This window comes from Rousettus aegyptiacus, unplaced genomic scaffold (assembly GCF_014176215.1).
Source record: "Rousettus aegyptiacus isolate mRouAeg1 unplaced genomic scaffold, mRouAeg1.p scaffold_m13_p_14, whole genome shotgun sequence".
Taxonomy (NCBI): domain Eukaryota; kingdom Metazoa; phylum Chordata; class Mammalia; order Chiroptera; family Pteropodidae; genus Rousettus; species Rousettus aegyptiacus.
Genome location: NW_023416289.1, coordinates 47840464 through 47962019, shown reverse-complemented (window position 1 = coordinate 47962019; position 121556 = coordinate 47840464). Strand labels below are relative to the sequence as shown.

At 51.2% G+C, this 121556-nt stretch overlaps 9 protein-coding genes and 1 long non-coding RNA gene across 20 annotated transcripts; 5 read left to right on the top strand and 5 right to left on the bottom strand.

Annotated features, from left to right (window-relative positions):
- Positions 1-3115: 3115 nt before the first annotated feature.
- On the top strand, positions 3116-8574 carry ZNF132 (zinc finger protein 132). The gene is given in 5 exon segments (XM_036232592.1): positions 3116-3456; positions 4965-5091; positions 5590-5712; positions 6355-7496; positions 7498-8574. Coding segments are annotated over 5 exon segments (1875 nt in total). The 5' UTR covers positions 3116-3420; the 3' UTR covers positions 7945-8574.
- LOC107500487 (zinc finger protein 445) lies at positions 8037-15661 on the top strand. Its single transcript, XM_016125775.2, is given in 4 exon segments — positions 8037-8122; positions 9385-12360; positions 12446-12582; positions 14511-15661. Coding segments are annotated over 3 exon segments (501 nt in total). The 5' UTR covers positions 8037-8122; positions 9385-12260; the 3' UTR covers positions 14775-15661.
- Positions 15662-19760: 4099 nt separating this feature from the next.
- ZNF584 (zinc finger protein 584) lies at positions 19761-27504 on the bottom strand. 5 transcript variants are annotated; one of them, XM_016125664.2, is made up of 4 exons: positions 27053-27504; positions 26257-26407; positions 22783-22905; positions 19761-22147 (listed from the first exon to the last, which is right to left on the bottom strand). In XM_016125664.2, exons 1-4 carry the CDS (start codon positions 27125-27127, stop codon positions 21087-21089), a joined length of 1410 nt encoding a protein of 469 aa, XP_015981150.2. In that variant the 5' UTR covers positions 27128-27504; the 3' UTR covers positions 19761-21086. The 5 variants fall into 5 exon arrangements, with proteins under 5 accessions (XP_015981150.2, XP_015981151.2, XP_015981152.2 ...); XM_016125665.2 differs by having other exon boundaries at positions 26257-26383; XM_016125666.2 differs by having other exon boundaries at positions 27132-27504.
- A 5484-nt stretch (positions 27505-32988) lies between these two features.
- Positions 32989-35087, bottom strand: RNF225 (ring finger protein 225). The gene has a single exon (XM_016125722.2). It carries the CDS (start codon positions 33968-33970, stop codon positions 33005-33007), a length of 966 nt encoding a protein of 321 aa, XP_015981208.2. The 5' UTR covers positions 33971-35087; the 3' UTR covers positions 32989-33004.
- A 103-nt stretch (positions 35088-35190) lies between these two features.
- Positions 35191-39573, bottom strand: RPS5 (ribosomal protein S5). Its single transcript, XM_016125762.2, has 6 exons — positions 39422-39573; positions 38543-38651; positions 36430-36639; positions 36168-36296; positions 35381-35479; positions 35191-35311 (listed from the first exon to the last, which is right to left on the bottom strand). The coding sequence occupies exons 2-6, from the start codon at positions 38648-38650 to the stop codon at positions 35243-35245; spliced, it is 615 nt and encodes a 204-aa protein (XP_015981248.1). The 5' UTR covers position 38651; positions 39422-39573; the 3' UTR covers positions 35191-35242.
- A 6472-nt stretch (positions 39574-46045) lies between these two features.
- On the top strand, positions 46046-58236 carry ZNF837 (zinc finger protein 837). Its single transcript, XM_016125709.2, has 2 exons — positions 46046-48105; positions 54756-58236. Exon 2 carries the CDS (start codon positions 54794-54796, stop codon positions 55946-55948), a length of 1155 nt encoding a protein of 384 aa, XP_015981195.2. The 5' UTR covers positions 46046-48105; positions 54756-54793; the 3' UTR covers positions 55949-58236.
- A 1507-nt stretch (positions 58237-59743) lies between these two features.
- Positions 59744-64101, top strand: A1BG (alpha-1-B glycoprotein). The gene is made up of 8 exons (XM_016125661.2): positions 59744-59867; positions 59952-59987; positions 60086-60364; positions 60731-61003; positions 61260-61562; positions 62158-62454; positions 63334-63618; positions 63955-64101. The coding sequence occupies exons 1-8, from the start codon at positions 59834-59836 to the stop codon at positions 63960-63962; spliced, it is 1515 nt and encodes a 504-aa protein (XP_015981147.2). The 5' UTR covers positions 59744-59833; the 3' UTR covers positions 63963-64101.
- Positions 64102-71732: 7631 nt separating this feature from the next.
- Positions 71733-80455, bottom strand: ZNF8 (zinc finger protein 8). Of its 3 annotated transcripts, XM_016125606.2 has the most exons (5): positions 80285-80427; positions 79823-80157; positions 76008-76134; positions 75632-75727; positions 71733-74264 (listed from the first exon to the last, which is right to left on the bottom strand). In XM_016125606.2, exons 2-5 carry the CDS (start codon positions 79880-79882, stop codon positions 72874-72876), a joined length of 1674 nt encoding a protein of 557 aa, XP_015981092.2. In that variant the 5' UTR covers positions 79883-80157; positions 80285-80427; the 3' UTR covers positions 71733-72873. The 3 variants fall into 3 exon arrangements, with proteins under 3 accessions (XP_015981092.2, XP_015981091.2, XP_036088488.1); XM_016125605.2 differs by lacking the exon at positions 79823-80157 and having other exon boundaries at positions 80285-80455; XM_036232595.1 differs by lacking the exons at positions 79823-80157; positions 80285-80427 and adding an exon at positions 76889-79814.
- A 179-nt stretch (positions 80456-80634) lies between these two features.
- Positions 80635-104682, top strand: LOC118611469. Its single transcript, XR_004954477.1, has 3 exons — positions 80635-80897; positions 87356-87535; positions 102200-104682. It is a non-coding gene; the product is annotated as an uncharacterized LOC118611469 (long non-coding RNA).
- ZNF274 (zinc finger protein 274) lies at positions 91075-112244 on the bottom strand. Of its 5 annotated transcripts, none has more exons than XM_016125567.2 (8): positions 112072-112244; positions 111592-111667; positions 110740-110866; positions 109691-109786; positions 96952-97434; positions 93976-94070; positions 92783-92909; positions 91075-92376 (listed from the first exon to the last, which is right to left on the bottom strand). In XM_016125567.2, exons 2-8 carry the CDS (start codon positions 111622-111624, stop codon positions 91448-91450), a joined length of 1890 nt encoding a protein of 629 aa, XP_015981053.2. In that variant the 5' UTR covers positions 111625-111667; positions 112072-112244; the 3' UTR covers positions 91075-91447. The 5 variants fall into 5 exon arrangements, with proteins under 5 accessions (XP_015981053.2, XP_015981055.2, XP_015981051.2 ...); XM_016125569.2 differs by lacking the exon at positions 112072-112244 and adding an exon at positions 111772-112047; XM_016125565.2 differs by lacking the exon at positions 112072-112244 and having other exon boundaries at positions 111592-111747.
- Between the last annotated feature and the right edge of the window lie 9312 nt (positions 112245-121556).

Genomic DNA, 121556 nt, shown 5'->3' with positions numbered 1-121556 from the left:
ACTCTCTCTTTTTCTTATCCTTGTGCCTAGAGCAAGAAGTCCCAGAATGGGTAAGGCGTGTGTGCCCTCCCTGTAGTGTGACCTTGTTGCTCCAAGTGCCAGGCATCCTGCCAGGACTGCAAGCGTCTCTCATAACAGAGGTGAGCATGTAGCATTGCTAACCCGGATGCAAGGTCCAGTTCCCACACAAAAGTAAGGGAGAAGTCTGATTTCCACACTATGGGGGTTAGGGATAGGGCCCTCCTGGAACTAACAGTACCAAACCTAGATTTAACGCCTGATCTAATTGATATATTAGATCAACCTCTCCTAGAAACTTAATCAGTCTGGAATTTTCTGGTCAACCCCAGTAACTAATCAATCTATCATGTGGACACTCTCCATCCTTGCCCACTCACCCCCACCAATAGAAAAATAGGCAACTTTTATAAAAAAAATTCTTTTCCTCTTGCCCCAAAGAAAAGAAAGATGTCCTGGCACAAAAATAATCCTTTCTTTTCTTTGTTAATAGCTCCCTTGCCCCACCCAGCTTCCTATAAAAACTCTCCATTTTGTGTAACCCCTCGGAGCACTCTTCTAGTTGTTAGATGGGGTGCTACCCATTCATGAATCGCTTAATAAACCAATTAGGTCTGCAAATTTACTTGGTTTTTAACAGGTTCCTTTGCTATCTGAAAAATTAAATGTCAGTGAAAAATCAAAAAGAGGAAGTGGGAGATGCAACAACAGATGCAAGAGGTTGGAATGGTATGAGGATAGGGTGAGGGACTAAGGCTTGCATGCATCCTCTACAGGCTGGAAAAAGAAGGAAACAAATTCTCCCCTAGACCCTCAGGAGTGTTTGCTGGCAGCTCTGGAAGCTGCCCTGCTTCACCGACATTCTTAAGTCTGCATGTGGCACCTGTAATGTCCTAGGGAATGACTCTCTTCCTTATCTAGGACTGCTCTGGATTCCTTGTTGATAAAGACCAGGTTGATTGATTACATTACCTTTGCACCAAGAGCATGGCTGGAGAGGCAGGGGGTGGAAATGGGTTGCTGCCTGTGTGAAGAAGAGTAAAGTTCTTGGTGGTGACAACCTCTGCTTCTGAGGACACAGGGTGTGGCAGGTGGCAGCACTGTCCTGTGGTGGTACAAGGGGCACTGCTGCCTCAGGTCTCTAAGGAAAGTCCAAGGACTCTGCAGAAAGAACCTGTGGCCTGGATTTCAGAGTTACCTTTGTGCCTGATGCTCACCTGAAGAGCAAGTAGATGACCTAAGGGGTACAGTGGTCTGAGAGAATGAGGTAGCAGGTTCCTCATCCCAGGTATATCTTGGCCACAAGCTTGAGATGAAGCCTCCTTTCTGTGCCTGATCAGGAAAACCAGGTTGTTGTATGCAGGCTCAGCACTGTAAGAATTGCAGGGGCAGGTCAGAAGTGTATGTGGGAGAATGATAGGTGCAGGCCATAGTGAGTGGGGAGACCCAAGCCCACTAGGCAAGGTCAATGCCTGTGAAACCTCCAGAGACCAAGCTTATATCTACTGCTGCCAAGGACCGTGTCTGAGGAAATCACGTCCTACGTCTTGCATTTTTCTGAGGTATCTTTCTGATAGCTGTCAGCCCTCCAGCAGAAACCCAGAGGGGCTTCTGTTGCCCAGGCTGGGTTCATGGTGACCTAAGAAGACATGACCTTTATGGTTGTCCAGTACAGGGCCACTGAGGCATGGCTGGCCCAACCCAGAGGTGGAGAAGGGTAGAAAGGAGGCAGGAGATTTAATTGTGGTTGTCAGAGCTTCTGGCGTGTGTGTGTGTGTGTGTGTGTGTGTGTTCTGGAGGAACTGGAGCTTCTAATTTCTTTGTGGAAATTTCTGCTTTAATAATTTGGCACCTGTTTTAAAGTATCTAATAGGCATGTGAGTTCAATGTGGTAGGCAGAATCATGGTTGCTCAAAGGTGACCAGAACCTGTTAATATGTTATCTCACATAGTGGACTTTACAAGTATGAGTATGGTAAAGATCATGAGGTGGGAAGGTTATCCAGGATTATCTGGGTAAGTCCAATGTAATTATATGAGCCCTTGAAAGCAGAGAAACACAATCCAAATTATAAAAAAATTCAGTTCTGGAGGTGAGAAATCTGACAATCCTGTCAAATGCTCTAAAATGAAGGTGTTGGCAGTGCTGTGTTCCTTTCAGAAGTTCTGGAGGACGTTCTGCTCCCTTGTCTATTCTGGGCAGTAGAGGCTGCCAGCATCCTTTGGTTTGCAGCTCTTTCCATCTTGAAAGCCAGCAATGAAGACTTGGGTCTTTCTTACATTGCATCACTCCAACTCGTCTCCCTCTTCCGCTTTATGGACCCTTGTGATTCTGTAGAGGCGTTTCTGACAGCGTGTGCAAGAGCCTTGGGATGAAGATGACGATGAGAACAAAATAGCTCTCATGTATTTAGAACCCCATGCCTAGCCACGTGCTCAGCCCTTGTCATGTCACTTCTCATGAGGAAAGTTGTATTTTCCAGATTTTCTCCCTGGACTTTTGAAGTCGACTTGATTCTGGGTGAGCAACAGAATCTCCAGAAGGGCTTGTCAACACACAGTGTTGGGGCTTATCCAAGTTTCTGATTTCGTAAGGGTAGCCTCAAGAACTTACATTTCTAGCAAATTCCCCAGTGATGCTAATCCTGACTCGGGAACCACAGTTTGGGGACCAATGAATTAGAAACATTTAATGTTAAAGAACAAAGTCCCCATGAGGAGATATTATCTTCACATACTTGAAGAAGAGAAATGGGTTCCCAGGGACCCCCTCAAGGCTGGTAACCCCACGCCTAGAACATGGGTCACTTGCTGGACATCCCTGAGGGAGGAAATCCGCGAGCAGCCTCTTTAAGAAGCTAAGACACAACCCTGCACCTCAGAACTCCACTTACTAGCGGTCCTCGCGGTGCACGTGGGGCGTTGCCGTGGAGACCTAGCGGGCGCTGGGTGCTGGGCGAGTTGCCAGCCGAACTACATTGACCAGAAGGCGCCGGGCTCTGGACCAATCACAGCGCAGAGGGAGAGCTGCTTCCGGCTGCTCGCGTCGGTGTGGGAGGGGCCTTTGCGGGCGTTCATTTTGCTCTTGACAGGTCGTTCAGCTCCGCCCTTGGGGGCCTGACTGTGGGTCAGGCAGGCTTTCCAGGCGCCCCCTCGGGACCGGCCGAGGAGGACAGTGAGCAGGATGGGGCTGACCTCCCCGCTTTCTGCGAGACGTGAGCCCCTGTGAGGGGGCGTTCTCCGCACCTGTCCTGGGTCCCCGCGGCCCCCGGAGGTGGCGCCCTGGGCTTCGTGCGTGTTTACACCGTGGAAACGACGCCTCAAGCGTGGCAGGCAGCGGGTGGGCACCCGGCCCAGTGCAGGCGTGGGATCGCCTTAGCCCGCAGGGCCGGCCCGGGTCCAATGGCGGTGGCGGCGACACTGATGGACCCGGCGCGGGTGAGTGGAGGGCGCCCCGCGGACCCCCAACAGAAGAGAGAGAGATGTCCCTGGACTCTTCTCCGCCCCTTCTTTTGCTTCTGGGGATCATAGTCACCCCAATCCCAAGGTCCTATTTCCTGGCCAGGGGTTACGTGAAAAGGTTATTTCTGGAATCCAGTGGGTCAAGGTGTGGAAGGCTGTTTTCAGGCATAGGGACCAGGATATGCACATTATTGGAGATGAGGCGGAGCTGGGAATGTTCAAGGAAATGCAAGTCTCCGTTATGACCGGTGGACAGGAGCTAGGTCTGGAATGACAGCCTAAGGAGCTGGGCCTGTAATCTGAGGGTGGTGGGAGCCACGGAAGGTTTGGAGTAGAAGAGGGAGGTGCTCTAACTCAGGTCTTCAGAGGCTCCCTCTGGCTTCAGAGAGGAAAACAGACCGCGGTGGGGGGTGGGGTGAGGGTGAGGGAGGAGAAAGGGAGCCCTATAAGGATGCTACCTGAATATATCAGGGGAGTGATGGTGGTGGCTTAGCCAGAGTGGTCACTGCAGTTGAGAGAATGGGTTCGATTTTGGATTTAACTTTTCACTTTAGTAAGCCAGATTTTATGATGTGGGGGTGAGAGAGAAGCAGAGGAGGTACGGATGTCCCAGGATTTTGGCCTTGACAATGAGAACGCAGAAGTGAATGGACTGAGATGGGGAAGTCGGTGGGTAGAGTAGGTTTCAGGGAAGCTTGGGAGGTGGATTTTGACCATGCTGAGGCTGAGGTGTCCCAGAGACACCTGAGGATTGAATGGGCAGGTGGACATTCAGGTCTTAAGTAATGCTGAGGGGTTTGGCTAGGAGATATCCAATTGGCAGTTGCCAGTATGTGACTAAGCTGGCGCTCTAGTTCAGACTTAGAAGGGGGCATCTTTAGGTCATGGTGATGGATGCCCTACTGGGGCAGCTGAGGACCAGGTGGCTGGCCTGACTACCTGGGCAGAGGTGGTGGGTATCACAAAGTCAGATGAAGGGAAGAGCAGCTACGAGAGAAGGTGTGTCGGGGAGTAGAGGGTCCAGAAGGTGACCAAAGTCCCTGGGACAGAGGCTGAGGCATATTGGAGATAGAGGTAGGGTGATAGCAGGACTGGGGCTGGTGCTTATTCACCCCTCATCAGCATTCCCCCCCAGTTTCAGGTATATACTACATTGGTTACACATTCATGTAGTTTATAAAATGATCCCCCTAATTGCTCTCATCAGCCTTTCTTAGATGACATCTGTCCACCTGCCTGCAGTCTGAAGGACATGGTGATCAATGGGACATGAGGAGACAGTGGCACTTATGGCATTGGAGCTTTGGGAGGAGGGTGACCTAGGAGTGTGCGAAGGGGTTTGTTTGGAGGTCACAGACTGCCCACCAACGTAGCGTGGAGGGCTGTGGATTCATGGGCCTAGGTCTGGATGGCTGGATGGGTTCACCTGTTTGTTTTCCTGCTGCCTTTTGGTCTGGTTGACTTGGCTGTCCTCATCATGGCAGGGCTGGGGGACCTTTGAGGATGTGGCTATATACTTCTCCCAGGAGGAGTGGGAGCTCTTGGATGAGGCACAGAGACACCTGTACCACAGAGTGATGCTGGAGAACTTGGCACTTGTGGCCTCACTGGGTAAGGGACTCACACTCCCCATCTCCTGCTTTAGGCTCTGCCCCTCTTCTCCTCCCAGAATCAGCTGACTCCCCACAGCTGAGCATGGACGCTGCTGCTTCCTCCCCAGACTGTCTGCTGTGTGTGTAAAACCTGTTTGGTTTTTTTGTTTGTTTTTTGTTTTTTGTTTTTTCCCTCCGAGGAGCCATAACACATGCCTCTGAAGCCTTCAGTGGAAGGGCTCTGGGCTTGGAGCTGAGTCTGTCCAGATCAGTGGTACCTCTGTGCTCAGGTTCTGCCCCCTTTTTCTGTCAGACAGTTCCAGGAGCCCAGCTGTGCCATGGACTGCAGACAATGACATGGTCACTGGGCTGTTCCTGTAAGATGCTCTTCAGAGGCTTATTTTGTAGTATTGCGTTTTCTTCCTAGTTGCAAAGATGACACGAGCTCCCTTGGTCTGTCACAGGGTGGGTTGCCCCGAGCTGGGCCAGCCACCTACCCATTCCATCTTTCTCCCAGGATCTGTATCTCCTAAGTTCTGTGTGGTTTCCCATCTGGAACAAGGCAAAGATCCCTGGGTGCCTGATAGGGGAGACATGTCTCCAGCCACTGCAAGAGAGACCTGGAGGGGGCCTGGCTCTGGTGAGTGGGAGCCGGGGCCAGAGTTGACATTGGGGCTGGGCTCATATTGTACTGTGCATTTGCCCTGTGTCCTCCAGTGTTTGTTACTGGGGCCAGGAGTCACATCTTTTTGGACATTTCACTTTCTCAACATTTCTACTTTGTCCCTGGGCCCTGGATGAGGATGACCACACTGCTCTGATCCCCACATCTCCCCCCTTCTCCTGCTCCCCTCTGTTTGCAGGGTCATCCACATTTGCCTGTGGGCATTGTGTAAGGGGATGGGAACGTATCCTCATACAGACTTGAGCACTGGATGCCAGCTGCAGCTGGATTTTCCTGGGCTTGTGCACACCACTTTCTGTGCCCCTTTCCTGTCAGAGATCTCCTGGGGCCTACCTTTACTGAGTCCTGCAGAAAGCTGAAGAGTGAGTTGGAGTCCCTGCCTCTCCTCTCATCCTGAATCCCACCCCTGTGTTCTCACATGGCCTGAGGCCTTGCTTCCTGTGGCCTTTCTGAGCCCAATCCTGCACTGCTGGCTCTACCTCACCCTAGTTGATCCTTCAGACTCATTCTGAATATGTCAGACACACATCCCTAAAGGGGCTTCCCCCTCCCAGCAAATGTAGGCTATCCACTTTAACAGCATTTTTCTGCTTTCAGGTTGTTGGTATGGAGCAGAGGGAACCCCTCCTGAACAGGGTGATTTTGTAGGAGTGCTCCAGTTCGGGACCTCTAAGGCAAGTCCTTGCACCCAGAAAGACAACTCCTGTGACATATGTGGCCCATTCTTGAAAGACATATTGCATCTGGCTGAGCACCAAGGGATACATCCCAGGCAGAAACCATACAAATCTGAGGCATGTGGGAAAGGCTTAAGGCACAGTGCAAACTCTTGCCAGCGCCAGAAGGAGCACAGTGGAGAGAAACCCTTCACATTCAGGGAGTGTGGCAAGTACGTTTTGGACAGCCATGACCTTCTCAAGCACTATGCTACCTACAGTGAGGGGAAGCCCCACAAGAGCACTGAGCACAAGAAGGCCTTCCTGCCCAGCTCTAGTCACCAGCAGCCGCGGGGAGTCCGCACTTCGCAAAAACCCCTCAAGTGTAGTGGCTGTGGGAAAACCTTCACAAGGGCCTTTGCGCTGCTCGACCACCTGGTGACTCACTGTGAAGAGAGGCCCTTCCTGTGTCCAGCAGGTGGAAATGTCCCCAAGAACTCGACCCTTCTCAGTCACCGAAAAGTTCACACTGGAGAAACATCCCACGTGTGTAAGGAAAGTGGGAAGGCCTTTGGCCACCTGTTTAAACTGAGGACGTACCAAAAAGTTCATACTGGAAAAATGCGTCACAGTTGCAGTGAATGTGGGAAGGCTTTCACCCGCAAATACTCACTCGTTCAGCACCAGAGAGTCCACACTGGAGAAAAGCCTTATGCGTGTGGGCAGTGTGGGAAAGCCTTCACTCGCGGCTTCCATGTTGTCTGCCACCAGAAAGTGCACAACACAGAAAGGCCTTATGCGTGCAGACAGTGCCGGCGAGTCTTTAGTTGTATCTCTAACTTTGTTGAACACCAGAAAATACACACTGGAGAAAGGCCTTATGAATGCGGTGAATGTGGGAAAGCCTTCATTAACAGCTCCCATCTGATTCGGCACCAGAAAGTTCACAACACAGAAAGGCCTTTTGAGTGCAGCAAATGCGGGAAAGCCTTCCGGCAAACCTCCAAACTTATTCTCCATCAAAGGAGTCACACGGGAGAAAGACCTTATAAGTGCAATCAGTGTGGAAGAGCCTTCAGCTGCCCCCTCCAACCTCATTCCACACCAGCGAATTCACACTGGAGAGAAGCCTTATGAGTGTTCTGAATGTGGGAAGGCCTTCAGCCAAAGCTCTGCCCTCATTCAGCATGAGAAGGTTCACATCAGAGAAAGGCCTTATGAGTGCAGTGAATGCGGGAAAGCCTTCAGCTATAGCTCTAACCTTGTGAAGCACCAGAAAGTTCACACTGGAAAGAGGCCTTATGCATGCAGCCAGTGTGGGAAAGCCTTCAGTGAAAGCTCCATTCTCAGCCAGCACCAGAGAGTTCACACTGGAGAAAAGCCCTATGAGTGTAACAGATGTGGGAAAGCTTTTCGCTACAGCTCGAACCTCTCTAAGCACCAGAAGGGTCACTCTGGAAAAAAGCCTTTTGAGTGCAGTGGGCACAGAAATGCCTTCAGCCAGAGCTCCAGTTGCACTGAGCACCACTGAAATCACACCAAAGAAAGGCCTTAGGAGTGTGGCAAATGTGCAGAAGCATGAGCTGGGGCTTTCTCCTTGTTTGCCATAAGAGGACTCCTGATCAAATGTCTGTAAAAGAAAACTTTGTGAGGAAGCCATCCAGAAATGGAAATTTGCACATCCTAACACCCGCCCCAGGACATTGCCTGTGAGTAACAGATACGTGGGAAGCTTTCAGGGGCTACATTGCACTTTCTAACCTGTCCAGGTTCTTTGCCATATTATGTCACTGCCAGACGCCATCTTACCTCTATCAGCTGGCAGGTCCCCACAGCATGTGCCTGTCACTTTAACATACTCAGGGAAGGCAGGCCATGTTTTCCTCATTCCCTGGAGGGAGCCGTGAGTGATGGGTAGCCTTTGGGGTGACCTAATGTTCCACCTTTTCCCTGTCCCCAGTGGTTCAAGGGTTGTCCTGACCTAGTTCCAGGAGGATCTGGAGTCTGACGACTTCCAGAGGTTCCCCTTCTTCACAGGCATTGTTCACTCTACAGATGGTGCCTATGATGGGTTTATCTATCCTTCAAACCACCCAGTCCCAGAACTGCCTGCCTCTAGAGTGTGTGATAATAAAGGCCTTATAGTTGAAGCCATCTGTAATTCTGGGACTCCATTCACTGTGTGTGGAGAGAGCCTGAGAACAGACTTGGGCTCTAATAGTGTAAAGAGGGGAAACACTTTTGTGGTAGGGCCCCCAACTTCAACAGCAGGATGGCAAGAAATAGCTTGCAGTCTATTTTAATTTAATTTGCCTTGTGGCCCAAGGCATCCTGGGACAGACTGAGATCTCTGCGCCAAATCTTGTGTCTAGAAGCCAGGACCAGCTGTTGGGCCCAGACGTTTGTGGAAATTGGGTATTTGATGTGGCAATTTCCAGTACTTTCTGGGAAGCATTCCCTTATTCTTAGGAATGTCACACATTCCCCAGCAGTGTTGAGAGGCTACTGTCTGCTGGGACCCGTCTATGAGTAAGGTCCCTGGAGTCCAGAATCTGTAGGTAGGTGTCACTGGATATAAGATTTACAGGGTCCAGGTGGAACCATAAGTGGGTGCGAAAACAGTGGGCTCGAGGTTATGGAATTGGAGACTGGCAAATGGAGCAGGTACAGCTGCTGCTGCGCCTGGGTTACATCATACCCACCCACAAGAACTGACTGTGCTTGCTCTGCATTCACTGATGACATGGGTAGCTGGAAATCAGCTATGGTGGAGTTTATACCACAAAAATTAGCAAGCAATAGCTCTGGAAACAAACAAACAAAAACAAAAACAAACCCTGAGAAAACCTGATTTGCAGTGTTTGCAAAATTTGTTGACAGTGACCTTGGACACAGGAGAGACTCTGCTCTGCAGGGCTTGGGATCCTGCTCACTCTCACTTTCTCCGCTAACAAGTGCGATGCTCTTTTAGAACAGGCACAACTAGCAGTATGCTGCTCACTGCCAGAGCAAAGAACCCAAAGGTGCTGTGGGTTCCTATAGCCTCCTTGGGTTGTTCACTTCGAGGCATCTCTGCACAAGCAGGAACCAGGGACTGAGAGAAGAGATCCAGTATTACAAGTGAGTGTGGTGGCCATGGCCCTAACCATCTGCTGGTTTTTGCTGTCACTGAGGCAGGGCTGTCCCTTGATATAGGGGTGAGAGTTGGTAGAATCAGCATATTGTTGTTTCTCCATTTTCTAGTTTTCCTAGAGGAGTGAGAGATCTGAATTTTTATGTGTAGACTCTTGACTTTATAAATGTTGAAAACTACTTTCCAAAAAATTTTATACAAAATGTTTATATATACTGCATATGTGTTCCTCAGTCAGCACTTGTGACTCTCAGAAAATAAGCAAACCAGGTTGTAGGGAGCCCATGGGTACCCACACATTAAGGCCCTGGGCCCACAGAATTTTACCCCACAGCACGTAGCATGGGTAGTGGCACTGCTGCTGCCACTGCACTCAAGATGGCTCTCTTCACCCCCCACTTCCCTGAAGGTGACCACATAAAGGATGGCATCTCAGACAAGCTTGTGCTCAGCCAAGCACATGGCAAGTCGGCCTAAGCTCTCCCCAGCATCCCAAGGAATCATCCCTTGGACTCAGACCATCCCTTCTAGGTGTAATAATTGTCTTCTAGCCACATTGAGGTCTTGGGATCAGAGTAAAAATCCAAGTGAACCTTGGGGCCTCAGGCCTCCAAGCAAAGGATAGACATGGATCTCAAGAGTACAATTCCTTGTACCCGTGTGGTCAGCTATGATTGGATACATATAACAACACTGCCCGCAGTGTAAGGGTGACTTCTTTTAGCTGCCTTTCAGGGCTCTGTGCACCTCAGCCAACTTAGTAGAGCCTTAGTAGTTCCCTGGTGATGCCAGAACAAACCAAACAAAGGACCAGGTTCTCAAGAACTATTTAAAGATAGCTATTAGCTCAGGACATGTTAAGAGGAGGACAGGCTAGTGGTGGAGGACCCAACCATAGAGGGTGGATGGAGAAAGGTTGAGAGGCAGAGGACAGAGAGGGGTTAGTCAGGGAACAGGAGTCAGGGAAAAGTAGAATGGAGGTTCAGAGAGGGTCATAAAGAGAAAAAGGCATGGCTACTCACTTTGGTGCCAGGGCAACAGAGGGTACAGGTCAGGTACCAGGTGAGACAGCAGCCCACTGCCACAGGCCCTCCCAAAATTTCCTTGCACTCACCAGTACTGGTCCTCCATGGGCCACCCTGGTTATTGAATGATTTGAGCTGCCTTGTCCACCAGCCAGATCTTGCAGTGTTCATGTTGGGTGAACACATTGTGGGGGGCGGGGCGGGTGGAGGCATTACTTCTTCCAGGGGATAAAGTGGTTTGTGAGAGGTTAGTCCCAGGTTAGAGTGATATGCCCAATGACAGACCAGGGTGCATGTGTCACCTCCACTGAGAAGTCTTCAGACAATTCAGACTCTACAACCACAAATCCAACTGCTAATCTTCCCCCAAAACTCCTCTCCTCCCAACCTCCCATGTCTACAGGCAGCACTCCATTCTTCCTAAACATTTTGGACGGTCTTTCATCTCTAACTTACATTCAGTCCCCCTGTGTAGCAGGAAATCCCATCAACTCCATCTTGGAAAATCTATCTGGAATCTGATCATTTCTTTCACCTGTCCTGCTTCTATCCCAGACAGGCCACCGTTATAACCATCCTGAAGAACACTGCAGCAGCGTCCTCATTGCCCTCACCCCGCCCCCACAACCCCTCTCCCCACAGTGTGTTCACTCAGTATCCATTGGGATACTTGCAAAATCCTAACTCAGGCCATCCTTCTATTCAAAATTGTCTACTCAGCCCGCCAACAGAGGCACTACTTCTCTCCTCACACTATCGGTCCCCTGCAGTGGAGACAGTCTCTCAGATCTGCCTGCACCCTCCAAATCTTACCTGGAGGGTGCAGGCAGATCTGAGAGACTGGATTTTGAAATGGAGACCTGGGAACGCTTCACCGTCCTGAATGCCGAGGGCTGGGGCTCAGTGGGGGAACTTAGGACACAGGGGCTCGGCGTCCAGCCGGGTGGGGACAGGAGACCCTTCCTCACCGGTGTCTTGTGGATCTGCTTACTTGTCACGCCCGCAGTTCAGCCACATGCTGGGTCCTGACGGCGGCTGTTGAGCCTCCGTCTCCCGCTACGTAAAGCACATGGCATGCCAAGGGCACCGACAGGCTTTGACGGAGGCCCTGACGGACACTCCCCTTCCCCCCCCACCCCCCGCGATGCGGCCCGAGGGCCCAGGGCTACGCTACGGCCGGGGTCTCCCCGCCTCACGAAGGCCCGACATTCGCTGCGGTCACGGGGGGCACAGGGCCCTAAGGTGGACCACCAGATTCTCGTGCCTTCCCGGCTTCTGCTTCCTCGAGCCCGGGAAACCTCTGCGCCATCAACAGCCCCGCAACTAGGTCCCTCAGCCCTTTCCGGACATAAACCGCAAAAGTCAAAGCATCTAATGGACACTGGAAATCCCGCCCCCGCCAACGGGGCCGTAGTGAAACACCCCGCCCCTGGACTATCATTGGTCAGTGTCCCTAAGGCCCGCCCAGCAATCACCTACTCCGGGGCTATCATTGGCCAGCAGTGGGCAGCAACACAACGCGGGGCTTTCTGGATAATGCAGTTCGCGTCTGGGAAAAGTGACGCGAGGTGGATGTCTCCTGATCACCTAGACAACGACCAAGCGGCACTGCGATTGGATCAGGGAAACAGCGTCCTAGTCCGCGGCGGGCTTTGATCCAATTGGGCTCCGAGTGGGGGCGAGCAGACGATGGGGCGGTACTGCGGTCGGCGCCGTTATTGTCTTTCCTTTGCTGGGGTGGGGCATCTCCGCAGGCGGCCGCCGCTGGGACCCGAGGAGAAAGGGACGGGTAAGTGCCTGGATGCTCGCCGCACCTCTCCTCGCACTTTCACCGTGGATAATAGTTCATCCTGCCTGACCCTAGGTTTTCCCAGATGTGGAAGCGACGAATCGAGTATCCGCCCTGAGTGCCACCGTTAGCTCGCAGTCCTGCCGCCTAGTGGGAGATTGTGGTTTAGATAATCCCGAAGGTTCCAACCGTCCAGCAGCACTGCTAATGTACCCTCCGCGGGTGAGTGGAGGTACCCGGGACCCTCCCCCACGGGATCCTTGCCTTCACGATCCTGGGGCCCCGGTTTAGGGGAAGCCAGTGTCCTGGACCTTCGCCTGCACATGAGTCTGGGGTTGTCACTTTCTGTGGCAGCGGGCAGTGGTCCCTTTCAAACTCACCTAATTGTCACTTTCTCCTAACATCCTAAATCCAGACCAGAGGTTATATGGAGGGGATTCATGTTTCTGAAATCCTATGGGATAAGGTCTGGAGGGGTGTAAAGGCACAAGGACCAGCATATGCAAACTGCATGGAAGTGAATATAAGGCAGGAGTGTTCAAGAAACTGCAGGTCTCCATTTCGTCTGTTGGAAATAGAGGAGGTGGACCAGGCTTAGTCCTGGAATGGCAGACCGAGGGGCGGGGCCTCTATTCAGAGTGTGATGAGAGTCATGGATAGCTTAGCGCGGAGGGAGGTGATCTGACTAGGCTTCCTCTGGTTGCTGGGTGGAGAACAGACCGGAGGTGGTGGTGGTGGTGATGGGCTTGGAAGCAGGAAGACCATCGTGGAGGGGACTGCAGTAGTTCAGATGTGTGCTTTTGGTGGCTGGACCAGAAAGCCTGTGATGGTAGGAGAGATGGTTGTCTCCTGCATCTGCTTTTTAAGTAGGGTGGGCTAGATTTCCTGATGTAGGGCATGGAGGTACGTGGGTCTCCTGTGACAGGTTTTCCAGATGTGGAAGTTGGTGTGAGGAATAGACTCCAGAGGGAAGGGAAAGAATTGAGTTTTGGCCATATTGTATTTGAGATGTCCCAGAGGCTGCCACACTGAAGTGTCAAGTGTGCTTCATGTCAGATCCAGGTTGGAGACATCCAAGGGGTTGAGGCTTGTATGTGGACACTGTGCAGCTGTGTGTTGGGTTCAGGATAGCGACCAAGCTTCTGAACAGAGAGTAGACCTGGGATAATGAAATGAAGCATAGATGCAACAGAGCTAGGATGACAGTGGGGCTTGAGGTTGGATTAGTTTACCTCTCTACAGCACATCAGGTTGAGGGCCAAAGGGGTTTGTCAGTCTGGTGGAGTGGCAGAGGCAGAGTCTGGCCGAGCTTAGTCCCCAAGCCAAGGGTAGGGGCCAGAGGTCTGGGATTTGTATATTAGGAAGAGCGAGCACAACTATGACCAGTCAGAGGACAGCATGTACAAGGGCAGAGATGACAGAGAGTGGGGATGTTTGAGATCTGCTCATGGTTCCAGGGAGCTGAGGTTTGAAGCAAGTAGGCAAGGAGGGAAGGTATTAACAAGAGGTGATGGCTGTTACTGGAAGTGGGGGTTTTGGAGATCTGCGGCAGGCCAGGGTCAGTATTGGATCCTGCTTGTCTTTGCATGTATGCCATGTGCATAGTAGGGAGATGCCTATGGTGTGGCCCAGGGGCGAGGGCTGCAGTGGTCATATGAGGATAGCATGGTCCAGAGAGTGACATGTACAGGATAAGGGAGTGTGAATCAACGGGCCCTGGTACTAGAGGCTTAAGGTACAAAGGAGAGCCCCCCAGTGTTCTCATATCTGGGGGACACAAGGGAAATTGGCCAGTGCCTGTTTAAGGGGTCTGTATCCGAGCTCAGAGCTCAGATACCCTCCATCTGCCCACCTACCTTTCACTCCTGTAGGTTGGATTGACATGGATACAGTGACTAGTGGGACCACAAGGGGAGAGGGGGACACCAGTGGTGTCAGGACCTGTTATATTCTCTGAGGTGGGGGCCTGAGGAGTATGAGTTACAGGTGGGTGAAGGGAGGGTAGATCGAGGGGTTTACAGGAAGCGGAAATTCAAGTGGTAGATGTGGCAGAACTCAGTCACAGGTCAAATGCCTAGATGTATCCATTTGACTATTTTGTTTTTCAGCTCACCAGTTAGCACCCTGGCTCAGCTGTCTTATCATTGCAGAGTCCAGTGACACTTGAGGATGTGGCGGTGTACTTCTTCCAGGAAGAGTGAGGTTTCCTTGATGTAGCCCAGAGGCACCTATACCACGATGTGATGCTGGAAAACTTTGAGCTCATTATCTCACTTGGTAAGGCACTTATGCTCTGCCCTACTATGGTGGCCAGTTTTTGCCCAGTGCCCTTTCCCTATAGAAAGTTCTATGTGTCCCAAAGCCAGACCATGGCAGCTGCTTCTTTCCTAGGCTTCCTGTTCTCAGTGCTATGAGAGCTGGGACTGGGCTGTGTGTACTCCCCCGTCTCTCCCTGAGCAGCCTCGTGAGTAATCCTAATAGCCGTTGCCCAGGGTCCTTGTTGGGAACAGAGGTTGGGGATCAGACATCTCTGGCCTGCCCAGTGGGGCCCACCAAGCTTGACCCAGTGTGGGGCCATGCCCAGGTTTTGCCCTTTCCTCCATGAGGCATTTTTAAAGGCATTTTTATTGAGAATATACCATAAGTTCATTCTTGTAAAGTATACATTTACACAGCTGTTAAATATAAAAATTTAATTTTAGAACATTTTCTATCACCTAAAGGGAAACTTTTTACTCCTTGTCAGTCATTCCCCATCCTCCCTCATCCTCCCAGTCATTGGTACCCTGCTTTCTGACTATATAGACTTGCTTATTCTGAACATTTCACATCAATAGAATCATACAATGTATGTTTTTCTGCGTCGGGGTTTCACTTTGCATAACGTATTTGAGGTTCATCATGTTGTAGCACATACCAGTGCTTCATTCCTTTTTATGGTGAAAAAATACTTCATTGTGTGGATACACCACAGTTTGTTTATCCGTTCATTAGTTGGTGGACAGTAGCTTGTTTCTTCCACTTTTTGGCTATTATGAAAAATTCTGCTATGAAATACAAGTTTTTGTGTGGATATGTTTTCATTTCTCTGGGGTAGCTACACAGGAGTGGAATTGCTAAACTTTTTTAAACTGGCACCACCAGTTTATGTTCTTACTGCAGAATATGAGCATTTGTTTTCCAACTTCCTCAACACGTGTTGGGTCTTTTTTCTCACCACCATCCTAGTGCGTGTGAAGTGCTATCTCATTGTGCTTTCTATTTGCATTTGTCTACAGGTAGTGATGTGGAACATCTTTTCATGTGCTTATTGACCAGTTGTGTGTGTGTGTAATTTTGTTGAGAAATATTTATTCAAGTCCTTTCCCCATCTCTGCCCTTGCCTCTGGTGAGGCCTCCTTTATTCTGTGATTTGACTGTGCATTGTCCTGCACAGTGGACTTTTCACTCTTATTTTGGACCCCTTGCCATATCAGCAATCCCTTGGACCCATTTCTATATGTGTTAGTCACATTTCTAATGAAGTCACTTTTTCCACCAAGTGGAATACTCGGTTAACTGAAAATTTTTCTGCTTTCAGGTTGTTGGCATGGAGTGGAAGATGAGGGGTCCTGTTCCAAGCAGAATGCTTCTGTAGAAGGGGTGTCACAGGTCAGGATCCTCAGTGCACATCCTTCCACCCAGAAGACTGACACCTGTGACATGTGTGCCCCATTATTGAAAGACATTTTGCACCTAGATGAGCATCAAGGAACACACCCTAATATGAACCCCTACACATGTGGAGCATGTGGAAGAGGGTTCTGGTTCAGTGCACACCTTGCCCAGCAACAGAAGGAACACACTGGAGAGGAGTCGTTCAGATGGGACAAAGACAGGGACTCATTTTTGAAGAGCTCTGTAGTCTGCCTGTCAGAGAAGCCTTTCACTTGCATAGAATGTGGTAAGGATGTCTCAGACAGTCGTGACCTCCTCCAGCACCTGACCATCAACAGTGGTGGAAAGCCACATGGGAGCATAGAATGCAGGGAGGCCTTCCCACCCAATTCTAATCTTGGGAAGCTCCTCACATGCAGTGACTGTGGTGGAGACTTCAGGAACAGCTCCGCCTTCTTCACACACCTGAGAACTAACTCTGAAGAGGTTCCATTTAGATGCCTAAGAGTTGGAAATTCCTTAGAGGAAAAATCAACCCTTGTTAATTACCAAAAAAAAAAAAAAAAAAAAAATCTCACCCCGTAGACACATCTCATGTATGTCAGGATTGTGGGAAGGCCTTTAGTCACCCATGTAAACTGATGAAACTCCAGAAATTTCACACTGGAGTAAAATACTACGAGTGTAGTGACTGCGGGAAAACCTTTGGCCATAAAGTCACACTTGTTCATCACCAGAGAATCCACATTGGAGAAAGGCCTTATGAGTGCAGAGAATGTGGGAAAGCCTTCAATAACAGGTCACACCTCACTTGGCATGAGAAAGTCCATACTGGAGAATGGCCTTTTGAGTGTAGCAAATGTGGAAGGGCCTTCAGCCAAAGTTCCAATTTCCTTCGGCATCAGAAGGTTCACACCCAAGTCAGACCATATGAGTGCAATCAGTGTGGTAAAGCCTTCGGCTGCAGCTCCACTCTCATCTAGCACTGGAAAGTACGCACTGGAGAAAGGCCTTTTGAGTGTAGTGACTGTGGAAGAGACTTCAGCCAAAGCTCCCACCTCCTTCGACATCAGAAAGTTCACACAGAACGGCCTTTTGAATGCAATGACTGTGGGAAATCTTTTAGCAATAGCTCCTCCCTCATTCAGCACCAGAAGGTACACACCGGCCAGAGGCCTTACGAGCGTAATGAATGCAGGAAAGCCTTCAGTCACAGCTCCAGCCTAATTCAGCACTGGAGGGTTCACACTGGAGAAAGGCCTTATGAGTGTGGTGAGTGTGCGACAGCCTTCATCAATAACTCTCACCTGGTTCGTCACCAGTCCACACACAAGAAAGGCCCTTTGAGTGTAGCCAATGCGGGAAAGCTTTTAGTGAAAGGTCTACACTTATTCGACACCAGACAGTTCACACCGGAGAAAGGACTTATGAATGTGGCCACTGTGGGAAAATCTTCGGTTGCCTCTGCAACCTTGCCCAGCATAAAGGATTCATACCTGAGTGGAGCCTGATGGAAATGGTCTTCGTGAGAAAATTTTCAGCCAAGTCAAACTTCATACAGTAGAATTCCCAGAGAAAATACCTGCATGTACCACTGGTGTGGAAAAAGCCTTCAGAAGCTACTCTGCCTTTTCTGAGCAGCCCAGGAACTTGGGTAGGCCTGTCTCCTTGCCCCCCAGCCCCAAAGCATACTCCTTTTCCTGGATTCAAATATTTGCAGTGGTTCTCTGCCTCTGCTTGGGAAACACTCCATGTACCTCCTTCCCCTTTCCTGGAGGGAATCAGGATTGTCCTTGCCTGTTGGAACGGCTTCATTCTCATTGCCTCTGAAAGGCTTAGGGGATGACCTGACCCCATGCTGGTCGAGAGCCCTTGAGGGATGTTCTATTTGGGCTTCTTAGGAAGATGTACTTTCCTCACGGATGGATGTTATTAAGTTGAAAATATTCTCAGTTGTTCTAATGTTTTTATTCTGGTGTTAATATTCATAGCCGTCACCATGAAAACCAAGCTCTTCATATGCCAGAGTCACAAAGAATCACTTTGCTTTGTTACATAATGTTATCGTCTGAAGGTTTGCATACCCCTAATTCATGTGTTGCAGCCCTAACCCCATATGTGATAATATCAGGCTTAGATGAGGTCAAGAGGGCAAGGCCCCTGTGGTGGGATACCAGAGCTTCCTCCCTCCTCTCCCTGTGGAGACAGCAATAGGATGGCCATCTACAAGTCAGGAAGAGAGCTTTCACCCAGGAACTTGGATTGAAATTGGCTGGCACCTGGACCGTGGACTTCCCAGCCTCTAGAACTGTGAAATTTCTGTTTAAGCTGCCCAGCCTATGGCATTTCGTTATAGCAGCTGGAAGGGGCTGAGACACCAAGAGGTGAGGAAGGGCCCCCTCCCCTCCCATGGGCATCTACAGTGCAAGATGGTGTTGGTCTCATTAACTAGTTTAGTCTTATTAGACAGTATCAAACTGAGAATAGTGAGACTTTCAACCCACTGTCCTGGTTAATATGGAGACATGCACTTTCGTTCATAACTTCCCAAATTGTTTTGTTTACATGGCTAAATAAATGGACACTGCCATGCTGACAGGGGGTCCAAGCATGTCACACACGTCAGTGAGAATATAAGCACTTTGCGTCTGTAGATGAACTTGCAAAGGCAAGAAACATGCCATCACTAGTCCCTGGTATCAAGCTTTGTGCCCCTTAATTTCATGCCCATAAAGACAAATAGTTGAGGGTTGGTATCCAGCCTGACATAAAGGCATGGAGGACAGAAAAACTGCAAATGGGATAGTTAGGGGACTCATGAAGAGGGGACATCTGCGCTTACTTGTTGAAGGGATGCTACCGGGAGAGGCAGAGAGAAGGGGGAGGGGGGTTTCCTGAAAGACAGGGCCGTCCAGAGTCCAGGGAAGAGCTGGCTGGGGAGCGGAGAGTCCCCAGGCAGCTAGGGCAGGCTGCAGCTGCTGGTGCTGGCTTGCCAGGTGAGGTTTGGGTTAAAGTGATGGAATGAGAGTCCCATCTGAACTGGTACCTTGAGCAAGTCAAAGAGTCAGAGCCACCGGGCTTTGTTCTAGATGTACCAGCATCGCCAAAAACCTCTGCCTGCCATCCACTCCCCAACAGACTGACTGCTAGGCATGGAACCCCAGCAGGAGACCAGAAGGTGGGTTCAGGGCAAGTGCAGAGGCCCCTTCGCCCATGTGCTGGGGGCTGTCCTGTGTGATGATCTAGCCAAGGCCACTTACAAGGGTACGAAGAGCTGAGCTCTAGTGCCCAAGGTCTGCCTGCCCTTATTTACTTGGAGATCTGAGCCTTGCCTGGCAGAGCTGGACTTTTAACTCTATGCCACACAGACTGTCACATGGCAGGCAGATATTACACCAGTAAGGATGACCTGAGCAGGCCTGGAGCTGGGTATACACTTTACAGTGTTGGGGAAAAACTGAGCAGACTGACCAAACTGCTGACTGCAAGCCTGCCTGTGGTTCTGCCTCATGTGGTCCTCAAGGTTCCCGCCATCAGGAGGCTGGGCCAGAAGAATTGCCCCAGCCAGAGGAGGCAGCGATGGTGTGCAGCCCTGCATGCGGTCTGGCTGAGCGCTGCGGCCCAAAGCCCCTCGGGTCAGGGATCTCCCGCTCTCCAAACATGCCCCCCACTAACATCTTCCAGCTAATGTCCTGACAGGAGGCAGCCTCAGGACCAGGGACAGCTACAGCCAACACACAAGATATGCTGAATTGACATTTTATTTACCTTTTGGAATAAATCGTTTCCAATGTTTTCTAAAACAAGGCCCCAGAAACAAAATCTGGATCCATATGTTGATTCAGCCAATTCTCTCCCTTGAGTCCAGGGACAGTGGCAGCAAAAACAGTGAAGGCCATGGTGTGCTGATATCAGGAACACTGGCCAGGTCACAGACGCTACACCCCTGGAATAAAGGATCTTTCTTGGCTGCAGAAAGAAGAGGATCAGAGGACCTGCAGAGAATCTGCTGACAGGAACCCTGGCCACAGGGAACAGGTCAGTGATTCTCGAGAAGTCCTGCAACGCTCTCCCACAGAACCACAGCTGCTGGCATGTTTGCAGGCGCCTCTGCAGAAGCAGCTCAGACCCCCGGTGCACGACGCCCCATTCCTTATCTTGTCACTCAGTATTTCTGTCGCCAGTTACTTTCCAACAGGCCCCTGTGGGTCTCACTGTCAGTCCAGAACATACCTTGACGTTATATAGATTTCAGGGACCATGGTTTTTGAGCTGACTGACCAATACTGGAGGTTGAACAACATCCCCTGGAAACAAGAGTCCAGCTTACAGTGTCCCTAGAGACATGGAGATTTTCCATCTACTCTCTCGTTCTTCAAGGTGAGCTTGGAACCAGAAATAAAGCTCATGTCTAGGCTGCACAATTCACCTACAGAGCCCTTCATGCTCTCCCTAGCAGTTTCAGGCCCCAATGCAAATTAGGCCGTCCTTGACTGGGGCTGTTTCCTGCCACCCTGCTGTCCCCACTACGACAGACTAAAGTCAGGCACACGCATAGAAGCTATTCCGTCTACTCAGTTCAATTTTGTTTTCTATCCCCTCACACAGGGATCAGAAACCTTGGTCTTAAAGCAGTTTAAACAAGGCCTTTCTAGCCAGGCAGTGCAGAGCAGTTTGGGACAGCTCCGGTGCTGGACAAAACCATGACAGGTGCCACGTGTAGTCTCAACGGCATTCATGAAAATGGTTAAGCCTCCCTGGAAGCCCCCGGTGGACACTGCTCAGCTAGTCCTGGCCAGAGGAAGGTCCTGTCCTCAGGTGACCAGTCAGGGAGGGGCCGACCCTGGCATGGGCCCACCACTCATGATTCTGTCCTCCACAGAGTGGAGAGTAGGGCGGCCTTCTGTCCCTGAGCGCCCTGGGATGACAACTGCACATCGCAGGGACCTGCCAGCTGGGAGATATGAGATGGCTTCTGTCACAGCCAGGGCAAGACAGAGCGCAGCACAGCTCCTACAAGCAACCTACACACTGCCCCGCCACCCAGCATGAGTGTTGGGGTGCGGCCCTCAGAGAAGCCGTCGCGCTGCACCGGGTGCCTGCGCGGGCGCAGGCTTCCCCGCGCCCCGGCCCGTGGCGGCGTGGGCCTTCCTGTGCTGCAGAAGGGTGGAGCCGTGCTTGAAGGTTTTGCCGCACTCGGCGCACGAGTGTGGCCTGTCCTCGGTGTGGAAGCGCTGGTGGCGGTTGCGGTAGGACCGCGTGGTGAAGGCCTTGCCACAGCGGCCGCAGGCGTAGGGCCGCTCCCCGGTGTGCACCTTGCGGTGCTGGTAGAGGCCGGAGCGGGTTACGTAGGCCCGCCCGCACTGCTCGCACGCGTACGGCCGCTCGCCGGTGTGCACGCGCCGGTGCAGGGCGCAGCTGTGGCTGTACTTGAAGGCCTTCCCGCACTCGCGGCACGCGAACGGCCGCGCCCCGACGTGCACGCGCCGGTGCCGGATAAGCGTGGACAGCACGCCGAAGGCCCGGCCGCACTCGCTGCAGGCATGTGGCCGCTCGCCCGTGTGCACGCGCCGGTGCAGGGCGAGCGCGTCCTTGCGGTTGAAGGTCTTCCCGCACTCGCCGCATTCAAAGGGCCTGACACCTGTGTGGACCTTCTGGTGCTTCCTTAGCTTCGACGGGTAGCTGAAGGCGCGCCCGCAGTCTGCGCACACGTGCGGCACCGCCGCACTGCGGCCTCCCTGGAGACCCACCAGGGGAGAGTGCTCCTTGGGAGCACTTGCACGCGCAGGGCACCGGAGCGTCCCCTCTGCACAGCGAGTCAGCAGGTGGTCGAGCAGCACAGAGGCCCTCGGGAAGGCGGCCCCACAGCGGCCGCACCTGAGGGGCTCCTGCGCAGTTCCAGTGCCCCGTGGTTGCTGGCGACAGGAGCCGGGCCACAAGGCTGCCTTGTGGTCCTGGCTCCCGCGTGGCTTCCCATTGCCACAGGTGGCCCGGTGCTGCAGGTGGCCTAGTATAGCAGGGATGTCTTTCCCAGACTCTCCACACAGCAGGTGCTTGTCTGACAGAGGCACTCGGCAGCTCTTCACCTGCTGGGGAGGGGCGTCCTCGGTGGTTCGTCTAGGCAGATAACCTGAAGTGGAGCCAAGATAGTTACCTGGAGCTGGACCAGAGGGAGGAAACACGGTCCCCACTACTGTCTGTCAGACACTCCAGAAGGAGGCCATGGAGCTGTCAGGAGGCATCTGGGGAAGGTGTGGGAGAGAAAGGGCGGGCCCAGCACACCAGGGTCCTGCTAGAACAGACTAGCAAGGACGAGGGATGAGGACACAAAAAGCTGGAGCAGTGCCAGGAGAGGTGGGGCCTCCCTGTGGCTCCTCTGTAACGGGCTTCAAGCAGGGACTTAGCTGCTGACAACAGTGACCAGTAGGAAGAGGCTACATCTACTCTGGTGAAAAGATCATAACAGACTAGCTAGTGGTGGAGTAGTGTTCAAAGCTATGTGTCACAGAGGAGTAGGTCACTAGTGGACAGCTCTGCACTGGCACAGAAAAGGGGAAATGACAAGACACAGGCCAGAGGGGTGGGTCATCCAGGGCCTGAGTCATGACAGAGATAGCAAGACCACATGGCATGTCCAGAAGGGAACAGGGAAGGTGGGAATGAGGTGCGGCCACTGGCCTCAGCATGAGAATGCCAGTGCACACAGATGCCCAGTGGGCTGGGGAGCCTACCACCGAAACCAAGGCATCCCTCGGCCCCACTCACCAAGACCAGGACCCCTCCCGGCCTCTGCTCTGCTGACCAGAGTCATGTCCACTATACTGGGCACCCAGGGCTCTTCTTCACCCTCCAGCTGGGTAACCACATGGGCCCTTGAAGGTGTAAATCCTAGAAGGGAGAAATATAAGAGGCCAGCCCAAACCGAGGCTGACCCACCTACCACATGCACAGGAAGCTTGTGTCGTCACAGCAAAAAGATGGAAACCGAGTATTAGGAAATGGACCTCCTCTGCTCGCTTAAATACTTGTTGAAAGGATAGACCTCATGTTGTGTGTTTTACCACAATTGTTTAATAAAGAACCTTCATGAAGCAAAATCGACATAGCCGAAATAAGAAAAAAACAATAATAGTTGGAGACGACAATTTCTAACTTTCAATAATGGATAGAACCACTGGGAAGAAAATGAACAAGGACGTAGCACTTGAATAACACCAGAACTCAACTAGACCTAACAGACTTCTGTAGAACACACCACCTAATGACAGAGGACCGATCCACAGTCTCCTCACACCCTCACATGCACATGGAGCATTCTCCAGAACAGACCATCTGCCAGGACAGAAAACAAGCCTCAGTGGATTTCAGACGACTGAGGTCATACAAAGTATGTTCTCTCACTACAAAGGAATTAAAATAGGAAGCAACAGCAGAAAAGAAAGCTGGGAAATTCACAAATGTATGGACTTTAAATAAAACACTCCTAAATATCCACAAAGAAAATTACAAACACTTTGAGATAAATGAAAATGAAAACACATCAGACAAAAGTTATGGACAAAAGCAGTGTTTAGAGGTAAAATGATAGCTACAAACACCTCCATGCTGTTTTACTCAAAACACTCCTGACACCAAACGCGTGAAGAATTTTCCAACTATTTCTCCAACTCTTTGACATCAACTGGGTGTCCAAGGGTCCAATTCCATCCTGACACTAACTACTCATTATTAGTGTCTGACCGCACAGGTTCAGAGCTCAGTCCCACAAGACTGCCCCGCTTCTGACACAAATTGAAAGTCCCAGGCTCTCGTACTTCTGACCGACGAGCTGTAAGTCAGGGATCCCCACAATTATTGATCCCTCCTCAGGTTCAATAATTTGCTAGAACTCAGGCTCACAGAACTTAGGAAAAGAGTTAACTTAGATGACCAGTTTATTCTAAAGGACATGACTCAGGAACAACTCAAAGGAAGACATGCAAAGGGGAGGGTGTGCTGGGGTGGGAGTTGAGGAGGTAGGGGGTAAGGAGCGTCCACACCCTCCAGTGGGGCCACTCTCCCAGCACCTCGATGTGCTCACCAATCCAGAAGCTCTCCAAATATTGTTCAGAAGTTTTTACGGAGGTTTCACTACAGAGGCATGATTGATTAAATCATTGGTTATTAGTGATTGACTCAGTCCCCAGCCCCTTCCCTCTCTGGTGGGAGGTGGTTAGAGGGTGGGAGGATAGTAAGGGGTGGAAAGTCCAACCGTCCAATCACAGCTTGGTCTTTCTGGTGACCAGCCCACATCATGAAGCCATCTAGAGGGTCCCAGCCACCAGTCATCCCATTAGCACAGAAAAGACACTCTCATCACTCCAGAGATTCCAAGGGTTTTAGGAGTTGTGTTCCAGGAACTGGAAACAAAGTAAAAATATAAATATGTTTCTTATTTTGTCACTGCACCAATATTAAAAAAGATCTCAAACCAATAACCAAACTTTATACCTCAAGGAACAGGAAACAGAAAAGCAGCTAAATTCAAATCTAGCAGAAGGAAGGAGATAAAGAACAGAGATAAATGAAATAGAGATTGAAAAATAGACTCAATGAAACCAAAATCCGGTTCTTTGAAAAGATCAACAAAATTGACAAACTGTTCGACTGACAAGAAAAAAATAGATGAGTCAATTTATTACAAACAGGAATGAAAAAGGAGACATCATTAACAATCTTACAAGAATGGAAAGGACTTGAGGAAATATTACAAACAACTGTATGGCTACATGTTAGATAATGGGTAAAATGGACAAACTATCGACACTGAGTCAAGAAGAAATGGAAAATCGAAATAGACTTTAAGAAAAAAAAAAATTTCCCCCACAGGGGGAAAAAAAAGTCTAGGCCCAGATGGCGTCACTGGTGAATATTAACACTGAAATAAAAATTAACCCCATTAATTCACAAACTCTTCTAGAAAACAGAAGAAAAGGAAACATTTCCCAACTCATCCATTGAAGCCAAAATTAGCCTCATACTCAATCCAAAAAAAGACATTACAAGAACATAAAACATCATCATTGATAACTCATGAATACAGATGCAAATCTCAACAAAATACTAGCTAACCGAATGCAGAAATATGTAGCAAGGATCAAAACCACGAGAGTGGGATTTATCCTAGTTGTGCAAGGTTGAATGTATGAAAATCAGTTACCATGGTACACCATGTTAACAGAACAGAGGACAAAAATCACACAATCACATCCATATACATGGGAAAGCATGAGACACAATCTAATGACCTTTCATGACAAATGCATTCAATAAACTAGGAAGAGAAGGGAATTTCCTCACCTGAGAAGGGCATCTGCAAAAAACCTACAGCTAACATCATACTTGCTGGTAAAAGACTGAATGCTTTTCGCACAAGATTGGGAACAAGATAAGGATGTTTACTCCTACTAACACAATTCAATAAAGTACTGGAGGTTCTAGCCAGGTCAATTAGGCAAAAGAAAGTAAAAACAGTTGTAGATGACATGATATTAAGATATGGATAATACCAAGGAATCCATTAAAAAAAAATACAATTAGAACTAGAAAATGAGTATGGCAAGGTTGCAGGACACAAGATCAGTATGCAAAAATCAATATTTCTATACACTAGCAATGAGCAATCCAAAATGAAATTAACAATTCCACTAAAAATAGCATCAAAGAATAAAATCCTTAAGTATAAATTTTACCCTTGTGCACTGAAAACTACTAAAAACTGTTGCAAAAATTATAGAACAGCTAAACATGTGGGAAGACATCTCGTATTCATAGACTGAAAGATAATAAGATGGCAATACTCTCCAAGTTGATCTACTGATTTGAATTCACAGCTCAAGCCTGGCCCAGGGAGGGTCCTATAAAATTTATTTTGGAGGAAGAAGGCAAACCCAGAGCACACAGGGACCATGTCTTCATCAGAGGCACAGGGCCAGAAAGGGGCAGAACTGGTGGGATTTGTTGGGAAAACTGTAAACATCTGAATCTCAAACCCTAACCAGACAGCCGTAGGGTGCTGAGGATGGTAACAGGGCTGTTCAGAGAGGCGGAGAAGAGCACCCAGCCCAGTCTGGTACTCACAGCACCAAGCACAGGGAACCCAGGAAGAAAGCGGCCTCTGTAGTGGGGCTTTAGGATGTACAGAAATTCCCATGGCAACAAGGCAGAGGCAGTCAGTCTGTTGGAGAGTGTGAGACCTACCCAGCGAGACAATGAGTGCAAAGTTCTCCAGCATCACATCACGGTACAGGCACCTCTGGGTCGAATTTAAGAGACTCCACTCCTCCCGGGAGAAGTACACAGCCACATCCTCAAAGGTCAGTGGGTCCTGTGATGATGGATTCAGCTGAGCCTTGGGGTCAAAGGTGAGCAGAAAAGCCAAGTAGAGAAACACACCCAGGGCCTTGACCCACTGACATCTTTCCTTTTGGGCCCCCACCCCACCCCCATGTCACACATGCCCTCATACCTCCCCGCTACCTAAGTCCCCCACCTCGGAGGATTACCAGGGCCTCTAGTACCGCTGGTGCCTGTCTTCTCCTGTTACTACTGGATGCTGCACCCAGCCACAGCAATGGGGCTGGTGACCAAACAGATACCATCCCTGTACCTGACCAGGCACACAGGCCCCACCCAATCTCCTGCTGGGCCTTCCCCCTCGGGCACAAGGACCTGGTCCCAAGGGCGCTTTGGTTTGTCCTTCTGCCCACCAGGCACGTTAAACCTTTATACCACAGCACGTGACAACGCCACACCCCCAGCACAACTTCACCAGTTCACCCCACTGGCAACTCACTGGACTCCTCACACGCCAGTTCTGCACATGGTCTCTGGTGACACCACGGAGAGCACCCACAATTCCATCCTGCCCCAGTTTAGACCCGCACCTCCATGGCCGTCCCCAGATCCGCACTGAACCCTTCAACTGGACCCCAGCGTCAACCCTCAGCCGCCCGGAACCAAGTGCATCTTGGACACTCGGCCCTCCTTCACAGACCTTTGCACGGCTGTCCCCTCCCCTGCCACAGCCTTTTTCACTCCGGGGCTCACTCAGAACCTGGCCCCTTTCCATTCACCTGCGCCTCTTCGGCCATCGGATCCTGCGGGCCGAGCGTGGCCGCGACCGGCGTCGACCAGGACGCGCGCCGAGTCTCGGCGGACTAGGCAGAAATCCGGCCCCCGCCCCTGCCGACACGCGAGGAACCTTCGAAGTTGAGTCTCCCTCGGACAGAACAAGCCGAGGACTGGAAGGCCGCCTCCAGGGGAGCGGGACGAGGGAGCCTCAGGACGAGCGGGTCATCCCGGCCGGCACGGCGCGTGCAAGGCGCGGCCAGGTTGTCCGCGCAGCTCCTCCGCCGGTGGCGCTCCCGGCGCCCGGCCCCCGGCACGCCCCCCAGGCGTGCGAACCCCTAACCGCGGCGGACTGAGCCCCGGACTGACCACGCCGGAAGTCCCTCCGGAAGTCCCGCTCTCGCGCGGCCGGAGCCGTAGGTGATTTGGGAGCCGCCTCATACTTCATTTCCCAGCGCCCCTCGCGGCGCCGCTTGCCCGTTGCCAAGGCTACGGGGGAGGGCGCTCCCAGCTTCTGTCCGACATAAGCGAACTACGTTTTCCATAAGTGACCTCGCACTGCGACCAGCGACGTAAGTAATGACAGCCCGGGAGGCGGGGTTCCCCGACCAGGCGCGCCGGCTTCGGAACCACATTCGGCATCGAGGCCGGTTCGCTGCGCGGTGAACGGTGTCCAGGAGGAGGCTCTCGAGGCCCGCGGACGCGCTGGTGGGGAAAGCATGAGAGGCGGGGAGGTCCCCTGTACGCGTCGTGACTGCGGCAAGTGTCCTGCTTCCCTGAGTCCCGGTGCCCCCAACCACAGAGTGGAGGCCGTTTGGAACACTTTTCTCTGCTCTTGTTTTCCTTGAAGTTGCTGGGAGCCCAAGCCATGCTGCCTCCTGGCCCTGGCTGCCTTGTGAGCAGCCCCCACAAATTCTACCCAGGGGCCATGAATGGTCGAGATCGGGGGTCAGAAGTCTAAATCTTCGCAGCAGGTCATGTTCAGCTCAGTCATTTTCTGTAAGCTGCACTGACGTAGTCATTTTTCGTGGAGCAGTGGGCTTTGCCTTGGAGACCTGCCCTCGACATTCAGTTTGGGAAGTTCAATGCCCTCCTCGGTGCACCGGGTGGGTGGGCCTTTCCTGGACTAGATTCTCACAAAGCTGTCTGGCCCACTGCTCTTGTCTCCAGCTGTGCAGTGATCACCTTTAACGTGTCCTGAGTTGGTTAGAGATCCTTAGATAGTCCTTGCAACCCTGTTGTCTCCAAGAAGGCAGGCAGAGGTGAGACTTCTCAAGTACATGCCTGTCGTGGGTAGCTGTGGACTGTCATCAGGTGGATTGTCCCATGCTATTTATTCTCATCATGATTGTAACTTTCGCACCCCACGACGTCACCCTATTGGAGTGCAGTCAGGAGCACTGACTGATGGGCCAGGTAGACTTGAAACCAGGGATGGCATGCAAGGTCCGCAGGAAGATCAGCCATGGAGATTCCAGGCTGGGGCAGGAGTCCCCTTGGGCTTAGACTGTTCTCATACCTGTGCCTTTGCCTCTTATACTGGCCACCCCTTAACATGTCCTTGGCTGATACATATCCTTAGCCATTGCCAGCAAGCCCATTCCTCCGTGGGACAGCATGGTGTGGGCAGAGGCATGGGTGGACCAGGCCTGAGGTACACAGAAACTCAGTGCTTCTGTCCACAGCTGTAGAAGGCAGCACTACGGTGGAATCCCAGGCACTCTGACTGTGGTGGCCACTCTTGACCACTCATCTTTCCTGGGCTTGCATTCCCAGCTCATTATGTTTTTCATTCGTGCTATTCGGGCAGTCGCCTTCTTGGTCCTCAGTAGTTTCACTTTTCAGATTTTAGGTTTAGTGCTTCTTTAGGGAGAGTTACTGGGGAGGGGAGGGGGTGACCCTAAACTGCAGGACACCTACCTGGGGCTGGCTGCCTTAAGGAATGCAGGAGGAGGGTGAAGTTTGGGTTGCAGGCGTGCACCTGAAACTATCCGGGTCACAATGCAGCATGGGAGGCTGTTGGCGTTTGGAAGACACCTCCTGCCAGCCAGTGCCGAAGGACTGTGAGGTATGACCAGAGGTGGGAGTGTCCACAGAGGGCCTGAGCAGTGATGCTGAACTTCCAGTGCCAGCTGTCGACTGTTGCTGTTCCCGCCGCCCTGGGCAGTGGGCTGAGGTTGTAATTTCCCCCATTTTATGGATAAGGAAGTGGACACTGAGAGGTGAAGCATTGTAGCCATTCGCATGGGAACCGAAGGACAAACTCAAGTCGACCTGACCCCCTAAGCTCTAACCCCTCTACCCCTGTGTTGTATGTTTTTTAACCTTCTTAGATATTTGTGTATTACGATTTTTCATGGTGGTTATATTTGATGCAAGTTTGAAGTGTGTGAATTTGAAAGTATGAGGTACAGAATGCCGGTCAGTTTGGCGCACCTTCCCTGCTTCTCCCGCCAGGCTCTGCGGAGGGGTATTATGCGTGCGCAGCTGTGGAGCTGTGGACAGACGCGAGCCAGTTGCTATAGCAATGAGCCACGCCCTCTGTCTGGTATGCGGCGTCTGATTGGTCCGCGGTCCCTGACAACTTCGTTTAGCCCGCCTGGTCTGCTGAGGATGTTAGGGAAAGTTGCGGCTGCGGGGCCGGGAAGGCGGGATAACCGAGTTGCCAGGTCGGGCCAAGGCGTGGAGTTGAGAGTTGAGGGAAGAAGGTATTTTGCAGAAAGCTCCGTGGCCCCGTTCAAATCCATGGCCTGTCCAGACCGTCAGCCTCAGTTTCCCTGTCTGTCAATCTGGACACTGCCGCTCCCAGGGTCCAGTGAGGCCACCTGTGGCTCTCTGTTCCGTCGGCCTAAACACAAGAAGATGCCCCGATGGCTGGGGACGGGTGTGGCGTGGGCCTCTGACCTTGATGGGGAGAGGCTGGCCTGATTCCTCTAGAATGTAGCACCGGATGCCCCTCTGGGGATAAAGAGAGCAGAGCTGAGGGAGGATTCAAGGAAGGTTGAAGGAGTTGGGTACCCCACGAGTGTGGTGGAGGCGGCAGAGTGGCCAAGATGGTGGCTCCCCTGCTCAGCCCTCTGGACACCATCTGCCATGAGAGGTCCGTCCTTGTGCCCAAGGTGCCGCCAGCGCGCTCTTGGTGCACAGCAAGTGCTCAATAAATATTTGCGTATTAACGAATTCTCCCTGCAAGTTGAGTGTTTATTGCCGCCCATTCTACAGAAAAGAGAACCACAGTCGGGCGGGTACAGGCCTCTGGCACCATGCTAAGCACTGAGACTGTCCCCACTCTCTGGGTGTTCACAGGACCTGGGAGGAGGAGCAAGCCTAAGGTGGGGATGTAAGGAGGGGGTGTCCAGCCGGGGCAGAGTAGGCAGAGAGAGGGCTGGGAGGGCACATCTGCAGGTGGCCACAGAGGCTGACAGCAGGGGTGGAGAGGGGTCTGCCATGACCCTGGCCCCAGGGTGGTTTCAGACAGCCCCTTCGTTCCTGGGTAGTGCACGGAGAGGCACTGAGGTAGTAATCAGCAGATGGGACGCTCAATGGCCCCTAGGCTGTCATTGGCCTCATTTTACTGGAAAAGAGACTGAGGTCTTAGGCTCCGACCTGGGAGGGTAGAGAAGCCAAGCTTCCTTGTAGGAAGCAGGAGGAAGCTGGTTAGCACTGAGGGGGAGGGGCCAGAACCACCTACTGCTGCTCTCAGCCACCACCACCCAACCCCAGGTCCCCCTGCCTCAAGCCAGCTATCATTTCCCTGGAGTGTCCTTGAAGATACAGCTCTAAGGTCTCTTCCTCCATACAACCCTCCTAGAACACCCTAAGGCAGAGATCATTGTCTCTCTCCTGTGCACTGACAGCCAAGGGCCCTTTTCTGAACTCCCCAGCTGGGTCCATCCCTGCCGGTCTGTCTCCTCCTACAACTAGGGGAGCAGAGGAAAGGGATAAGGAGGGAGATATGCATCCTATGTAAAGTGTGTGATTAGTTAAGGCTCTTTAGCTGATTATCCTGGATTATTAGGGCGGACTTGATGTCATCACAGTGTCCTTATATGAGAAAGAGGAAGGCGAGAGGAGGGCCAGAGAGATTTGAAGATGATACATTAAAGATGGAGGAAGGTGCTCAGGAATGCAGCTTAGAAGCTGGAGAAGCAAGGAGACAAATTATCTATATGCTCCAGAAAGAACTAGGTGGGCTGACACCTGGACACCAGCTCCAAGAGACTGGTCCAAAGACGCTTCTTGCCTGCAGAACTGAGCTGATGGAAATTTGTCCCAGCAGCCTTAGAAAACCAAGACAGATCTCCAAACCTGCTCCTGCCTGATTGGGTCCCCTCCCTGTGGGGCTGGGCTATGGGTGACATTGGCACAGGGGTGTGGGACAAGAACTGGTCTGGGAGGACACTCCCTCAGACACCCTGCTGCTCCTGCTCTGGTTTCCCACCTGGAAGCAGCAGCTCACAGAAGGTGCTCGCTGACTGGCCAGGTCAGGATGCAGCCGGGTGAGCCCAGGGGGCGCACAGGCATTTCCAAGCTGCCTTATGGTCACCTGCAATGCTGTCACTGCCCAGAAAACTATTTTATGTGCACTGTATTCCAGGCACTGAGGACACAAATGTAAATAAACCAAACAGGACCCTCCACAGAATTCACTTTGGAAAATGCTGGATGCCCACCTGCAACGCAGCACCCCAACCGTGGCGGCTCCAGGGCCTGCAGGGTGGGAGGAGATGACTCATGTTCAGTTTGTGCAGAGGGTAGTTGCCATCTACTCTGCTGTGACTAACCCAGGAAGGCTTCTGAGAAGAGGAGGACAGGAACCTAAGAGCTGCCCTTCCTGAAAGGCTGATAAACACAGGGAGGGCTGAAGCATCACCTCAGGGTACAACAGGGATGCCACAAAAGCTGGTGGAGCCCTGGGAGAGGAGGTACAGGAACTGGCCCAGAGATTAATGAGTACAGACAGGGTGACAGGGGCTCTAGCAACCAGAGAGGGTGCAGGACTCCTAGGGTAGTCCAGGAGCATCCAGGAGCAACCCCTCAAGTCACGTGACACTCTCTGACCCAGAGGCCACATCTGCCCCACAGCATAGTGAGAGGACCCATAGAGAAAGTCCAGGCTCCCACAGCAAGTTGGAGTTCAGCAGCCGGATGGGAGCTGGTCTTTGAGGCTTAGGCCCTACATGTCACACACCAGTCCTGACCAGGCCACCTATGTCCCTCCAAACCCAAGCATCAGCCAGACTGGCAGGGTGTCAACCCAGAACTAGCAAAGCGACTGCTGGATCCCCTGCCTAGACAGCAGAGTGGGAAACACACCACAGTGGCCCAGTCAGGATTGTGGCCAATGGCAGCGGCAACAGCTCCGCCTCCAAGAGTGGGGGCCCCCAGCCACCTGCAGGGACTTTCAGAGCCTTCTACCCCTGTGGTGCTGCTGATGCACCCCCAGGGCTCTGATGACGACTGGGGTGTGCTCAGCAGGACTCTGGGGAGCGGGAAGGGGCCCCCTAGCAGGCTCCCTGCTGGAAGTTGGCCAGGGGTCTCCCCCTGCTGGACTCCCACTGAACCTTTCAGGAGACCAGGTTTTGCAGCACTTCCCAGCAGAACCTTTACAGGCCAGCGGACCCTCAACTGGATGCCAGCGGGGATTGGGGATGGGGCACTCCCAGAAGGTCCCTGAGAGAATGAAAGCAAAGTTGCTCCCTAAGAGGGTCCCCTGTCTCATGGTGATGGTCCCATCAGGCCTCCCTTATGGAGAAATGGGCGCCTGCCATGCACCCTGCTAAGGCTGACGGGATGGTGGCCAGTGCTCCTGGCAGGGCCCCACACCATGGCGAGGAGGTCCCCAGGCCTGGAGACAGGTCCTGCAGCACAAATGCCTTTATTGTGACTCCCACACCCTCCTCCTGCCCCGTGCCCGCGGGGCCCAGACCGGGCCACCCTCTGCACCCCACATGCTGTCCGAGGGACTGTCCAGCGTCCGCTCGGCCTCCACTGGGTCCTCAGGACTCCCTTCAAGCGTGTCCTCGGCAGCTTCTGGCAGGGCGGCGTCCACGTTGTGGCCCGTGGGGGGCGGCATCCGGGCGGGGGTCCAGGGAGCCCCAGGCGTGGGCCGCGGCGGGAACCAGGAGAAGCCAGGAGCCGGGGCGAGTGCCACGAGCTGTGGCCGCGCGGGGCCAGAGGCGGTGGCGTGCGGGATGAGAAAGAAGATGTAGACACCGGAGACGACGAGACCCGCGGCCACCAGCACTGCCAGCGCCACCGCCGCGTTGAAGGCCCAGGTCGGGCTGTCCAGCGTCAGGCGGCGCGACAGCGGCCGGCCGAGGCGCAGCGGTGGCGGCGGGGGCGGCAAGCGCGCGGCGCGGGCCTTGCGGGACCCAGGCCCGGGCGCCGGCGGCGGGCGCAGGTAAAGCAGTCCGCGGCGCCGGTCAAAGCGCACAGAGCCGTGGCGCGCGGCTGGGGAGCACGCGTCGCGGGGCAGCAGGCCAGGCTGCGTGGGGAGCGCGGGCAGCCCCCCGCGTGGCGCCAGGCGCGTGGGTGTGCGGCACACCGGGCAGGCGACTGCGTCGCCGCCGCCCGCCGTGGCCAGAGACAGGCGAGCCAGGCACTCGAGGCAGAAGACGTGGCCGCAGTCCAGGCGCTTGGGCAGCTTGAACGCGCTGTCGAAGGGCGATACACAGATGAGGCACTCCACGGGGGATGCAGGGGGCAGGATGGGGCCAGAGCCCGGGCTACCGTCCCCCTCGTCCTCGTCCTCGTCCTCGTCCGTCGCCCTGCCCGGGGAGCTGGGACCCGTGCTCTGAGGGGCCCGGGCGCGGCGGAGCCAGGGCGGCCGAGGACAGGGCATCCTGACCGGACCTGCGGGGAGAGGCGGTCAGGCCGGGAAGGCGGCAGCTTTAGGATGCAGGGGAGCCCAGCCTCAGGGGCTGGGCTCTGGACGGGACTGGGGCGACGGGGAGACTCGCGGCTGTAGAGGCGGTCAAAGGTGGCAGGATCAGAACTTGGGGGGCAGGTAGATAGGAAGGCAGGGAGAAGATTGGGGACAGGGAGGGACTCTGGGATAGACCAGAGATGAACCCAGGGGACACCACAGATGAACGAGAGAATTGGAGACCGCAGAGACAGAGACTGAGAACCCAGCAGGTGTGGGGGGAAGGGGGCAGATGACACCCGACCACAGAAGGGGTCAGGGGCTCCCCACCAGTGCCACATACTAGCCGGCCATCAGGTTCTTCCTACCTGTTGGTGCCTCCTCCTCCTGGCTGGCTTGTCCCTGCCAGTTCTGACCCCAATCCGTGGCCTACTGGCTTTGGATAGTGTTCCGCCCTATGGGAGGGCCCCTGCTTGAACCACACCCCCCAGATCCCCAGTTCCCGCCAGACCTGTCAGACTGCTTGTCCCGCCCACCAGGACTATGAGCACCCAGCCGGATGTAGGGGGTGGTGAGGTAATGGCACAGGTCATAGCACTGACAACCCAGGCTACTCAGGTGAGGGTTCGCCCTCACCCATTCAGTTCAACTATCCACCTTGGAGTCACAGTATAGTGAGAACCTGGGGAGCAGGGATCTGCCAGCTGCAGCCGGAACCAAAGTGGTTAAGGAGGTTACCTGGAGCCCCATGGGAATACTGGCCAAAGGAGGGTGGGCTTTTTGGAGTCCTGGGGTGGAAGGCAGGCAGACTCCACTGTGTACCGGCCACAGTTGGCCTCTGCCCACTCACTGGGTGCAAAGGGGCTGTCATAGCCCACACCGCAGGCTTCTCGGCGAGGTAGACTGCCACCCAGACCTCATGAGCACCCAGCAAGCCCCTCCCCAATCCGAGTGATAGGTCTGCCAGAACAACCCTACCCCTCTCCTAACACCTACTGCAACACTGGGTGGCCAGGCCTGCAAGCCGGGGTGCCATGGTTCTGAGTCAATGGTGTTTCTCTGGGGAATCGAGATCCCCACAGGCCAAAAGACGTGCCAGGAATGTGAGCAGCTCCTCAGGACATCAGGGCCACCCTGCCCCACTCCCCAACTCCCCAACTCCCAAAGCCCCCCAAGGACAAACAGTAGCGCAGGCAGGTGGTGCTGCCTCAGAGGGCAAACAGGTTTATTGGGGCTGCAGCCAGGTGATCAACGGTTGGACTTGGCCACACGCTCCAGCTCGTCTTTCTTCTTGATGGCGTAGGAGTTAGAGGAGCCCTACAAGGAGGCACACAGTCAGCTCTGGATGCTGGAGGAGCCTTCCCTGAACCCCATGTCCTCACCCACCTTGGCCGCGTTGATGAGCTCATCCGCCAGGCACTCGGCAATGGTTTTGATGTTCCGGAAGGCGGCCTCCCGGGCACCAGTGCACAGCAGCCAGATGGCCTGGGGAGCACAGGGGTCAGTAAGCCTGGCGCACAGCATGTCCCCAGACCAGGCAGGGCCCCTATCAAAAGCTGCCTACTACATTGCCACCAAATGGCCCACTGAGACAAGACACAGCGGGAGTCCACAGTGTTGCCCAGATGGCATGCAGCCAGATCTGGGGTTGGACTGTGAGGGTCACAAAAATAAGGCCGAGGTTGGGCCCCCAACGATGGGAGACTCGAGATCTACGACTAGGAATGCAACATGTGAGCTCTTGGCCTGGACCCTGATTGAAAATGAGCAGTTATGAAGGGTGTGCTAGGAATAGCTGCATAAATGGGAGAAGGAACACTGGCTGAACGCTGTTCAGTTCCCTGTGGGTGGATGTTGGAGATGTTCTTAGAGACACCCAGGAAGCATTAAGGGTAAATGGTTAGCATGTCTGTGACTGATTCTCGAATGTTCCAAGAAACACACATAGTGCGTAAAAACATAAACCTCAGCCACAGGTACCCTAGAAAGCCCAGTGCTAGGATCTGCCCCTCACAGGATAGGAATCAGGAAGGCTTCCTGAAGGAAATGACATTCCAGGTAAAACATGCAGACAGGGATAAGCCTTCCCACTTGCCAACTCTGCCTCGGGCAGGACTCCGAGGCCTGATCACTGTTCCTACCCTGCCCCCTGTGCCAAAAGCCCCAGGCCCACCTGATTCACACGGCGAAGAGGGGACACATCCACAGCCTGTCGCCTCACTGTTCCAGCTCGCCCAATGCGGGTTGAGTCCTCCCGGGGGCCACTGTTGATGATGGCATTCACTAGGACCTGCAGGGGGTTCTAGGAGACAGGGAAGCCATGAGCCTGTCTTCTGGCCCAATCCCTCCCTGTCTCCTCTTTAAAACCTGGAGGAGCCGGTAAGCATGCCGGGGGCGGCTGTTAGCACTCTGCCCCACAGGCCTTGGAGCCCTACCTCGCCAGTGAGCAGATGAATGATCTCGAAAGCGTGCTTGACGATGCGCACAGTCATCAGCTTCTTGCCATTGTTGCGGCCGTGCATCATCATGGAGTTGGTGAGGCGCTCCACGATGGGGCACTGCGCCTTGCGGAAGCGCTTGGCTGCGTAGCGCCCTGCGCTGTGGGGTAGGTACTTGGCGTACTTCTCCTTCACTGCGATGTAATCCTGGGGCAGCAGGAGGGGCATGGGGACCTCAGGCAGGAGCACCCTTTTGGGTGGCCCCCACCCACCTGGAGGGGCTTGGCTGCGAGCCCCACCGGCCACAAAAATATAAGCACCTGAACAAGTGACTTTCCCACGTTGCTAAAGAGCACTTCTTCCATGGGAGGAGGAAGTGGGGTGAACCACGAGAATAACCTACAAGCCATCATACTTCAGATGCTCCTCAAAAGCTGCCCAGCGGAGAGTTGAAATGAGGGAATTCCTTTTTATTATTATTATTTGGGGGGGGGGGGGTCTGTCCTGTGTACTACAGGTATTTAGCAGTATGCAGTATGCCAGTAACACCCCTCAGTTTTGACAACCAAAATGTACTGTCATTACCAAATGTACCCTAAAGGGGGGGGAGGGGGAATCTACCCAGAACAATCCTTCCTATACGTATATAGGTTTCCTAAGAAAATGTCAAGATGCACCAAAATGTTTGGGGGGAGATAAGAGGAACTGTGTATGTTTAGGGGACTGTCAGTAATTCCACTATGAAACATACCCAAGGTCAGTCCACCACTTACATACGATACAGACATCCACATTTTTCTACAACAGGCAATGACAGGAAAAGGACACAGGATTCTGATACTGGAATGACAGTATGGTGTCTACAATGCAGTGAACCACCTGCATAAAAAGTCCAAGTAACCCGGGCATGGGTTCATGCAGGGGAAAAACGCAAACACCACCGTCCTGCCTGCCCCACAGCAGAGCCCTGCACAAGCTTTCTGGACAGGGAGAACTGTTCCCACACTGACAACTGCTTTTCTAGTCCCTAAGAGGGCACCAGGAAAAGTGAAAAATAGTTTTTTATAATTTTAAAGAGTTGTACAAAAAGAAAAGGAAGTCAGGAAGTGAACATATCTGACAGACTACATGTGATCCACAAAAACTAAAATATTTACTGACCCTTTGTTTGTAGAACCAACAAACCCATGATTGTCTACATGACATTCAGAGTGAAAAACAAGGCTGAGTTCTCCATTAAACTTAATGCCCATATGCCATAATATACTTATGTAGATGCAACAAAAATGTTTTAATTCCTTTTAAAACAAGAAAGGGAAATAATGACTATAATCCAACCTGAATTTAGTCCATCTCTATATTAATGCAGTCACGAAATACAAATTTTTGTTTTATGAAGGGCCCACAAAAGTCCCAATGAAGGCAAGTATAAAATATGGGAATAAAATGTGGGGACTCTCATTTCCCAATCTCAAACTCACACAAAGCTACAGTAATAAAGACAGTGTGGTCCTGACTCAAGGAAAGACATTCGGACCAATGGAACATGGCCGAGTCCAAACATAAACCCACACATGGACATTCAACTGATGTGCAACAAGGGCACCAAGGCCATTCAGTGGGGCAAAGACTCTGTTCAACAAATGGTGCTGGGATACATGCGCTGGGCACAAGGAAGAGATTTAAGTTACAAACATCCTATGGCCCAGATGTTAAATAAAATGCACAAAGCTCAAAGCAACAAAAAACTAGATGGTACTAGGACAATGATTTCACATGCAAAAAAAATGTTTGGACTCATAATCTAAAGTGATTATTGCAGTGTTGTGTAGCTGACTACAAAACAAAAAAAAAACAGCCAAAGGATGTGCTGCTTCTTCCGAGGAAGGAGCTACCCCGTGAAAAAATCCGTAGCAATCTCTGGACAGGACACAAGGACATGGACGTGGTGGGGTTGGTTGGTGGTACGGGGAGCCCCCTTTTACGTGTCATGTCTTCAATTCTTGATTAAGTTGAACAGCTTCAAGTTTCAAGGGACCCCGCTCACGAGAGTCCACATGTGCCCCCAACCTCTGGCTGGAGGAACAACCACCACGCCCCCCCCCCTCACCTGCAAAGAAATGTCATTGATCTGGACATCATCCGTGCTCCACTTCCCGAAGAGCTTGATGTCCGGGGTCTCTGCTACTGCAGGTGCAGCTGTCTCCCACTCCGTCATCCTAGGGACAGAAAAAGTCAGAGCCAAGGCACACCCACCACTGATTCCGAGGACTGTCCACATTCTGCGAATTTGGAAGTTATTAAAAACCACGGAAGGCTGTGAAATTCTGGGTCCATCTCTTTAAACTCTAGAGAAACCACTCAGCATTCAGCAAGCAGCATCTCTCCCCAGCACCCCTGGGGCCAAGAGCTGGCAGGCACCCGGGTCAACCACTGCTGCTTGGACCACAGGTGGGCAAGTGATGCCAAATGCCTTGACATGGCATCTTCAGGGGTTTAAATCCCAGCCATGTCATTAACGAGCTCTGCCACGTCGCAAGAGTCAACAAACTGCATTGGACTACGCTTCCCCATCAGTAAAACGAAAACGTTATCTGCCATCAAGGAACACCGCACGAATTCTGCGAATAATCAAGGCAAAGATGCGGTTCGCGGCCAATTCTAAGGAGGCACTAAGGGCTGCTACTAAGGAGAAAACCATGTCCAGATGGCGCATCGTACATCTCGGAAACTTCCCATCTCAATTTGCAGTTAGAGGCCAAACCCGCAGTCTGGAGCCCCGCCGCGGGCGGAGCACGGAAGCGGCGGCGGAGCAGCCACCAGGCGAGGACTTTCCCCACGACTCAGCCCGTTTCGCTCGCACGTTTTCCAGAGAAAGGTGAGGCTCCCCCCAAAAAAGGCCTGGGCCTCGGACCTCGGGGACCACTCCCAGGACTTCCTAAAGGATTCTACATCGTCCCTCAGACCCCCGGCCCCGCGACAACCTCACCTAAGAGCGTAGTCGGGGCGCTTCTGTCTCTCGGCGTGGACCACGCGCGGACCTGGCAAAGACAGGAAGAGGCCGCGGGCCGCGGGCCTTCGCCTTTAACGGGATCGAAAACTTCCGGGTCAGCGGAGGCCACGCGCGCAAAAGGAAATGTGCTTTAATGGGCCAATCCGGAGCCCCAAACTGCAAAAGTGTCCTTGGCGCTATACCAAATATATGTCAGGGCGCATGCGCACTCGCAGAAGTGTCTCCACGACCATGCCTGGCGGATATCTGTTTTCCAGTACTTGCCGGGTGTGCGGGACGAAGCACAAGCGCAGAGGTCTCCATGAGGTCCGCGCCGCCATGTCTAATGAGGGTAGAAGTCCGGCTCGGGCTCGCCGCTTTGTTCGCCTTCTGACTTCAAGTCCCACCTGCCATCCACCAGGTTTCGAGACCGGGTAACTAGTTCGGCATCCCCGTCATTTCTTGGCCCAGCTGCGGCCGCTTCACGGGCACGCTCGCGCCGCTGCCCCCGGCGACGAAGTGGTGTCCTGCTGTCGCTAAGGCCCTCACCCGGTGCTGGCGCCCGCGCGCATGCGCAGACACCACTGTGCGTCCCGGTCCGCTGCACTATCGCGCTTAGGGCTGCTGCGATCCTGAACCCCGTAGAAGGAACATTTGTCGACCTGATCTCTCCCTTTACCCCCATATCGGGGTTCCCCTATCGTCTTTCCTCGACCCCTGTCATCGCGTGTCCCCGGAGATCGAGGAGGGGCCCTGGGAGAGGGGCCCATATGCCTAGGAGGTGCCCTGGGGGATAACCTCCATTCTTTGGTCCACTGGGGCCTATGCTGATGCTGAGGTTACTGGACGGCGCAGGGGGTCGGCACTGGTTGTAGGTGCCCTGCCCATTCTGCAGCTGCACCCAGTCACTATGGAGGCAAGCGTGGAGAGACCTCCACACACACACCCGCTCCACCTGTTTGGCACCTCTTAAACCTAGTTGATGGAGCTGAGCTGGGATGCGTGGATCCCACCCTGGTGGTGGTGTAACCGCCAGCCCCAGAAAGACACACGGATCACCAGAACTCAGTGGGTTTTAGGAAACAACTAATCAGCCAGCTGGGTCTGCCAGGGGTACACAAACCCCAAATTAAGCAGCCCCGAAATGTAGAGGTACAGGGTTTTTAAGCCCAAAATCCCATTTTTCATTCTGTCTAAACACAAACGTCCATCTTTCTTCTATTCATTACCTGTCGACCCACAGGTCGGGTATGCAAGCAAGGGTACAGAAGCAGAAAACTTATTGTTAGAATGTTATGTTCCCATGGGCAGTAGCCAAGCAGTAATTTCCTGCAAGTAATAACTTTCTAGCATTCATTTTTCAGCCACCACATTCCCCACTGGCCTTAGCAGACAATCAAATCTTTGATTCTGTTGTAGCCGCCAGGCCCCGAAAGACACACGGACCACCAGAACTTTGTGAGTAATAGGAAACACACTCTTTATTCAGCCAGCTAGGTCTGCCAGGGGTACGCAGACCCCAAATTAAGCAGCCCTGAAATGTACAGGTGCAAGGCTTTTAGGACCGAAATCCTATTCTTCATTCTGTCTGAACACAAAGGTCTATTTTTCTTCTATTCACTACCTGTCAAATCACAGGTCAGGTGCTTAACCAGGGTTACAGAAGCAGAAAGCTCGTTTAGAATGTTATGTTCCTATAATCAAAGGCCTACGTTCCCATAGCAATAGTCAAACAGTAATTTCCACTAAGAGTCAGTTTTTTAGCCACCACATTCCCGACTGGGCTTAGCAGACAATCAAATCTTTGATTCTTCATGTGGAATTTGTTCATAGCCCCTATTCTGTAATATTGAAAGTCTAATAAAATTAACTCTTTTTTACATATATATGCAAACAAAAAATAGAGGAAGCATGGGTCAAAAGTTAACAAGAGGAGGAGGATGATTAAAGGTCCAGCTACAGCAGATAAACGGGTTGTTAGCCATGGTGACTAGTTGAACATCTTATGAAACCAGTTATTTGATTTTAGTTTTTGTTTTTTTCCTGGCATCTAAATTTTTCTGCACTAGTCGTAAGTTTTCTCTAATTACTCCATAGTTATTGGCAGAGAAGCAGTGGGTTTCACCAGGAAACATACATAATCCATCTGTTCTAAGAATAATAAATTTAAACTTCTTCTATTTTGGAGGACTACTTCTGCTAGTGAATCGACTTGAAGTTCTAGCCTGCTGAGCTCAGTTAAGTTTAGGGGAGTTCCTACCCCGACATAGTAAGGGGGTTTTGGGTTTAGGCATAGTCAGCAATCTTGTCCTATGTCTGGGGTGATCTGATATAAGACCTCATGTATTGTCATTAGCAAAGTTATTAATGCTCCGTCTGGTTCTGGTTGTGGCTGGTCAAATGCCTGGGTAAAAGAGGAAAAAAAGGAAGAAACAAAGGGTTAGACTTTTATACGCTAGAGTCTTAGTCATAAGGGTCCATCTTCCTGAGCTGTCCACTCTCGTGCTGCCTTCACATGGAAGTGATGAATCCATGATAGGATGCTGTCTACTTTAACTGCAGTGGGCATCGTCAGATAGACAGTGAAGGGTCCATTCCATTTGGGTTCTAGTCCTTTGGAAGTGAACTTCCGGATCCACACAGAGTCCCCAGGCTGAAACTGATGGGGAAGTCCGTCCCCCAGGGCTCAGTGGGCAGCGCGAACCCAGGACCAAATCTGTACACTTTGAAGGGCCTGTAAAGACTTAAGTAAGACAAGGTTATACAGTTCTGCCTTTTTCTCATCTACTATTCTAGGTACTAAAGGTGGGAGTTTTCCAAAGAAAATTTCAAATGGGGTGAATCCATTAATATTCGGAGTACATCTGGCTTGGAGAAGAGCAAAGGGAAGAAGTTTTACCCAGGTCCCACCAGTTTCTAATCCTAACTTGACTAATGTCTCTTTTTGGGTCTGATCCATTTGCTCTACCGGGCCCGAACTTTGGCGCTGGTAGGTGCAGTGGAGTTTCCATCGGAAATTTAAGTAGCTAGCGAATTGCTGTGATACCTTTGCTATGAAGGCTGGCCCATTATCTGACCCTAAAGTTCCAGGGAGACCAAATTGAGGGAGGATTTCTTGCAGTAGTTTCTTAGTAACTACTCAGGCAGTTTCTTTCCTGGTCGGGAAGGCCTATACCCATCCTGAAAAGGTGTCTATAAAAACAAGTAAATATTTGTAGCCCCCCACAGTTGGAGTTACCTCAGTGAAATTGACTTCCCAGTGGTCCCCCAGATAAGTTCCTCTTTCTCTATGCCTAGGTTCTTTTATCTTCCCCTTCTTTGGATTAACTTGGGCAGAAGCTGGGCATTGTGAAGCAATCTCCTCTGCAGTTCTTCTCTCTTCTGGAGCATCTTAGTCCACCCTAGGTGTGTGATCCTGTGTTGCTGGTGGAGGAGAGTTTTTCCAAGGGCTCCGTGAGAGCCTGATTTTTCTATCTGGGGTCGTCCGCCACTCCTGCTGGTTCCTAGGGGCTCCCTTATCTTGAAAATATATGTTCTCTTCTGCCGTATAGGTCAAGACAGAGGCAGTTCTGGGTAAAGGACAACAGTCAGTAGATGTGGTGGGGGTCCCACTGGCCTTGTGGCCACTGCTCTTGTCTCTGCATCAGCCAGATGGTTTCCGTCTGCCTCGAGATTATTCCCTTTTTGATGCCCTTTACAAAGAATGATAGCAAGACCCTTAGGCATCCATATGGCTTCAAGTAGGGCTAAGATCTCCCCCTTGTTCTTAATGTCCTTCCCAGCTGAATTCAGAAGCCCTCTTTCCTTGTAGATGGCTCTGCGTACATGTGCAGTGGCAAAGGCATATCGGCTGTCAGTGTATATTGTGACTGCCTTCTCCTTCCCCATCTTAGTGCCTCAGGGAGGGCTATGAGTTCTGCCTTTTGAGCAGAAGTCCTATGGGGAAGAGTTTGTGATCAGATGGTGCCAGTTAAAGCTATGACCCCTGCCCCAGCATACCTCCTTCCTTCCTGCATGAAGCTGCGTCTGTGAACAGAACTTCATCGGCCTCAGGCAGAGGGGAGTGTTTGAGGTCTGGCCACGAGGAACACACAACATCAGTGAAATCTGTGCAGTCGTGACCCGAGACCCCAGGTCTCAGGGTCTGGGTCAGGCAACTGATTGGCTGGGTTGATGACAGTAGCTTTGGATTTTAGACGTTTGGAGTTATCCGGTGCTTCTCTGTTGTTGAACACCTTCTGGGCTATGTCAACAAGTTGGGACAGGTTCATCCCTGCAAAACCTTATAATTTTTGTAAATTATGCCTGATATTGGGCTGCCTGAGTAGCAAAGGCTATATTAATTGCCTGTTGGTTCTCAGGGGCCTCAGGATCAATGGGGGTGTATACCCTGTACACCTCGTTAAAGAAACGCTCCAGGGGATTCCTAAGGCCTCTCCCTGTATTACTTCAGTTACCTTAGAAAGGTTAGTTGGCTGAGGAGCAGCCATCCTAATTCTCCCAATTAGAATCTGGTGGTACCGATCTAATGCCGTTCTCCAGGCCTGAGAATTGTGTCCCCAGTAGGGAGGGGGCGGGTAGGAATATTCCTCCTCAATCTGTTCCCCTGCTTCCTCAACTCTCCTTTCTCTGGCAGCTATCTTTTGTGTTTCAGTCTGAATGCGTCCACATTCTTCTGAGGTCAAGGGGTAATTAAAAGCTGTTGGCAATCGTCCCAGGTGGGACAGTGAGTCTCAAAGACAATTTCTAAGAGTCCCATTAATGCCTGGGGTTTCTCAGAGAAAGGCAAATGTCATGCCTTCCAGTTGTACAGGTCTCTAGTTGAGAAAGGCACATAAACCATAGAGGGCCTGTCTCTGTTATGCCCCTGGGGTGGTGCTTCTCACAAGGGGAGGATTGCTGGAGTGGTGGTATCAGCTGGTGCCCCGCCCAGAGTGGGAGCAGAAAGCCCATAGGGGTTACCTGCTGGCCATCTGAGGAGGTGAGGTGGTGCTTTTGGGCCTCTGTTGTCCTGGATTATAGGGTGGAGGAAGGTCACTGTCTTCCTGTGGAGATTGGATGCCTGGGGTACTGGGCTGTCTTGGAGATTCAGTTGCTACATGTTTTGGGGTGCCCATAACTAAAACTCGTGCCCTTAGAGAAAGGGCACACCAGCAGAGACAAGGAGGGGTTCTGAACAAGGTTTAACTCGAGCTTCCCCCCCATCGCTTGTGGAGGAAACACAAAACACAAAACAGACACTCAGACGAGAACAATTACTGAGGTATAGGTGGACCCATAGAAGTCCGCCACCTACAACCTAGACAGGACCAGAGACAATAAACAGAACCCAACAACAGGGCACAGGAGGCAGCGTCCCGCATCCTGGCCATAATCTGGGAGATATGACTGCATCCAGTCTCTCCACGAACCCCCAATGACTGGTCAACAGAACCAGGAAAGTCCTTTTTATCCAGATGCCGAGGCCTTGGAGATTCCAGATTCCCGTCAGGACCAGGAACAAAAAGCGTGTCCTGAAAGTTGTGTCCTTGACGATTGCATTAACCCCGTCACGACATTTAAGGGCCCTGGAACGTCTCAGGTTGGTCACCTGTTTGAATTCGTAACAGGGACAGCAACCACTTCAGAGGCTGGTCCGGTCTTAGATCTCAGGGCCACTCCCTGAGATCTCACTGGGGCCTCCAAATAATGTAGTCACCAGCCCCCGAAAGACACATGGACCACCAGAACTCAGTGAGTTATAGGAAACACACTCTTTATTCAGCCAGCTGGGTCTTCCAGGGGTACGCAGACCCCAAATTAAGTAGCCCCAAAATATAGAGGTACAGGATTTTTAAACCCAAAATCCTATTCTTCATTCTAAACACAGAGGTCTATTTTTCTTCTATTTATTACCTGTCGACCCACTGGCCAGGTATACAAGCGAGGGTACGGAAGCAGAAAGCTTGTTATTAGAATGTTTTGTTCCTATAATTAAAAGCCTCTGTTCCCGTAGTGATAGTCAAACAGTAATTTCCTGCAAGTAATACATTTCTAGCAGTCATTTTTCACCCACCACAGTGGGCTTCCCAGAGACAGCAACACTGTGTCTGCACATCCCGCGGCCTGCGGGATGGCAAGGAGGCGCATTGGTGGAACACGGGGTTTCCCACTTCCTGAAGGCTACCTCAGCAGAGGGCACAAGAGTTGCACCCAGAAGCCAGGGCCCCATTGCCTGTAGCTGGTGGCCCTTAATACTGCCCTCAGCCCTGGTATGTGAGGAGCGTACTTGGGCCTCCCACTGGGGTCTGTGGTTATGGAGAGGGGCTATGGTCCCAGAGGGACCATCTCTAATTCTTGGGGGCCCTGGCTGGTCCTGGGGGCTACACCTGGGGTGGTGATGACTGGGGGAAAGCAGGGAGGCTGGGGGAAGGCAGTGGCACCTTTCACCTTCACACTGAGCAGGATACAGAGGGGACCCCCACAACTCTGCCTCTTATTCTTCGAAAGCTGACAGGGGCCCACTCCTCTGAACCACAGTTTTCCTCTTCAGCATTGAAATTAGAACAGAATCAAACACGGCCGGTTTGGAGCCTGTGGCTTGGCTACTACTGGTCATTTGATAACATACATCTATATCAACGTCACGAGAGTGACCCACCGTGCATTGGAGGGATTTGAATTCACAACAGTCTCACAGATATAGGTTTCTGGTGCTTGTGATTTGGGAATGCAAGGCACAAATTAGGGAAGAAATGGGAACGTAGATTGAGGAAGGGGAATCCAAAGCTTTAAATGGAAGAGAAATCGACCTGGATTTGGAGGGACTCAGAAGCAATAATTGGAGAATGAGCAGAAACGAATATTGGGAAAGAACCAGACATTCAAATTCATCCCCTGATCACCTCACCACTGAGCTGGCTGCCTTCAGTTCCTGCTGAAATTCCTTTCTTTATGCCTCCTCTTTATACAGCTTTCAAGACTGTTGAGGAAATTTGGCTGACCCATCCAGAATGCCATTTTAATGGCTCCTATTACCCTTTGCCTTCCTGGAAACAGCTAGCCTCTCCATTTCTACTCAGCTTTTCCTGATCCAGCCCGTTTTCTGAGTTGGAGACTGGCCCCAGGATTGAGGCTCCAGCCCAGGATGCTGAGCATGGAAGAATCTCTAGGCCCTCAAGAGAGGCCTGAGGTGGAGCTGAGCACCCTTGCAGAGGACAGAGCTGGGAGACCCCCTCTCAGGGATGGCAGGTGGCAGGATAACTTCCTCAGGGCATAGGCTCCCAGGACTGTGGCCTTGGCAGGAGCCCTAGTCCAGGGACCTGACAGTTTGAAGGAGCTGGATTCCTCTCCAGCGCCCTACATGACCAAGGGTCTCACTCCTGATGCCCCCTGTGTGTTTCCTCTGGCTGTAGTGGGGTGCTTTTCTGTTGCACCCCAGCATTAGCCCTGAGGAGGGCGGGGGCCCCCTTAGGCAACAGGCTTCTATCTGTAACAGTGGGAAGGGTGTGCAGACCATCCATAGACCTGTCACCAGCACCCACCCAGATAAGGCCCTCACACCAGTGCCCCACCTTCAGTTGGACCTCCAGCCTCCTTAAGTACAAGCAACCTCATACCTGATCCAACACTAAAAAGGCCTTTGTGTGGTGGGTGGACCTGCAGGAGCACCGGATAATGCACTCCAGGGAGAGGCCCTTTCTGTGCCCATAGAGAAGGAAATCCTTTTGGAAGAGCTCAGTGCTGCTCCAGCAGCAGGGCAGACACTGGCATGAGATGTCCCAATTCTGGTCAGCCTCATCATGCATCAGAAGATCCAGCAGTGAGAAGCCCCAGGGGTGCGCTGAGACGGTTAGGCAGTGGTGGAACCTGATCACACACTGGCGCCCCATACAGAGAGCCAGATATTGTGTTCCTTTGTGGCAAAGGTGGCAAGACCTTCGTGAGCCACCAGAACAGGCACAGGGGCAAACAGCCTTCCAAGTGCCATTCAGGCACAACTCGCTCCAACTTCATTGAGCATGGTAAGCCCCACGCAGAGCTCCAAACCAAGCCCTTTGTCCTTGGGTGGGGCCAAGGAATAGATGGGCACAAGATGAAGGTGACGTTAGTGGGTGAGGCCTGACCAGCTTATTCTACCGAGGTGAAAAAGTGGGGTTAGCATCACCTCTGGGGCTGGGGGCTGCGGCTCTCAAACAGGGCTGCACATACCAGAATCAACTGTGGGGCTTTGACACCCAGATACTCGAGCTTCACTCCCAGCAGTGTGGCGAGTAGCTTGCTCGCTGGGACATGTCAGAGGCCAAGTGTTTCCCGCCCCAGCGAGGCTGGGAATGGCAGATCGTTTCCGCGTCCAGACCTCCCAGAAGTATGACTGGGAGCAACGGCTATAAATCATCGTAACGACCAATCATCCGTATTCTGGGGCTTGGTGGCCGGGACTATGCTCATTCAGGACGCCGTCTCCTTGGCGACGACGAAGGTTCCAGCCTCTTATTGGGTGTAGAGTGCTTCGGTTGCCATAACTACCAAGAGTCCGGAGCTGGGAGCGCAGGACGACTACATTGCCCAGCAGTACCCGGGAGGGCTCCAGCCCACCCTCAAGGCGGAGCCAACTTCTTAGTGCAGCGGCGGCCCGGAGGAACGAGAAAGACTCTGCGCGGCGTGCGGGGACCAGGGGACCTGTGGGCCACCCCCAGCGAGTAAGTGGTATTCTCCGTGTACCCGCGACCCCAGCCTGCGAGTCAGGGGCCTCCGGGCGCTCGGCGCCGCCGCCACCCGCGTTCCCTCCCCCGGCGGCGCTGTCGGGGTCCGGCGCTGAGGTCTGACCCGCGCACTTCCGGTCCGGGTGTTCGGGGTCCGGGCTGGCTTCCGCACGTCGGGCCTTCAGTTCCGGGCGGGTCTGTCCGTTCTGGTTCTGGTTCCGGCTTCCGCCATCCTGAGTGTGGAGATGAGGCTCGCGAGGGGAGGCAGCAGGCCCAGGACTTGTCGTCGCGACTCTCAGAATCAAGCCCATCTCCAGTGGCCGACACTGGCCTTCCTGCCGCCTCTGGCCCTGCCTCCCGGCCTTGGCGCTCGCCGCTCCCTTTCCTTGTCTCCGGACGCGGCGGCTCTTCTTTCTTCGGTCCCAGATCCGGTGTCTCCGCCTCCAAGAAGCTGAAGAAGCCGCTACCTTCCCCCCGCCCCACGCTCTCGCCGCCCCGTGTTTGATGTTCTTCACGTCATTGTCGTTAATCTTGTTCGTTTCTTCTTGCCTGTGCTTCTGTCATTCACTCCCTGTAAGTCCCCTGTTTGGTTCCTCTGTGTCTCGCGACCCTGACACAGTCGATGTCCTGCGAGTGCTGAAGCTTGCTCATCTTTGAGGACCGGGCCCACGAGGATGAAGGCACCGTGGGAGGACAGGCACGGAAGGGGGTCGCGCCTGCACTCAGGGCACTCCCCCACACTGCGTGTCGTGCATTACCTTCCCACTGCATGTACACTATGACATAGGACAGGCTAGGGTCTGTGTGTCTTGGGGCTGTCAGTGGGGTGGGGTCGGTCTGTGATTCAGAGAGGTGGAACCACCGTGGGCTTGGCGGGTAATCTGTGCACTCCACACCTCAGCTGCCTGTGTTGATCTCCATGAACACCGCCTTAGCAACCTCAGTGAGCCCTGTCCCAGCTCTGAGGACATTCACCCTCACTGCTTTCCCACGTGCTGTTGCCATGCCGTTCTGCAGGGCTCAGCCTGGGACACAGTAATCTCAGTCTCTCTACCTGCCCTAACGTGGCTGCTCTGTGTCCTATTCCCATCCTCCAGCAGCCCTGGAGGTACTTAGAAAGGTGGGGCAAGCCCTGAGGGTGCTGGGCAGAGGGGAGCTAACTGTCAGAACACCTGAGACAGCAGCACCGCAGATTCCAGGACAGGCCCCTGGGAGACCTTGCCATGCTTTGGCTCTGATCCCAGGCTGGAGGTCCTGGAAGCACAGGTGGGTCGTGTGGAAGCAGAGCAGAGATGCAGACATAGTCCCCAGGATCCATCTGCTGTGTCTGGTGCTGGGAGGCAGGGTTTTGTCATAGCACATGGGCAAAGGCACCCATGGGAGTGAGTGTCTGGAGACTGTTCTGGAGATATGGCTAACGGGTGCCCCTTGGTTCCCATCTCCTGTGAGTTCAGGGTCCCTCCTGCCAGGCAGGGGCTGCTGCTTCTCACTGGGACCATCCAGTCTTCCCTGACCCTCTGTATAGGCATCTGACTCCGAGACATGACCAAGAGTCAGGAGGCCCCCCTCACAACCCACTCATCCTTTTGAAGGTGCTTACCAGTCTCTGTATTAGTTTCCTGTGGCTGCTGGAACAAATTACTACCAACTGGGTGGCTTAAAACCACAAATTCTCTCTCCGTTGTGGAGGCCAGAAGTCTGCAGTCAAGTCGTTGGCAGGGTGACTCTCTATAGGCTTGCTCCAAAGCGGACATAACCCTGCATCCTAGGTTCTGGTGCTTCCAGGTGCTCCTTGGTTTGTGGCTGCTGCATACCAGGCTCAGCCTCTTGTCTCTCTGCCTCCTGGGACAGTTGTCATTGGGTTTAGAGCCACCCAGGTAATTCAGGATGATCTTGTCTCAAGATCCTTACTTATATCTGTAAGTACACTTTTCCCAAATAGGGTGATATTCACAGAGTCTGGGGGTTAGGGTGTGGTTTTATCTTTGGGGTTGGGGGCACCTTTTAATCCACTATAGCCTCCATCAGAGGAACCTGGGTGGCCTCATGCCCAGGACACCCATCCTCTGGTCTGTCTACTGGGTCCATGGCGATTGGTCATCCTGGGTTGGCCAGGCTGCCCCCCAAGTGTCTTCTCCCACCCTGGTGGTTCCTCGGCCCCCAGATCTTGTGGCAAACAGGAGGTCATGCCAGATGCTGGCCCGGGGCTCTGCTCTGGCTTCCAGGTATTGTGCTAACCAGGGCATGAGGTCGGCAGCCATGACCCTACATTCACTGGAAGTCCGGGCACCAGAGCATGGCAGGCACCCAGGTGCCACTGTCCTTCACACCTGGAGCACACAACATGATATCCGTCAGAGGGAGCTGGATCTAATCTGTGGGGCTTCCGGGATGCATGATTGTTAGAAGCCCCAGTCCCTCCCAGGGATGATGGACAGAAACCTGGGCGCCTGCCCTCCTGCTGCTAAGCACTCACCATGGGGCCCCCTCTTTGTGAGGGGCTGGAGTTTGCCTCGGGGTTACAGTTACCCAAAGAAGAAGGGGTGACAGTGTCCCCACATCAGTGCCTGTGGCTGCAGAGCCCCTTCTGGTGTGGGGTCCTCAGATCTCACCGTGGTGGTGTCCCTTGGTAGAGAGGCCTGGGGCTCCCTCAGCAGCTAGCTCTGCGTGGGCCCCCTGCAGGGTCAGCCTGGCCGCCTGAAGGCAGACCTCAGAATGTCACAGAACCGCGGGCCCAGAGGCAGGCTCGGGGTCCGGGGCTGGCTAGGGAGGCATGCACAACAGGCCTGTCCTGAACTGCTCTCCGTGGTGGGCAGATGGGCAGCCTGGGTGTGGAGGATGGACTGGGACATGAGTGTCTGCGCCCGTGTCACAGCTTGCCATCTGTGACTCAGTGCCTGCAGTCCCCTGGGGCAGAGGATACCCTGTGCCCTAGCATGCTGCCTGTCATCCCAAGCAGAGTTTTCTTCTTGAGATGAGTAGATTAAGAGACACCTGGCTGAAGAAGTCTATGCCCTGGGGTAGAATGCCCAAGTTTAAGCTTCGGATGTGAAAGGTCTACTTGGTGTGCAGTCTGCTTGGCCAAGTTAACATTTAATTTTTACCTAGCAATGCTGAAGACCTTGTTTTTCTCATCACAGGACTATTCTCCACACACACACCTGCACCCCACACAAAGCTGTCTGGGTGGCCAGGGCTCGGGTGACATCCTGTGTGTTGCAGGGTGGGCTCCCCTAGGATATCAAGGACAGGCGTGAGGGCACCCCTGAGGCAGGGACTTGGTGCCACGGGTGCATTCCATTTGCGTTAATTTTAGTTCACGTAACATAAATGAGCCATTGTAAACTGTACAATTAATTCAGGTTGGTTCTTAGTATATTTAGTTTTTAATGTATTTGCTACGTGTGCAGCCATCACCATTGTCCAACCCCAGAACGTTCCCAGCACCCCAAGATAAAACTCCATCCCCATTCAACCATCACTCCCCATCCTCTGTCCCCTCAGCCCCTGGCGAGCACTGATCTATTTTTTGTCTCTATGGATTTGCCTATTCTAGATTTTTCATATAAATGGAATTATACAATATATGGTCTTTCTGTGTCTTGCTTCTTTCAGAGGTCCAACCATGTGTTGGCCTTCTCTTTCAGTTGCTGGGTGGCGGTCCATTTTAGGGACAGACTGGTGCTGTTGAGCCGTTCATCAGTGGATGGACATTTGGGTGGTTTCCACCTTTTGGCTGTTACAAAAATGCTGCTATGGATGTTTGTGTACAAATTCTTGCTCAAACACCTGTTTTCATTTTTCTTGGGTAGACTCCTAGGGGCAGAATTGCTGCATCATGCTCCACGTTCTAGAGGAAGCACTTCCCTTGACCTCCTCCAGATGGTTCCACAAGGACCCTCAGGAGTCGTGACCCCTGAGCCCGCCCATCAGCCCCGCACAGTTTCTGCTCTGGGTTAGATTCACATCCACCTCGTGCTGGCTGGAGGTGGACAGGTAGACACAGCAAAAGGCTGGGACAGCGCCAGCCCGCTTCCTACCTGGAAAGAATGTCCTCGGACTCAAATCCTCAGTGTTTGGGAAGAGCTGGCTGTCTCTCACATCCTCCTTCAGGCCCAAGAGTCCCTCTCCAAGAGTCCGGTGGACAGTCTGGCACCAGAGTGTGACATGCCAGAGTTCACTGTCACCCGATGTCCCCATGCTAGCTGGGAGAAGTTCCTCACTGCGAGCACCGCCTCCTTGGGTCTTGAGTGCCAGCTGGCTAATTTGGCAGGTGGAGGAACCAAGGCACAAAGTGGCTATTGGCACAGTGGGGAAGGCGTTGGATTTCTGAGAACTAAGTCCTGATCAGCGAGTGCCACCCATGGAGAAGAGAGAGCTAGCAAAGAGCCATGCCCTCCTGGGCCTGGATGCGGCTCCATGAAGGGCTTGGTTAACCCAGACCCTGAGGGACGTTGGGGTGCCTATGGGGCAGCCTTACCTGCCCAGGGTTGAAGGCCGGTCTCCCACAGAGAAAGGTTGTGTAATTATCACTTGTGATGGGAGTGAGGGCTGTTTGGGAAACCTCAGGTCACAACCCCACCTCTCACACTCCTGAGTGCATGGCCGTGACAGCTGAACTGCTTCCTTGGCCTGACACAATCTTTGGGACATGTCAAGTTCTCTGTATTTTCGCCTTTAACCAATCCAGTGTGTCTGAGTTCCACTCAGAGCGCCGCTCATTGTTGCATTTCTGCATTGTGATCGCGATGTCCAAGGTCAAAGCAACACACTGGAGGTGGTTGGCAGCAGCATTGCAAAAGGAACCGCATCCAGGCACTCTGAAGTGTCCTCGGTGGGAACATGCAGAGTCCTGGTTACGTGATTCCTGATTCTTTTAGTTCCTGGTCAAGTTGTTTCAGGGCCCTGCATGACCCCGGGGACCTGCTTGTTAGAAATTTACAAAACTGACAGAAAAGCGACAGTGAGTCAAGGGAGAGTTGGAGCAAACCATTTCATTCAATATTCTCCAATTTCTGGAATTTTTGATAAAGGGATATCTGCCTGCCACAGAAAAGGGAACACAGAGAAAAAGGAGCACCTGGGCTCTGTGCTCAGTGAGGTGGCGTTTTTCTGTGGTCCCATGTTCACAGACAAGAATCAAGGGGAAATCCTCATTCTTACCCGCGGGCTCTGCTCTTTAATAGGGCAGTCCTCTGATTCTGTGTGTCTGTCACTGATCTGGAATGTGACCCACACACAAGTCCTTGTCTTCCTTCCTTTCCATTTTCCTCCCCACCAGGTGGGTCTTCTCCTCTGTCTGACACCTCTATGAATGTTGGCTGCACCTGAGTCACTGTCCTCGGTCTGCACGGTGCCAGCCGTGCCCCGACAAGCGAGCCACACCCAGATGGGATGGTTCCGAGCCACCTGTGTGTCCTTTGAGATTCCAGGCTAAACATTTATAGTTTCACTTCATCTAAATGGCATCTTGATGGACATAATTTGTTTCTCCTGCAAATCCTATGTAGCACTCAGCAAAAGCCACTGTGGCAGGTAGAATAATACCCTCTCTTCCCTAAAGGGCATGCATGTCCTCATCCGCAGAACCTGTGATATGTCACCTCACACAGCAGAAAGGACTGTGAGGTGTGATGAAGGATCTGATGTGGGTGGTTATCCTGGATCATTCACATTGGCCCAGTGTAATCCCAGTGTCTGCATAAGAGGCAGGAGGCTCAGGGTCCAAGATGTGGTACCAGGCGCAGAGCAAGAGACGTTCACTGCCGGCTGGAAAGGTGGAAGGCGGGGCTGTGGGGTGGGGGGAAGCAGGGTTGTCTAAAGCTGGAAGAGGCAGGTCCTGCCTCCAGAATCAAGAAATGCTGCTCAAACCTTGGTTTGGGACTGACCTCTGGAACTGGGAGGCGACCGGTTCCCCTTGCTTTCAGCTGCTGAGGTGGTGATAGTTTGTTGCAGCACCAGTAGGAAGCTGACAGCAGCCACCGTGTGACTGGAAATCATGATAGCCAGCGTCAGGCTCTGGCTGGCATGGTCAGGGTCTGTGCTCAGCTGTTTACATTTGCATTGAGGCCGCCAGACCTGAGAGAGCCCGGGCTCCCAGGTGGCAGTGGAGAGGCGCAGACCCAGAGCCCAGCCCTGCTGCTGGATGAGGCCCAGCTCATACCTCCCAGAAGAGCTGGCTGATGGCAGCGAATGGGGCTGGACCAGGCCAAGGGTGGGGAGCCAGGAGGGTGTGCCACCAGAAGGCTGGTGGGTCAGCAGCGGAGGAGGGATTCTTGGGGGTGGGGTGGTGGGAGTAGCTGTGACTAATCGTGTTGACCCTATTGCTTGGGGGAGGAGGCCGCCGAAGTCCCAAGCCAATGGTGATGGCAGTCCAGCAGTTGGCAAGGGGGAGGGATGATGGTGGGGAGCAGAGAGGCAGGGAATCTGTTGCCTGGGGCCTCGGTCACACTCTTGGGTGTGGCCAGCGCTGAGAGTAGGGGCAGGAGGCTCTAGGGTTCTCCTCTGGTGTCACTTCTCCTTTTCCCTAGGCTGGGAGGAGCCAGAGGCTACCCAGCAGGCAACAGTCCTGGGGTCCTTGTTCTTTGGCCCAGTTATGTCCTCCCCTCCTGGGAAATGCCACCTCCCTTTTTCTTCTGCTCTTTCAGATCCTATAGCAGGACACCGTGGTGGCGACCGGCTCGGGATGGAGGCTGGAGCCCCGAACTCCCGGCAGGGAAGCATGCTCAAGGCGGATCCCCTGGGAACCGGCAGGGGCCAGGAAGAGAGGCCCAAGACAGAGCCAAGGCCCCCGGCAGAGGCCCTAGCCTGTCCCTCTCAGGAGAGGGACCTGCACGGATGGACCCCCCCAGGCGGGGACTCCCAGAGTCGGGGTCTCTGCATGCAGTGCAGCCCAGAACCCCGGCAGAGTGCGGAAGCCGGACGCGCTCTGCAGGAGCTACGCAGCCCCACGCCCTCACAGGACCCCGACCTGGTCACTCTCTGGAGGCTGCACCCTGCGGAGGGCCCCTGTCAGATCCCAGCGGGTACCAGGGCCTGCAGCCACAACCCCTGCCTGGCGCGGCATCGCAGAGCACCCCTTGGGGAGGATCTCCCCCTGGGTGAGCACCGTGGGGGCCAAGCGTTGCTGTGGCGCAGCCCCCAGCAGGGGGAGGTCCGTGCAGACTGTCCGTCGGGCACAGGCGCCCATCCCTTCTCGAGCTGCCCCGAGCAGAGTGCCCTGGCCAGGCCGCCCGGCACAGCCTGTGCCCGGAGGAGGGCCCCGCTGGCCCCGCAGGGCCCGGTGCCGGCGGCAGTGGGCAGCCCGGCGCGTCCCCGGCTGTACGCGTGCGCCGAGTGCGGCCAGGCCTTCGGGATGAGCTCGTACCTCACGTTGCACCGGCGCGTGCACACGGGTGAGAAGCCGTACGTGTGCACGGAGTGCGGCAAGGCCTTCAGCCAGCTGTCCAACATGCGCCGGCACCAGGGCACGCACAGCAGCGCCAAGCCCTTCGCCTGCGCGCTGTGCGACAAGGCCTTCAAGGGCCGCGCGGGCCTGGAGCAGCACTGGCGCACGCACACCGGCGAGCGGCCCTTCGGCTGCCCCGAGTGCGGCAAGACCTTCGGCGGCTGCTCGGAGCTGCGCCAGCACGAGCGCCTGCACTCGGGCGAGCGGCCCTACGTGTGCCGCGACTGTGGCAAGACCTTCGTGCGCAACTACGACCTCGTGCGCCACCGCCGCACGCACACCGGCGAGCGGCCCTACGCGTGCGCGCAGTGTGGCCTGGCCTTCAGCCATAGCTCCAACCTCAACAAACACCAGAGGCTGCACCACGCGGCGCCCCGGCCCCAGGATGCCTGAGGGGCACACTGTGCCCACGGTGACCGTCGTGGGCCCCCCGTGTGGGCTCCGCGTGATGGGAGCACAGGGTCGGCGACTGTGGGTGCGGAGGATCCCAGCTGGACACACTCCTTAGGACAGCAGGCCCAGTGGTGACCCAGGCCTGGCTGAGGACATGTATGGCTAAGAGGTGGTTGGTTCATGGTCCTGAGCGGGGTGCGTCCCTGCAGACACAGGTTCAAGTGGTGGCCGACTGACAGGGTGTCCTTAGGAATGAGTGATGGGCAGTTTACCAAAAAGCTGTTTGACCTATGTGACACATTATCCAGATGTCACGATAAGATGCTGTGTCACCCAGATTCCCATCTGAGGTCGTCCCCACATGCAGTGCCCTGGGTGAAGGGAGACCATTCCTCTTGAGGAAGGACCAGCCACAAGCATAGACGCATCTTCCTCAAAAGGCCCATACCATATTCCTGGGAGAAGGCAACACCCAGATCAGGGACAGAGAGAGACTGGCTCTGAGCTGAGGTTAATCCCCAAACACTCGGTGGCCCACTGGACAAAGCAGATTCTCACGGTGGTCAGACAATAGAGCGAGCTCAGCAGGTCTCCCGGTGGGCACATTACCTGTGCTCATTAACCATCTAGTCATGACCCCAGTTCCTGGGTAGGAAACTGGAAGGGACATCTGCAGCAACTGGCAGAATGCCCATGTGGGCGCCCCTGCCCATTAGGGTGAGGGCCCTTTAGATAGGAAGGTCCAAGCAAAGGCCCTGGAACAGGCCCCGTCTGCCCAAATGGCAAAGCAGAATCCACAGCACGTCCCTAGGGGGACTGCAGATATCAGTGCCATCATCGATGACTTGAAAGATGCAGAGTGGCGATTCCCCTGCATCCCCACTCAACACACCTATTTGGCCTGTGCAGAATATGGGTGGATCCTGGAGAATGACAGTGGGTGTCATAATCTTACCAGGTGCTGACTCAAATTGCTGTACCAGACAAGTCAGCTCGGTTCCTGGCACAAGTGTCACAAAATGAATCCAAGTGTCAACCCCATTCCAAGCTTCAGAGTCTCCCTCCTTTCCAGGCAATACCCTAATTCTCACCTGGGACACTTCATGGATCTGTGGATTGAATGTAGGTTGTAATTCTGAAATATGCACAATCAAATTTTGTACTTATGTTTCAGATGTATTTTCTCATAGGCCTAGAAGCTCTCTCTCTGATTTCTCCATGTCTTCAGCTAAGGATTTAGAGCCCTGAACATGTCATTTTCTTTCTATCACCCATGCAGCGGTCATAAGGTCATTATTGCTGCAATCAGTTGCCCAGTGCAGTGGCCACTTGCTTTCCTAAGGCACCGGTTTCAGGAAGCACTTCAAGTGGCCACAGGTGGTAGTTTAATTCAACAGTGTGCCTGCCCACCATGGGTTACCAGTGCCAGTATTCTGTTGGCAAGGACTTCTGCACTGTGCTCCAGAAGCAGGCGAAACCCAGAGCCCCAACTCTGAGGGTCTGTTTCATGGGACCCCTCTTGACACCAAGTACCATGTCATTCAAGTTGACCCAGGAAACAAATTTCACTAGATACTTCAAACAGGATAAAGGCAGGGCCTTGGTTATACAGGATTTGCAAGGCTCAGAGATCAATACTTTTCGGGCAGCTTCTGTCACCCACAGGGCTGGTGGGACCCAAGGGAACAAACAATAACACCAGAAACCTGGGGCCAATGGGGGTGAGGTGAGGCTGGCATTGGGAAAGAAACAGACTCCCTGCTCGGGCTGCTGGCCTCAGCTCTGCAGACCTCTGAGCTGACCATTCCCCTGCCCACCGGAGCACCCCACAGCCCATGGATGGAGCTTTAGCGGGCATTCGGTCTCTGCTCTGCTTCTCCAGCCTGGCCACCAGTCCTCATCTGGATGCCTCAGGCTTTGGCACTCAGTGGTCTCTTCTGCAAGGAATGCCCCAGACCTTCCAAGCCCCACCCGCAGCACGCAGCCTTCTTCTAGGCACTGGCTCAGAACAGGGGTGGCGAGCGTGCAGCAGGTGCTCAGCAAACATGGAAAGAAAAGCAGACATCACCGGGAGTCACCCCGGTCCCTATACACCCATCAGAAGCCAAAAGCCTTGTGATGCCTACCGGGCTCAGCATGCCTGGTCTTCGTAACAGCTCTGTGCTCTCCCCCGCCCCACACCTTCCCCAGTCCTACCGTCCTGGCCACCTGACTGCTTGTCCTGCCTCAGCCTTTGGGCTGGCTGTTCCCTCTGCCTAGGTACCAACAGGACTCAACCTCTTGGCTCCGTTCAGCATTCTGCTCCCCCAGAAGCATTCCCTGCCCCTCCAGTGCTGCATGGCCCCTCTGTCCATATGCCCCGGGACTTACGTTCCTCCCAGTACTGACCCTGTGCCTTCTCCATATCCTCGACAGGGTTTGGGACAACACCGTCCCACTGTCTTCTCAGTGTCAGGCACACAGGAGATGCTCAACAAATGTTTATGGACAAGGAAGGTAGGTCAGGTGGGAGGTGAGAGCTGGGATGTTTCCGTGGGCACTCAACCTGGCAGGAAAGCTGGAGCCTGGACACCCAGGGTGGGGACCATACCCCCAGGGGTGAAATGAAAGGACATCCTGGGACATCCAGTGTGAGGAGACCGTGTTCTTTCCTCTGCTGTTCTATCCCATCAGGCTATGCCTTGAGGGCGGGGTGGGGGGGCGGGGGGGAGGCCACGGTGTGGGGAGGCCTGGTGTCCACAACCCCAGTGCTGGTCCAGGAAGGGGCCAGAAGCACAGGTGTGAATGAGCATCCTGCGTGCAGATTCAGCCACAACCCCCGCCGGTCGCACAGTGCTGTTAACCCGCGATGGAGTGGAGCCAGGCCATGTCTCCAGGGGGCCGGGCGATTCGTACTGTGGGAAATGCGAACTCCAGCAAGTCCCACCTGGCCCTCATACCCAGCGTGGGGTATAATGAAGAGAGGCCAGCTATGCTTCCAGGAGGGTACAGGCCCTGCCCAGGTGAACTCAGCCACCGCTCAGCAGGCAGGGCTCAGTGTCCCTTTGAACAAAAGGATCCCAGCACTCTTCGGCTGTCGGAGGCGATGAGAAGAAGGCTCCCCCCTCTGGCTCCATTTCCTTTCCCTCTAACACGCGTGGTGGTAACGCCGCCTACCACCCGAGGCCGCAACTGCAGAACACTGCGACCACCACCAGAGTGGGTGCTTCGGAATTGTTATGATTTATTTTTATTTTACTCATTATTATTATTATTTTATCATTATTAATTATGATAATAAACAATCCATTAATTTAAATATTCACTTATTTAACATTCATTACTTAACATAGCCATTCTATTAGTTGTTTTTAATATTTGGTATTTTATTTATTTTTTGTTGTCATTTATTATAGTATTTATTTTGTTACTTGGTATTATTTGTAGCATTATTAATTTTATTTAATTCTTTCAATTTAGCGATTTCATTACTTACTAGTAATTTTATTATTCCATCCTATTACATATATTACTTTTCATATTTAAGTTTGTTAGTATTTATCATATTATTTGTTTTATTTCTGTTATTTTTTAAATTGTATTTTTTCATTTAATTCATTTTATTATTTGTCGATTTCATTATTGTTTGCCATTTTTAATATGTTAATTAAAAAATCATGTCTATTATTTATCATTTAGTTAATTAATTATGCATACTTATTGATTATCCTTATTGCTGAGATTTCTGAGGTCGCAGGGGTTTGCCCTTTGTCCCCACCCTGTTTAGTCCTCCCGCCTTCCAGGAAGAAAAAACAACAGTAAGAGGTCACTATCCTGCGCCACCCCTGCCTCCCTCACTCGGGCCTTTATTACCCAGACAGTCATCGGGCTGGGAAGAGGCTGACCATGTCTGTACTGGTGGCCTTCCTGCTGCTCTGGGGTGAGGCTTCCCAGGCCTGGGTCCCCTGGGGCAGGAGAGTGGGAAGGGGCAGGAATGCGGGTTTCATCAGACACATCTCCACAGGTCTCTCCCTAAGCCCAGCATCAGAAGCAGCCATAGGTGAGTCTGGCTGGACCTGGGATGGTGGGCACATGGCGGACCTGGGGTGGTGGGTGCCCCTATCCTGGTGCCCAGCTCTAACCCCTGCCCCCACGCAGCAATAGAGACCCGGCCGAACCTATGGGCAGAAGCCGAATCACTGCTTGAACCCTGGGCCAACGTGACGCTGACATGCCAGGCCCGCCTGGCGACCTCAGAATTCCAGCTGTTCAAGAATGGAGTGTGCCAGGAATACGTGCGCCTTGATTTAGTCACCATGGAGCACCGGTTCCCGCTAGGAGCGGCGACAGGTGACACCTGGGGCCTCTACCGCTGCCGCTCTGGCATGGGCGAGGGGTGGACACAGCTGAGCAACCTGCTGGAGGTGAATGGGGCAGGTGAGCAGGGGCTTCTGTGGGTCTCCCTCCCTCCACTCCACCTCCTGTCTTCTTCTTCCTGCATCCCCCGTCCCTGCCCCAAGGTGACCTTGGGCACGTCACCTGACATCTCTGAGCCTCAGTTTCCCCACCAGGAAAATGAGGTGATGTCTGCACTGACCGCGGAAGGGTGCAAGGAATAAATGACTGAATGCCCATGAAGTGCTTAGGGCAGGCCTGGCGCACGGTGGGGCCCTTACCACATCGTCTTCTATTTTATGTCCATGTCCATCTCCCCATTTTTACAAGTGTGGTGGTCCAAGTCCTGCTGGGCCACCACATCTCCCAAGTCATGCAGACCCACCATCGACCCTGCCTCTCCCGCAGAGTCCCTACCCCCACCCCTGCTCTCTAGCGAGCCTATATCCTGGATTACCCCGGGCCTGAACACCAGCCTCTTGTGCCGCGGGGGATTTCGTGGTGTGACCTTCCTGCTAAGGCGGGAAGGTGATGACCAGTTTCTGGAGGTGGCTGAGGCCCCTGAGGACATACAGGCCACCTTCCCCGTCCAACGGGCTGGCAACTACAGCTGCAGCTACCGGACTCACGCAGCAGGCACACCCTCTGAGCCCAGTGCCCCTGTGGCCATTGAGGAGCTGGGTGAGTGCATGGACCATCGGGAGGGCTTCCTGGGGGAGGTTTCTGGAGGACAGAGCTACCTTCACCTTGATCCCTAGCCCTGCATACTGCTGCCCAGGATTGGATCTGGGAGACAGTTGTCTGTGGGCCTGAGCCCCAACCTGCTGTGCCCTTTGGCGGCCTACCTATGGGCGTTCCCGGAGGGCGGCGATATGGGGGCTGGGCCATCTCAGGGAAAGGGGTGTCCGCCTCTTCAGCCACCCTCCCTGCCTCGTAGCCTCGCCGCCACCGCCCACGCTGAGTGTTGACCGAAAGTCGGCCCAAGTCTTCCTCCCGGGCGCCGACATCACTCTCGTCTGCGTGGCGCCCCTGAGCGGTGTGGAATTCCAGCTGCGGCGCGGCGAGGAGGTGCTGCTGGTACCCAGGTCCAGCACCAGCCCCGACCGCAACTTCTTCCACCTGAAAGCGGCGGCCACCAAGGACAGCGGCCTCTACACCTGCCGCTACCGCTTGTGGGACGAGCGCACGGACCGGCCGTGGTCCGCGGACAGTGCGCCCGCCGAGCTGCTGCTGAGCGACGGTGAGCCTGGCGCTTCGCCCCTGGGGAGGGGGAGATGTCAGGGGCCCTTTCAGCACTGCAGGGCTCTTGGTCAGGGACCAGTCCCAGAGCATGCGCTTAGCCTCAGTTTCCCGGTTTGAGAACGGGACGATGAGTTCAGCAATCTCGAGGCACACCAAGAATAACTGGGGCAACACTCCGGTCTGACACAGGCCATGCTGAGCCAGGTGCCCGGGTATCGCCCAGCGTCCGGCGCAGGTGGGCGCGGAGCCTGCCTGTAGGGGGCGGCCGGACCGGGGCTGCAAAACCTCCCCAGGACATAGCCAAGGATTGTCAGCCCGGAAGGGGATCCCGGCCGGCTCGAGACCCCGGGCTCGATGAGAAAATGTCCCCTGTCCCGTCTGTTCTTATGGATTATTATAATTAACAAGGAACAGTGGAGAAGACCCAAGATCCGGGACGAGACGCGGCTTTCAGCCGGGGAGTCCCGGAGGGCGTCACGGAGGGGTCCGGGCGGACTGTTTAGGGCCAAAGGCTTGGCCCCCGCAAAAATTGCGCGTGCGGCTCAAGCCTCACCCGGCGCCCGAGTCACCCGCATCCCTCTGCCCGCCCGCAGGGAAGCTGCCGGCGCCCGAGCTGTCGGCGGAGCCCGCGACCCTGCGCCCCGCGCCCGGCTCGCTGGTGCAGCTGCGTTGCCGCGCGCCCCGGGCGGGCCTGCGCTTCGCCCTGGTGCACGAGGACGCGTGGAGTCGCTGGGTGCACAGCCTCCAGAGCCCCGCGGGCGCCGAGGCCCATTTCGAGCTGCGCGACGTCTCGCCGCTGGACTCGGCCAACTACAGCTGCGTCTACGTGGACACTGCGCCGCCCTTCGAGGGCTCCGCCCCCAGCGCGCGCGTGGAGCTGCGCGTGGACGGTGAGCCGCACCCCCGAACCTCCTCCTGCCCGGCGCGGCGAGCTGCCCGCCTCCCTTGGTGCCCAAGGGACGACGCGCTGTGGCTCCGTCCCGCCCACATGCTCGACCCTTTACGGGGCTTGGCGGTTGGAGGTCCTGGGGACGCCTGGCGTTTGGCTCATATTCCTGGGTCGTGAGCGCGTAGACTGCCTGTAGCGCCGTTCGGATCCCTGAGGGCTTTGAACCCGCTCATGCCTCAGATTCCCCCCATGTTGTCAGGTCAGATTCTGACCCTCCCCGCCTGCCTGGGTCCCCGTCCCCAGGGCTGGAGGGTTAATGTGTAATCCCTGTCCTGGCCTCCCTGGGGTCTGTTGGTTTCCTCATCAAAGTCCTCACAGGGCAGAGGCCATGGCGCACAGGTCCCGCCTCCAGACCTTTGGGCCCTGTGCTTCCGTCTGCAGGGAACATTGTTACCCTCGGTCATTTCTTTCTTTCCCTCACCTATCCTGGACCCTTGAGTGCCACAGGCTGGCGCACAGGTCCCGCCTCCAGACCTTTGGGCCCTGTGCTTCCGTCTGCAGGGAACATTGTTACCCTCGGTCATTTCTTTCTTTCCCTCACCTATCCTGGACCCTTGAGTGCCCCAAGAAGCCTCAGAGCAGGCACTGAGGACTTGCAAGGTTCTGGGGAAGGGGACAACACGGGGACATAGATGGTTACAGTCTGGTGACTATGAGGTGAGGGCCGTTGTCTCACTCAGGGCCAGGAAAGGGGAGGCCACAGCGCGTCGTCCCTTGGGCACCAAGGGAGGCTGGCAGCTCGCCTGGGTTTCAATGGGGGCGGCTGCTGCCCAAGGCAAGGACCTTACTTGTCCGACTTTCTGCCACTCTTCCCCGCAAGGGCCACTCCCCAGGCCACAGCTCTCGCCCCTTTGGACGGGAGCAGTGAGTCCGGGCCATGATGCCGTCCTGCGTTGTGAGGGTCACGTGCCCGATGTCACCTTTGAGCTGCTGCGAGTGGGTGAAACGGTGGCAACAGTGCACAGGGTGGCCCACTCATCAGCGGACCTGGTGCTGACCTACGTGGGGCCCCAGCATGCCGGCAACTACAGCTGCCGTTACAGCTCCTGGTGGCCCAGGCATTTCCTGTCTGAGCTCAGCGACCCGGTGGAGCTGCAGGTGGCAGGTGACATTCCCCTCTGTTCTGAGGGCTGGTTCCTCCTCGGTCTTTGCCAAGGCTGCACTCTCTGCCGGCATGGCCCTTCCCCGCACCTGTCCCCAGCACATCCGTTATTATCTCTGCTGGGGTGTGTGGGGGATTTCAGGCAGGGAGACAGCACGTGCAAAGGCCCTGAGGCAGAGTGGCTGGGGCAGGTGCAGTGCTGGAGGGAGGCCTGGGCCTGGCGGTCTCGCCTGGCAGCTGCCTGAGCCACTCCTTTCCCGTGGGGCCTCAGCGAGGGCTGCCCCAATGCACACAGCTGCCTCTCTCCCCTGCCATTTCTCTTTTGTCAAATTTGTCTAGGAAGCTGATCCAGCTCCTGAGGGGGTCCTGGGGAAGTACTCTCATTTGGCTCTGATCCCTCCTGCTGCAGTTGGAGCCTGGACTCCCCGTAGGAGGTTATCCTTAATTCCTCCGAAAAATTAATAAATGTGATGAGAGACTTTAAAATGTGTGTTCTTGCTGACGGCAGCCCCGCTGCAGTGGCTGGATGCCCAGGGCTGAGGGAAGTGGCTGGGATCCTATGTGCTGAAGGGGGACAGGCTCTGGGCCAGTTCCTGTGGGTGGAAGGCCGAGCAAGGGCTTCTTTTCTGCCTCCTTCCATCAAGTGGCCTCCTACTCCCCAGGCACCTCTACTGGGCCCCAGCAGGTGTGAGTAGGTAGCTTGAGGCTGCAGACTTACCCACCCCACCTCGACCACCTTGGTCCTCACCCTGGGAGGCAGTTCAGAGGCTGCACTTTGTAAAGTCTTCCCAGGTCTGAGTGGCCACCAGGTGGTGCTGGACTTCCTCCAGCCAAAGGCCAGGTCTCCACCAGAGCCTGAAGCTGTAGGATGGGTGGGACTCCTCTCTGTACTTCCCGGCCATCCCTCGGATCTGAACCCCTATCCCTACATACCACCCTCCTGCGTCGCTGCCTAGCCCCTGCCTGGAGACTAGCCTGGAGACTGGCTCTGCAGAGGCTGTTTTTATCAAGGAATATGCCTATTGCATCTGTGTGCTCTGACATATTCTGGTATTCTATTAATGCCTGCAGGGTGTGTAGTGATGTCACTTCTTGACGCCTGATGTGTCCCTTCTACCTGACCCCTTCTCCTTTTCTATGTAAAACAAAAAATTTACTTGGAAGTAAAAACAAGGGAATTGTAATGACACAAGTAGAGAACTACAAAATAGAAAAGAGAAAAAATGAACAAGGCTGAAAAGATGAATAAATTTTTTTTGAAAAGATGAATAAAATTGATAAACCCCTAGTGTGTCCTCCTCTCACCGATTGGGAAGCTGAGGGCCAGGCGAGGGAAGATCTTGAGGACTGGGTTCCAGATCACATAAGGAGATCAGAGGGGCTGAGAAACTAGTAGATGATCACATCGTTAGCTAGTAGCCAAGCTGGGACTGCAGCTCCAGAATCTCCTGTTATACAAGTGGGAAAACAGGGGCACCAAGCAGTTAAATCAAAGGTGGTGAAGCAAGGGACAGACAGGTGGGGATTTGAACACCAGCAGTCAGACTTGAATCTGTGTCTGCAAAAAGACACTTTTTAAAGAGAGGCACAAGTGCTCAGCTCAACGAGTTCTGAACAGCGCACACACGTGTGTGACCACCATCTCGATCAAGTTCTAGGAGAACTTTCTGAGTATGGAAACGTTCTTGAGCTGAGCTGTCTGATTCAGCAGCCATCAACCCCATGCGGCTCCTGAGCAGTAGAAATGCAGGTAGTGTGACAAAGACACTGGATTTGTAATTTTATTCCAATTTAAGTAACTCATATTTCAATATCCACAGGTGGACAGCTCAGTGCTGGGACTTGTCAGCACCACAGACAGCTCCCTCTGAGGCAGGGCCTTCCCTGGCGCTGAAGTGATTACAACTGGGATTGCTAACAGCACGTGCAGTTTAGAATTTCATCAGGAAAAAAAAAATTGTGTGGATGTGTTCTTGTTAGATAAGTACCCACATGACATCCTTGGTTTTGCCTCTTGACTGGTAAAGCTGGAAACATTTGCTATCTGGTCTTTTACAGACAGAATTTGCAGACCCTGCTATGCTGGCCTACGCAGTGATGTAGGGTTTGAGGGGAGCGATGGCCTCAGGGTTTAAAGACACTCCAGTGCTATGTGGAGAACAATGGAGGGAGAAAGAGGAGGTAGGAGACTGGTGAGGAGGTGGCAGCCTGGACTAGGCTGGGCAGTAAAGTGAAAGCGGCAGGAGCAGGGCATGTTTTGAGGCAGATCTGGTTTCTGAAAATGTCCAGCCCTGTGATCACTACCCTCCCATCCACTTCAGCTGTCTCTTCAGGCTCCATCACCCACCGCTCTGTTCTATCGCAGGGATGCTCGCCTTAGCACCTATAGGAGGCGGGACCTGTGGTCTTAGTCCCAGGCAGAGGTCAGATTGCAGGTGACTGTTGCAGGAGTGGATTCCTATTCCCAGAGCCACTGCCTCTCCCCGTCTACTCCCACACAGTGTGGGACTCTGGGCTCCTGGCTTTGACCTTGGTGGTGGGGTTGGGATTTTGGAAAATAAAGTACTGCTGGGTGACACAGGCATCATGGATGGGGTGTGGCTGCAGCTATACTCCTGGGCTCCTTTGAGACAGAACAACTGCCTCCCTCCCCCAAGATGAAAGCACACATCCACACAAAAACCTGTGCATCAATGTTCTCAGCAACATCACTTAGGTAAACTGCGATACAGCCAGACAATAGGACATCATTCAGCTATGAAGACTAATGAAGTACTGACACATGGCACAACATGGATGGACTTTGAAAACATTAAGCTCAGTTAAACTACCCTGACACAAAATCACATACTTTATGATCTCATTGATATTAAACATCCAAAACAGACAGAAAGTAGGTTACCAGTTGCCAGGGGCTGGGGAGGATGGAATGGGGAGTTCTGGATAAGAGCTACGGGGCACAGGCACACACCAGAGGTCTCACCTGCATTTTTTAAGTTAGTATTAATCTTTTGTTAGTATTAAACTTTAGTTAGTATTAAACTTTATTCAGGGTACATATGTATAAGAAAAAATATAGTATATATAGGGTTTGGTACTGTCTCTGGTTTCAAGCAACCATTCGGGGTCTTGGAACATATCTCCCGTAAGTAAGAGGTGAAAATTGTTAACTCGGAGAAAGCAGATGGAAGAGATTAATAGGGTGGGGGATGGAGAAAGGGCATGGAGCTTCCATGCCCTCTCCACGCAGGTCACTGTCTAGCAGAACCAACCCAGCTCTCCGAAACCCTGACCTTGTGGGTTTTATGGATGCTTCATTACACAGGCATGACTGATAAAATCCTTGGCCATTGGCAACTGACTCATCCTCTGGCTCCTCTGCCCTGCAGGAAGTTGGGGCGGGAGGGACTTTAATTTCCAACCCTCACAGGGTTGCTTCTTCTGGCAACCAGACCCCATCCTTAGATGGGGTTCAAAAGTCACCTCATTCACAGAACAAGACACTTTATGCTCTTATCGCTTAGGGAATTCCACGGGTTTTAGCTGTGCCAGAAATAGGATGGAGACAAAATATATGTTTATTATAAATCACAAAATCACTCTCTCCATTCCCATTAACTGAAAATCGAGCTACACGTGCAATGAATGTTCCTATACATTCACTGTATATCCACGATGACTCCCTGAAAATCAATGGACAGGCTCTGTGTGATGCAACATAACTTCTCCTAATAAAGGGATGTCCCTGGGTAAAATGTGGAACATGAAAATGTCATCTACAGGTGGGAGACCTGTAGACCTGTTGGAGAAGCAGGCTCCCGATGTGCAGGCTGACTTGGTGATATCCATCTTCATTCAGTTGATCATAAAGGGGGAATTTTAACAAAAATCCTCTCAGCTAGAGTCTTTAGACCAGCACCATCCAAAAGAACTGAGATGATGGAAATGTATCTGTAACTAGTGAGCAGCTGAAATGTGGCTAGTTTAACTGAGGAACTGAATTATGTTAATTTTGGTTAAAGTTGCATCTAAATAGCTACATGTGGCTAGTGGCTAGCACATTGGACAGCACATTCTGGAAGCTGTTCATCCAGGATCTCCTCACAAGAGGCCTATGGGAGACTGCTTTTCACACTGAATTCAGATTTCTCCCTAGTTACCTTTTGCAGACAACTTTGAAGATGTGTAAGAAGATAACTAAAAATGGAGGACTTAGCTACTGGCCACAATTTGTGTTCGCGCTCTCATAATTTGGGCTGACTGATACAGGTAACTTAATAAAATAACTTGAAAATTGATGTGCTACAGCCAACTTGCAGGAAAAATCATGGAGTCAAGGTTATTTTACACTCAACTGGTTTCGTTAACATGCATGTGCACACACAGGACTGTACATATAGAAAAGGTGGGGCCAAGACACACAGACGTTTTCGTGGGTTGGGGAAGGACAGTAAACAATGAAACAAATTCTCAAGCTTACTTTGATTTTCAAAGAGTTGATATTTTTAATTTATTTTTTGAATTGGTAGTACTTTTACATGTTTCAAAATTCCAAAAGTATCAAAAGATATAAAGTGAAAATTATTCCTCATCCATTTTCCCCTGTTTCTCCTAAGAGTAACTAGTTAGTTTGTACTCTTTCAGAGATTGTATGTGTGTGTGTGTGTGTAAACAAATGTTTCCTCCTTACACAAATGGGAAACATACTCTACACACTGTTTACACCTTTTTGCTTAACACTGTACCTTGGAGCTCTTCCTACGTTAGTACGTAAAGACAGCCCCCACTGTGAAGGCTGCGTAGTTCTCCATTCCACACTGTAAATCATTGAGCTAGTTCCATGGTGGACACTGAGGTTGGTTCCAAACTTTCACTTCTGAAATCAGTACGATAGTGAAAACCATGTACGAACAGTGCACACGTACACGTACACCTGCACAGTTTACTCCGAGTAGCAGGTTTGCTGAGACAGAGGGTCTGTGTGTTTGTAACAGAGAGGGCAACTGACAACCTGCCCTTCACAGAGACTGTGTCCATTATCCTTCCCCTGGACAATGCAGACCTCCTCTGTCTTTCCGATAAAAGTCAAGGCTGGTAAAACGCTGGGTGGCAGGTACACTGCTGCAATCCCCCTGAAAGATAATTCACAAAGCTACGTGAAAGTCACTATCAGTGGAAAATGCTCAAAATATAGTAAGAAGCACGTGTTACAAGAGAGCTAGGAAGGTGTGATTTTTCCAAACACAAGATGAGCACACATACATATATATTTTTTTGTGTGTAAGATTTAGTGTTACACTGTACGTGTACACACGTATACTATTAAGAAAAAACTCCAAGGACAATTAACAAAACTGTAATGGTTACGACCGTCTCTGGCTGGTGGAAGTATGAAGAGTTAAATTTTAAGTAAATTTTCATACTCTTGTGTATTCTTTAACTTTTGTGCATTTTCCAGGCTTTGCTACAAACCATTTGCATGACTTTTAGAAACTAATGTATTTCACTAGGTTACAGTAATTTCCCCTAAGGAGTTTCTTGTCTGTTTCGAATATCTACAAGGAAACTGGCAGGGACATTATGCCTGGAAAACATAACCTGGAATGAGAAATGGAAAATGTGGACAGCTCTCTGCTGCCCCGGAGAGGGAGGCGAGTGTTGATGGCGACGGACTGGCTCCTGGCCTGCCCAGTGAGGCCACCGTCACCTCGGCCCATGTGGCGTTCACTGAGAACTGTGGAAACATGACCCTTCAGGAGCTGCAATTTCTGGGTCAAGGTGGAGGGAGCTGGGCAACCTCAGGCCCGGCTTCCAGAGCCACCTAGGCCATGAAGTCGCAGCGAGGCAGCTCCTCCCCAGAAAGCACTGGCAGTTGGAGCATTCCTGAATCCACAGCCCGCACCGCTGATGCAATGGTAAGAAGAAACTGTCAAAAGCAGGACTCTTGAGGCTGGGTCACTTGGTGACATACCACTTCCCCTCAGGGCTGTCCAGGATGAAGTGAAGAACTGAGATGCTTAGGTGATGAGGTTAGTAGAGGCAGGCCCACCAAGAGGCAGAGATGCAAAGGGAGGTGACAAAGGCTAACAGAGTATCTACCTGCTGGCTTCAGGGATGGGATGCCAGGGGCAACAGGCCCCGTGAGGGACCAGGGACAGGTGGGCGGGTTTTGTGTGCCCAGCAGCACACACTGCTGCTCCACCTGAAGCTCAGAATATGGTGCTGGAGGCCAAGATCTGGGAGTGAGTAGCATGAAGCTGTGGGTGTAGACTAGGACATCCAGGGAGGCTGTGGGGCACAGCAGGAGTCCCCTGGGCACTGTCCTGGGGACCCAAAATGTAAGAAGTGATGGGAGGACCAGAAGGCCCTCAGGAAGTGGCAGGGACCCAGAAGAGTGTGGATCCCAGAATGCCAGGGGCCCAGGAGATGCGAGGAAGGCCCGGCCAGCAGGTGGGACAGTCCAGGATATGAAGGGACGGGCCGGGTGACAGCAGTGCCTGGTCAGGGAAACTGGACCGCCATGAGACCGGAGGAGAAAGGGGACAGGAGCTGGGGCTGCCTAGCATGACCCGCTCCCAAGGTCTTTTCTGTGGGTACACAGTTATCAAAGGCCATCCCCCACCGCCCGTGTTGTCATTAGGGGTGGGCCTGTGACCCCGTCTTGGCCCCTGAGGCCTAAGTGAGCATCAGAGATGAGTGGGGGCTCGCCCTTCTCCAGTCTTGATTTGGACATAATGGCCGAAGCCACAGCTGTCTCACTACTTGAGAGAGCAGCAGCAAATACTGCCTGTGACGTAGCTGAGGTGCTGGAGGGACAGCCTTTGAAGAAAACCGAATTTGTTCAAAACCACCTTAGCCAGGTGTCGACTTTAAATTCCACATCCACCTTGGGACAGTCACTCTGTTCTGATTACTACTGATTTCCGCCCTGTGCCTTGTGTTCACACACAGAATGGCGCTATCTCACGAAGCCAGCACTGAGGCCCAGTCTGCTCGAAAACATGCCTTTTCTGAGCCACGTAAGCGGGAAGTTATATGCCGCCAATGAGATGGAAGGCAGTGCAGGCTCGAGTGTGAGGACAAGCTGTGAAAAGTGACAGTGGACAAGGGAGACGTACGAGGACCCCGGAGGAAAGGTGAGTGGACAGTGACACACCTCTTTGACAGGGCTTTGTAGATAAAACCTCCAGAGATCGGCTGCAAAGCCAGCTGTTACCATGGAAACCCCATCCACTGTGACATTTACAGCATCCGAAGAAGAAAAATGGGCACAAGAAGCTGTGACAGAGTTCTGACACTCAACGCGACACCTGGCACTGAGTTCTGATGCTCAATCACTCCAACGCAGCCATCGGAAACTGCTGTCGTATTTTTCCGAGAAGCGATTTCTTCAGTTTGACTCTACTCTCTGCTGACCCACCACCTCTCCTGTGGGATGTTTTCAGGGAGCCATTTCTACGAGCTGAGAGGTGGCATGGTCAATGTCCCTTCCTTCCCGTTTCTGAATTTTACGATACAGATGTAACTTCACTAGAACCCAACTGCAACACACACCAAAAGGTGACTGTTCTCTATAATAAAGCATATGACACAGCGCCCCAGTGGATGTTCATTTCATTTTAGATTGGAAAGCAGGTGGCCTGACTCCTTGGTCTATATACACCATGGGCTGTCAGACACCAAGGGTCACACCTCGATCACAATGTTCTTTATATCAAGAACGGCATGGACAAAGGCCAAAATGCTTTGCTTTGGAAGAAAGCAGTGAAATGACTGAAGGCAAGTTTTGAACTGTGGACATCAGAATGAACACAGCATGCCCTGCACTGCATAGAGACAAACCTTTTCCCCGAGGGCTGGCTTTTCCTGGCACTGAAAGCTGAGACCTCTGGCAGAGACCCCCGCGTGAGATGAAAAGATGACCAAGAACGGTGGGAATCACACATTCATAAGACCCCTCAGCACAGTCCGGTGGCGTGATGCCGGACCAGAGGTCATTCCGCCAGGCCAGATCAAAGAGGGTCTCATGGGCAAGCTGGAGACAGGGACAAAACTTAGCTTAACCTGTTCTTTTTTTCCCAGAGCAAATAAGACTAAAAAAGAAAGAGGGAGGCTTATCGATTCAGAAGTCTTTGCTGTTTAGAGCTACATTCAGAAACACGAGTGAGATAACACGAATTCTGGGACCAATGTGAAGATAACCCTGTGGAAGGTAGGGGTGCGAGCGAAAATATACTGTCCATGTTTTAACATCAATGATAAAGGGCTAAAATTTAGATCACTCAGAAAAATAAGTGGATTCTCTTCCTCTCTCCACACCGATCGGGAATGCTACAAAACAGTGAAAAAAAAAATGACTAAAAACCATGCTGTCCGTAAACTCAAGATATCATTCCCTCAAATCAAGCGTATACGATTGTCAGTGCAGCCTTGATCAGCAAATTTAAGTCTGGAGGAAGTTGGCTGTCGCGCTGGGCAGTGTTTCTCTCGGCACGTACGGGCCCAGTGCTCTCACAGGACTGTCTTGGGCATCATGAGACTTTTAGCCGCTTCCCTGGCCTACATCCAGTAGATGCCAGGAGCATCCCTCCCTTCCTCCAGTTGTGACAACCAAAAACGTCTCCTGGGGGATGAACCCACCCCTGATTGAGAACCTCAGGCTTACAGCAACGCTGGCTGTTCCAAGCTAATGGTTTTCAACAGAAGCCATGACATCCCCAGGGACTGCTATGGAATTTCACGGGGGTGGTCATTTGATTTGGGCACAAGTGTGGCTGACATGCAGGTAGGAACTAAGCGGGCTGGGAATACAGGAAGACCCCTCACATTTCTGCGGCCATAGTAACACCCCGTGTGCCAGAGGGCAAGTGACAGGCAGTGCGCAGGTTCCCGGGGTCCCGGCCGGAAGTCACAGGCAGAGATTCCGAACCAGCTCAGTACACGTGATCACGAGCTACTTTTGTTTTGATGATCCTTTAGGAAACGAGCTGAGTACTGATTACTTTCACATTACACACATGCGTAGGTTATACTACCTGCAAATTCAATTTTGGGGTCACAGAGGGAACAGTGCAAAATACCTGTGCTCGATAAGAACTGAGAACCCCCGATTTCAGGGGTTTAAATGGGAAGCACCTTTTCTTGGGAAATTCGAGGTTGCCTTGGGCACGTCAACACCCGGACACCCTTTCCGTGAACAGCCTGCGCGTACCTCCCAAGTGTCTGTACCCGCGGTTCAGAGTCACCTGCAGACCTCCCTTAAGGAGAATCTGTGACATCGAAGAGCACGGAGGTGCCCACGGAAGGCTCCTCAACCCCAATGACGTGCACAGGGCTCTTCTCTTGCATGATCTCGTGGATGTCGAACAGAGTGAGCGCCCTGCCCGCCGGCTGCCCCGCCTTCGTCCCGCCTGTGGGGTGCTCGGCTGGGCGCGGGCGCTGATGTGGGTTGCGACCCGGGGCCTGTTCCCGCCGCCGGGGCCGGCCGTGGGGCTCGTCCCGCGTGTGGGTTATCTGGTGCCGGATGAGGTGCGAGCTCTGAATGAAGCCCTTCCCACACTGGCCGCATTTGAAGGGCCTGTCGCTGCGTGGTGCCCGCTCCCCCGGCGGCAGGGCTGGGTCACAGCCCAGGGTGCCAGGCCACCCGCGCCTGCTGAGCGCGGCCGCCTGCTCGAACACCAGCCTCTGGCGGCACTCGTAGGCCTTCTCACCCGCGTGCTTGCGCTGGTGCTGCGCCAGGGACGAGCTGTGGCGGAAGCCCTTGCCGCAGTGGTTGCACTCGTAGGGCCGCTCCTCCGTGTGCGTCCGCAAGTGCAGGAACAGGCAGGTGGTCCGCGAGAAGGCCTTCCCGCACACGCTGCACGAGTATGGCTTCTCGCCGGTGTGTGTGCGCCGGTGGCGGCCCAGCGACGAGTTCTGGTTGAAGGCCCGCCCGCAGTCCTGGCACGCATACGGCTTCTCGCCGGTATGGATCCGGCGGTGCACTGTGAGGTGAGTGCTGTGGCAGAAGGACTTCCCGCACTCAGCGCACTTGTAGGGCTTGTCCCCAGTGTGGATCCGCTCATGCTGCACCAGCGATGAGTTCTGGCTGAAGGCCTTCCCGCACTCCTTGCACATGTACGGCCTCTCGCCCGTGTGGATCCGCTTGTGCACCGTGAGGTGTGCGTTGTGGTTGAACGACTTCCCGCAGTCGGCGCACTTGTAGGGCTTCTCCTGCGCCAGGCCCCGGGCGAGCTCTGGGGGCGCAGCAGCCGGCCCCGAAGCCTGGCTGCAGTCGCCGCTGTCGCCCGCTTGTAGGCTCAGCACGCTGGAGCTGCCTTCTGAATCTGGAACCGGCAAGTCCTCGGTGCACACATCGTCTCTCCTGGCAACCTCCAGGAACGGACTGAGCTTTGAACTCAGGACATGGCTTGCCCCAAGCCTGAGATGTTCTTGGCTTCCATCTTGAACTGGCGCTTCCTTGAGGCAGAATTCCAATGACCTCGAGTTTTCCTGGTCCTCCTCAGGCACCTTGACCTGGCCTTCACAGTCCCGGCCTTCCCTTGGTGTGGTGGGACAGTGGGTATCCCTCTCCGTGACTGGGGATGCCTCCTGCTCAGGGAGGCCTTGTTCCGTGGGTGCTGCTTGGCCTTCAGGTCCAGGCTCCCAGCCTGAAAGAAAACCAAACAGCTCTGAGGGGTGGGTACAAGAAACAGGGAGGCGGGGCCAGGACCCTGATACTTTGGGCCTACGCCCTAACTACCTGCCCGGCCACTAGGCAAATCCCCATTTGGCTATTATGTCGACGTCGAGTGTCCGTCTGTTTGCAAACACAGCTTCACTCGTTTGTTCTTTCAACAAAAATTTCCTGAGCACCTGCCATATGCTGGGTCCAGGCCCAGATCAGGGGCTGGCACACGAAGCCCCCAAGTAGCAGATGGTTTTTGTTTATAAAGGCCTGTAGGGGAAAAAAAAAAAAAAAAAACTACGACAGAGACAGGCAGAATTCTAAAGCTGTCCCCTAGCTGTTTGGTCAGACATTCATCTAGATACTGACGTGAAGGTCACTCATCAGCTGGTCCTAAACCCTGAAATAGAGAGAGGACGCTGGGTGACCTGGATGGGCCCACGGCAGCTGCTTGAACATTTACAAGTAGAAGAGGAAGTAGTGGCAAGGCTGGCTACGTGGGGGGCATCAGCCAGGAGGGCAGGTGCCTCTTGAAGTCAAGAACAGCTCTTGGACGACAGTCTGCCAAGAACACAGGTGCCTTAGTCCGGAAGCACGGACTGAATTCTGTCGAGCTGACCAAGCCTGGACACCAGGACGAGTCTTCCCAAGTGGCCCCATGAGCCCCAACCTCCAAGCCTGACAGACAGCTTGACTTTCACCTCGTGACACCCAGGCAGACAAGCCCATCAGGCTGGACCGACAGGACTGTGAGGTAACATACGTGCACTGCTGAAGCCGCTGTGCCCCTGGGCATTCGTTATGGCAGTGATGAAACACAAACACGGACACGTGTGGCCTGCGAAGCCTGACACTGGCCCCAGATGCTGAAGACAAAGCGCTGCCCCTGACAGGTGACAGACCTCACCCCCAGGAGCTGGGGGCGCAGACGCAGAACGAAGCGCAGTAGCTGCTAAGCAGGCAGACGAAGGCTCTGGTTTAGAGACAGGCCACGTGCCCAGGCAGAGGGGCCTGCTGGTCACCAGGCCACCCTGGGGAGCACACCTGGGTGAATCCTCCGGGACGAGGCTGCCCCGCCCCCATCCCTGGCCTGGCATGCTCAAGTGATGGTGCCTTCGTCTTCTCTGGGGCCATGACAACTAACCACAAACCTAGCTCCGCTGGGACGGGACTCTGTGACCTTGAGTTGGCTTTCTCTGGACTTTGCCCCATCACCTTTCCCTCTGCTGACTCTGCCCTGTGGTCAGGGGATCTGCAGGTGGTCCCCAGGACCCCGACACACCGCCCCTTCCAAGCAGCACACCTGTACCCACTCCCGGGCCGCTCCCGGGAGCGGTTCCCACTTCTCACCTGCACGGCTGCCCCGGGCGAGCCCTCTCTCCACCACCCACAGCTCAGCCCCTTGCTCCAGCTGGGAGATGACTTCGGGTTTGGGAAGCTCAGGTCCTGGAAATAGGAAAGACACGGGATGTGGCAGGCTGCTCCGCAGAGAAGTGCCCAGGCCCCTGTCCTGACCCTCGACCGTCAGGACATGGGGACAACTCACGACAAGTGAAGGCTTTGAGATGGGACGGAAAGGGGCAGACCTCCCCCCGCCTGCATGTCCTACAGGGAAGGAGAACCCAAGTTTCCTGGTCCCCAGCCTGGGGGCCAACCTTCATACCAGAGACCCCATGGCCAAGAACCGTACAGGAATCTGACTGTTGGCTTGGGAAGTGGGCCTTACCCACAGACAGCAAGTGCCCGAAGGTCTCCAGCATCACGTCACGGTACAGCGTCCTCTGGGCGGGGCCCAGCTGCCCCCACTCTTCCTGGGTGAAGTCCACAGCCACATCCCGGAATGTCACCGGCTCCTGAAACATCACAGCACCCAGTCAGCTAGACTGTCTCCACCAGCGCTCTCGGGAACAGGAGGAGGAATGGGGAAGGAGAGGACAGGCAGGCTGGTGTCCCGAGACTGCGTGTTCTGGGTGACATGCATCAGGTCTTGCTGGGCACCACTGGGCTGCTGAAGGACACATGAGAGCATCCAGCCAGGATCAAAGCCAACCACAGCTGACCTATAGCTGATCTTGGGCAAAGGTGCCAAAAGAGACCTGTCTCAACCGCTAACCTGCATCTGTGGGCCAAAGAAATGGTTAGCGCCCTGAGGCCTGAGGTTTGGAGACAGTTTATTACACAGCTACAGCTGACTGATATGCTAACCCCAGACTCATCCTCCTGAAAAAGAGGTTGTACAGTGAAGAGTCAGAAATGCACCTGCCTTCTGGGACCGAGTGCTCACAGGAGACTGAAGCTGGCTGGTGTGAGAGCCAACTAAGGTATTAAATCTGTGAGAGGTGACACTGAAGGTGACAGGTAACATGTGTCCTATCTAAAGGAGCAGCTGGGACTCAACCTAGTGTGGTCAGAACTGCCAATCTCTGGTGAGAAGTTAAAATTAGGTCAAGTTTTAAATTTTTATAAGTTTATAGAATGCATTTCAAACGTGTCCCACAAATGAAACCCTTTTGTGGACTGGGTATGGCCGTGGTCAAAAGCTAAATATTTCTTGAATAATCTTGACTCTACCACTTCGTCTCCAAGAATCATAGAGCAGGTACCCACCTCTGTCCCCCTTGCTTCCTTGTCTCCTTGGGGGCTGTGACAGGGATTGAGTGGCTGTAAAGCACTTCCTACAGGACACTGGACGGCCACTTGCAAAAGAATAAAGTTGGTCTCCGACCTCACACCACATATAAAAGTTAACTCAAAAAGGATCAAAGACATAAATGTAAGAGCCAAAACTATTAAACTCTTAGAAGAAAACACAGGAATAAAATCTTCATAACCTTGGATTTGGCAAAGGATTTTTAGATATGACAGCAAAAGCACAAGCAACTAACTGACTAAAAAACTAACCGAATAAACTGGACTTTATCGAATTACAAACTGTTGTGCTCCAAAGGACCCTATCAAGAAAGTGGAAAGACACCTGCATAACGGAAGATACTAAATTGTACATCACATATCTGATTAAAGACCTTTATCTAAAAGATATAAAGAACTTAGTCAATAATAAAGGCAACACAAATAGAACAGGCAAAGGATCTGAACAGATATTTCTTCGCAGACGATATAAAAGAAAATAAACAGAGAGCAAATAACCACAAGATGCTCAACATCATCGGCCACCAGGGAAATGCAAGGCACAATCACATACCAAATACCTAAATTTTAAAAGGATATTTTCTTCAAGAAAAACGCAAGTAGATTTAAAAACACTAGGGTGGCACGTGGCTCTGATAAAAATTGTTCAGTAAACATGTAGAACCTTTTGGCTGAGAACAAAGGTTTCTGTTCCTGTCCCCATATCCTCAGCTGCCACTCAGAAAGTCCTTCAACCCTGAACTGTACTCCCGTGCCACCTGCCCCCACCCGCCATCAACCACTCTGCTCAGGTTGCAGGGACAGCCCAGGCACTGAGTCCACGGACTACTGGTCTGTGCTGGCCACAAGGCTTCTCAGGGGCGTGAGTCCTTCATATCTCCTCCTGGAATTCCAGCAGGAGCCCACTCCTTGCTGTCTTGTTACTCTCCCTGCTGCTCCGCCTCAGTCCCCTGCAGCCCTCCTCTCACTCTGCACTGCTGGGCTCTAAAGGGATGGGCTGTGTCACACACTCTTCCAGAGTGGACCCGGCTACCCCGGCTACCCAACCCCCATGCCTCCCTGAGCTTTCAGTATCTCTCCTGCTCCTATCCCTGGGTCCCCTCTCGCCCTGGAGACAGGCTGACCTCTTTCAGCCTGGCTATGGTTGGATGAGTATTTGGGTCCTAGTTCCAGGGTCCTGTGAGCATTACCAGAAATGGTAAAAGAGAGTTTGTGGATGTGATTAAGTGGAGGCCCTGAATGCAATCACAAATGTCCTTGTAAGGGAAAGGCAGAGGGATGTCACAAGCCTCATGCGACAGATCACAATGTGACCACTAAAGCGAGATGCTATGCCGCTGGCTGTAAAGATGGACAAAGGGCCCGGAGCCAAGGAATGCCAGGTCTACGGCTGTAACAGCTGGAAAAGCCGAGCGAACTGATCCTCCCCCAGAGCCTCCATAGGGTAGTGGCTCTTCCACACCATGATTTCAGCCCAGGCTTCTGGCCTCCAGACTAAATGTGTACTGTTCTAAGCTACCAAGTTCGTGAGACTGTTATGACAACACAGGAACCTAATACACTGGACCTGAAGGCCCTCCACTCCTGCTCCTTGCCTCCTGTGCTGGCTGGCCTCCAAAGTGGCCCCAAAGACCCCCAGCCCTTTTGGAGTCCCCTCTTATACTGAGTAGGTTTGACCCCACGTAACAGACAGGATATTGTGGAAATGACAGAGTGTGAAATCTGACTTCAGGTCACAAAAAGCACTGTGCTTCCACCTGGCCCCCTTCTGGGTCACTTGCTCAGTAAGAAGCAAGATGCCATATTGTGAGGACACCTGAGAAGCTCCACAGGGGCCATGTAGGAAGAAACCGAGGTCTCCTGACAACTGTCATGTGAGTGAGCTGCCTTGGAAGTGGATCCTCCAGCCGCAGTCAAGTCTCATGTGACAGCGGTCTGGATTGACTGTAACTTCATGAGCCTAAGCCAGAACCACCAGCTTCGTCATTCCGGGATTCCTATCATTAGAAACTGTGAGATAAAATTTATTACTATTCTAGGCCACATTTTTGGGTCATTTGTTGCATAGCAACAGATAACTAACACACTTCTTTTAAGGCTCTCTTAATGCTGACAAAGACCCTCTCCTTGACCAAACTGTAGTCTGGCTCTTCTGAATCCTCTTCTCATTTAGACCTTGACCTTTAGGAATCTGGGTCCATTTCCGCAACACCCAGTTTTACCAAAAATCCTGTCAAGTCTGTTTACCCAGGATTCCCACTGTCCACATGTAATCACTCTCGATCTTTTTCAAGTCCTCATCCCCACAATCGTCTAGGTAATATGTGATCACTTGGCCTGCTGCAGCAAGAATCCCCTCCACGACTGGCTAAAAAGCCCCCCTTTTCCTTGTTATTTTCAGAATTGAGTCCAATTCTATAGTGAAGTCTCTCCCCCCCCCCCCCATTCCAACAGTTCCTGAACAGAATCTGATTATACTTGCTTTAACTACTGTTCAGTTCTGATTTTCTTTGACACTGCTCACTCCCTGCCTGGACATCCACAGAAAAAGCAAACTAATGGGTGCTTCAAATAGTCTGATTTCACATACTAAATCTGAAATAATGCCAACCCCTGTAAACAACAAAATGCAGGAAGCAGAAGCATATGAATTCGAAGATGCTTTAGGAATCGTGAATTACTTTTGGGTCTTGCTAATGTGGAGACAGCACTTTAGAGAGAACACTGGCAGGGGTCACTTTATCTAGAATTGCTGGAGTTTTGAATCAGATGCCTTCCCACATGGCCTTGAAAGCACTGCCCGCCCTGCCCCGCGGTTATCCCGCGGGCTGAGTAGGGGGCTGGGTGGTCGTTCCCGCCCCACTAACAGGGTGTGTGGTGACCTCTCCTTACCCTCCGTGGTTGTGCCTCGTCCCTAGGCCAGGGGGCTTCGCTTCCGCTGACTCTGTGCATGAAAGAATCTCTATTCGATAATACCTGTCACCTTGGCGATCTATCGCAGTGGTCCGCCTTCCAGGCCGGGGGCGGGGGCGGGGGAGAGCAGGGAGGGAGGGAATCGGCGGGAGCAGGGCCAGCCCTGGCCTCGGGTAGGACTCCCTAATCCTCATCCAAGAACAGGGAGGCTGGAGTACCAGTTGAGCATGCGCACTCTGGGACACGATGGCACGGGTTCGAGACCAGACGCTACCCCTTGCCGGCCGTGCGCCCCGACCTCTGCTTCAATTTCCCTGTGTGGAAAAGGGGATAACGCTCGTGCCCTGATCACGACACGCTGCGAGCGTTAAAGCGTCAATATCTGCGGGAGACGCCTGGCCAGGGGACCGCTGCCATCGCTGTTATTGTTACTACCGTTACCTGAAGCCGTTCCGCCAGCGGCCCCGCAGCCATCGCCAATGCTGCAGCTTCCTCCTCGGGGTCCATCCTGGACCGACAGGTCAAGGACAGGCACCCGAGGCGACCCTAAGCCCGAAAGCCGCCCCGGCCACAAGAATCGCGCGACTCGCTGCCCACCGGACAATGGCGGCCGCGCCGCCGACGCTGGGACTACAACTCCCAGAAGGCCGCGCGTTTCGCGCAGCCGCGCCTGGCCAATGACAACTTCGTCAGTCGAGCCTTCGACCAACGAGAGCCTTGCGGCTTCGGGCTAATGGACACCTCTGCCCGCTGGGCATTTGGCCAATGGGGTCGATTTTGAGCGGGCGGGGTCCACGCCGATTCCCGGCCGCGATTCCCGCGAGTCTGTGCGGTGGACAGTACCTACGTTGGCGGATGGCCCCTTGGGTGGCCGGCTGGTAACCTGTGGGGTCCGCAGCCGCCGACCACAGTCTCCTACAGTCTCCCCCCAGTCTCCCTCAGTCTCCGCGCGGGGCGGGCTGGCTGGTGTGAAGTGGGGCCCACTCGTCCTAGCCGGAAGTGCGCAGAAAAAGGGCCGTGGCCTCCCCATTTTATCTGTGGTACCTACTGCCTTGTAAGTTAGACGTATTTCCACAAAAAGGGTAAAGGGGGATCAAATACAAGGTGACAAAAGGAAACTGGCTTTCCCTGTGTTCCTGAGTCTCCACGTTTCCTCTTTTTATAAGGACCAGTCGTATTGGAGCACTGGCTCACCATTGTGACCTCGTTTTAACTTAATTACTTCTGTAGAGACCCTATCTCCAAATAATGTCACATTCTGAGGTATGCAGTAGGACGTCAATATGAGAATTTCCAGGGTAAACAATTCAGTCTCTAACATACAGTAACTTTATTTTTAAAACTTTATAAAATAGTAAAAATTTAAGTGTTTTAATTCCTAATATTGCAAATATTAGTAGAACCTACAAAAACCATTTGGGGTCCGATTATTTTTTAAGAATGAAGATGGTCTATGGCTATTATGAACAAGTCTGATCCAGTCTGATCTCCGAAGCCAAGCATAGTCGGGCCTGGTTAGCACTTGGATGGGAGACCTCCTTGGAAGACCAGGTGCTGTAGGTGTAAAAAATAAAAGTAAAAAGTAAGGGATTGTAAGCTGATATCTGTGAGGTCAACCAACGTTTGACCTCACAGATATCAGTGAGTAAAAAGTAAAAAGTAAGGGATTGTAAGCTGATATCTGTGAGGTCAACCAACGTTTGCCTCGCCTAAAACAAAATTAAAATAAAATAAATAGACAACAATGAAAAAAAAAAAGGTGAAGATGGTCTTGAGAGTAAAAAGCTTGAAACACTTTGGGGATTGGCATTTTTATTTTTAAGTTATTAAATTTATTGGGTTAACATTGGTTCATTAAATCATATCAATTTCAGCATTACAACTTTATAATACAACATATGTATTTATTGTTTGTTGTTCTCACCACCTAAAGTCTCCTTCCATCACCTTGTATTTGACCCCATTTACCCTCTCAGTATAGGCCTTTTTAAAACGCAAGCTTTGATAACTTTGTATGTATTCCTATGGTTTTACTACGGAGGATTTTAATTATTTTACTGTCAAATTCAGATGATTACTTTTTTAGTTTATTTACTTTATTATTTTCATTTGATCAAATAGCTTTCAAACAATATTTTAAAATATCCAAATGGAACTCTTTCTTTCAATTAATCTAATTTTGTCACACTATTAGACAATATGGTGACGGGATGTTAGTTTTTAAAATGGATGATCAGGCCTCAGGGACATTTGAGAAGGTTATTTCTCCTTAAACATGGCCAAAGGGTTCTAAGGCACAAATAGCATTATGAGCCTCTGTGGGATTCCCCTGGAGGACAGCTATTCTGCTTTTCCTGAGTAACCTCTGCCTTAAGCAGAGAATTCAACATTTTTACTTTACAAAGCTGTTTCACTTTGGGTCTATGTTTTAATGTATGTACAGCCTATCTTGACTAAGAAGCCAATATGAAAATTCATACGTTTAACACATAAAATCATAATTTTATGTTCAGTGTTTATAGACCTTATCGACTTCCTTTTATGATAGAAACTAAAATCTGACTTACATCTCTGCTCTATTTGCTTCCAAATTCTGTCATATTACTGTTTGGAACTCTGATTTTGATCTTTCAAGTAACCTATTATATTTAAAAGCTCACTGTCTAAGAGGATATAGAGATACTTCCACCTACCCACTTCTCTTTCGCATTAAGAAGTACTCATGTTACAGTTCTGGGTTTCTTCCTAAAAACAAACAAACAAACAAAAAACACTCAATACCTACTGTTTATATCATGTCTATGGAAATAGTGTTCAGTGCAGGGCCAAGTAAATGATCTGATTGTATTTCTCTTTTTTTCTAATCTCATGAATCCTTTCCTCTTCTAGGAAGATAAACATCCGAGTCAAATTAATACTCTTTTGTAAAGTGTGGTTCACATTTGGACCACAACTGTGTTGTACAATATTTATATTTCTAGAGCTTGTTTACCCTGAGGTATCTGATTATCTTTTCTGTTTTTTAGTTAGAATAAATATTCTTTTTCTTTAAAAACCATATTCCCTCATACCCTGTTGGTGGGATTATGAAATGGTACAGGCACTGAGGAAAACAGTTTGGAGTTTCCTTAAAAAGTTAAAAATGGAACTGCCTTTTAACCCAGCAATTGCACGTCTGGGTATTTATTCAAAGAAAACCACAACAGTAATTTGGAAAGATTTATGCATGCCTGTGTTCACTGCAGCATTATTCACAATAGTCAGGATATGGAAGCAACCTTATTGCCTGCCAACAAATGGCTGAATAAAGTTATGGTATATATATACAATGGAATATTATTTAGCTATAAATGATATCTTACCATTGGCAATGACAGGGACGGCCATAGAGGGTATTTTGCTGAAAGAAATAATTCTGTCAGAGAAAAACAAATAACATGATCTCACTTATATGTGAAATCTAAAGAACAAAATGGACAAACAAAAAAACAGACTCATACATACAGAGAACAAACTGGTGATTGCTAGATGGGAAGGAGATGGGGGCAGGGGTAGGGGAAGTTGGGTAAAAAGGTGAAGAGATTAAGAACTACAAATTGGCAGTTACAAAATAGTCATGGGGATATAAAGTACAACATAAGGAATATAGTTAATAATATTGTAATAACTATGGAGGGTGTCAGGGGGAACTAGTCTAATCAGGGGGATCACTTTGTGAATTATATAAATGTCTAACCATTGTGTTGTATACCTGAAATTAATATTTTAAATAAAACCCACATACTTTTATTAGTTCAAATTATTCTCTCCAGAAGTTTCTGCACTATCTTAATTCTGTTCTCAGTTTCTCATGCTGCGTGGATCTTATTAATCCTGAATAGTAAGTAGTTGGAATGATCTGAAGATTTTTATTTCAGCTCTGGGGAAATTTCCTTCTCTCTCTCTCTTTTTTTTTTTTTTTGGTCACAATATTACTTTTAATCTAATAGTCTAATCTTCTCATAACTCTCTTTTAAATGAATAGGCTGGATTTATTTTTCATTTTCAATTACTTCTTGACTCAATCTCCATTTTAAATATGTTGTTCTCCTGAGAATATTTGCATTTTTGGTTTTTTTTTTTTTTTTTTTGCTTTGTCTTTTTTTTTCTTTTATGTTAGAGGTTTCAAATCTTGCATTCCTTGGCTTCCATCTGTTTTGAAGAGGCTACCAGAAAGTGGATATGAGTCCCTATAGACGATTGGGGCTGGTCTAGTGGAATGCTTTGCTTTAGGAGGAAAATGACAAAAACAAGGTTTTAGGATAGATGTCCCTGAAATGAGAAGCTACGGCAGCTTGTTCTGGAGCTTAACACACCAATATCCCTCATCCTCAGACTAATTTTTTCTTAGTACCTAACTCATTTTCTATTTTATTTTGTTCACCCACAGCCTGACTTAGTGCAAGACAAGAAAAAAAGGAGGAGGAAATTTAGTCTCATAAACAGACCATTAATCGACCCTGCTTTCCTGCCCCACCTGTCAGCCTGCAACTGTGCCAGGGCACCATGGCCTTCACAGCTGCAGCCCTCTCTTCACACCCTGCCTTCAGCCTTTCCCATTCTCCATATCCAGGTGACACTGTCATGCCTGCTTTCACCTCGCTCAAATGTGCAATAATGGCCTCTCCTGTTTTCTTCACCATTACTGCCTTTTTTGTACATATTGCTGAGATGATCTTAACCAAACATCTGTGCACATGTCGTTATGTGGTTGTAGTTTTGTGTATAATGACTATGGATTGATTTATTGCACCTGATAAATATCCATATCACTGTACACACAGTTCTGAATACAGTCAACCCAACCAAACAACAAAGTGAGAGCATAACAAATTTCCTGAATTAGTCATTCAGTCTACTTTTAATTCCAATGAAAACCATTTCAGAATATATCCCACCTCAGTCCTCCTTCAACTTCTTTACTGCTGGTTTACACTGAATGCAGCTGGCTTCATATTTCATCACTCTACACCAACTTCCTCATGCAATGGTTTCTTCTTAGATTAAGTGTCCAAGGCTCTGTATAAAGAATACCTTCCAGTCTCTCATCATTTCCAGGAATGTGCTACAAGGATAACATCTGCTTAAGTTTGGGTAGTTGTTACGAATAAAATGATAATCAGTGGGTACAGCTCCATTCTGAATTTCCTAACTCCTGTGAAGAGCTCTGAAAAATTTCCATCAGTGGTCATGTTCAGATCTTCTCATGTAAATGCAGACGTAAACACATTTAACACACATAGAAATAATTTGTGCTGGTTTTCAAAATGGCAGGCTCCTGACTTTGCCTGCTAAAGATTCTAATTTAGTAGACCAGTGTAAGCTTGGTAATGTGCAGTTTCAATACACACTCCAAGCGATTCTGATGTATGTGGTCCTCTGATATCTAGAAAAGAAGTTCTGGTAATCGGCTTCCCCATCTTAGTTATTCATAGGGTTTCTCAGGTCTGATAAAGGATTTGTTATGACTGAAAGCTTTGCAAAAATTCATTACCTTTACAGGGTTTCTCTCCCATATGAATTCTATGATACACAGTACGGCCACTCTGCCAGGTAAGGTCTTTTCACAATGACCTTTTCACACTCATAGAGTTTCTCTCTCGTGTGTGTGCTCTCACGTTAGCTAAGAGCTGACTAATCACTGAAGACTTTCCCAGGCAATACACTCATAAAACCTTTCTCTAGTATGTGTCCTCTGATGTTCAGTAATGGGTGACTTCCAACTGAAGGCTTTAACAGAAATGTTACATGGTTCTCTACAGTGTGTTCTCTGAGGCATAACAAGGAGATATCTCCATTAGAAAGTTTATCCACAAAGTCTGCTTTAAAAAGGTTCCATCTTGCCAGTATGGGTTCACTGAAGCACAGGTTGTGATCAACACTGAAGACTTCCACAGTCATTATATTCATAGGGTTTCTCTCACGTGTGTGTTCTCTTGTGTCTTATGTCTTAGAAGAGCTAATCAATCACTGAAGGCTTTCACATACTCAGTACATTCACAAGGTTCTCCAGTAGGTGTTCTCTGATGTGCTACAAGGTGCAACATCTGATAGAAGGCTTTTGTGCAAGTCACAGTGATAGGGCTTCTCTTCAGCGTGTTATCTCGTTTTCTAAGATATGGCTGATTATTAAAGGTTGCCCCCACATTCATTACATTCATAGAGTTTCTCTCCAGTGTTTTTTTACAATGTTTTCCAAGAGATGACCAATTACTGAAGGCTTTGTTACGCTCAATTACATTGAGAGGGCTTTTCTCCAGCATGAAAATGTGTGTTCTCTTGTGTTTTATGAGAGCTGACCAGTCACTGAAGGCTTTCCACAGTGATCACATTCACAGGTTTTTTTCCAGTATGTGTTCTCTAATGTGCAATAAGGTGTTACTTCTGATGGAAGGCTTTAACACACGTCACACTGATAGGGTTTCTCTCCAGTGTCTGTTCTCGTATGTCTTCTAAGAGATGACCAGCTAATGAAGGCCTTCCCACACTCAATACATTCATAGGGCTTTTCTCCAGTATGTGTTCTCTGATGTGCAATAAGGTGTGACTTCTGATGAAAGGATTTAACACACGTGCTACATTGATAGGGTTTCTTTCCAGTATGGTTTGCTGAGGCACAAACTGTAATTGTGACCACAATGATTTCCCACAGTTATTACACTTACAGGGTTTCTCTGAAGTCTCAATCCTGTTATGTGCAAGAAAGTGAGAACTAGGGCTGAAGAATTTTCAACAATGAGATCACTCACATTTCTCTCCAGTATGAATTACCTGATGCCTAGTAAGCTGACTCTGCTGGACAAAGGCCTTTTTACAAAGAATACTTTCAGAGATTTCTCTCCAGTGTGTATTCTCTAATGCTTTCTAAGAGCTGACTGATGACTGAAAACTTTCCCACAGTCAGTATAATCACAGGGCTTTTCTCCAGTGTGTTCTCTGATGCAGAACAAGGAGTGACCTCTGCCTAAAAGCTTTTCCACAGTGACTGCACTCATAAGGTTTCCATCCAGCATGGGTTCTCTGATGCCCAGTGAGCTGTGATTGTTGCCAAAATGATTTACCACAGTTGTTACATTCATAGGGTTTCTCGCCAGTGTGAATTCTCTGAAGTGAAAGTGAAGGCTTCTAGTGATGACTTTACCACACGGATTGGATTTATACAGCTTCCCTCCAGAATGTGTTCTCCGGTGTACAAGCTCAGAACACCTGAAAGCTTTTTCCACACGGATAACATGAATACGGGTTCTTTCTGGTCTGAACTACAAGTCCCAGAAGGCCGTGCGTGGGAGGCCTGGTCTCGGGCGATTTGGCCGCCTGTCGCTTAGCGGCGGCCGTTTCTTGGTGCCCTCCAGGCCACCCGCGCGGGCGTCGGTGTCATCGAGGCACAGCTTCCTCCCTTCTACAGCGGCTCATGCCGTGGTCTAGACGGTTGCGTCCCTCTGGCCCGGCTCCTGACTGCGCCTCTCCCCTCAGATCCGGGTCAGCGGGCGGCCAGAGTCTCCTCATCCGGCGACCCGGGCCCACGCCACCACCACGGACGTTGCGACCCTCATGGAGTGCAGAGTTCGCGTCCGAACTGTGCCGGAGCTCATCCTTTCCGGCTCCTGGACCTGCCGCGCAAGTGAACGAAGACCCCTCTGGTAGGAGAGAAAGGTAGGACTCGGGTACAGCCACAAACGGGAGAGGCCGCAGCAGCGCGCCGCTTGCCCTGAGAGGGTGGAAGTCGGGAGACCGGCGAACCGGACGCAGGTCGGCCTGTGGGGCGCTCAGGGGAGCCCTTCGGCTTTCTCCAGGTGCTCCCAAGTAGCTAGTGACCACGTCCTGACTGACGGGGGGCCCTCGGCTGCTGCGGTGGTGGGTCAGAGGGATGTCGCATGTGGTGAGTCACTGCGCCGTGAGTCTCGCAGCCTGAGATGCATCACGCCTGCCGACCCGCCCTGACTCTGCCAGCTGGGAGGCCGCAGGAAGCCTGCCCAGGGTGGTTTTTGGGTGAGGACCGCTGCCGCTAGGCTCGAACCTCAGGTGTCCTAAGCTCCAGGATTGTGCTCTGTGTCTGGGGTGCCCCTGTGACCAGCATTCCTTGCCTTGACTCTCCCTCCTGGGGCTGATCTCTTTGGTGGTTTTGCCCAACAGCCATCACCTCCTTACTACTAGTTACCTGACCCTGCTATTTGTAGATTCCTCCAGGAAGTCTGGACTCTAACTTCCAAGGGGAGAGTCATGATGGTGTCGTGCCTTTTCCTGTTTGGTTGAATTAGGCAAGGGTATTTGAGCAAGGAGAAATATCAGGTGTGTTGGGGGCTTCTGAGGAAGTTTCCCCTCTCTAAAAAATGGACGTAAGACACTAGTGTGTCCCCTTTTATTGCCTCGGGACAATGCTGTCTCTATTGTATACAACAGAACCACTCTGCTAGCACTTTATGGTTTGTTTCATTTCTCTTTCCCTGGTTTTCCTGTAAATTCCTAATTGGATCTAGAAGCTTAATTAGATTTAAGTTTGTATATTTTTCCGAGCAAGGAAGAGAACAATCAGGCAGAGGCATTTTCTGCTGAAAAGGAGAGGAAAGAATCCGAAAGCAAGGAGAGAGTGGATGGAGGCCTGCCTGTGAGGGTTGAGGCCCCCATGGGAGTGGCGACCCTTTTCTGAACCAAGGACAAGCCTGTGAACAGAAAGCTCAGTGATGGGGGAAAGGACTACACTGTCTTCTTAGGAAAGGGAATCTGCCAGAGAGTGCGGTGCAGCAGGGGCAAAAGGTGCCCAACCTGGTGTGGTGGGACAGCTCCTGGTGTCCCATTCCCCACCCCAGGAAAGGTTGAAGACCTCCTGGGAGCAGGGAGATGTGGTCTTCAGGGCTCCTGAGCAGGGGAGGGAGTCTTGGCCTGGCTACCACTTCTTCAGGGGAGGTCTCAGGTTGAGCTGAGGACCCTCATGTAGTGAGGACGTGGGTATTAAGCTGACCCTGGGGGTCCTGGGACAGGTTTCCCTAGCTTTCTGACCCCAGTTCAGTCCCACTTCCTGGGAGTGCAGGCCCACCTGTCCATCCAGCCATAGGTAAGTGGCCTCAACTTTCTCTGCTGAAGGGCTCCCTGCTGTGGGGAAAGGGACCCCAAGACTTACGTTGTGCTGGAGGTCCTAGGTGGCCACTGCCCCACCCAGCTACACTCACCCACCTTCCTGGTGTGGCATAGGCCAGGGGTGTTTGCTGAAGGAGAGTTTTGTTTAATTCAGTCATTGGAGTTGGGGGGAGCGTTAGAAGGGCTAGAGTTGGGGCCCGAGCAGGAACTGTTGGAACTCTTCAGGGCATGCCTGGCAGGGGAACAGCAAAGGAGCTATTTAGCGACTGTGAGCAAAGCTTTGGCAGACTGAGCATCTGTTCCCATCATCGTGATTTTTCTATGTCCAGTACCCTAAGTTTTATTTGGTTAATGATCTTTAAATCCACTCATTTGCTAAAACTTGAAACTACGTTTAAAGGGGTCTTTTGCTTATTCACTTGTCAAAATAAGTGTGTTAAGTGTGGTTGAAACAAAACAATACTGCTTGGATTTTAGCCAGATGTTGTGGCCTCTGAAAGCCTGTTCTTTTTTGCTAAAAAGTTTCTTAGCAAAGTGTGAGAGGCTTAAAAACGAGCTAGCACCAAACCAGGATTGTCTCCTTGATATCATGGGAATCTGATGGAAAACCGAAACAGGAAGCTCTTTCTTGCTTTGAGGGTTGGTGGTATTTGGAGAAGTACAGATGATTTAGTTGCTCATCTACACTGTTCCTGGGGTGATTCTAGAGTTAAACCAGGGGATGGTCCTGTCATTGACCCTGGGTGGTGGGGACATCATGGAATACTGGGGCTTGGGGATGGTTGTCCTGGGAGGGGAGATGATTGGGGTGGGAGATCAGTTTGGTAACGGACTCACGCAGCAAACACTTCTTGTGGGAAGAGTAGGAAAGAGCCCAGCCTAGTCCCTGCCTGCACAGGACTCATGTTCCTGCCAGGGCAACAGCGAACTGCAGTTTATCAGGAATGTCAGGGCAATGAGAGCTGTGAGGAGCTAAGTCAGGGTGAGAAATTAGGGCATGAACACAACATCCTGGAGCAAGTGTTCCAGCAAACAAGATAGAGCCACATCACTCTTTATGACCTCATGTCATGGAAGTCACATGGCATGATGCTATTGGTCAAAACAGTCACAAGCCATCCAGGTTCTAGGGAGGACTGGCCAAGAATTTGTGGTCATGTTTGATACTGCCACAAATAGGAAAGCAGTCAGCTCACTTCTTCCAGTAACCACCTGGCAGCAAATCAGTGTGTGACATTATGGGACAAAGTGACCTTGTTTGAGGACATGGCTGCGAACTTTGGTAGCCAGTACTGGGCACCACGGTGAGGCCACTCCCCAAGAAAATGGATATCTCTACATCGTCAGGACTCAAGAGGAGCTACTGATGTCCTCCATGAAGAGCTGCTCCCTGTCCCTGAGGAAGGCCTGTGACTCGTGCAGTGGCAGGGCAGTGGTCACCACAGATGTTCTCAGAGCTCAAAGGAGTCACAACTGCCATTCTCAGGTTGTGGAAATGATGACGTGACACAGCAGCCACGAGCCCTGTGCCTGAAGAGGCCATGCAGAGCAGCACTTAGCCAACATGTGCTGAATGTCAGTACTTCTGATCCATAGGAAATGTTAGGCAGAACTCTAGAGGAAAGGAGTCGGGGAGTGAGGGCTGGAATGGGTTGCAGGCTACACGCTGTGTGACCAGGACAAAGAATTCATCTGTCATCCCATGTGAAACATGAGCATCAAATACGGGCTCTAGTACTGCTAGTGTCTTGTTGCTGAACTTGGTGATGGGCATCCAGCCATGGCCAGGCCCTCCCTTAACGGAGTCCCTGAGTGGAAGCGGAAATATGAAGCGAATGAACATGCCCTAGCTCCCAGGCTTGAGGGGTTTCCAGCCCTTTAGGCCTCCAGTGGTGCCCCAAGGTTCCTGCTCCTGGCACCCAGCTGTATCCTGATGACACCATAATAGAATGACGCACTCATCCTCACTCACTTGGAATCTTGGGCTGGAGGTGCTGTGGCCTTGCAAGAATCTCCTAGAACTGGTCTGACTATCTCCACCCCTTTGATGTTGCTGATTTTAGATAACAAAACATTTAAGAAAACATACCTGTTAGGTAGGAAAATATACACTCAGGTTCTATCACAGAAATATATAGTTTATTTATCCATCTTCTCTTCTAGTTCTTGTCCACATACATAAATACTACAAATATCAGTGCACACATTTTTTGGCACCTGGCTTTTTAAGCTTAATTATAAACATTTTCCTTGGTTTCATTAATCCCACTTTTAACGACCAAATGAACAAATTGTAATAGGAAGTCAACTGGGTGAAAAAGTAAATGTTCTTCCGACGTTACATTCATTAGCAACAACCCACATCAGTTTTCTTCCATGTGCAGGAAAGTGTCCCTGGTGGTCCTTTGGTCTTGAGGACATCGTCACCCGGAGCTCCGCGTTCAGTTCCGATTCAGCTGTGACGCAGGATTGGGCTGAGGCAGGGTCTCTTCAGCGGGCCCGCAGGCTGTGGGGCGGGGGTCTTTTGCGGCGCTTCGCTGCGCTGTGCGTCTTCTGGTGCCCGATCAGGTGTGAGCTCTGGGTGAAGGCCTTGCCACACTTGCTGCACGTGTAGGGCCGCTCCCCAGTGTGGGTCCTCTGATGGCGCACGAGGTGTGAGCTCTGGCGGAAGGCCTTCCTGCACACCTGGCACTGGTAGGGCTTGGCGCCGGTGTGCGTCCTCAGGTGCTGGGAGATGGCCGAGCGGTCGTTGAAAGTCCTGCCGCACTCGCGACACTGGAAGGGCCTCTCGCCTGTGTGGATCCTCTGGTGCTGTGTGAGCGAGGAGCTCTGGATGAACGCCTTGCCGCAGTCGCGGCACACGTAGGGCTTCTCCCCTGTGTGGATCTTCTTGTGCACGGAGAAGTACCGGGGGTTGCGGAACGTCTTGCCGCACGCGCTGCAGCGGCACACCTGGCTGCCCTTATGGATGCGCGTGAACGTGACCTGCTGGCTGCCACCGCTGGGACCTCGCCCACAGCCACGGCTACCTGCCGACTGGTCCCTGCGGTGGCTCTGCCGAGTCACCTGCACATGTGTGTCGCACGGCCCCTTTCTAAGCCCTGAGCCACGCCTGCACGGGCGCTTCCTGGGGAGCATTTTCTGCTGGGAAATGCGGCTTGCGTGGGGACTTGTATCCGCTGGGGGTGGGAGGCTCCCGCTGCGTTGCTTCCCAGGGAGGCTTTTCTGGGGCATTGGCCCTCCTGGCTTCGGGCCCCTGCCCTGCACTCCTGCGCCCGCCTCTGGCACGGCATCCCCGGAGGTGGAGGGCCCGGCCTGGACCCCCGAGGGCTCTTCCACTTTGGGGTCCCCAGTAGGCCCTTCCTCAGGAGTGGCAGATGGCGAGGTTACCGGTTTGCTTTCTACAGTCGTCTCCCACCCTGAAAAACCAAACGGGTGCATTCCGTGGGGAGGAGCGCTGAAGTGTGCATGACGTATCTACGTATGCGAAAGCGGGGGGTCTGCGGTTTCCCAAGGACAAGCAGGCAGCCTGGGGGTCACTGAACAGCCAGAGGGCAGTACGGAGGGATGACTGATGCACGCTCTCCCCTCACAGGCCCCTGAGGACAGCAAAGTAGTCCTTCCATGGACCTGAGGCTGCCTCTGTCTGGACAGCCACCACCCTCCAGGTCCACAGTGCCACTGAAAGGCCCTGGGCAGTAAAGGGGCTCTGAGGGCACGCTCAGTCATTGAACTGGGTCCAGAGAATGCACAAGCCCTGGCTCGGGGCCCCTGTGGCACCCCTGTTCCAAAAGCATGGGGCAGCCTGCATGGGCGGGGCCTTACCCACAGACACCAGGTGGCCGAAGGTCTCCAGCATCACGTCGTGGTACTCCGTCCGTTGTGTTGTATCCAGCAGCCCCCATTCTTCCCTGCTGAAGTCCACGGCCACATCCAGAAAGGTCACTGTTTCCTGCAATGTTACACGTATGTTCGCTCAGCAGAAGGCTCAGGGAGTCATCAAAGGAAACAAAAGAAAGCCATTCTGGGAAATTATGACGGAGCCCGCTAGGCATTTCCCCGGTTTGGGGGTTTGCTGGAGACACTGACTTGGGCCCTCAGTGGTCCAATGAGTCCCCTTTTTCACAGCACAAGAGTCTGAGGCTCAGGCTGGAGGCAGAGTCCCTACTTCACTAAGAGCTCCAAGTGCCACAAGCAAACCTTCTACCCAACCCACACCTGCATCCAGCTCTCGTTTCCTCACAATTCCCCATAGGAGACACACCTGCTGGGTACACCCCATCCCAGATGGTGGGACAGGAGCCACCTGGGGGTAGGGTAGTCACCCAAACGGCCATGATCAGTCCTTTTGGAGGAGCTAACCAAGACCCCAGGAGGAAGAGGGTCTCCCCATGGCCCTCTGCCTGGGTATGGAAGGATTTTCCCAAGTGGGGCAGAGCCATGAGACATGCTGTGGAGTCTGCCCATCTCCCAGGAACCCAATACAGCTCTGCCTGACGCCCACATCACACCGCTCACCACACAAGAGTCACTAAGTTCACTCTTGTGCTCCAGCCAATTGTAAGCCTACCTGCAGCAGCAGCAGCCCTGACCAATGCCACATACGATCTGTGGCCTGGTCACACTCCGTGAGCCTCGACAGTCCTGTTTTGTGTATGGCCAGCTCTGGGTGGTATTAAAAGAAATCCCAGGCTCTTACCATAAATGGCGAAGTGTTCACTTCTGCAGGACGAGGGCTCTCCGGCTCTAACTGGGATGCAGACAGGTCTGCACGCCCCTGGCTGAGGCTGCCCCACTTCCAAGGGTCCGTAAACACCCTCCTACCTCAAGGCTTCCTGAGCCCTGGTCATGGTGCCCTTTCTTGGCTTCCAGTGAAGCCATGGTGGCTAGAGGGCAGGCAGGCCTGACATTTATGATCAGAAATTCTGAAAGGCCTGGCCCTGGAACACTCAGGGGGTAGGCTCACCTCCCAGGGGATGCCGTGACCACAAAAGGCAAGGGTGACACGCCCCACTCACCTCAGGCAGCACCTTCACTGGCCTGGAGGTCTCCTCCTTTTCCTCCTGCTGCGCTGGGATCTCTGGAGAGCAGGTGGGCTTCTGGGTGGCTGACGCTGGGAGATGTCAGTATAAGGCATCAGGAAGATGTGATGGCACAAGGACCGCCCAGGTCTCTCTGGGACCCATGGGGCCTGTGCAGCGGTGAGGGTGTCCGTGCCCGCTCTCCTCACCAGATCAGCTCCTCATAGCTGGTGCCCAAATACCCAGCTGCTGACAGCCCTGGTCCCACACTCCCCTACGGCTGTTCTAGACCAGACCCAGGCCTTCCTGAGGCATCTGCCAAACCTCCACATTCGCCTCAGCAGCTGGCCTTACACGTTAGAGCATAGACTCCATTTCTGGCCTCCAGGTCTTTTACCCCCACCCTTCACCACTGAGGGTGGGCCCAGCCTCGCAGCCCCTCTCAACATGCTCTTTCATGTTCAACTTTCCTCACACATCCCCAAATGGTTCTTGGGTTTCTATAGTGATGGCTCCATCCTCATCATCAAGGGGCACACACATGTGACCCAGGCTGGCCCACCAGGCCGTCACTTCCTCTTGGCCACCAAGACTGGATCAGGGATGAACATGGAGCCAGTCAGAGTCAAAGAGGCTTTTGTAGGAATATTTACGAGAGATTCTCTGAACAAGCCCGATCCCTCCTGAGCTTGGAAGCTAAGCAGGGTCGGGCCTATTTAGTACTTGGATGGGAGACCACCTAGGAAGACCAGGTGCTGTAGGCGTAAAAAAAAATTTTTTTTTTAAAAAGGGGGAGGGGCTGGATTGTAAGATGACAAGGTCCTTGCAATCTGTGAAGTCAACCAAGGGTTGCCTCGCCTAGGAAAAAAAAAAATTCCATGCCAGGAGGTCCCACATGGAGATAGCCTGCCTATGAGTGAAACCAACAGAGGCCAGCAGCAGTAGGACACAGACAGGACCAGTCCTGTGGACACTACTGGAGCCCTTGGGTCTAGCCATGCCTGAAGCCAGACTACCCAGGGACTTTTTCAATACATTCTCCTTCCTTGAGCCATCCTGTGCAAGGCTTTGTGGCAGTTACACCCAAGAGTCCCAGATGACATACTGCCCACAAATGCAGGATTCTCAGGTCCTCTGGAAGGTGTCTTCCGGTCATCCTGTGTGATAGTAATGGACTTAATTCACCCCTGAGATGTTAAACACGGGACAGACTTACTGACTTTCATCTCACAAGCTCCACAACGGACTCTGACACTTGTATTAGTTCCCTACAGCTACCATAACAGGTTACCACATCCATGGCTCAAAGTAACACAAATTTCCTTTTTGACAATGATGGAGATCATAAGTCTGACAGAGCCCCATAGGCCTAAAAGCAAGGTGCTGGCAGGACTACGCTGCTTTTGGAGGCTCTGGGAGAGAAGAGACTCCTTGCCTTTTCTTGTTTCTAAAGGCCACCTGAAATCCTTGGCTCATGGCCCTTTCCTCCCATTACCCCTGTTCCCGTCATCATATCACCTCTGACTGACCCTCCTGCCTACCTGCCTAAGGACCCCAGGTAAATCTCCCATCTCAAGATCCTTACCTTAATCATACCCACAAAGTTCCCTTTGCCAAGTGACGTAACATATTCAGTTTCAAGGGACTGAGATGTCAACTCCTTTAGGGGCCATTAGCCTGCTGACAACAGCACCCAGACTCAGTGTGTGAGACAAAGATGGCTCGTGCTACTGTCTGGCCCGCTCCCTCTGCAGCTGCTTCTCCAGGAAGCCCTGGTCTCAGAACCCACCCGCCACTGTCAGATTCTTACTCCTCAACCCCCAAAGTCAATCTGTACATCATTCCTTTGCTCAAGAAACATCTTCCAGAAACCCACCAGACGCTGGGTGGAGAGTGGAGCTGAGCCAAGAAGAGTCTATGCTCCTCGGTGCTTAGCTTGACAGACATCATGTCTCATAGAGTCTGATTCCCAAATGCATCCCTTACTGTGCTTCTTCCCAGCCCCCACCGCAGCCATCCCTCTTGGTGGGTGTGGCTACATCTCTGTGGCCCTTCTGCTTTTAGTCTTGTCCCTGTCCTTGGCTCACCATCAACAGCATGTTGCAACCCAATGAATCTTTAAAGGTGAGCCAGATCCTTCCACCTGTTCCTAGAACTCATGGTCAGCTCCCACTCCTTTAGACTGACACTCTCCAAGGGCCCTGCCCGCCCTGCTCTCTGCTCCACTCTGCTGTAGACCTACCTAGTCTCTCTGGTTCTTGATTATACCCTGACTGCTCACATCTTGGGCCTTCACAGGTGACGCTTCCGCCCCCTGCCTGGCACATCCTTCCTGCTCCTTCTTGAACCCCACTTCATACCAAGTGTCAGTTACAGCAACGTGGCCTTCCCGGGTCCCACTGCCAGCGTGCCTGAGTTCCTCTCAACCCCACCACTGTCTCACACATGTTCATCTGTCAGATTCCCGTCCTGAAGCCTTGCTAATAAGCTCAGGAATCCATGAGTCCTGTGTGTCTTGGTCACCAGTTTATCCACAGTTGCCGCCGAATGCATGACATTAGAAGGCACCCCAGGAATACGCTTGTGTGACGGAAGGCAGGGTTGCTACTGGCTCACAGTGGCATGGATCCCAAAGGGATGGAAATGAAGCACTTTATCAGTCAGCTTCCATCAGAAGCCTGTGGATGGAGCGCTCCTTACAGAATGCAGTGCTGGGCCCCACCGAAGGGTTTCAGGAGCTCTGAGGTGGGGCCTGGGCCCTTCCATTTCCACAGGTGGGTCCAGGAACGAAGGTGTTCTCAGAGCCCCTGCCCGAGGGCCAACGGCAGGCAGCTGGAAGCATCTCAAGCTCTTATTCAGGAACGTGTCGGGGAGGCAGATGCATTTGGAAGCGCTGGAGTGGCCATGACCCCTTCCCCATCCTCCAAGATGCCCTGCAGGGGTCACCCTGCCCCACCCTTCCACTGCACTCACCTTCTTCTTCAGACATCCAGGTCACGTCCTCCACCAGCGCCACAGCCTCCTGGCAGTCCTCCGGGTGCTGGGACTGCACCCACGTCCGGAGCCTCGCGGGCAGTGCGCCCAGGAACTGCTCCAGCACCAGCAGCTCTAACACCTGCTCTTTGGAGCGCGCCTCGGGCCGCAGCCACTGGCGGCACAGCTCACGCAGCTGGGCCAGCGCCTCGCGGGGCCCTGCCGCATCCTCCAAGCGGAACCCCCGGAACCTCTGGCGAGCGGCCTCGGGGTCGGCTGGATACCTGCCCAATGGCTGGCTTGGCTCCCTAAGGACCTCTGGGCTTAGGCCCTCATCTTCAGCATAGAGGGCCTGGATCTGGGCATTCCGGGAACGAGCCACCTCCTGGTTCAGTGTGAGGACTTCGACAACCGTGATATTCGTCAGGGGATCCCCAGCAGAAAGAGCGTCCAATTCAGGGTCCAAATGAGCCTCAGGACAGCCTGTGAGTCAAATGCAGAGCAAGACAGATGACCAATCAGCGCATGAAAAGGTGCTCAATGTCATCAGGCACCTGGGAAGTGTGAATCAAAACCATGTGAGATGCCACTGCACATAACGGGGCATCAGCGATGAGAACCAGGCTGTTATCAAAGAGAGGGGGAAAGAAGGGCTGGTGAGGACATGGAGAAGCGGGAACCCTCATCCATTGCTGGCAGGAACGCAGAATGTGGCATCGCTCTGCAGAAAAGAATGGCAGCACCTCGAAAATTAAACATAAGCCATGAGTTCCACACCTAAGAATGTATCCAAGAGAACTGAAAACATATACCAACACGAAATCTAGGTACAAGGATGTTCACAGTAGCATTATTTATAATAGCTACAGAGGGAAAACAAACGTCCATCAAATGATGGACGGATAAAGAAAATTGGCCTATCCATATGATGGGGACATTGAATCAGTCACCAATGCAGGGGATTTAATCAATTGCATCTGTGTAATAATGCCTCTATAAAACCCCTGGAGGGCAAGGTTAGGAGAGCTTCTAGTTGGTGAACAGGTGGGTGGAGATTCAGGAAGAATGGAGTGTCTAGAGAGGGGAAAGTATGCTCCCCTTCCCACATACTTTAGCCCTTGTACCTTGTCATCTGGCGGTTCCTGAATTAAATACTTTTACAGTAAACCAGTGATCTAGCAAATAACACTTTTTTTCTTGAGTTGCGAGAGTCATTCTAACAAATTAATTGAACCCAAGATGAGGGTTGTTGGAACCTCCAATCTATAGCCAGTTGGCCAGAAGCACAGAGAGCCTGGGCTGGCATCTGAGGAGTGTGTGTGTGTGTGTGTGTTTGAAGCTTAAGCCTGGGTAGGTGGTGTCGACTGAGATGAGACCCTGCTGGTGTCTGAGAATTGTTTGTTGATGTGGGGAAATGCTCTAGAAACCCATTTTAAAGTAAATAACCACAGATTATGGTTTACTCCCAATTAGATTTATGCTTTGTAAAAACAAATAGCATGGCTGAGATCAAGAGGAAATCTGCACTTCCACCCTTGCTGAGTATAAATAGTTAGCACGACTCTACCTGAAGAGGAGCTTACAGAATGAACGCAAAATCTTTGCAAGGAACTTCAGACTTTCACCAGGTTAATCTACTCATGGTCAGGGAGCTATATGAAGATGAAGACATGTAGAGATACCAGGAGAATGAATACTCAGGGCAGGGAATGTAATTATTAGGAGAAAGAATGGCTACCCTAAAAAAAAAAAAAAGAAAAGAAAAATTCAAGGGCAGCGGCTGCCTGACCAAAAAGCGCCTGTATGTACGTGTTTCTCGGTGTCTGTCTTTGAGGAGCCCACGAGGTTTGTCATCGCTGTCAATACGCGATTTTCAAAAGGCGCTGTAAGGCCCTCGGCCAAACCGGACAAGGCTTCCAGGGCCCCCGGAGCCCGTCCCTTTGAACGCAGAAGAGCGCTTGATGGCCGGCGACGGCGCACTACAACTCCCAGGAGCCTCCGCGACGCGGAGTTCCGGCGCCGCCATGTTGCGGGTTCGGCTGTGGTCCGGCCGCCCTCGCCCCCGAGACGGCACCGGGAACAGGATCGGCGCAGATGGAGCTTCCGCGCGCACCTCGCGAGTGTGCAAGTTTCTCTTTGGGCCACACGGGGTGGGCGAGCGCGGTCGCTTCCCCCCCTAAAGCAGCGAACACCGGATCCCTAATCCATTTTCGCCACTTCACCCCCACCATTCTCTCCTGTTTCGTCCTCATAAACCTGGCTCGTTCATGGTTTCGGTTGCTCGTTCGCACAGACTTAGCTGCTGGCACGCAGCCGGGAAGTGAGTCAGGTCAGGGTCGGGGCTCGCCCAAGACTGGGTGGGGCCGCCCCAGGGTGGCCTTGGACACAGCCGGTTGCAAAACCGGTCCTAAGCCAGGCTTGTAATTACCGGCCATTGCCCGTTGCTGCTTTCCAGCGTTCAAAGTGAATTTTTTTTCTTGGGAAGAATAACTGCAGGCATTTGATCGCTCATTTCTAACCTCTTTCCCCAAATAAGCTTTTGAATTAGTTTCATGTTCCGCTACCTTCGACATTTAATCCCCTTCCTGTTCTTTAGAACTTCCGGGGTTTGTTTTTACACGTCCATAGTCTTCATTTTTTTCAATTACAGCTATGAAGGCTTGAAATTTACCTCTCTGAGGCCATTCGGGAAGCCAAGGAGAGGAATTTAGTACTAGAGTCCCAGCCCCCTGACAAATGCCCCGGATGTATGGGCCATGTAGGGACTCCTTAAGCGATTCTGTGCTGGGTCACAGTCACCATTTTGAATAATAATCATGACACTTAAAAACGATCTTAGTTTTCCGTATTGCTTCACAGCTTTCTAATTCTAAAACTTTCGTTTTGTATTCCTTGGTTAATCATCAAGAGGGATTTTCATTTAGTGCTTTCTGCCTTACGAAAGTAAATGTTGGGTTCTTTTCTATTTCACTTCCTCCACCCCACTCCGTTTCTAATTTACTTGATTCTTGATCAAGTATTTCTTTCCTCTTCTTATCCTTGGGGGCACCAAGCTGCATTTCTCAAAATCTTAATTGAATGCTCACTCAAAAGTGTTAAATAGCTCTGTTTCCCCGTTTGCGTGCCAAAAACTCTGCCAATCCTTATTATGGTACTGAGAGCTCTCCCTGCTGTAGCAACCCTTCAGGCCAGCATAGGCAAAGGTAAAGCACCTACTGGGTGCTATGCAGTAAATCAGATGGGCCACAAACCGAGAAGGTGGTGGTTAAGTATCATTCAAGGCCCCTCAGACCTCTAAATCTGGGGTTTCCAGCCACATGGACAGGTACTTGCCTTGGGATGTTTGGAACCAGGCTGCACAGCAGGGTGGTGAGTGGCGACCAGCAAGCAAAGCTTCATCAGTATTTGCAGCCACTCCCCAGTGCCAGCATCACTGCCTCAGCTCCACCTCAGATCAGGCATTAGATTCTCATAGAAGCAGCTGGTCTCTGATTCCAAAAATGCTGGGGACTGCTGCTCTAACTCTCTCATCCCCTTGGACCTTTCCAAGCCCTCTAAAATAATCCTTACCAGAAAAGATGGATGTCCTTAAGTTTAGCCACAAGCAGGGGTGGAACTGGATCCTCATCTCACTGGGGCATCACTATGACTAATCCACCTAACCTGCCTGAGGCTGCAATAAAATCATCCCTATTAGCTGCGGCTTCAAGTAGAGATGCTCTTCGACTTACACCTCATAAACCCACAAGTTGAAAACATTTTAAGTCAAAAATGCTCTAATAAAATAAAACAATGATAAAAAAATTTTAAAAAATGCTTTAATACACCTAATCTACTGAACATTGTAGCTGACTGTGGCCTACCTTAAGTGTGCTCAGAACACGAGCCCACAGCTGGGCAGTTTCATTTCAAGAGTTACTGCCTTCCAATCCTTACCAGAAGCAGGAGACATATAGGCATTTTATATGCGTGGTAAAACGCAAAAGTACAAAAGGAATATCCAAAAAACGCTGGCACCCTGTGGAGTACTGGTTTTTTACCCTCGTGATCACATGCCTGGGAGCTGTGGCTCCTTCCTTGCCACTAGCCCAGAAATAATCAAGGGTCAGACTACGGTTTCTATTGATATCACTCTAGCACCACTGTAAAGTCAAAAAATCCTAAATTGACCCGTCATAAGCTGGGGGCCATCTGTACTGGCTTTCAACGCACCAGCTGAATGACCCCGGGGCAGTTTGCGCCATGCACTCCACTCACCTGCAACTCCCTATTTCTCTCCAAACTCAAGGTTTTGGAGGTTTCCTCACCCTAATTGATCAGTCAGGCGCAGTGTGTAGCAAAGGCTGATGGGAGATGCTGTCTTCTCTCATATTCCTTTTCTCTGCTGCGTCCCCTCCAGGGTAAGCTGTCTCTCTCGTAGTGCTGTTTCCTAGTGAATGCCGACCAACCGGTACACCGGGCTCCCACTCCGCGGGTACAACAGTAAACACAACCATCTCTCACTGGCTGGCAGGGGCATCCAGCAGGAGTGGTGCCACCTCCGCTCACCCCGTCCCTTTTCTTCCTTGTCCAAAGTGCTCCCAGATCCCCATCCTTTTTCCTTGTTCCATCACTCACTCCTCAGCTCTGCTGGGCACCCTTATGCACTGTCTCTAAGTGTGGCTCCCCCACTGCACTGCTGAGGCTGCCACCTGGGTCTTAGGCATCAGAATCCCCAAGGCCAGGCCCAGAGGAGGATCTGCTAATTGTGTGGATGGTCATCAAAGCCTTTGAATCGGTAACAGTGTTAGGATTTCATGAAGGCCCCCAGGGATTAGGTTTCAAACCACAGTCCCAGGAAGCAGTGGTGTCCAACCTTTAGACAAAGTCCCAGGACAGAAGCAGCTAGGAGCCCTGCCCAATGCCACGTGTGGGAACATAGCACGTGTGATCCAAACCCTGTTCATGTGCCCTTTACACCAAAGGGGACTTTCCATAGCCACCACCTTACTTTTCCTCAAATGTGCCCAAGTGTGTCTTGTCCAGAGGGCTTCATGACACCTTCACCTGATCCCCCATCCCAATCCACCTCTCAGTTCAGATGTCGCCTCCTCAAAGCTGTCTTCTTGCCCAGTTCTAAACTAGTTTTGCCCACCCACACCTCCCCACTACCCCTTGGCATATTCCATTGTGTTAATTCTCTTCACAGCACTGACTGCCATCTCAAAATATCCAGTTAATTTACTTGTCACCTCTCTACCTTCTCTAGAGCAGCAAGTGCCCAGTGGAACTGTCTTCACTCAAGGAAATGATCTATATCTGCACTGTCCAACACAGCAGTCATTAGTTGCAGAGGACCAACGGTCATTTGAAAGATACCCCGTTCAACCAGAAGACGGAACTGGTACGTTCCCTTTAGTTTGGGGGTCCCCAACCCCTGGGCCGCACAGGTGAGCGGCGGGCAAGGGAAACTTCATCTGTATCTCAGCTGCTCCCCAGCATCTGCATCACTGCTTCAGCTCTGCCTCAGATCATCAGGCATTAGATTCTCATAGGGGAACTGGTCCCTGGGGCCAAAAAGGTTGAGGACCACTGCTTTAGCTGGTTTCAATTTAATGAGTCACACATGCTAGTGGCTGCTCTGAAATGAACGTAGGCCCAGTGAAACAAGGTCCTTGACACTGCGTTCATGGCAGTGACCCACCTCTGTAACACTGCATGGTGTTCTGGCAGCTGCTCAAGCTGTGTTGTTTACTTAACACACCTTCTAAGTGACCTGGTGAAGGAGTTTGTCAAATTCCTGGAAATCTCACTGGTGTGACTGTGTCCTCTGTATAAATGATCGTGGGAGGGCTGTTCCCATCACCAAGTTCCCGTCTACTCGGGCACCTGAGCAGTGGCTGGGAGTGCCAGCCCTGGGCTAAGGGGACACCTGGTCCACATTCCCTTGCTTTCCCCCCAACTGGCCACACTAGGGGCTCGAATTCCTGTGCTCAGAGGTAAAACAGCCCCCGCAGCACTTCCCTGGAGGCTGCTGGCTGGGGTGACTGCAGGACTTATGTCAAGCATGGAACTTCATACACTTCTAGACTATCTAAGTCCTCAACAGTCAATACTGACACATATTCAAGCCATCTGTATACAACTGTAACTTTCTTCAAATAGAGCCTGCACATTCCTTAATTTATTCTTAGGAACAATTTCAAAAGAGTATTATTAATAAAATCTTTTCTCCATGTGTTAAATGTTTTCCTCCATGTGTTAAATACTATTTCAGATGATTAATCTATTTTTTTAAGGTGGTTAATTATGAGCTATGAATATTTCCTCCCTTTCAATATTTTCCTCATTTCATGTTTTGATGAGAACAGTGCTATGTATACATTACAGAAGGAACCTGTAAACACGCCAGCCTGTGTTCTGTTCTGTCACTGAACTGTTCACATTCCATGGAACTATCTTTTAACAGGAAGCTGGAAAATACTGCCCAGATCAGTTCTGAAATGCAAGCAACTACTCTGTTCTAAAAAATTTTGACAACTTCACACTTTTCCAGAAATCTTCCATCTTATTATTTGTTCATTCCTAGACTCAACAAATATTACTGAGCTCCGATGCTGTGTCAGTAACTAGTGACACAGAAGGAGGGAGAGAGCTGTTTCCATTTCATGAGCACAGTTGTGGGCAAGACTTCTAAAAATGGAACATCCTTCCCACCCAGTTTCTTTCTTGGGAGGCAATCATGGCTTATCAGTTTCTGTATTTTCTCAGTGACAAGCAAGTGACGTTCATATTTGTATTCGTGTGTATATTTTTAAGGAAGGAAACTGCTATATGTATTCTGTATCTTTATATATATAACACACATGTGCTAAAAGATATATTTTAAGAAATATGTATATCTTAAAGATTTTATACGCTACATAAAGCTGGCTCATTCTTTATAACAGTAGTGCAAAGTTCTATAATGAAAAAAATGTTTACTGAATATTTAGTCTTTTTTCCCCCCTCTCATATGTTTTTATGGTTTCGCATTTTGTCTATCCAAAAAATGGGCTCTTGGATTCTCCCCTCACCATGTTTCATTTTTTCCTGCTCTGATCTTATCATTTTCTTCATTCCTTAGGACTTCTGGAGGCCCTCCACCACCCCCAAAAATGTTTGAACCAGATGCTTATTCATTTGTCTTCTTTCCTATTCAACTAATAGTGAAGGCATCTCAGGTCATGATATTACACCGAGGACTACATCTGGACACCAGGGACAGTGGTCCCAGATAAATAGATCAAGATAACATGGGTCCTGGAGAGCAGGTATGTGGAAGGTGACAGAGAATATAAAGTGTTCTTGGATAAAGACTGCACGGTAAGTGACCGCAATCTGCTAGGCTGGATTCCTGCTAAAACATGTTTTGTAGTCACTCGAATCTAGACTCTTGGCCTAGTCCTCAGCATGTGAGCCTCTTAAAGTTTTTCGTGGCACATCCTACCTCAAGATTTCCCTTTACCATCTTTTCTCCATTCTCATTTCCAAGCCTGGCCTGGTCTTCACAGTCTCCTCTTTTAAGATGCCCTCTTCGCTTTTTCAATTTCTTCAATCATTTTTCAGTCAACAGCGTCCTCAGCTAGAGTTTCAGTCACTGACTTAGATACTAGAGCAAACTTGGGAAATGGAAATAAAGACGTTGCTGTCACCCACATCACTTGTTTTAGATGCGCGGGTAACAGAATAAATTGGAAAAGACACAGCCCATTTTACTGTTTGTATACTTATGTGGTCAGTTTTATGTAGAGTTCACCTTCTGTATGAATTATCTGGTGTAAACAGGGTCAGATGTTTCGTTTTTATTTAAACCATCTCTCTCCAGGGTAAAATTTGCTGTTTTTATTCTGTCAAAAGAAGGGAAAGCTAAGGCTAATGATCTGCCTGCGAAGACCACACTGAGGGGCCGCTGTCATATGAGTCCTCTGATGCCGGGCACCACGAGGACTCCTACTGGAGGGCTTCCCGCAGCGGGTTCCGGGCCCCTCGGGGCCTTCCCAACACTGATTACACTCTCAGGCGCAGTCCAGTGTGCCTCATGATGCTGAATGACAGAGCGCAGCATGAACCTTTTCCACAGCGGTCACATTCCCGTGGTTTCAGAGTTCTCAGATATAATTAATTGTGTACAAATTTTTCAATTTCAAAACTAGTGGAATTTTTTTGATCCAGTATGAATTCTCTCCAAGTCAAGCCAGAAGCCCTTCCTGCTATGATAATATTCCTGCAATTTTACCCCAGTTTTAAGTTCTCATGTCAAAGAGTTCACGAAGACGGCTTCATCTATTGAAGATCTTTGTCAATCTACTGTGTGAGCCTTCTCTTAATTAAAGAAGGCCAAGCTGAACTAAAAATAGGATTTCTCATACTAAAAAATTCACTCTTGTTCTTGAATGAATAACCATCCTTTGTATAAATAAACTGATTTCCTATTCCCCACATTTGCTTTATAGCTGAGTCCTCTCAGGCTGTACAGAGGATGAAATCTCCCGCTTAATTTCTTGACAAGAAAGTTAAATGTCCTGCAGGCTTTCCTACAATCATGAATTTCAAAACAGTGTCATTACACCATTGCTATTCTAATGATTAAATCTAGATTGTCTCAAATTTTCTGAACCATACACGGAAGTACTTTCTTGAAAGAACTGAGTGATGGCAGAAGATGAGTGCCATCAAATATTTCTCCACATTTCTTATCTTCACATCCTCTTTCCAAACCAGCACCTTCTACGTCAACCAATGCCCATGCTGCCATTTTTGCCATCATGGGGAGCCAGAGGCATGCAAACTGAGTTGCATCGGAAAGGCCTAAATTTCCACTTAATCTCAGTTTTCTGCGTTAAGCAGAGGCACAGCCACGCCAGTGTTGGGGGAAAGAGGCCACTGCAGGAGATACTCTTCTCATCTAACCCTAGAGCACACGATTCCAAACACCCATGATTCCCATGTTTGTATGCGTGGCTGGGCCTCCTCCTGAGGTCGAGACACACATTCAACTGGCGTCACAAGCCTTTCCTTGGATGTTTCTAAGTCTGCTCTCATTCACGTTTCATTCACAAAACAGGCCAAGGCTCCTGACAGTTCCAAACCCTTGAATCTGGGTGAAAGTTATTAAGAGAGTTCTTTGAGTACAAAGGGAGTTCATGTAACTCTTTAAAATTACTTCAATGTAACAAGTAAAACAAAACCTCTACTTCCACCCTTCAGAATTCTGTGCCTTTACAAGACTCCCTCATGTACCTGTCTGCCACCAAAAATTCATCTTTATTGTGTTTTTAAAATAATATTGGTACATATAAAAGTAACATATATAGTAAATACATAACAGAGGACATCCGTGGAAGCTTTCGCCTGTAAGGAAGGGGCTGCCAGCTTCCTCTCTTGCCCCCTTTATCTCTGAGGGGAGAAGCCCCCGACCCCGCTGCCAATCTCAGGCCAAGTATCGCCACCTCATCTCCATGTTACCACGCCCCACCCCTGCTTCCGCCTCTGCCCTCCCACAGTTCTCCCCTCACATGCGCCCAGAGCGAGTGGTGAAAAAGCCGCACCACGCAACTGCTCGATGAAGGACAGAGGCCCTATGTGCTCTGCCGAACTTCAGGTGCTTGTCAGTACACCTCAGTTACCCCCTCCCCGCCCATTGGGTGGCTTTCTGTTCCCCTGCTTTCTCCATTCTCACTCACCCCAATCTGTCTGCATGCCCAGCACTCTTCCCCGTTTGCAGACTTCTTCAGGAATTGGCTTAACTCTCACTCTGCAGTGGCCCCCGGCCGCCCCCTCCAGAGTAGCCCTTCACCTCTCCCGCTTCGCGCCACGGACTGACCACTACTCACCTGGGTTTATGCAAGCACAGCGGTGTAATTTTTTGTAGGCCCTCATCTTGTAGACTACAAAGTCTACGATGGCAGAGATTATGTCAGGTCTTTGTTTTACTACCAAAGTTTAGCATCCTACATGGGACGCAGAGGCCTTCCATGGGTGACTGTGACATGAAAGGGTGGAGGGAAAACATCCCATAAAGGACCCTGTGTGACAGGGCAGAGATGAGGCATGTACCTATCACCTCAGGCCTGTAAGAGTGTCTTGATAAGCATTCCTGCACACGATCTCTCGCTCTGGGGCACCACCCCTGAATCTCCTGTCACGTGTCAGGCCAGCTCTCCCGAGATGTGTAACCACTGGTGCCCAATGCTATGCATGGCAGCTAGATTCAGAAAACTACTAGATCATCTGGAAGTGGGTGGCTGGAAGATTTGCCCCCACAAGACATGGGACTTAAGCTCCAGGGAGGAGGAGACGAACACCTGCCACTGCCAGAGGCACAAAAACGTTCCGAAGGGACATTAGGTGGCTGGATCAAGGGAAGCAAGCAGGGGGAACCACTGTGAGCAGACTCAAAGCGCATGTGTTGCTGGGAACCTTCCAAGTGAAGTATAGTTATGACCTGTGCTAATGGTTTGAAGTGAGGTTTTCAATATAGAGAATGACTTTGAATATGAAAAAGAAAAATAGAAAGCACTGATGTCAAACCACCAAGCTTAAACATGGAGTCCAGAAAAAAGGGGCAAACAGTCTTGGGGATGGCAGTCTATGCTGTGGCAAACAGAAAGAAGGTCATCACTAAAGATGGGAGACCAAGCACAGCTTTCACAGCTGAATAAATATTGCCAGCAGAGGGCAGTTCCAACGTCACTTGCATTAACACGTAGAGAATAAAGGGGAGAGCATCCAAAGTTTTTGGATATACCAGCTATGATGAATACATTTACACAACTGCCCAAAAGAAAAAAAAAGTCAACATGACTTCCTCCTCCTTTACACCTGCTAGCAAAATGAATGGCCTGAGAACACTGATGAGAATTTTGCAGCACGACAGGTTCACCTGGGACAGAGTCGCAAAACTGCACGGGAGGATTAACCTGAGCAATAACAGCAACTATGATGAGAGCCCAGCAGGACATAGCACAGTAAGGCAAGCAGATCTCTTCTCTACCTGTGACAAACTTGACTGGAGAGACCAGTTCTGCACCAAGGAATGTCCTAATCCAATCCCATGTAATACCTCTTTCAACAGGACTTTCTCAGTGCACCCTGGCAAGATGATGATAAGTTCATCTGGCAAGCTAGCTGGTTTAGAACAGCTAAGAACATGTATTTTTTATTAATGAGAAGAACTACCATTTACCCGGGTTTGTTACAAAGCTGCAGTAAAGACAGCAATACAGGGTTTATTCAGAGACAGATCATGGCAGCCAAAGGGGCTGAGGAGGAGGCTCGCACATGGTGACTGTGGGAATTTAGTCCACGATAAAGATGTTTTCAATGTAGAAGAACCTAGTTAGAAAATGGGTGTTGAAAGAGCTTGTGCCCCACCCCATATACAGAAGAAAACACCAAATAAATGGAACAGCCAACCAAAATTAAAAATACTGGAATATAAAAAAATATTTGTACAACCTGCCTATGTATGATATGAAACCTAGAATACGAATAGATAGGAATTAAAACAAATAAACCTGAAGTCATAAAATCTGATGAAGACTAAATAAAGGTAAAAAATAAATACTGGTCTCAGGTAGTTGGAATGTTAACATCTGTAATCTATAGAGATCCCACGCACAAAGAAAGAGTGGAACAGTACATGAACTCACAAAAGAAAAAATACAAATGGCCTATTGTAAACTTCGAAAATACGTGTAACTCCATAAAGGAAAGGTAAACTAAACTGAACATATTATCTCTTCCCACGAAATCTGCAAACTTTAAGAAGACCATTGTAAAGCACTAGCATTGAAAGGGAAAAGCAGCTCTCATGCACTTGAGCAGCTACATGTATTTTATAGGATTTTATACAATTTGTTGCTATCAGATTTTTAGCTTGCATCTTGGCTGATTCTGAAGTACCATTTCAAGAAATCCTATCTACAAAAACCCAACTGAAGTGTGCAAAATAACATACGTAAAAAGTTTTCTGCAACGCCTTAAATGTCCATCGAGAAAAAAAAAATCAAACATATACTACACTGCATTTATTCAAATGAAAGATGCACACCTGCATGTATTGAGAATAACACCCCCAAAACATACATATACAGATGTTCCTCAACTTAGGATGAAGTTACGTCCTGATAAAGCCATCGTAAATTTAAGCACCCTACCAACCATCATAGCTGGGCCCAGACCACCTTGAATGTGCTCAGAACACTTGTATTAGCTCCCAGCTGGGCAGCCTCATCTAACACAGAGCCTACTTTGATATGATGTGAGTAGCTCAAGTAACTTGTTGAATACTGGAGTGAAAGTGAAAAACAGAATGGCTGTATAGGTGTCGCTTTCGCACCACTGTAGTTGAAAAATCATTAAGTTAGACTGTTGTTGAGGCGGCGATGTCTACGTTCACACACAAAAATGTAAATGTACATTGAAAAGTCTAGCTAGACACCAGTTACTGGTGATTACAACAAGGGAAGGCAGCAGACGACGAGTGAAGCAAAGTGACGGAGCCCCTAATGCCAACCTGCCACTGGCAACAGGTTCATGGTCAACCAGCAGTACACCCGACTGAGGCAAAACGCAGCACTTGAATCCATGTGTCCACAGCCAAGCGCCACAGCTCCCCCCCGGATGTTTCACCTGTCTACCTTCTGTTCTGAGACATCGTCCTTGACTCACCAATCAGCCCGTTCCCTGCCAGGACTCCCACGTGCCTGGTTCTCACCTGAAAAGGTGTCTTGAAGAATTCCTCTCTCCACCGACCACAGCTCCTCCTCCTCCTCTAACTGAGATACCACATCTGGCTTGGAAAGCTGATGTTCTGCCCAAGGGAAAAGAGACAGGGCTTGGGGGTCTGTGTTCAGAAAAAATGCTTTCCTGCTGTGGCGTGTGCTGTCTCCTGCCAGGGCGTGACTTCTGGTCTAGGGCAGTGATGATCATCCATCCATCCCCTTTGTCAGCTGCTTGCTCTCCTGGACTCCCTAGCTGGTAAAGGTGGCAGTGGGACCCAGTTCTGGCCAGCAAGACACAAAGGGATGTCTGTTAGCTGGACCCTTAGGGCTTTTTCTTTCTTTCTTTCTACAGGTGACAGAAGTGAGAAGGGCACTACTCAGAGCTGTTCCCTTTCTCCTCTCCTCCTTTCTTCTGATTTCTTCCCCTGCTTTTAACACAAACATGATGCTGGATGCCACAATGATGCAGTTACTAATCTACGAATGGAAAAGTTCACACTAACCAGAGAGAAGGAAGGAATCAGGGTCTGGGATGACAATCCTGAGCTGTTAGAAAGACACCATGTCCTCTGGAATTCTTGTGACAAACACAGTAAGCATCACACAGCATAGAGAATGTAGTCAGTAATCTAATAACCACTACAGTGCCAGCTGTATACTAAATTGAGGGATCACTTCGTAAATTATGTAATTGTCTGAGCATTATACTGTACACCTAAAGCTAATGTCAACTCTAATAGAAAAATTAAAATTAAAGAAAAAAGCCAGACACACAGAAAATAGTAAGCATCCACTACAGCAGCTGAAAACAGGCTCTCCCACACCCACCCCCGGTATTCAGGGCCTCTGAGGGATGGACTAGATGAAGATTCAGAAGTCACCCTTTCCAAAGGGTACAAATTCAGCCCTCTCCCTTAATCTCCGGGGCCTTGATACCTGCACTTTGATCCCTGCAGCCTGAGCAAAAGCAGACACACAATTCAGTGGCACCACATTCGTGCTGCAAAGCGCACACCTTTACTGACAAGGAGACCAGCCTTACCCACTGAGACCAGGTTTCTGTAGTTCTCCAGCATCACCTCCCTGTACAGGGACTTGTGTTCAAGGTCCAGCAGTCCCCACTCTTCCGGGGCAAAACCCAGGTTCACATCTTCAAAGGTCACTGGTTCCTAAAACCCACAGGTTCTGTTCAGCCAAGGCTTGTCATCACTCACACTGACAGGAGCGGGCAGGCTGACTGAGCCCATGAAAACAGTCTACAACACGGCCTGAGAACATTCTAGGTGTCTCATCATGTGATCCTGCATTTGTCTGAAACTGAGCAAACCCAAGCTTCACCCTATCAGGTCACACCAAGGAGGACACCACATGAGGCTGAACAGGGTTCTTCAGTTTCTGAAAGCCTCTCCGTTTCTTATCCTGGGGATTTCAACGCCGACGTCAGTGCTTATGCCTCCAACTGGGAAATTCCATGAGCTGAATCACCACACCCAAGCCCTCAGCACCGTGCTGCTTCTACTTCCTCCGTCTGTAAAGGATCCACCCTTCTCTTTTCTCCTAGTGACTGAACTCACATCACGTCTAGCTCTTGACGCCAGGGTAACTGTTCAAATCTAAATACGAGTCTGATCCCTGCTTAGACCTGTCCATGTCTCCTCCCCACCAATTTAAAAACAAATTAGAATCTGAAATCTACACTAACCACGCCCTTGGAAAGGTAAACAGCCTGAGGTTCCTCCAGCCAGCAAGGTCTCCTCCACTCAGCCAGTCCCTTCCCCGAGGTGCCCTGAGGCCTGGGGGCTATTTCACGGAGGGTGGCGTCCCCCCTTCGTGCGCCCACCCCCGTCCCCAGATCAGAGTGCGCACTCAGAAACTCAAAGAAGCCTCTACTCACACGAAACCAGGCCGTCGGAAGCCCGGAGGCCATACCTTCCTCCTCCTCAACGTGTCTCGTGGGAGTGGGCACAGTCCTGGGAAGACGGAATTGGGGAGGTAGAAGCTGCTCGAGGGTTATGCCGAGGCCCCCTCCTCTGCCCCGAAGCCGCCCCATCAACCAGGAAAAGTCCACCCCCACCTCGAAAACGCCCTGAAGGGGTCGTATCCTCCTACTCCCAGAGACCGAGAGGCCCATTTCCCCTCGATCGAGAGGAGACGCCCTCCACCTTCATCACCCAGACGGAGTCGACTCCCGCCCTCAACCCGCACACGCCCGAGAGTGGCGGCCCGCTCCACGCTCCGGCACGGAGGGTGCTGTCTTCCCTCTGGGACCCCAGTTCCCGCCCACACCGCCTCTTCCGACCCCGCGGTGGGAGGACAGGAGGCAAGGCCGAAGCCGCACCACCCCCAACAGACGCACGTTTCGCGCCGCACTCACCCGCGCGCGGCGCACAATGGCGCCCGTCGGCCCGCAGCGAAATGCGTCAGCGCAGCGGTCTGGACTACAACTCCCAGACAGCCCCGCGGCTCGCCGCGCCAGGGCGCTCCCTGGCGGCGGCCATTTGTCCAGCCAGCTCTGGGTGGAAGGCGAAGCCAGGGCAGCCAGGTAAAAGGCCCTCGCCTGCGTCCCTTGGCGGTTCAGTGGGTCAGGGGTAGACCTCAGGTGAAACACTCCAGGCTGCGAGGGTCCCAACACCTGCGTGGGCGGTGGCACATGCCTAGAGACAGTCGCGCCCAGCCAGGGGGGCGTCCACGCGTGGGGCAAACCGGAAGTTAGAAAAGGAGGGCGCGGGGAGAAGGGCGGGCCGGAAGTGCTAAATGGCTTAGAGTTGGTTGGTGGGGGTGCGGGACTATTACATCCTTGGGGGAGGTGATGGGCGGGCAGGGCCGGAAGTGTAAGGGGACGGGGCCAACTACCACTCATAGCCAATGTGGAAGAGGGAGGGGCAGGAACAGGGAGGGCGGGCAACATAGGGCGGGGTCACTGTCCAAGTTCATGGGATTGGAGAGGGCGCGGGGCTAAATGTGCAACCCTGTCTAATGGAGATAGAAGGAGCGGTACTGAGCTGTAAGTATGCTGGAGGCTTGACTAAAATCAGCCCAAGGTCGTAGGAGGAAAGGAGGAGTGGGCGGGGGGGTCTGGCTTACCCGGAAGTGTGTCCAGGGAGAGGAGAAGGGACAGGCCTCAATGTCCTGTCAAGTTGTGGGAGAGGGGCAGTTTTTGTTGTACTCTAGGCACCCCGATTGGGGAGTGGTGTCAAAGATAAACCAAAGCTGGACAGAAATTGAAGCGGGGAAAATAGATTTTATTCAATAAAAATATTGCAACAAAGCAAGAGAAATTCCAGTATAGAACTAGGCTCAATTCTGGATTCAAGAGGAATAAGTGGAGATTTATAGACAAGCAGCAGGTTGGATGGGGGGGGGGGTGTTGATGGGCTTCTGGCTGAACCCACCTAACAGGATTCTTGCTGAAGGCAGGCCAAGGTGACGGATATGACCTGGGATTGGGGCGAATCTCAGGTTTGAGTTTGGTTAGCTATCAAGGGTAGGAAATTCTGGATAAACTGACTTAGCAAGATTCTTGCTAAAACTGAATTCCACAAGGAAGTACGTGAATAGGCCTTGTTGGGGAGGGAGTTCAGGGATCCTGGCAGAAGTTTAAGGAAAGAATCTTTGTCAGAGAAGAGGAGTGGGCCGGATCCTCCGCCCAGTATCCTCTGAGAGCCGAGGTGCCCATTTCTAGGTAATGGAAGAAGTCTGTCACTGCCCAGGACATGGTATGTGCTCTTCATTGGGCCCAGAGCTCTCTCATCTTCCTTGGGAGCCCAGGATGAAGTATTCTCTTGTCTTCCTCAGACTCCAAGATCTGGTGTTTTCTCATTTTCCTCGGGTCCCAGGACTCAGGCTCTGATGTTCTCCTTTTTAGTGATTGGGGCTTACCTCTGCTCCTCAGGCCCAGGGCCTCATGTACTCTCCTCTTCCTCGAGGTTTCCTAGCAGGTCTGAGCTCCTTCTAGAGGCTCTGGGGAAGAATTCATTTCCTTGCCTTTCCAAGATTCTAGAGCCCACCTACATTCCTTGGCTCATGGCCTTTTCTTCCATCACCAAAGCCAGCAGCGTAGTATCTTCAAGTGTCTCTATCTCTGACCTCTGCTTCTGTTATCACACTGCAGTCTTTGACTCTGACTCTCCTGCCTATTTCTATTAATGAGGACAATTGTGATGACATTGGGCTCACCACAAGTAACCTGGGATAATCTACCCCCCTGAAGACCCTCACTGACCTGTAAGGTCCCTTCTACCCTGTGAGGTAACACACGTTCCAGGCATTAGGATGTGGGCATCTGTGTGGAGCCATTACTCTGCATACCACAGGGAAGGAATAAAATCTCTTCAGAAGCCCTCTTTCTCGTAGACTTCCTTAGACGCCATTGGCCAGGGTTGTCATGTGTCCATGTCCTTGCTGTGGGGAAAGCTGGAAAAGGGCGGCTGGCGTTTGGGCATCTGTGGAGGGAGCTGGCCTCTCCAGAATGATGGAGGTTCACACAGCCACAGGAGCTGGCACCAAAGTGTACTCGTGTGAACTTTTCTGCCCCAGAGGCCTCTCCTTAAGTTGAGTTATAAGGCCACACACCCAGTCTTAGAGCTGCTGGTGCTAGAAGTTTCCAGACTTGCTACCAGCAGAGATCTAGAACTGAGTGAGTCTCGACATCCAGGGAGTAGCAGGGGTGGGGGTCCTGGTGGGGGCTTCAGTGGTGCTGCTGGGAAGGGAAGACAGCATCCCGTGGGGTGGAGGGAGGAACAAGTGCTCTCCCTCGCATACAGGAGGAAAGCCAGCATTTCAAGGGGTCCTCACAGTGGCAGAGGGAGATGATGGTCCTCGGGGTTCATGTGCGGGAACTTCCCCCTCTTCCTGTCTCCACAACACTCCAAACACCTGTTTGGGCAGCTATGGGTGAGTTTCCCACCAAACCCAGCTTTGTAGGGCATTTTAATCAAAGCCGGTTTGCCTCCCCTGTGGAGGATGGACACTTCACCAGGCTGTGACATGTCTCCTCAGTCTGCCTGGACGCTGGCTGTGCCCCTAGAAGTGGGATGATGTACACAAGCCTTTATGATGCTTCTCAAAGTTGACAGTAGAGCACCATCTGTGAAACATTGATGAGTTAGTGTGAAGCTCTGTGATTTGTTTGAAGTGACAGCATTTGGATTATGTAGGAAAAAATAAATGGTGTGTTCTTCAGCTCTCTTTTATGAATATTATAAAATTATGGATGTATTGATCCACATGAGACTAAAAGATAGTCTCTGCATGACTCTTCACATTCGGTGGTTCCCTGATTCGTATGTGACTTTAAAAGATAAATATGCCCTTGTCTTTGATAACATTTACATTTTTTTTTATCTATGGCAATCATTTCTATGAAACATTGTCTGTCAGGCCTACACCCCTGAGTCCCATCAAATGGTGTTTCTATGGCAACTCAAGTGCATATGTAGAGCGTATAACTGCTCATCCCAGCTTATCCGTGTCTACAGAGAGCCACGAGTTTTGTCTTACTAAACCCGGATATCTGTCTGTGGATTCTGCCTCATTTGTGGCTTACTTATGATGTCAAATAAAATGGAATTCCAACCACAGCTTTACCATGTTATGTTCAATGAGTTTCTATAACGTATATGAATTTCCTGGTGTCAAATAAGGTGATAGCCATAATTGAAAGCCTGCCACATTGACCCTATTCCTAGTGTTCTCCCTCTTAGTATGAGTACTTCTGTGTCGGATAAAGCGAGAACACCCCCTGAAGGCTCTTCCACACCGATTTCATGCATAGGGGTTTTCCCAGTATGAGTTCTCTGATGTAGCTTTGTAAGTGCTGAGCTGCGGTTAATGCTTTTCACACAATGATCACCTCCATTGGTTTCTCTCCAGTGTATATTCTGTGATGTTGAGTAAGGAAAGAGAAATGCATGAGACATTTCCCTAAATGCTTGCATTTTATGGTTTCTCTCTGTTTGTAGATTCTTAGATGTAAAGCAATCACTCCTGGAAAATGATTTCCTGAATTTACTGCAAACATTGTTTTCTCCTAAGTGTACATTCTCTCGTTCTGAGTAAGGGATCCTTCGTGCCTATGCATTTGTAGGGTTTTTCTCCTGTGTGAGGTCTGAAATGTCCTTTGAAAGGCGGTCTTTCTCTAGGACTCTCCCACACAGTACACATTTATAAGGTATTTCTCTTGAGTGAATTTGCTCATAGAGAAAAGTGTTGAGCTCTGTTCAGACTTTTCTACACATTACATTTTTATGATCTCTTGAGTATGACTTCTCTGATATCATTGTATAGTGAAAGAAGGATTGAATTCTAATGAACTTTTCCCACCAAATTATTATTCTTGCAGACTCTGTCCTGAATCAGTATTTCCTTAAGGGCCATATGTTCCACCATCTCTCCTGGTTCTCCTGCTTCTTTAAGTGGGCCTCATTTTTCCTGTGTATCGTAAATCTGGCGAGAATATAGTGTGAGGTTAAGTGAGGAGCAGCTGTGAAGCCTGAGGGTTTGTTTCCGGATCTGCCCTGCAAGGAGTGGCTGAGCCCTCTTCTCTCTTCTGCCGTGTAGTCTCTTTCATTCCCCCGATTCAAATGCCATCTGACTATTGATGAATCATAGTTCTTTCACTTCATCCAGATTCTTTTCTGAGCATTGGACACATTTAGTTGCCTACTGGGCATCTCTACAACTGTTACCTGTCAAGATTGAGTACTATTCCCACATCCCTACTTGCTCTCACCCCAGCCTTTCCCTATCAGTGAGAGGCACAAGATCCACCCGGCGGCTTATGCCAGTGTCCAAGGACTCTGGCATCTCCATTTTAAATCAATCACCAAATTTTGAGTTTACAGTATCTGTACATTGAATCGATTTCCTTCTTGTGTCCATTTCCCTATCCGACTCAGAGTCACTGCACTTGTCAGCTATACCACCACACCAATGCTTTACCTGTCATCCCTTCTGTTCGTACCCCTACAGTCATCCAGAGCAGCCTCAGAAATGTGAACCAGATCATGTCATTTTCAGGCTTAAGCTCAACCGAGGTTTCCCCATTGCTCTTAAGTATACCTCATTTTTGGTAGACTGCCCATGTCCATTATGCCGAGGGCATACATACAGGCAAATGCCATGTTTCCTTGTTTATCTCTTTAGTCCCAACATCTGGCATGGGAGAGCCGTGACTATTTATTGACCAATTGTCCGAAGTCACCCCTCACCACTTTAAGTTTGACTGTTATACAGATGACTTTAAAGTCAAGGTCATTAATACCCAATGTCTGACTTTCCAAAACTTCTGACAAATGTGTGCCCGAGATTTGTCCCACACAGCAGGCAGTGACCTTTTAATGACGTATAACTCCAGGCTAACTCTACCTATGGCAGCTTCCCACTACACCCAGAGTGAAGCCTGAACTCCCAACTGGGGCCCGCAAGGCCTGGCGCATCTGAGCCTTGCCCGCCCTTCTCTCACCCAAACGTTCTGGCCTCACGTCTGCCATCAGTTTCTTCCTTTTTACATTTAAAAAAAAAATTCTAGTTGACATACAATATATTAGTTTCTAGTGTGTTGTGAGAGATGTCTGCAGTCCTGGCAGGATGCCTGGTGCTTGGAGCAACAAGGTCACACTACAGGGAGGGCACACAGGCCTTACCTATTCTGGGACTTCTTGCTCTAGGCACAAGGATAAGAAAAGGAGAGGGAGTAGCAGATAACACGTGGTGGCCTTGAGGCTGAATTTGGGAGTAATTACTGTAACCTGTAATTACTAATCTGATAAACCAGCCTTGTGAGAGGGAGAATAAAAAGCCATGGAGACAAGGGTGGAGGAGCTAGCATTGCCATTCATCCCCTCTCTCTTATCCATGTTAGTTAAGGCATTTCCAGACTCCAATTCTTCTACAGCATAGTGGTCCCTAGTGATCCCCCCATCCTGGAATTCACACTCTCCTGTGGTTCCCTCCTCCCACACTGTACCAGGCTTGGTCTGCGTGACTTGTAGCTAATGCAGCATCGCTTCCAAGGGTAGATCATAAAAGACACTATGGCTTTACTATTGATTTCTACTCCAGACTTCTGGCTTTTTTTTGAAACGGCTCACAAATAGTGCTGGCAGCTATCATAAATGCATCCCAAATGGTTTATCTATCAGTTTCCATGTCCCTAACTACAGCATTCTGCGGGGAGGGCTGTGAATGGCCTAAGGTCAGGTACCCACATGTGCACCAGTGAACCAGAGCCAGGATGTGGGTCATGCCGTGTGGCATGGCTGCGTGCTCTGGCACTGTTATGGGTGGACAATTTTCCAGTAAACCAGGATTACGGATTAACCAGGGTGTGGTAATCTGATCAAGGATATGCTAATGGCCAACTGTTAACCAGGGTGTGGTGATCTGCTCAGGGATGTGCTGGTGGCTATATAAACTGCCTCTTCTGGGAGCTCCAGGCTGATTTCCTCTAACTCTGCGTGGTAGAGAGTCAGTTGCCGGCTGGTTAATGGAAGCTTGGGACTGATCTCTTCTAACCCTGCATGGTAGAGAGTCAGTTGCCGGCTGGCTAATAGAAGCTCAGGGCTGATTCTCTAGTGGGGAGATTCAGTCGCCGGCCGGCTAATAAAGGCTCATAAGTAATCTCAATTGGCTTCGTGGGTCTTAAATTTAACCGCACCACAACGGCACGTGTGCGATGTGCAGGGGGCGGGGCATTGCTGGCAGAGGCAACTGCTGGGAGGTGTCCTCAGGGAGGCCCTTGGTTAATTTCCTCCCTAGTTTTCTCACCTTATGAAATATTTAAAAATGAATTTTAATGAAGAACATTAATATAAGAAGATTCAACTGTACTTCTCATTGATAAGGTCTTTTAAATTTTGTAATTCTATAAGCCAGTTACATGGTGCCAAAGTCAAAATGATAAAACTGTGTATACTCAGAGAAGTTCACCTTCCTTCCCTGTCCTTTCCTCCCGGGCTCTTCTACCATCTGTGGATAAAACATTTTTTATTAGTTTTTGGTTTATTCTTCCATTGGTCCTTAAATATATATTTATAAACATAAACATACAAAAATATAGATAAACATCACACAGACATATATATGTCCATATATTTCATATATGTACCTCCTTCCCACAGCAAGTCACTAGCAACACACGGAGACATGTAATCCTCCTTCAGGGAGAGCAGTAAAAAATTGGAATCAACGATTCAATTGACTGGTTCTCAGTCAAGGAGAATTCCTAAGCACCTAGTATGTGGCAGGTACGAGTGAAGAGCTAAAGAGGCAAAGGAACTAGCAGGGCAAACACCTGGTGGAAGTGCGGTCAAGGGAACAGGGCGGAGCAGCACGTGCAGAAGCCCTGTGGTGGGAGCGTGTTTTGCCTGTGTGAGCATTAGTGCGTGGACCAGTGTGACTGCAGCTAGATGGAGTAAAGGAACAGGAATGGACGATGAGCTCCAAGATGCAGTAGGGGCTGACCCGGCCAGGCCTCGCCGGCTGGGCTGAAAACTTCAAGACCACTTTGGTTGCGCGGACTTTACCCTGAAGGTGCTGGGAATCCTGGATTTTTGAGCAAAAGGCTGGAAGGTTTTGTAGGAACTTTCTAGCTGCTGTGGGGAAACAGACTTAGGGACAAGGATGGAAGCTGGCAGGGTTTGCTGCCCAAACTATAGTAGGATAGGAATTAGGAGAGTCCAGGGGCCAAGGAGCTTTGGTCTTTCACCAGCAAGGCCATGAGAGCAGTGGAGAGTGGGGAGGCTCCGGAGTCTGGTCAGGGCGGGTACCAGGCTCATTAGACCTTTAAGTGGAGTGTCATGGAGGCAGGTGGGTGTTTTCATTTGGAGTTCAGGGAAGAGTCTGGGCTGGCCTTATACACATGGGGGGCATCAGCAATGTAAAATCTGAAAAAGTGAGGTCCTGAGCAGATGAAGGGGCAGAGAGGAGTCAGATTATGGAGCAGAACCTAGTACACGGGGTGCACAGCAAGGGAGGATGCTGTCTCTTTCTCAAGCCGGAGGCATTTGGGCCTTTGTGAGTTCCTTCTGGAATCGAGAAATATAAGACTTTGTATTGTATGACTACATTGTTATAAATCCAGATAGGGTTGTATTCATTTTTTCTCTTCTAGTCTTAAAACAAGTGATGCCATTTTTGTGGACAAGTCTAGGAATTGAAAGATCAGAGGGCCACACACACACCAAGGGTCTAGAACCTGTCAGGCTGCTGCCCAGATTCCCCTTCAACGAGGGACCTGCTATCAGTTGTGGGCTCCTTTCCAGCAGTCTCTGGCCACTAAGCAAGCAAGACCATGGTCCTAGGGCCTGGGTGTTTGTGTCGACACGAGACTCCTCTCACTAGCAGTCATTGCTCTGGAGCTTGTCACCGGACAGCGCTGTGGTCCGACAGTGCCTTCTGCCCAATCCCGCTTGCTCCCCTTTTTGTCCTTCTTTCTTTTACCAGTGTTATTCCCCAACAGACCCTTTATACTTCTAACTTCGTCTCAGTGTGTGCTGATCCTCAACTGCCATTCTTGAGGCCAGACAGGAAAATCAGAGGACGAAGAGGTAGAGGAGCCACTATGTAAAAGTTCATACATATTTGTAAAATGGACAGACTCTAGCGTAGAAATGGATGACCAATATGGAGTGACAGTCTCCAGAAAGGTTGGGTAGCTAATTAACAGACATACGGGAAATGTGCAAACTTGCTGGTCACTAAGCATATGCAAGTTAAATCAACGTCTCAGTTTTTGGATCAGGTGGTGTGGTAAGCAGAACTCAGAAGGTGTAACATCATGATTAGGTCAGGTTTTATGACAAAGAAGGGCTTTGGAAGATATAATTAAGATCCCAAACGGGTCGGTTCTAAGCTAATCATAGGGAGATAATTCTGGATAGGCCTGACAAATTTGGAAGCCTTAAAAAGAGTATGTAGTTGGGGACTCTCCTGCTGGCTTAGAAGAAGCCAGCTGCCGTGCACTCCACAGTTGCAGTGAAATGTATTCGGTCTTAGCCTAAATGTGCTCGGAAGCCAATTCTTCCCTAGTTAAGTCAATAGATGAGAGTGTAGCCCACAGACACTTTGACTTGACTGCGGCCTTTGGAGACCCTAAAATAGAGGACCCACATAAGATATGTCAGCCTTACAGTAACTGTGAGATAATGAACACATGTTTCAAGCTGCTTTTATTAATGGTAGCTTGTTACACAGCAACAGAAAACAATAGAGGCATGAAAGGCTTAAAGAATGAGAGTCTCTGTTGGTGAGTGGGGGTGGCAGTCGCCTTCTTCGCAAGGGAGGTGGGAGAAATATGAAGAGACATTTCATAATATTTAACTAAAACTATTTAAAGTGGTCATACTACTGATCATCAGGGAAATGCAAATTAAAATCACTAGATATCACCTCACACCTATCAGAATGTCTATCATTAATAAATTAACAAATAAGTGCTGGCGAGGATGTGGAGAAAAGGGAACTGTTTTGAACTATTGGTGGGATTGTAAATTGGTGCAGCTAGTATGGAAAACGGTATGGAGGTTTGTCAAAAAATTAAAAATAAAGCTGTCATGTGATCCAGTGATTCCACTCTTGGGTATTTATCCAAAGAAAACAGAAACACGAATTCAATTAGCTATATGCACTCCTATGTACATTGCAGCATTAGTTACAATAGCCAAGATATGGAAGCAACTTAAGTGCCCATCAGTAGACGAATGGGTAAAGAAAATGTACATTTATACAATGGAATATTACTCAGCATTGAAGAACAAGGTAATCTTGCCATTTTAGACAACATGGATGGACCTAGCGGATATTATGCTAAGTGAAAAAAGTCAGAAAGAGGAAGACAAATACCATACGATTTCACTTAAC

Bases quoted from the DNA above. Each gene is read 5' to 3' on its own strand.
- ZNF584 (XM_016125664.2), bottom strand. From the start codon at position 27,127: ATGGAAAGGGGCCAGGTTCTGAGTGAGCCCCGGAGTGAAAAAGGCTGT. The intron at 26,408-27,052 runs GTCTGTGAAGGA...TTTGACCCCAAG, and splicing joins GAGGGGACAGCCGTGCAAAG to GCTCAGCTGAATCCATCATC. The intron at 22,148-22,782 runs GTGAGTGGGGCC...GCTCCACTTCAG, and splicing joins CGGGAGGGGTCCTGGTCTTG to GTTATCTGCCTAGACGAACC.
- RNF225 (XM_016125722.2), bottom strand. From the start codon at position 33,970: ATGCCCTGTCCTCGGCCGCCCTGGCTCCGCCGCGCCCGGGCCCCTCAG.
- RPS5 (XM_016125762.2), bottom strand. From the start codon at position 38,650: ATGACGGAGTGGGAGACAGCTGCACCTGCAGTAGCAGAGACCCCGGAC. The intron at 36,297-36,429 runs GTAGGGCTCCAA...CCTGTCTCCTAG, and splicing joins TTCATCTGCTCACTGGCGAG to AACCCCCTGCAGGTCCTAGT. The intron at 35,480-36,167 runs GTGGGCCTGGGG...TGTGCTCCCCAG, and splicing joins CTCTTCGCCGTGTGAATCAG to GCCATCTGGCTGCTGTGCAC.
- ZNF837 (XM_016125709.2), top strand. From the start codon at position 54,794: ATGGAGGCTGGAGCCCCGAACTCCCGGCAGGGAAGCATGCTCAAGGCG.
- A1BG (XM_016125661.2), top strand. From the start codon at position 59,834: ATGTCTGTACTGGTGGCCTTCCTGCTGCTCTGGG. The intron at 60,365-60,730 runs GTGAGCAGGGGC...CCTCTCCCGCAG, and splicing joins GCTGGAGGTGAATGGGGCAG to AGTCCCTACCCCCACCCCTG. The intron at 61,004-61,259 runs GTGAGTGCATGG...CCTGCCTCGTAG, and splicing joins TGTGGCCATTGAGGAGCTGG to CCTCGCCGCCACCGCCCACG.
- ZNF8 (XM_036232595.1), bottom strand. From the start codon at position 77,050: ATGTCTTTGATCCTTTTTGAGTTAACTTTTATATGTGGTGTGAGGTCG. The intron at 76,135-76,888 runs GTGGGTACCTGC...GTGATGTTTCAG, and splicing joins AGGAAGCAAGGGGGACAGAG to GAGCCGGTGACATTCCGGGA. The intron at 75,728-76,007 runs GTAAGGCCCACT...TCCTATTTCCAG, and splicing joins CGGGCACTTGCTGTCTGTGG to GACCTGAGCTTCCCAAACCC.
- ZNF274 (XM_016125565.2), bottom strand. From the start codon at position 111,747: ATGGGGCGGCTTCGGGGCAGAGGAGGGGGCCTCGGCATAACCCTCGAG. The intron at 110,867-111,591 runs GTGAGTAGAGGC...TGTGGGTTTTAG, and splicing joins TTCCGACGGCCTGGTTTCGT to GAACCAGTGACCTTTGAAGA. The intron at 94,071-96,951 runs GTGAGTGCAGTG...GACATCTCCCAG, and splicing joins CTGGATGTCTGAAGAAGAAG to CGTCAGCCACCCAGAAGCCC.